Genomic DNA, 144,179 nt, shown 5'->3' with positions numbered 1-144,179 from the left:
CTGAAGCCGATATGATCCCAAACGGCATCCTGTTGTAACAATATCTGCCAAAGTGGGTGTTAAAGGTACACAGTTTCCTGCTGGATTTGTTGAGCTGTATTTGCCAGAATCCGTTTGAGGCGTCAAGTTTGGTGAAGAACTTGGCGCGAGCCATCTCGCATGTGATCTCTTCGCGTTTGGGAATTGGATAATGCTCCCTCATGATATTGCGATTCAGATCCTTGGGATCAATACAAATTCTCAGCTTGCCGGAAGGCTTTTTTACTCACACCATGGAACTGACCCAGTCGGTTGGTTCTGTAACTCTGGAGATCACTCCTTGGTCTTGGTGGTCCTGCAGCTGCTGCTTGAGGCGGTCCTTGAGGGGTGCTGGGACTCTGCGAGGTGCATGCACCACAGGCGTGGCGTTCTGTTTGAGTACGATCTTGTAAGTATATGGGAGCGAGCCCATGCCTTCGAAGACGTCACGGTGCTGGTCGATGATGGCGTCGAGTTGCGCTGTGAAGTCAGTGTCCTGGAAGGCGGGCGTGTCATCAGAAGAGAGAGAGTGAACTCTTTGAATGAGGTTCAACAGCTTGATCGATCGACAGTTCCAACACACCACAGCGAAAAACCGCACCAACCTCCTCAGAAGACAAACATGGGACACAACCGACAGAATACCCTTTGTCGTCCAGTGGAGAAACTACGTCATCTTCTTCACAGCCTTCAACACGTCATTGATGACGATGAACATCTTGCCAAGGTCATCCCCACACCCCCACTACTTGCCTTCAAACAACCGCGCAACCTCAAACAAACCATTGTTTGCAGCAAACTACCCAGTCTTCAGAACAGTGACCACGACACCACACAACCCTGCCATGGCAATCTCTGCAAGACATGCCAGATCATCGACATGGATACCACTATTACATGTGAGAACACCACCCACCAGGTACGCGGTACATACTTATGCAACTCGGCCAACGTTGTCTACCTCATACGCTGCAGGAAAGGATGTCCCGAAGCGTGGTACATTGGTGAGACCATGCAGACGCTGCGACAACAAATAAACGGACATCGTGCGACAATCACCAGGCAGGAATGTTCCCTTCCAGTCGGGGAACACTTCAGCAGTCAAGGGCATTCAGCCTCTGATCTCCGGGTAAGCGTTCTCCAAGGCGGCCTTCAGGACGCGCAACAACGCAGAATCGCCGAGCAGAAACTTATAGCCAAGTTCCGCACACATGAGTGCGGCCTCAACCGGGACCTGGGATTCATGTCGCATTACATTCATCCCCCACCATCTGGCCTGGGCTTGCGAAATCCTACCAACTGTCCTGGCTTGACACAATTCACACCTCTTTAACCTGGGGTTACCCCATCTCTGGATCTGTAAAGATTTAATCACCTGCTAATGGTCGCATTCCAAGCATTGTTTGGCATCTTTGAATTTGTCTATATATGTGTTTCTGGAACATGCCTCTTCATTCACCTGAGGAAGGAGCAGCGCTCCGAAAGCTAGTGACATCGAAACAAACCTGTTGGACTTTAACCTGGTGTTGAACAGATGATAGACAACGTGTGCCGGAGGAGGCTCCACCTCAGCAAGGGGACATAGCGGCACCTGTGCAATATCCTTGCAGACTTGGCACCGCCTGGAGGAGGGAGATACCTGCTCCCAGTGGCCATCAAGGTCACCGCAGCCCTGAATTTTTACACCTCAGGATCATTCCAGGACTCGAGCGGGTACTTCACAGAAAAGCAGAAACTTTTCCGTTTGATCAAGTCCGTTAACTCTGTTCACCCCCCCCGAGGATGCTGCCAGAACTGCTGAGCATTTCCGGTGCTTTCTGTTTTCATTTCAGATTTTCAGCCTGCAGAGAACTTTGCTTTAGGAAAGTGACTGCCCCTCGAAAACAAACTTTTGAATACATTTCATCGTCCTCCTCCTTGGTCCATTGCCAGCGAGCGAACAGCTCGTGTCACATGCTTGCGGCATTTCACAAGCTACAGCCTTGCCCACAAGTGTGCCCTGTTTGCCCGGGCAGCTACCTATATAAACGTTGACCTGGACCAGACCCAACAAGAATCCCGGGCAGCAGGATTCTCAGCCATCGCCAGGATTCCCCAGGTCCAGGGGGTAATAGATGGCTCGCATGTCGATTTGCGCGCACGGGGGCATCGGGACGTACTCTACATCAACAGGAAGGGGTTCCACTTCTTGAATGTTCAACTCATGTGTGACCACCATCACTAGATCATGCACATGTGTGCACGCTTCCCAGAGCGTGTGCAGGACAGCTACATCCTGGGGCAGTCGGAGTTCCCCAGCCTCTTCGAGGACCACCCCAGAATTGCTGGTTGGCTCTTGGGAGATAAGAGATACCCGCTTACGACCTGGCTATGGACGCCAGTATGGAGGCTGGTGACCGCGCAGAAACCCAATACAACGAGGCCCATGTGGCCACCCAGCTGTCATTGAGCAATGCACGGACTCCTCAAAATGCAGTTTCGAGGCCTCGACCACTCTGATGGTGCACAGAAATCCACTGCCCAGAGGGTCGCCTGCTTTGTGGTGGTCTGCTGTACCCTCCACAATGTGGCACAGCAGCAGTAGCGACGTGCTGGACGTGGAGGGGGAGGAACATGCGGCCACTGAGGAGGAGGCACTGGACCAGGGAGGGCTGGGGGACGAGTCTGGGAGGACCGGCAGGACCAGCTGGAGGGTGGCGGACAGGCGGCAGTGGCAAGCGTCCGGCATGCCCAGAGGGGTAGGGTGGCCCTCATCCTCGCCCGCTTCTCATAGGATGTGGCTTCGTCGGTCATATCACCCCGTCCCCCTCCTTCCCACCCACCATCACACCACACCCGTGGTGAAGACTCTGATATCCGGCACCCCGCTGCCCCGGGGCCCGTGTCAACTCACCAGTGCGGCCTGGTGGAGGTCATTGATCTTCTTACAGTACTGGATGCTGGTCTTCCTGGCGACGCTCCCTGAGCTGACGGTCACTGCCACTTCCTCCCAGGTGACAATGGCTGCCCAATGACTGACCCTCCTAGCCCCTCGGGGGAACAGGGCATCCCATCTGAACTCGGCCATGTCCAACAGTCTATATTGTGGGGCTGGTTTCCTCAGTGTCATGGCCGCAAGCTGTGTGGGTTTTGCTCTGCGGGATCGGTTTAAGTGCTTCTCCCCCTTGTTAGCATGTAGCCGGTGGGCGCGGACCCAGCGTATCAGCTGGCAGGACAATCGTTTGCGGCATGAAGCCCACGGGGCCACATTAAGTGGACCAATTAACATTTGGTATCAGTGACGGCCTCGCCGGGCCAAGAATCGGGAAGCTGGTGGTAGTTCCCACTCGCTACCACACTTAGAAACGTTTCCGTTAGATCGAGCCCATTAACTCTGTTCGCCTCGCCACAGATGCTGCCAGAACCGCTGAGCATTTCCGGCAACTTTCTGTTTTCATTTCAGATTTTCAGCTTCGGAGAACTTTGCTTTAGGAAAGTGACAGACGCTCGAAAACAAACTGTTGGATACATTTCATCATCACCATTGGTCCATTGCCAGCGAGTGAACAGCTCATGTCACATGCTCCATGTCACCACCTGCACCTCTTTTTTCTCAATGCGAGCTAGGCAGGCTACAGACACTCCCCAAACCTGGGGACTTGCCAGAAATGTTTGTCACCCAAGTCACATGATTGTTGTGTTTGCCCAGTCAGTCCACCGAGTAATGTGCTGGATGGGTTTATAGTATGAAGAACTGCTTGGTCACTGGAGTGGCAAAAAGTCATGTTGATTTCCACTTTATAACCACATGATACATTTTAATATGTTTTTAAACAGTCTTCTGAGATCAACAGCGCTTCGTCTAGTATGAATCCACACACAAAATTCCATGTTTTATGGAGTCTGGGATCACTTCTCCTGTTTAATTTCAATGTGGCAGATGAAAAACAACTGGGTGACTGAGCCTGCTACCTTTCTGAGGGCTGGCTGACTGAGGAGCTCAGTGTAAACATGCATCAATCCAGACCAAGATGTGGTTTTCACGCATTGATCTGTGAAGAGTCAGCCCAGGCAGGGTGGTGTGGGTGGAGGGAGGGGCAGGTGGCGGACGGATAGTGAGGTATAACAGAAGCATATTTAGCAGCTGCAACTTTAAGCCCCCCCCCTCAAACAGAGTTGTTTTCATGTTGTTCCACAAGGCAGATTTCACAGCCATGCTTTGTGTCAGTCTCGTGAAGTAATCATGTAGGCTAAAGACTGCACTAATCAATCAGAGTTCCTATGTACTGTAGACAATGTATGACGTTACCTCTAACTTGCTGCCCACCTTGAAGAAAGCTCAGAATAAGTTAGTGATAGTCTGGAACCTAGTTATTTCCTTCCTCTCCTTCTATTGGGCGGGATTCTCCGCCCCCCCGCCGGGTCGGAGAATCGCCGGGGGGGGGGGGGCGGCGTGAATCCCAGCTGCCGAATACTCTGGAGCTGGGGATTTGGCGGGGGTGAGAATCGCACCGCGCCGGCCGGCGGCCGCTGGCAGCACCCCCCCCGGCGATTCTCCGGCCCGTGATGGGCCGAGTGGCCGCCCGTTTTCGGCCGGTCCCGCTGGCGTATGTTACGACAGGTACTTACCGGCGGGACCAGGCTCTGAGGGTGGCCTCCGGGGTCCTCGTGGGGGTGCAGGGGGATCTGGCCCCAGGGGGTGCCCCCGTGGTGGCCTGGCCCACGATCGGGCCCACTGATCTGCGGGCCGGGCTGTGCCGTGGGGTGCACTCTATTCCTCCGCGGCAGCCGCTGTAACAGTCCGCGATGGCTGGCGCGGAGATGAATACTCCTGCGTATGCGCTGGGATGACACCAGCAAACGCTGGCGCTCTTGCGCATGCGCCAACTCGCGCCGGCTGGCAGAGGTCCTTCGGCGCAAGTTGACATGGCGCCAAGCCCCTTCTGCGCCGGCTGGCGCGGCGCAAACCACTCTGCCGCCGGACTAGCCCCTGAAGGTGCGGAGGATTCCGCACCTTCGGGGCGGCCCGACGCCGGAGTGGTTCACGCCACTCCTCGGCGCCGGACTGGCCCGCCCCGCCGGTTCGCGGAGAATCCCGCCCCATTGTCTTTCATTCCCATCCTGTTCATCAAGGTGATGACTCATTCTGGGCTACAGTTCAAAAGAAAACCTTCAAATTCTTTGTAGTGTTTTTAGAATCTCAAGAAGCCCCAAAGCCTTTTACAGCAGCAAATTACTCTTAAGTGTAGTCACTTTTATAATGTAGGATACATGGCAACCACTTTGCACTCTTCACGCTCTTGCATAGAGCAATGTGATAATGACCAGATAATGTGTTTTAGTGATTTTGGTTGAGAGGTAAATATTGGCCAGTACACAAGAGAAATCTTATTCAAAATAATGCCATTGGAGTGTTTACAACCCCTTGGAGAGAGCAGGCAGTATCTTATTAACATAGTACGAAGTCTTACAACACCAGGTTAAAGTCCAACAGGTTTGTTTTGATGTCACTAGCTTTCGGAGCGCTGCTCCTTCCTTCACCTGAGGAAGGAGCAGCGCTCCGAAAGCTAGTGACATCGAAACAAACCTGTTGGACTTTAACCTGGTGTTGTAAGTCTTCGTACTGTGCTCACCCCAGTCCAACGCCGGCATCTCCACATCATGGCTACCATCTTATTAACATGTCATCTGAAAGACCGTACTTCAGACAGAGTAGCACTCCCTCGGCACTGAGTGTCAACCTGGACTATGTGTTCAGATTTCATACTCAATGACGCAGCTTCCACACCCCTCTGAGTTAGAAATTCAAAAGATTCACAATTTTCTGAGTAAAATACATTCTCATCTTGATCCTAAGTGGCTTCCTGTTATTTTGAAATTGTGTCCACTGTCCCCAACCAGGGGGGGAGACATCTTACTGGCATCTACCCTGCCTAATCCCTTTAAGTATTTTGTAAAAGTAAAGTTGCCATAGTCCCAGATAACCATAGGCTGCTTTCCCCTTTGAGGGGGGAGAGCTGACTGGTGATGATTTAACCTGAGGGTCACCACACCTCAGGCGAGGGGCAAGGATGAAAAGGAATAACCTTCATGAATAACCACAGGCAGTACAGGAATTGAGCCTGCACCATTTCGAAGAAGAGCAGGGAGTTGTCCTATGTTCTGGCTGATATCTTTCACTCAATCAACATCACCAGAACAGATTATCTGGTCGTGATCACGTTGCTGTTTATGGGATCTTGCTATGTCAAACTGGCTGCTGCATTTTTGACATAGCAAACAGTCACTCCACTTCTAAAGTTCTTCATTGGCTGTGAAGTGTGTTTGGCCTGTGGGCATGAAAGGTGCTGCATAAAAGCAAGCCAGTCTTTTCCCTTTTCTTTATTTTAATATACCTTTAGAGTACCCAATTATTTTTTTCCAATTAAGGGGCAATTTAGTGTGGCCAATCCACCTAAACTGCACATCTTTGGGTTGTGGGGGTGAAACCCTCATAAACACGGGGAGAATGTGCAAACTCCACACAGACAGTGACCTGGGGTCGGGATCGAACCCGGGCCCTCAGCACTGTAGGCAGCAGTGCTAACCACTGCGACACCTTTCCGCCCAGTCTTTTCCCCTTTCAAGGCCGAACATAAAAATGTGCTCACAGGGAACTATCCATCGCGTCAGTCAGTTATGTGCACAGCAGCACAGGCATAAGTACATCAGAAAATCTTTGTTACCATGGCCAGAATCTTCCGAGGAGTGCCAGTCACTGTCAGACTGCCACTCTGCTCCTACATTTTTGCACCATGACAGAGCCCTTCATTTGTGGCTGGGTCTTCTAACCTTGGCTTTTCCAAAAATGCAGTATGTACCTTCAATGGTGTTGTTTCCTTGTACCAAATCATCGAGCAAAGACAAGCATGCTTCCTTTTCATGGCACTAGCTGCCCTATTCTGGTAAATGTCCACTAACACAGTGAAGAGCTCTGGGACATTTAACCAGCTCTCCAGAGTGTTTGTGAATGAGTGTATGAGTGAATGGGTGAGCAAAAGGGTAAATGGGCAGGTGGCTGAGTTAAGTGGGTAAGTGGGTAGTGTGGTGTTCTTTGTGCTGCTTAATTCAGGATGGTTGGCGTAGTGTTCACAAAGACCACAAAATAGCTTTAACTTGAAAAAGCCATAAATTTATGTATTTATTTATGTATTTATTTATTTATTCATTTTTTAAATTTAGAGTACCCAATTCATTTTTTCCAATTAAGAGGCAATTTAACATATTCAATCCATCTACTTTGCACATCTTTGGGTTGTGGAGGTGAAACCCACATGAACACGGGGAGAATGTGCATATTCCACACGGACAGTAGCCCAGAGCCGGGATCGAACCTGGGACCTCGGCGCCGTGAGACTGCAGTGCTACAACTGTGCCACCATGCTGCCCCAAAGCTATAAATTTATTAACACTACTTAATTGGAATCAACACTTACTCCTATATAATACACAGTTGATAATTAACATATAATCTACACTTATCTACTACTAACCTCTTCTATTATGAACTATGATCTGCTCTCACTCACACTATCTTTCCTTCAGTCTGTACTCTAGCTATCTCCTTCACTTCTCTCCCCACAAGGCTGAGCATCAAAGTCTTATATACTTGTAACTCTAGCTCCCTCTGGTGGCTGATCTAGACATTTCATTAACCCTTGCAGTTCTTACATTTATGACAATGTCACAGGTAGGGTTGCAGCTGGGTTGGTTGTTAGGTGGGGAGATTGGCAGGTGGATAAGGTGATAAGTGAGTAGGATGGCAGCTGGTTTGGATGGCAGTTGGGCAGGGTGGGGATGATGTGGGTATGTAGCCAGATTGGGAGGGGTTGTCAGGTCGGTACCTGGTCGTTGTTCTTATGGTGGCACGGTAGCACAGTTAGCACTATTGCTCCACAGCGCCAGGGTCCCAGATTCAATTCCCGCTTGGGTCACTATCTGTGCAGGGATTGCACGTTCTCCCTGTGTCTGCGTGTGTTTCCTCCGAGTGCTACGGTTTCCTCTCACAAGTCCCAAAAGACGTGTTGTTAGGTGAATTGGACATTCTGAATTCTCCCTCTGATTACCCGAACAGGCCACTAGGGTATTTTCATAGTAACTTCATTGCAGTAATAAAGTAAGCCTACTTGTGACAAGAATAAAGATTATTATTTGGTAAGATTGGGGGAGAGTCATGGGGTCAGGTAGAGAACAGTGTGGTGGGAGCCAGGCAGGTCAGGTTGGGGGTAGTCGGGGGCCAGTAGCGGGTAGTTAGTAGATGGTGGCTAGTCAGATTGGGTCAGGGGGAAGTAGGTGTGTCAAGGTGGGGAGACAGGGTTTGGAGTTAGTCAGGTCAGGATGGGTGGAGTCAGGATGTCAGAGTGGGGACTTCAGGGGCTTGGTGGGGCGGGGCGGACGTGGAAGTTGGGGAGATCAAGGGGGTGTCAGCGGGTCAGTTACATAGTTACCTAGGAGTTACACTAGGATTTTTCTGTCTAACATTTCCTGGGTAACTATCCAGATATGTAAGTCAGAACTGTCCAAAGTCAAATTTAGAGTTGGAGACTTTGTTGGAGGGTCCCAGGGAGCAGGGGAATTGCCCATTGGAAATTCAAACTTACTGGGAAATTCCCACGGAGTCAGTGCATTGGAACATCTCAGGGGTCCCAAAGGATTTCTTGGGGGTTACGTCTGGTCTCCAACAATCCAGAGACTGGAAGATCTGGGCCTGTGTGTTGTGTGGAAACACCAAACAAGGCAGAAAAAGAGCACTGCAGATTGGCTATTACATTACATATAAATGTAACAACCCAACTTCACAACCTTCCATTAGCGCAGCTTTGTTCAATGGCTTTGTATTGTCATGATATCCACATCAGCATATCATGGTGCAATCACACACACACTGATGGACAGGCAGTTGGACCAACCAGCACACACATAACATTGCAGCCAATCACCAGTGAGAGCACACGCACTATAAAACAGGGAACACCACAGTTCCCGCTCATTCTACCAGGAGATAGCTCAGAGTGACAAATCCCAAATTTCTTTACCCGTCAGTCTGGCCTCAATAAAAGTCGAGATGGATTTGCAGGTACAGCATTAGTTATTTTATTTGGCTTGCAAGCCTGATTCATCTCAGAGGCATAAGACACATCCAGTCTCCTACACCCCGGAAAGCGAATGAACAAAGAGACAAAGGGACCTCTGCAAATCAATTCAAATGGTATCAAGTTTCACATACACGATTCCCATAGGTCATCCTATACCCCTCCTGACCTGGTCATACATTCTGATTGGCTTACTTCCAATCCCTTCCTCTGGCCTCTATTACCCAGCATCCTTTTCTCCTCCTTTGGTGGACACACCTCCTCCTTGCTTTGCCATGCGGTCTGAAATCCTTTGTCTGTGAACTCACCAGAATGAGACTGGCCTATCTCTACACTACAGTAACTAATATCTCTAAAGTAACTATTTTATATCACATTCGTCAAGATCACAGAGCTGACAGCGTGCCACTCAGACATAGACCATGTGCTGAGTGCCTCACTAAGATAGTGATAGGGCTGGGTCCACAGGTTAGCTGGTGAAGCACATTCCCAAGCCAGCAGTTAGTTGTTACTATTGTTTAGACAATAAAACAGAGTTGTACCATCTACAGCCGTGTTGGATCATTTGTGCATCAGAACACCCAACATGACATGTATCTCTGCGATAAGCTTTCATGAGCCAGTCTTTTTCCTGAGATTTGGAACCTATGCTTCTGTCTACGCCATCGCAGCATAATCAAAGACCCCTCCCACCCGGCTTATTCACGCTTCCAACTTCTTCCATCGGGCAGGAGATACAAAAGTCTGAGAGCTTACTTTTCACTGTACCTCGGTACACGTGACAATAAACAAATCCAATCCAACAGATTAAAAAACAGCTTCTTTCCCGCTGTTACCAGACTCTTAAACGACCCTCTTATGAACTGATCTGATCTCTTCACACATTTACTCTATTCAGTAGTATGACACTCCTGTATGCTTCATCAATGCCTGTGTCTATGTATTAACATTGTGTATTTTAAGTTTGCCCAATGTAATTTATTTTCATGTATGAAATGATCTGTCTGAGCTGTATGCAGAACAATACTTTTCACTGTACCTCGGTACACGTGACAATAAACAAATCCAATCCAATCCAACAAGGCTAAAACCTTGATAACATTGAATAATGCTGATGCTCAAATAAAATTATTAGTAAATATCTCACTAAATTTTCACGTAACTTCCTGCTATGTCTCATTCCTTTTTTCTTAATAACTAATGGATATTGCTGCTCCAGAAGTACTGCAGACCTGGATAAACATTATGTTGCTTGAGTTTTCAGAGTAGATTTCAGCCATTTTTAGACCTTGGAGCCAGTTTCAATGTTTCTGTTAATTATAAATATTTAGTTTGCATCCGAGCTGGTCTGGCCTCAGATGGGGTTATTACGCTCAGTTCTAGGTGCTGGATTTTGGCAAGGATGTGAATGTATTGGAGAGAGTGCAGAAAAGATTCACGTGAATGGTTCCAGGAATGAGGAGTTGCAAGTTGGAAAGTAGATTGGAGAAGTTAGGACTGTTTTCCTCTGGGAAAAGGGAGCTGAGAGGAGATTTGGCAGAGATATTCAAAATCATGAGGGGCCTGGATAGAATAGACAGGGAGTTCCCACTCAAGAAAGAAAGAGCACAGATTTGGAATAATTGGCAAGAGAAGCAAAAGAGATAAGAGAAGAAAGTCTTTCCACACAGCGAGTGGTTTTGGCATGCAGAGTGTGGTGGAGGCGGGTTCGATCAAAGGATTCAAAATAGAATTGGGGGAATGCCACTAATTGGGGGAATGTACTAATTATTTGCTTGTTTTAAGAGCTGGTACTGACACGATGAGCCATGTGGCCTCCTTCTGTGCTGTAACGCTTCTATGAACTAAGAATGTAAACGTGCCCACTGACCTGGGTTGGCACCTGCGTTCTCATCCTTGTTTTCAAACCCTTCCATGGCCTGGAGGAGATTCCATGGCCCTGCTCATGGTTGAGAAGTCTGGCTCAAAGTGCTTGAATACATATGGATCTTGGATGAAGACAGAATTGGCCTTGTCTGTGATGTTAGGGTTGCCAACTGCTAGGCTTGTCAGCACTCCAGGTTTGGCCTGGAGTCCCCTGGAATTGAAGATCGATCTCCAGGGCACTGTTGAACGCAAAAACTTGAGAAATACCATTAAAAAATACTGCTTTTTTTGATTTACTTTCACCACATCTCTCCAGCAGATATAAACAATATTGAGAATGGGGGAGAACAAGGTTGTTTGGCTGACGTCAATTGAATATTGAATCATTTTACTTTCCAAATGGCATAGGAAGGCAGTGTGTCGCAATGATGGAAGTATTGGCTGACTAATGGCTGGTAAGTCATGCGATGGAATCATACATTAAATCGCAGATGGAAACCCTACCCACTGCACGCCTGGCCCTACCCACTGCAGGCCTGGCCCTACCCACTGCAGGCCTGGCCCTACCCACTGCACGCCTGGCCCTACCCACTGCAGGCCTGGCCCTACCCACTGCACGCCTGGCCCTACCCACTGCACACCTGGCCCTACCCACTGCACACCTGGCCTTTCCCACTGCAGGCCTGGCCCTACCCACTAGACACCTGGCACTACCCACTGCAGTCCTGGCCCTACCCACTGCACGCCTGGCACTACCCACTGCAGTCCTGGCCCGACCCACTGCACACCTGGCCTTACCCACTGCAGGCCTGCCCCTACCCACTCCACGCCTGGCTCTACCCACTCCACGCCTGGCCCTACCCACTGCACACCTGGCCCTACCCACTGCACACCTGGCCCTACCCACTGCATGCCTGGCCCTACCCACTCCATGCCTGGCCCTACCCACTCCAGGCCTGGCCCTAGCCAATGCACAACTGGCCCTACCCACTGCACACCTGGCCTTACCCACTGCAGGCCTGGCCCTACCCACTCCAGGCCTGGCCCTACCCACTGCAGGCATGGTCCTACCCACTGCACGCCTGGCCCTACCCACTCCACGCCTGGCCTTACCCTCTCCACTCCTGGGCTTACCCACTCCACGCCTGACCCTACCCACAGCAGGCCTGGCCCTACCCACTGCACACCTGGCCCTACCCACTGCATGCCTGGCCCTACCCACTCCACGCCTGGCCTTACCCTCTCCACTCCTGGGCTTACCCACTCCACGCCTGGCCCTACCCACTGCAGGCCTGGCCCTACCCACGGCATACCTGGCCCTACCCACTGCACGCCTGGCCCTACCCACTGCAGGCCTGGCCCTACCCACTGCAGGCCTGGCCCTACCCACTGCAGGCCTGGCACTAGTCACTCCACGCCTGGCCCTACCCACTGCACAGCTGGCCCTACCCACTGCAGGCCTGGCCCTACCCACTGCACGCCTGGCCATACCCACTGCAGGCCTGGCCCTACCCACTCCACGCCTGGTCCTACTCACTGCAGGCTTCGCCCTACCCACTGCAGGCCTGGCCCTATCCACTGCACACTTGACCCTACCCACTGGAGGCCTGGCCCTACCCACTGCACACCTGGCCCTACCCACTGCAGGCCTGGCCCTACCCACTGCAGGCCTGGCCCTACCCACTGCACACCTGGCCATACCCACTGCACGCCTGGCCCTACCCACTGCAGGCCTGGCCCTACCCACTGCAGGCCTGGCCCTAGTCACACCACGCCTGGCCCTACCCACTGCACAGCTGGCCCTACCCACTGCAGGCTTGGCCCTACCCACTGCACGCCTGGCCATACCCACTGCAGGCCTGGCCCTACCCACTCCACGCCTGGTCCTACTCACTGCAGGCTTCGCCCTACCCACTGGAGGCCTGGCCCTATCCACTGCACACTTGACCCTACCCACTGGAGGCCTGGCCCTACCCACTGCACACCTGGCCCTACCCACTGCAGGCCTGGCCCTACCCACTGCAGGCCTGGCCCTACCCACTGCATGCCTGGCCCTACCCACTGCAGGCCTGGCCCTACCCACTGCACACCTGGCCCTACCCACTGCACTACTGGCCCTACCCACTCCACGCCTGGCCCCACCCACTGCAGGCCTGGCCCTACCCACTGCAGGCCTGGCCCTACCCACTGCAGGCCTGGCCCTACGCACTGCACGCCTGGCCCTACCCACTCCACGCCTGTCCCTACCCACTGCAGGACTGGCCCTACCCACTGCACGCCTGGCCCTACCCACTCCACGCCTGGCCCTACCCACTTCACGCCTGGTCCTACACACTTCAGGCATGGTCCTAACCACTGCAGGCCTGGCCCTACACACTGCAGGCCTGGCCCTACCCTCTGCAGGCCTGGCCCTACCCACTGCAGGCCTGGCCCTACCCACTGCATGCCTGGCCCTACCCACTCGACGCCTGGCCCTACCCATTGCAGGCCTGGCACTACCCACTGCACGCCTGGCCCTACCCACTCCACGCCTGGCCCTACCCACTCCACGCCTGGCCCTACCCACTGCAGGCCTGGCTCTACCCACTGCAGGCCTGGCCCGACCCACTGCACACCTGGCCCTACCCCCTCCACGCCTGGCCCTACTCACTCCACGCCTGGCCCTACCCACTGCACACCTGGCCCTACCCACTGCAGGCCTGGCCCTACCCACTGCAGGCCTGGCCCTACCCACTGCATGCCTGGCCCTACCCACTGCAGGCCTGGCCCTACCCACTGCACACCTGGCCCTACCCACTGCACTACTGGCCCTACCCACTCCACGCCTGGCCCCACCCACTGCAGGCTTGGCCCTACCCACTCCACGCCTGGTCTACTCACTGCAGGCCTGGCCCTACCCACTGCAGGCCTGGCCCTACCCACTGCACACCTGACCTTACCCACTGCAGGCCTGGCCCTACCCACTGCAGGCCTGGCCCTACCCACTGCACACCTGGCCTTACCCACTGCAGGCCTGGCCCCACCCACTGCACACCTGACCCTACCCACTCCACGCCTGGTCCTACTCACTGCAGGCCTGGCCCTACCCACTGCAGGCCTGGCCCTACCCACTGCACACCTGACCCTACCCACTGCAGGCCTGGCCCTACCCACTGCAGGCCTGTCCCTACCCACTGCACACCTGGCCCTACCCACTGCAGGCCTGGTCCTACCCACTCCAGGCCTGGCCCTACCCACTGCAGGCCTGGCCCTACCCACTGCAGGCCTGGCCCTACCCACTCCACGCCTGGCCCTACCCACTGCAGGCATGGCCCTACCCACTGCAGGCCTGGCCCTACCCACTACAGGCCTGGCCCTACCCACTGCACACCTGGCCCTACCCACTGCACACCTGGCCCTACCCACTGCACGCCTGGCACTACCCACTGCACACCTGGCCCTACCCACTCCACGCCTGGCCCTACTCACTCCACGCCTGGCCCTACCCACTGCAGGCCTGGCTCTACCCACTGCACGACTGGCACTACCCACTGCACACCTGGCCTTACCCACTCCACGCCTGGCCGTACTCACTGCACGCCTGGCCCTACCCACTGCAGGCCTGGCCCTACTCACTCCACGCCTGGCCCTACACACTGCAGGCCTGGCCCTACCCACTGCAGGCCTGGCCCTACCCACTGCACACCTGGCCCTACCCACTGCAGGCCTGGCCCTACCCACTGTACGCATGGCCCTACCCACTCCACGGCTGGCCCTACCCACTGCAGGCCTGGCCCTACCCACTCCACGCCTGGCCCTACCCTCTGCACGCCTGGACCTACCCACTGCAGGCCTGGTCCTACTCACTCCACGCCTGGCCCTACCCACTGCAGGCCAGGCCCTACCCACTACACACCTGGCCCTACCCACTGCAGGCCTGGTCCTACTCACTCCACGCCTGGACTTACCCACTCCACACCTGGCCCGACTCACAGCAGGCCTGGCCCTACCCACTGCAGGCCTGGTTCTACTCACTCCACGCCTGGACTTACCCAATCCACACCTGGTCCTACTCACTCCACGCCTGGACTTACCCACTCCACACCTGGTCTTACCCACTGCAGGCCTGGCCCTACCCACTCCACACCTGGTCCTACCCACTGCAGGCCTGGCCCTACCCACTGCAGGCCTGGTCCTACTCACTCCACGCCTGGACTTACCCACTCCACACCTGGCCCTACTCACAGCAGGCCTGGCCCAACCCACTGCACATCTGGTCCTACCCACGGAACACCTGGCCCTACCTACTGCAGGCCTGTTCCTACTCACTCCATGTGTGGCCCTACCAACGCCGTGCCTGGCCCTACCCACTCCACGCCTGGCCCTACCCATGGAATACCTGGCCCTACCCACTGCAGGCCTGGCCCTACACACTCCACGCCTGGCCCTACCCACTGCAGGCCTGGCCCTACCCACTGCAGGCCTGGCCCTACCCACTGCAGGCCTGGCCCTACCCACTGCACGCCTGGCCCTACCCACTGCACGCCTGGCCCTACCCACTGCAGGCCTGGCCCTACCCACTGCAGGCCTAGCCCTACCCACTGCACACCTGGCCCTACCCACTCCACGCCTGGTCCGACCCACTGCAGGCCTGGCCCTACCCAGTCCACGCCTGGCCCTACACACTGCAGGCCTGGCCCTACCACCTGCACGCCTGGCCCTACCCACTCCACCCCTGGCCCTACCCACTGCAGGTCTGGCCCTACCCACTCCACGCCTGGCCCTATCCACTGCAGGCCTGGCCCTACCCACTGCAGGCCTGGCCCAATCCACTGCAGGCCTTGCCCTAGCCAATGCACACCTGGCCCTACCCACTGCACTCCTTGCCCTACCCACTGCAGGCTGGCCCTACCCACTGCAGGCCTGGCCCTACCCACTGCAGGCCTGGCCCTACCCACTGCAGGCCTGTCCCTACCCACTGCACACCTGGCCCTACCCACTGCAGGCCTGGTCCTACCCACTCCAGGCCTGGCCCTACCCACTGCAGGCCTGGCCCTACCCACTGCAGGCCTGGCCCTACCCACTCCACGCCTGGCCCTACCCACTGCAGGCATGGCCCTACCCACTGCAGGCCTGGCCCTACCCACTACAGGCCTGGCCCTACCCACTGCACACCTGGCCCTACCCACTGCACACCTGGCCCTACCCACTGCACGCCTGGCACTACCCACTGCACACCTGGCCCTACCCACTCCACGCCTGGCCCTACTCACTCCACGCCTGGCCCTACCCACTGCAGGCCTGGCTCTACCCACTGCACGACTGGCACTACCCACTGCACACCTGGCCTTACCCACTCCACGCCCGGCCGTACTCACTGCACGCCTGGCCCTACCCACTGCAGGCCTGGCCCTACTCACTCCACGCCTGGCCCTACACACTGCAGGCCTGGCCCTACCCACTGCAGGCCTGGCCCTACCCACTGCACACCTGGCCCTACCCACTGCAGGCCTGGCCCTACCCACTGTACGCATGGCCCTACCCACTCCACGGCTGGCCCTACCCACTGCAGGCCTGGCCCTACCCACTCCACGCCTGGCCCTACCCACTGCACGCCTGGACCTACCCACTGCAGGCCTGGTCCTACTCACTCCACGCCTGGCCCTACCCACTGCAGGCCAGGCCCTACCCACTACACACCTGGCCCTACCCACTGCAGGCCTGGTCCTACTCACTCCACGCCTGGACTTACCCACTCCACACCTGGCCCGACTCACAGCAGGCCTGGCCCTACCCACTGCAGGCCTGGTTCTACTCACTCCACGCCTGGACTTACCCAATCCACACCTGGTCCTACTCACTCCACGCCTGGACTTACCCACTCCACACCTGGTCCTACCCACTGCAGGCCTGGCCCTACCCACTCCACACCTGGTCCTACCCACTGCAGGCCTGGCCCTACCCACTGCAGGCCTGGTCCTACTCACTCCACGCCTGGACTTACCCACTCCACACCTGGCCCTACTCACAGCAGGCCTGGCCCAACCCACTGCACATCTGGTCCTACCCACGGAACACCTGGCCCTACCTACTGCAGGCCTGTTCCTACTCACTCCATGTGTGGCCCTACCAACGCCGTGCCTGGCCCTACCCACTCCACGCCTGGCCCTACCCATGGAATACCTGGCCCTACCCACTGCAGGCCTGGCCCTACACACTCCACGCCTGGCCCTACCCACTGCAGGCCTGGCCCTACCCACTGCAGGCCTGGCCCTACCCACTGCAGGCCTGGCCCTACCCACTGCACGCCTGGCCCTACCCACTGCAGGCCTGGCCCTACCCACTGCAGGCCTAGCCCTACCCACTGCACACCTGGCCCTACCCACTCCACGCCTGGTCCGACCCACTGCAGGCCTGGCCCTACCCAGTCCACGCCTGGCCCTACACACTGCAGGCCTGGCCCTACCACCTGCACGCCTGGCCCTACCCACTCCACCCCTGGCCCTACCCACTGCAGGTCTGGCCCTACCCACTCCACGCCTGGCCCTATCCACTGCAGGCCTGGCCCTACCCACTGCAGGCCTGGCCCAATCCACTGCAGGCCTGGCCCTAGCCAATGCACACCTGGCCCTACCCACTGCACTCCTTGCCCTACCCACTGCAGGCTGGCCCTACCCACTGCAGGCCTGGCCCTACCCACTGCAGGCCTGGCCCTACCCACTGCAGACCTAGCCCTACCCACTGCACACCAGGCCCTACCCACTGCACTACTGGCCCTACCCACTTCACGCCTGGCCCGACCCACTGCAGGCCTGGCCCTACCCACTCCACGCCTGGCCCTACCCACTGCAGGCCTGGCCCTACCCACTGCAGGCCTGGCCCTACCCACTGCAGGCCTGGCCCTACCCACTGCACGCCTGGCCCTACCCACTGCAGGCCTGGCCCTACCCACTCCACGCCTGATCCTACTCACTGCAGGCCTGGCCCTACCCACTGCAGGCCTGGCCCTACCCACTGCACACCTGACCCTACCCACTGCAGGCCTGGCCCTACCCACTGCAGGCCTGGCCCTACCCACTGCACGCCTGGCCCTACCCACTGCAGGCCTGGCCCTACCCACTCCACGCCTGACCCTACCCACTGCAGGCCTGGCCCTACCCACTGCAGGCCTGGCCCTACCCACTGCACACCTGGCCCTACCCACTGCAGGCCTGGCCCTACCCACTGCACACCTGACCCTACCCACTCCACGCCTGGTCCTACTCACTGCAGGCCTGGCCCCACCCACTGCAGGCCTGGACCTACCCACTGCACACCTGACCCTACCCACTGCAGGCCTGGCCCTACCCACTGCAGGCCTGGCCTTACCCACTCCAGGCCTGGCCCTACCCACTGCAGGGCTGGCCCTACCCACTGCACGCCTGGCCCTACCCACTCCACGCCTGGCCCTACCCACTGCAGGCCTGGCCCTACCCACTCCACGCCTGGCCCTACCCACTGCAGGCCTGGCCCTACCCACTGCAGGCCTGGCCCTACCCACTGCACACCTGGCCCTACCCACTGCACACCTGGCCCTACCCACTGCACGCCTGGCACTACCCACTGCACAGCTGGCCCTACCCACTGCAGGCCTGGCCCTACTCACTCCACGCCTGGCCCTACCCACTGCAGGCCTGGCCCTACCCAGTGCAGGCCTGGCCCTACCCACTGCACGCCTGGCCCTACCCACTGCAGGCCTGGCCCTACTCACTCCACGCCTGCCCTACCCACAGCACACCTGGCCCTACCCACTGCAGGCCTGGCCCTACCCACTGCACACCTGACCCTACCCACTCCACGCCTGGTCCTACTCACTGCAGGCCTGGCCCTACCCACTGCAGGGCTGGCCCTACCCACTCCAGGCCTGGCCCTACCCACTGCAGGGTTGGCCCTACCCACTGCACGCCTGGCCCTACCCACTCCACACCTGGCCCTACGCACTGCAGGCCTGGCCCTACCCACTCCACGCCTGGCCCTACCCACTGCAGGCCTGGCCCTACCTACTGCAGGCCTGGCCCGACCCACTCCACGCCTGATCCTACTCACTGCAGGCCTGGCCCTACCCACTGCAGGCCTGGCCCTACCCACTGCACACCTGACCCTACCCACTGCAGGCCTGGCCCTACCTACTGCAGGCCTGGCCCTACCCACTGCACACCTGGCCCTACCCACTGCAGGCCTGGCCCTACCCACTGCACACCTGACCCTACCCACTCCACGCCTGGTCCTACTCACTGCAGGCCTGGCCCTACACACTGCAGTCCTGGGCCTACCCACTGCACACCTGACCCTACCCACTGCAGGCCTGGCCCTACCCACTGCAGGCCTGGCCCTACCCACTGCACACCTGGCCCTACCCACTGCAGGCCTGGCCCTACCCACTCCAGGCCTGGCCATACCTACTGCAGGGCTGGCCCTACCCACTGTACGCCTGGCCCTACCCACTCCATGCCTGGCCCTACCCACTGCAGGCCCGGCCCTACCCACTCCACGACTGACCCTACCCACTGCAGGCCTGGCCCTACCCACTGCAGGCCTGGCCCTACCCACTAAAGGCCTGGCCCTACCCACTGCACACCTGGCCCTACCCACTGCACACCTGGCCCTACCCACTGCACGCCTGGCACTACCCACTGCACACCTGGCCCTACCCACTGCAGGCCTGGCCCTACTCACTCCACGCCTGGCCCTACCCACTGCAGGCCTGGCCCTACCCACTGCAGGCCTGGCCCTACCCACTGCAGGCCTGGCCCTACCCACTGCACATCTGACCCTACCCACTGAAGGCCTGGCCCTACCCACTGCAGGCCTGGCCCTACCCACTGCACACCTGGCCCTACCCACTGCAGGCCTGGCCCTACCCACTCCAGGCCCGGCCCTACCCACTGCAGGCCTGGCCCTACCCACTGCACGCCTGGCCCTACCCACTCCACGCCTGGCCCTACCCACTGCAGGCCTGGCCCTACCCACTCCACGCCAGGCCCTACCCACTGCAGGCCTGGCCCTACCCACTGCAGGCCTGGCCCTACCCACTGCACACCTGGCCCTACCCACTGCAGGCCTGGCCCTACCCACTGCACGCATGGCCCTACCCACTCCACGGCTGGCCCTACCCACTGCAGGCCTGGCCCGACCCACTCCACGCCTGGCCGTACCCACTGCACGCCTGGCCCTACCCACTGCAGGCCTGGTCCTACTCACTCCACGCCTGGCCCTACCCACTGCAGGCCAGGCAGTACCCACTACACACCTGGCCCTACCCACTGCAGGCCTGGTCCTACTCACTCCACGCCTGGACTTACCCACTCCAAACCTGGTCCTACTCACAGCAGGCCTGGCCCTACCCACTGCAGGCCTGGTCCTACTCACTCCACGCCTGGACTTACCCACTCCACACCTGGTCCTACTCACTCCACGCCTGGACTTACCCACTCCACACCTGGCCCTACCCACTGCAGGCCTGGCCCTACCCACTGCAGGCCTGGTCCTACTCACTCCACGCCTGGACTTACCCACTCCACACCTGGCCCTACTCACAGCAGGCCTGGCCCAACCCACTGCACATCTGGTCCTACCCACGCAACACCTGGCCCTACCTACTGCAGGCCTGTTCCTACCCACTCCACACCTGGCCCTACCCATGGAATACCTGGCCCTACCCACTGCAGGCCTCGCCCTACCCACTGCAGGCCTGGCCCTACACACTCCACGCCTGGCCCTACCCACTGCAGGCCTGGCCCTACCCACTGCAGGCCTGGCCCTACCCACTGCAGGCCTGGCCCTACCCACTGCACGCCTGGCCCTACCCACTGCAGGCCTGGCCCTACCCACTGCAGGCCTAGCCCTACCCACTGCACACCTGGCCCTACCCACTCCACGCCTGGCCCGACCCACTGCAGGCCTGGCCCTACCCAGTCCACGCCTGGCCCTACACACTGCAGGCCTGGCCCTACCACCTGCACGCCTGGCCCTACCCACTCCACGCCTGGCCCTACCCACTGCAGGCCTGGCCCAATCCACTGCAGGCCTGGCCCTAGCCAATGCACACCTGGCCCTACCCACTGCACACCTTGCCCTACCCACTGCAGGCTGGCCCTACCCACTGCAGGCCTGGCCCTACCCACTGCAGGCCTGGCCCTACCCACTGCAGACCTAGCCCTACCCACTGCACACCAGGCCCTACCCACTGCACTACTGGCCCTACCCACTTCACGCCTGGCCCGACCCACTGCAGGCCTGGCCCTACCCACTCCACGCCTGGCCCTACCCACTGCAGGCCTGGCCCTACCCACTGCAGACCTGGCCCTACCCACTGCAGGCCTGGCCCTACACACTGCACGCCTGGCCCTACCCACTGCAGGCCTGGCCCTACCCACTCCACGCCTGATCCTACTCACTGCAGGCCTGGCCCTACCCACTGCACACCTGACCCTACCCACTCCACACCTGGTCCTACTCACTGCAGGCCTGGCCCTACCCACTGCAGGCCTGGACCTACCCACTGCACACCTGACCCTACCCACTGCAGGCCTGGCCCTACCCACTGCAGGCCTGGCCCTACCCACTGCACACCTGGCCCTACCCACTGCAGGCCTGGCCCTACCCACTCCAGGCCTGGCCCTACCCACTACAGGGCTGGCCCTACCCACTGCATGCCTGGCCCTACCCACTCCACGCCTGGCCCTACCCACTGCAGGCCTGGCCCTACCCACTCCACGCCTGGCCCTACCCACTGCAGGCCTGGCCCTACCCACTGCAGGCCTGGCCCTACCCACTGCACACCTGGCCCTACCCACTGCACACCTGGCCCTACCCACTGCACGCCTGGCACTACCCACTGCACACCTGGCCCTACCCACTGCAGGCCTGGCCCTACCCACTCCACGCCTGGCCCTACCCACTGCAGGCCTGGCCCTACCCACTGCAGGCCTGGCCCTACCCACTCCACGCCTCATCCTACTCACTGCAGGCCTGGCCCTACCCACTGCAGGCCTGGCCCTACCCACTGCACACCTGACCCTACCCACTGCAGGCCTGGCCCTACCCACTGCAGGCCTGGCCCTACCCACTGCACACCTGGCCCTACCCACTGCAGGCCTGGCCCTACCCACTGCACACCTGACCCTACCCACTCCACGCCTGGTCCTACTCACTGCAGGCCTGGCCTTACCCACTGCAGTCCTGGGCCTACCCACTGCACACCTGACCCTACCCACTGCAGGCCTGGCCCTACCCACTGCAGGCCTGGCCCTACCCACTGCACACCTGGCCCTACCCACTGCAGGCCTGGCCCTACCCACTCCAGGCCTGGCCATACCTACTGCAGGGCTGGCCCTACCCACTGCACGCCTGGCCCTACCCACTGCAGGCCTGGCCCTACCCACTGCAGGCCTGGCCCTACCCACTGCACGCCTGGCCCTACCCACTGCAGGCCTGGCCCTGCTCACTCCACGCCTGCCCTACCCACTGCACACCTGGCCCTACCCACTGCAGGCCTGGCCCTACCCACTGCACACCTGACCCTACCCACTCCACGCCTGGTCCTACTCACTGCAGGCCTGGCCCTACCCACTGCAGGCCTGGTCCTACCCACTCCAGGCCTGGCCCTACCCACTGCAGGGCTGGCCATACCCACTGCACGCCTGGCCCTACCCACTCCACGCCTGGCCATACCCACTGCAGGCCTGGCCCTACCCACTCCACGCCTGGCCCTACCCACTGCATGCCTGGCCCTACCCACTGCAGGCCTGGCCCTACCCACTACAGGCCTGGCCCTACCCACTGCACACCTGGCCCTACCCACTGCACACCTGGCCCTACCCACTGCACGCCTGGCACTACCCACTGCACACTCTTCCCTACCCACTGCAGGCCTGGCCCTACTCACTCCACGCCTGGCCCTACCCACTGCAGGCCTGGCCCTACCCACTGCATCCCTGGCCCTACCCACTGCACGCCTGGCCCTACCCACTGCACACCTAGCCCTACCCACTGCAGGCCTGGCCCTACTCACTCCACGCCTGGCCCTACCCACTGCACACCTGGCCCTACCCACTGCAGGCCTGGCCCTACCCACTGCACACCTGACCCTACCCACTCCACGCCTGGTCCTACTCACTGCAGGCCTGGCCCCACCCACTGCAGGCCTGGCCCTACCCACTGCACACCTGACCCTACCCACTGCAGGCCTGGCCCTACCCACTGCAGGCCTGGCCCTACCCACTGCACACCTGGCCCTACCCACTGCAGCCCTGGCCCTACCCACTCCAGGCCTGGCCCTACCCACTGCAGGGCTGGCCCTACCCACTGCACGCCTGGCCCTACCCACTCCACGCCTGGCCCTACCCACTGCAGGCCTGGCCCTACCCACTCCACACCTGGCCCTACCCACTGCAGGCCTGGCCCTACCCACTGCAGGCCTGGCCCTACCCACTACAGGCCTGGCCCTACCCACTGCACACCTGGCCCTACCCACTGCACACCTGGCCCTACCCACTGCACGCCTGGCACTACCCACTGCACACCTGGCCCTACCCACTGCAGGCCTGGCCCTACTCACTCCATGCCTGGCCCTACCCACTGCAGGCCTGGCCCTACCCACTGCATGCCTGGCCCTACCCACTGCAGGCCTGGCCCTACCCACTGCACACCTGGCCCTACCCACTGCAGGCCTGGCCCTACCCACTGCAGGCCTGGCCCTACCCACTGCAGGCCTGGCCCTACCCACTGCACACCTGGCCCTACCCACTGCAGGCCTGGCCCTACCCACTGCACGCATGGCCCTACCCACTGCACGCCTGGCCCCACCCACTGCACACCTGGCCCTACCCACTGCACGCCTGGCCCTACCCACTGCAGGCCTGGCCCTACCCACTGCACACCTGGCCCCACCCACTGCAGACCTGGCCCTACCCACTCCACGCCTGGTCCTACTCACTGCAGGCCTGGCCCTACCCACTGCAGGCCTGGCCCTACCCACTGCAGGCCTGGCCCTACCCACTCCACGCCTGGCCCTACCCACTGCACGCCTGGCCCTACCCATTGCAGGCCTGGTCCTACTCACTCCACGCCTGGCCCTACCCACTGCAGACCAGGCCCTACCTACTACACACCTGACCCTACCCACTGCAGGCCTGGTCCTACTCACCCCACGCCTGGCCCTACCCACTGCAGGCCTGGCCCTACCCACTGCAGGCCTGGTCCTACTCACTCCACGCCTGGACTTACCTTCTCCACACCTGGCCCTACTCACAGCAGGCCTGGCCCAACCCAGTGCACATCTGGTCCTACCCACGGAACACCTGGCCCTACCTACTGCAGGCCTGGTCCTACTCACTCCACGCGTGGCCCTACCCACGCCGTGCCTGGCCCTACCCACTCCACGCCTGGCCCTACCCACGGAATACCTGGCCCTACCCACTGCAGGCCTGGACCAACTCACTGCACATCTGGTCCTACCCACTAAATAACTGGCCCTACCCACAGCACAACAGGCCCCACCCACTGCAGGTCTTGCACTACACACTGAGGCTTGGCCCTGCCCACTGAACACCTGGCTCTACCCAGTGAACACCTGACTCTACCCACAGCACATCTGGCCCCACCCATAGCACACCTTGTCCTACCCACTGAACATCTGGCCCTAGCCACTGAACTCCTGGCTCTACCCACAGCACACCAGGCCCTACCTGCTGCATGCCTGGCCCTACCCACTGCACATCTGATTCTACTCACTGAACATGTGGCCCTAGCCACTGAACACCTGGCCATACACACTGAACACCTGGCCCTACCCATTTTACAACTGGTCCTACCCACTGTACATCTTGCTCTATTCACTGCACACCTGGCCCAATCCATTGCACATCTGATCCTACCCCCTACTACCTGGCCCTAGCCACTGCACTCCTAGCCCTACACAATATACACCTGGCCATACCCAATTAATCCCTGGTCCTACCCACTGCACATCAGGGGCTGTGACATCCGCCGGTGTCAGCATGGTTTTATGAAGTGTAGGTCATGCTTGACAAACTTGCTTGAGTTCTTTGAGGATATAACCAGCAAGGTGGATAAGGGGGACTGTGAATGTGGTATATCAAGACTTCCAGAAGGCGGTTGACAAGGGGCCGCATAAAAGACTTATCCAGGAAGTGAGATCGCAGTGGATTGGGGGTAGAGTACTAGATTGGATTGAGGATTGGCTGACTGACAGAACGCAGAGGGTCTCTGGCTGGCGAACTGTAACTAGCATGGTATCACAATTGTTTAGGGTGTTGTTGAGACCACATCTGGAGTATTATGTCCAGTTTTGGTCTCGTTAGATAAAGAAGGATGTGGTGGCATTGGAGGCAGTTCAGAGGAGATTCACCAGATTGATTTCGGGGGTGAAAGGATTGACGTATGAGGAGAGATTAAACCGTTTGGCTTTTACTTGCTGGAGTTTAGAAGGATGAGGGGGGATCTGATCGAGGTACATAAAACACTAAAATGGATTGATAAAGTAAACGTAGACCAAATATTTCCCCCTTGTACTGCAATATAGAACAAAAGGTCACAGATATAGGTTGAGAAGCGGTAGATTTAGAACTGAGATGTGGAGGAACTACTTCTCACAGAGGGTGGTGACTTTGTGGAACTCGCTGTCCCGTGGTGCAGTGGAATCTGTGTCATTAAACAATTTCAAGAAGGAGATAGATACATTTCTGATTTTAAAAACAGGTTAAAGGGACATGGGGAACAGGTAGAGAGGTGGATTTGAGACCAGGAAGAGATCAGCCATGATCTGATTGCATGGCGGAACTGGCTCGAAGGGCTGAATTGCCTACTTCCACTCCAAATTCCTATGTACTGCACACCTGGCCCTGCCCCTGCATGCCTAACCCTACCCATTACACACTTTTCCCTCTCCAGTGCACACCTGAAGGCCACATGGGATGTATGGGTGTGCACAGGATGAATAGCCATTGAGGTGGGGGCAGAGCTATCAGAGACAATGAGAAGCCAGAGGAAGATAACGTGGACAGTTTGATGTTTGAAACGTGTGCTGCTTTAAGGGGGGAGTTGCCATGTTATTGTGCGGGGAGGCGGTGGCGCATGCGCAGTGCCGCTGCCGTTGACCAAACACCATGACAGCTGGCAGGCGTGAGCCGCTTCATTAAAAAAAAGAAAACATAACAAAACCTCGGGGGTCGATTTAAATCGAATATAATCGAAGGAGCCGGAGCGGTGCGGGCCTCCCTTCCCCCCACAGGGGGGAGGGAAATACCAGGACCGATGAACCTGGCCAGTCAGAGCGGGGATGGCGGCAGTAGCCAGCTCCTCTTCGCCAACTTCAACCAGGACACCACGTAAGGAGGGCCGGGGGCGCGGAGGGCGCCAGGGTTAGGCAAGGCCGGGGATTTTGCGGCCTAGGCTTCCAGGGGAGGGCAGAAAGGGACCAGCAGTCACTGGCACTCGTCCCTCTTGCCAGCCTTCCCACTACTTCTGCTGCCTTTTTGCTTTTGTCATTGTAATTATTTGCCCTCGTGAAAAGCTGTTCAGGACATCATGAGAGGCACGGATTGTAAATTTGTTGAAAGCCACACATTGAGGAGAAAAATAATCCCCGGGGATGCATTTTATTTTTAAAGACTGTTGCAGCCGCGGGGTGGGGAATGTTAGCTTTGTTTACAGTTGGTGGATCCTCGGGTGCAACATCCAGTTTAAAGGGACACTTTCTGCATCTTTTCTCTGCAACTTTTTAAGAAAAACGTTTTTGGAAACTATCTCTGCATTTATTATAATGTTGTCCAGCATTAAAAAAAATTTTTTTTAGAGTTCCCAATTATTTTTTTTCCAATTTAGCGTGGCTAATCCACCTAACCTGCACATCTTTGGGTTGTGGGGGTGAAACCCACGCAGACACTGGGAGAATGTGCAAACTCCACACAGACTGACCCAGGGCTGGGATCGAACCCAGGTCCTCTGAGCCTAAGGCAAATGTTGTCCAGCATGATTTGATTTGTGTAATGTTTTAGCAACAAATTTCATTTTATTTCAAGAAAGGTGTGCATTAGGGACAGATCCTGTAAATATGGCTCATCTTGTTGTATAGATGTTCACCGTCGATCCAGTCGCTGTAGAGGAAGGACAATGTAGGGAAATGTGGAAGGAAGGACAATGTTAGAGAGATGTGTGGGAAGGAAGGTTAATGTAGGGAGATTTTCAGTATGGACTATTGCTACAGTATTAGGTGGACATCTATTGTGTAGCAACTGATGATTTTTCATGTCTTTATTTTCCCTCTTGTATTAGCTCAGTTGGCTAGACATCTGGTTCGTGATGCAGAGCATGGTCAATTCCCATACTGGCTGAGATATTCATGAAGGCTTGCCTTCTCAACTTTGCCCCTCGCCTGAGGTATGGTGATCCTCGGGTTAAATCACCACCAGTCAGCTCTCTCCTTTCAAAGGGGAAAACAGCTCTGGTCATTTGGGACTCTGGCGACTTTACCTTACTTTTGAGTATGACAGTTCAGCCCTCCACTTGTGTTAGATTATCAAATAATGTTACCAGTACAAAAGACCTGACTGCTGCTAATTGTTTTGTTTCTGGCATGTCTTGCTTGAGGTTCATTTTGCTGATTCAGACCTCAGCTGTAGAACCTCATCTCGATGCACTTGAAACCAAGAATATTAGTATGTTCCCACATTTAGACTACTAGAGGGTCACTCTGGGGACAGTAGGGTGAGGATGAATCTTGCTGTATTTTATTTCAAGGTGGGAGCCTTTTGCTCAAGTTTGCTCAAGTTACTAAAGTCATGTTGACCAGTGAATGCTTTATTCTGAGGGTGTACCTCCTTCACTGCCCCTTCGTAGCTGGGATGATTTAAGATGATAAACAATAGGGTGTGCTAGCAAAGCTCAAAATGGTATAGGCTGCATAGTTTGAAAGCAGTATAAATGAGATTGACTGTGATGACCTGATCTGTGTGCATGCATCTATAACACTTGTATCTTACTTGATTACATGCCACTAGATGTATTTCTCTATGCTGCTTCCCATGGTGTGATCTTGTGTTGCACACGCTAGCTAATAGTCTATTGGAGTGGTAGTAGTGCTGACAGACTCTCGCAGCATCCATGTCGAACTTAGTTGGATAGAGGCAATCGAGTAATATGGTATCAGTTTGCCTGTGTTCCGACCATGTTTAAAATGTGGCTTGATTGTCTTTATTAGGGTGCTACCCACCTGTGATGGAGAATTTACTGCATTGTGGTTTGAAACCGTTTTATTGGGAAATAGCTTGATTTCTCCACCATTCAGTGTCCCTTGGAACTACTTTCAAACCCAGCTGGATCTTTCACAAATAATGCATTCATAAAGGACTACTTTGTAAAGACCAACTACAGATATATTTTGGGCATAAGTGATGTTGATTATGATACTGATGTTGCACACACGGCAGTCATCGCAACAGCCACTTGCTTTTAATGTAAGCAGAGGTCTAAAGATGCTTCACAGAAACCATCATCAAACAAATTTGACAGTGAACTACATCAGGAGACATCAGAACATATCATTTTTAAGGATTGTCTTAAAGGAGCAGAGGTTTAGGGAGGGAGGGAGTAATTTTGTGTAATTTTAAGTGCAGAAGTGAACATCTCTCGACTGCAGCCTGGTCCCTCTTTTCATCACATACATGTCCTCATCAACTGTGTCATCGAGAAACATGGGACCTGTTTCTGTAGTATGACGATGTTTTGTTGCTCTACCCTTCCTTCTCCATTATAGTAAGAAGTCTTACAACACCAGGTTAAAGTCCAACAGGTTTGTTTCGATATCACTAGCGCTCCGAAAGCTAGTGATATCAAAACAAACCTGTTGGACTTTAACCTGGTGTAAGACTTCTTACTGTGCTCACCCCAGTCCAACGCCGGCATCTCCACATCATGATCTCCATTATAGACTCCATTATCTAAGCTGGTGTTGCTATCTTCAGCACCCTGTCTGGAAGATTTAGATGAGTTACAATTTCCTTTAACTAAATGTTGGAAAAATAAAGCATTGTGCCTTTGTGGCTTTGATCAACCAAAATGCAAATTATGGATCCTTGATGTGTACTACCTGAGCCCAAGCTCTGTTTCCTTCCCCACATCCAGTCCCTTACCTACATTACTTTTCTCCACCTTCAAAACATTGCAACTCCTTCTCCTCACTGTTGCTGCAGCTGTAATTGAAGTCTTTCACACGCTTTTTTCCAAAATGTTTATGGCCTACTTTCCTCCAACTAAAGCTGATTTGGATTGCCATGGCCTGTAGCCTTAACTAAACGCACCCCTGTTCTTGATTAATGCTTTTTGTCTACTGTATCATTTTTGTTATGATTGGTTATGGGCCCCTAAATGTGTTGAGGATATCTTTCATAATGTGGTAGAGGGTTGTGAATCCACAGATGATATTTCCTCTGGTGATGTCTTTGTAAAGTGTTGATTGTGTTTCTGTGACTCCTCCTGCTCTTTGTGGTGAATTCGGCTGCTGGATTTCCATTTCATGTTATAGAAACATAGAAAATAGGTGGGGCAGGAGGCTCTGCCATTAATTATGATCATGGCTGATCATCCAACTCAATAGCCTGAACCTGCCCCCCCCGCCCCATATTGTTTGATCCCTTTTGTTCCAAGTGTGAGCCCCCCCCCCCCCCAGGGTCAAATGTTCTAGCTACTTGCCCAGATATGCAGCAGATTTGTTTTAAATTTAAAAAAAAAAAAAAATTATTAGGGTTTTCTCAAAATATCAACAACAGAATGGAAAAGAAACCCAATAAAATTAAATGTAGAACAAATTAAAACAACCCCCGTGCCCCCCCCCCCATACATAAATAATAAATTAACACCCCGAGTTTAACACAAAGCAAACATAGCAAATATATACACCCCCTCAGATCCCCCAGGGTAAATAAACAAAAAGTGAAACCCCCCCCCCCCCGGGTTGCTGCTGCTGCTGACCAGTGTCTATCGTCTCTGCCAGGAAGTCCAAGAACGGTTGCCACCTACCACCCTCGACACCGTCCTTGCTACGCCCTTCCAAAATTCCTCCAGCACTGGGCATGCCCAGAACATATGATTGGTGTGATTTGCTGGGCTCCCTGAGCACCTAACACACCTGTCCTCTCCCCCAAAGAACCGGCTCATCCTTGTCCCGGTCATGTATGCCCTGTGCAGTACCTTAAACTGTATGATGCTGAGCCTTGCACACGAAGAGGAGGAGTTCACCCTCCTTAGGGCATCTGCCCACGTCCCCTCTTCGATCTCCTCTCCCAACTCCTCCTCCCACTTACCTTTCAACTCCGCCACCGAGGCCTCCTGCATCACCTGGTAAGTTTCCGAGATCTTCCCCACTCCAACCCAACCCCCGAGAGCACCCTATCCTGTATTGTGCGTGGCAGCAACCGCGGGAAATCCACCATTTGACTCCTGGCAAACGCCCTTATCTGTAAATATCTGAAGGCGTTCCCCGGGGGGATCCCATACTTCTCCTCCAGTTCACCCAGGCTCGCGAACTTCCCGTCCACAAACAAGTCCCCAACCTTCTTATCCCTGCCCTGTGCCACCTCGAAAACCCTCCATCTATTTTCCTTGGGACAAACCGGTGGTTCCCCCGTATTGGGGTCCACACCGAGGCCCCAACTTCCCCCCTGTGCTGCCTCCACTGCCCCCAGATTTTGAGGGTAGCCGCCACCACTGGGCTCGTGGTATACCTCATTGGAGGGAACGGCAGGCGTGCCGTTGCCAGCGCCTCCAGACTCATACCCTCAAAAGACGCCGTCTCCAGCTTCTTCCATGCAGCACCCTCCCCCTCAATCACCCACTTACGCATCATCGCTGCATTGGCGGCCCAGTAGTACCCACAGAGGTTGGGCAGCGCCCCCCCCCCCCAATCCCTACTCCGCTCCAAGAACACCCTTCTCACCCTCGGGAGTCCCTCGCACCTACACAAACCCCGTTGTGCTCCTGTTGACCCGCCCAAAGAAGGCCCTCGGGATAAAAATGGGGAGGCACTGGAACAGGAACAAAAACCTTGGGAGTACCGTCATCTTAACTGACTGCACCCTACCCGCTAGGGACAGCGGCAGCGCGTCCCACCTCCTGAACTCCTCCATTTGCTCCACTAGCCTCGTGAAATTAAGTCTATGCAGGGCCCCCCAGCTCCTGGCCACCTGAACCCCCAAGTACCTGAAGCTCCTCTCTGCCCTTTTTAGTGGGAGCTCGCCAATCCCCCTCTCCTGGTCCCCGGGTGAACCACAAACAACTCGCTCTTCCCCATGTTGAGCTTGTACCCTGAGAAATCCCCGAACTCCCCGAGGATCCTCATTACCTCCGGCATTCCTCCGACCGGGTCTGCCATATACAGCAGCAAGTCGTCCGCATAGAGCCCTATGCTCCTCCCTGCCCCGCCCCAACCCCCTCCAGTTCCTTGACTCCCTCAGTGCCATAGCCAGGGGTTCAATTGCCAGTGCGAAGAGCAGGGGGGTCGGGACACCCCTGCCTCGTCCCTCGATGATACCGAAAGTACTCAGACCTCCTCTTGTTCGTGGCCACACTCGCCATCGGGACCTCGTACAACAACCTAATCCACCTAACAAACCCCTCCACAAACCCGAACCTCTTCAGCACCTCCCACAAGTACCCCCCACTCTACCCTATCGAAGGCCTTCTCAGCGTCCATCGCCACCACTATCTCCGCTTCCCCCTCCCTCGCCGACATCATCACGTTCAGGAGCCTCTGCACATTCGCGTTCAACTGTCTCCCCTTCACGAATCCCGTCTGGTCTTCGTGGATCACCTGCGACACACAATCCTCAATTCTCGTGGCTAAGACCTTCGCCAGCACCTTGGCATCTACATTTAACAGCTAAATCGGCCTGTAAGACCCACACTGCAGGGGATCCTTGACCCGCTTCAGGATCAAGGGGATCAGTGCCCGGGACATCGCGGGGGCAAAGCCCCCCCTCTCTTGCCTCATTGAAGGTCCTAACTAGCAACGGGCCCAACAGGTCCACATATTTCTTGTAGAATTCGACCGGGAAACCATCCAGCCCCGGTGTCTTCCCCGCCTGCATGCTCCCTATCACTTTCGCCAGCTCTCTCCAGCCCAATCGGGGCCCCCAATCCCGCTACCAGTCCCTCCTCCACCTTCGGAAACCTCACTTGGTCCAGAAAGCGGCCCATCCCTCCCTCCTCCCATGGAGCCTCAGATCGGTACAATTCCTCGTAAAAGTTCCTGAAGACCCCATTGATGCCAACCCCACTCCACACCATGCTCCCTCCTGTGTCCTTAACTCCCCCGATCTCCCTAGCTGCGTCCCGCTTCCGAAGCTGATGCACCAGCCTCCGGCTTGCCTTTTCCCCATACTCACAAATCGCCCCCTGGGCCTTCCTCCACTGCACCTCCGCCTTCCTGGTGGTCAACAGGTCGAATTCGGCCTTGAGGCTACGCCTCTTCCTCAGCAGTCCCTCCTCCGGCACCTCTGCATACCTCCTGTCTACCCTCACCATCTCCCCCACCAGCCTCTACCTCTCCCTCTGCTCTCTCCTCTCCTTGTGGGCCCTAATGGAAATCAACTCTCCCCTAACCACCGCCTTCAGCGCCTCCCATACCATCCCCACTCGTACCTCCCCATTATCATTGGCCTCCAGGTATCTCTCTGTGCTTCCTCGGACCCGCTCACTCACCTTCTCGCCCGCCAACAACCCCACCTCCAAGCGCCACAACGAGCGCTGGTCCCTCTCCTCGCCCAGCTCTAGGTCAACCCAATGCGGGGCGTGATCCGAAATGGCTATCGCTGAGTACTCGGTATCCTCTACTCTCGCTATCAGCGCCCTACTCATAATAAAGAAGTCGATCCGAGAGTAAGCCTTATGGACATGCGAGAAGAATAAAAATTCCATCGCCCCTGGCCTTGCAAATCTCCAAGGGTCCACCCCTCCCATCTGGTCCATAAACCCCCTCAGCACCTTAGCCGCCAGCTTCCTACCCGTCCTAGACCTGGAGCGATCCAGTGCTGCATCCAACACCGTGTTAAAGTCCCCCCCCCCACTATTATCAGGCCCCCCACTTCCAAGTCCGGGATCCGACCCAACATGCGCCACATAAAACCCGCATCATCCCAGTTTGGGGCATGTACGTGCACCACCCTCTCCCCTTGCAGCTTACCACTTACCATTACGTACCTGCCGCCATTGTCTGTCACAATGCTCGACGCCTCGAACGACACCCTCTTTCCCACCAAGATCGCCATCCCCCGATTTTTGGCATCCAACCCGGAGTGAAACATCTGATCTACCCACCCCTTCCTCAATCTTACCTGGTCTGCCACCTTCAGGTGTGTCTCCTGGAGCATGACCACATCCGTCTTGAGCCCCTTCAGGTGCGCAAACACCTGGGCCCGCTTGATCGGCCCGTTCAGTACCCTTACATTCCAGGTTATCAGCCGGATCGGGGGGGGCCATTCGCCCCCCTCCCCCGCTGACTAGCCATAACCCCTCCTTGGCCAGTCACGCGCCCCGCACCCCACACCCGGCCCGTTCCCCACGGCGGCAGAATCCCGTCCCAACCCCCTCTACTCGCTCCAGCTCCCCCTTGACCATAGCTGCCAGCAGCAACCCGGTCCCCCCCCCCCCCCCCCCCCCCTCCCCACACCCCCTGCTAGAATCCCTCCTAGCTGCTTTACTCCCCCCATTGCACTCCCGCAAGTCAGCTGACTCCTGCCGACCCCGGCTACTCCCACCTCTCCTTCGACTCCTCCCATTGTGAGACATATCTTCGTCCTCCATTACCCATCCACAGGCTCTCCGCTTCCGCCTCCCATCCCAAGCGCGGGAAACAACCCTCGCTTCTCTGCCCTGGCCCCGCCCCCTCCAGCCTACAGCGCGGGAAAGAGCCCGCGCTTTCCACCTGCCCGGCCCTGCCACCCCTATCGCCGTTCCTGTTACAGGCTCAGTTCCCTCACCCCCGACCCGGGCCTCCCCTTCCCCCGCGGGGCCCCATCCCCCCCCCCCCCCCCCCCCCCCCCCCCCCCCCCCCCCCCCCCCACCGGCCATCCGCCCCTACTCCATTTACTTACCCCCCCTCCAAGAGCCCTCCCAACTGACCCAACCAAAACAGTGCCAGACCCAACCAAAACAGTGCCCAACCCACCCTAACCACCCTCATTGAACCAAACAGAAATAAGGACAAAGAACCCCCCCCTCAAAGTATAACACCCCAACAACAATCCCCGACCACCCAACCTGACCCTCAGTTTGTGTCCAGTTTCTCGGCCTGAACAAAGGCCCACGCCTCCTCCAGAGACTCGAAGTAATGGTGCCGGTCCTTGTAGGTGACCCACAGTCGCGCCGGCTGCAGCATGCCAAACGTCATCCCCTTTCTGTGCAGCACCGCCTTCGCCCGATTGTATCCGGCCCTCTTCTTCGCCACCTCCGCACTCCAGTCCTGATATATCCTAACCTCCGCGTTCTCCCAGCTGCTGCTCCTCTCCTTATTGGCCCACCTGAGCACGCACTCCCGATCAGCAAACTGATGAAACCGCACCCGCGGTGGCTCATTAGCCTTGGGCCTCCTCGCCAGCACTCTATGGGCCCCTTCCAGCTCCAGGGACCCCTGGAAGGACCCCGCTCCCATCAGCGAGTTTAACATGGTGACCACATAGGCACCCACGTCCGACCCCTCCAGCCCCTCCTGGAGGCCCAGAATCCACAAATTCTTCCGCCTTGACCGATTCTCCATCTCCTCGAACCGTTCCTGCTATTTCTTGTGGAGCGCTTTGTGCGCCTCCACCTTTACCGCAAGGCCTAAGATCTCGTCCTCGTTGTCGGAGACCTTTTGTCGCACCTCGCGGATCGCCATCCCCTGGGCCATCTGGGTCTCCAGCAGCTTGTCTATAGAAGCCTTCATCGGCTCCAGCAGGTCCGCTTTAATCTCCCTGAAGCAGCGCTGGATAACCTCCTGCTGCTCCTGTGCCCACTGCATCCACGCTGCCTGGTCCCCGCCTGCTGCCATTTTGCTCTTCTTCCCTCGCTCTTTCTTTGGGTTCACCACCACTTTTTTAGTCGCCCTGCTCCTGGTCCAAGCCATACACTGTCGGGGAACTATTGCAATCTCCTTCCCACACTGGGAAACGTCGAAAAAGTGCCGTTGGGGGCCCTGAAAAGAGCCCAAAAGTCCGTTTTTAGCGGGAGCTGCCAAATGTGCGACTTAGCTCCGCATAGCCGCAACCGGAAGTCATGCAGCAGATTTGTTGGTGGCTGATAGTTTAATTTTGGTTTAGGATTTGCACATGAGCATTGAAGTTCTCCTTCACCCTGCCCCCAGTAAATTAATAAAATGCTGGAGAGTCCCATTTTTATAAAAAAATGCGTAGAATGTTACTTTAGTTACCTCTGAGATCTGACTTTGAATCCAGTTTAAATTGTTGAATTGGAAGTCTTTGTCACCTGTAATTAACCTGAAGAGAATGAGTTCTGGTGGGTTTCAGCCAGTTCCTTCGTGGTTGGAAATTAACATCACAAAATTACTCAACTAATTTCAAACATTGGGGTGAAATTGTCTTTTCACCTAGACAGCACAAAAGAGCATCTATCCAGTGTGGAAGCATGCAAATTTATGCTGGTACAGTAAAGGCACCTCGCCATACTTACATTGGACTGTTGTCGAGCAGAGAGAAGAGAATCTTGTTTGCCCCGGAGACCATAATGACCCGGAACTGCTTGATGTTGATACTGGCTGATGATCCAGTCTCCAGATCTGGACCTTCGCACATTTTATAATGTGGCACTCTGCCATAATGGTGAGAATAAAGACTTCATTTTTTTCTCCATATAACTAAGTTAGAATTTTAATCTCCAATGAACTGGGCACCCAGTACCTCTTCAGTGGGAGAAAGCTATCAGGAGAGTTCTTCCCATGTTACTGTTGTACATTCCTAACGATAAGCATGGTCGTCACAGGATTGAGAAAAGAATGTCTAGTGTAGTTTTAAGTTACAGGTAGCAATGCGGTTTGGGATGTGGAGAGAGAATAAAGTGTTGTAAAACCAAATGGAAAAATCCCTCAGCGGTAGCTGTAGTAGCAGCACCATTGACTCATCCTTTATAAACTTTGATTAGCTGTGCTCACTATCATTGGTCAACTCAACTTTAATGTGATTTTTTTAACATGTGGAACAGGATGATGAATAGCCATGTTATAAGATGCATTTTGGAGTAAGAATGAAACTCTTATCAGGTGATTATTTAGTGGAAAATGAAAGTATTGAGCACAGACCTTAAAATAGCCTAAAGTCCCTTGTTTGAAATGTTTATTGCAGAGTTTGCAAGTCTGATATTAACAGTACATTCTGATCAGAATAGATAACTTGAGTGGTTGATGATAACACTCTGGTTATTGGAATAAAGGGTTTGAAATAACCATTCGGGAAATACCACTGTCTCTCTCTCTCCTCTCTCTCTCTCTTTCCCCCCCCCCCACATGTCGCAAACTTGTAGTCAAATTGTGGTCAAACGGTCAAATTATTTCCTACTCCAGTTACAATCTAGTTGAGTTCTATAATACTTTTGATGTTTCCCTCATGGTTTGATTTATAGTTAATCAATGGGGACTTCATGTACTTGTCCTCGAGCCAAATCACAGTAAATCTGATTTAACTTGTCCTAATGTATTTTTTGTTTGTTTAGTGGCCACCCATTATATGCAAGGTGGGTTGTACCTTTAATCCTTTACTTTTATTTTCACACCTATAATAATCTTTATTGTCACAAGTAGGCTTACATTAACACTGCAATGAAGTTACTGTGGAAAAACCCCTAGCCGCCACATTCCGGCGCCTTTTCGGGTACACAGAGGGAGAATTCAGAATGTTCAAATTACCTAACAGCACGTCTTTCTGGACTTGTGGGAGGAAACTCCCGGAGCACCCAGAGGAAAAATACACAGACACAGAAAATGTGCAGACTGCGCACAGACAGTGACCCAAACCGGGAATCAGACCTGGGACCCTGGCGTTGTGAAACAACAGTGCTAACCACTGTGCTACCGTGCCGCATATCTTTCCCGTGTCATGCACCATTTACCCAGTTGAGAAGGTGAATCTGTCGGGTGTCACTTTTGAACCACCTACAAAAAGGAGTGTTAGTGTCTTGTTTGCCTGTACAATTCGATCACTCCACAACCTTTTGTGCTTTGTAAACCCAAGGGATTGTGGCACAGTACTAACCTGATTTATGCATTCAGTTCTCAGTGGATGTACTTTTTGTTTTCTTCTGGGGATCATGATAATTAAAAATGTAGAGGGTAAAATACTTATTTTATGTACAAAGTAGCACTACGGTTTTATAAATATTACTAATTCCCCTCTCAGATCCAAGTACTGGTATCATTAAGCTGAAATTCCAGATAGGAAGTGAATAAAGATTAAAATCATTTGAACTTGTGAAATGCTTTTCATAATTGTGAGCATGTCCTAAAGTTTGCAACCAGTGAAGTGTTGTCATTTTGCAGCATAGTCATTTTTGTAATGTGGGTGAACGTGTTAGACAGCTTGCACAAAGCAAGGCCTCACATAACCCTGATTGAGATAAATTATAAAATAACCTGTTTCTACTGATGTTGGAATCATGACAAATGCCATACACAAAATGCTTTTAACTGTAGATGTTTGCTGGGGTGCAGGGATTGAAGGGAGAGGAAGATGAAAGGAAGACTACTTTCAAAGGATCTCTATGCAACATTACAATTGATATCTTGAATATGTTGAGCACTTCCCATACCTCTCTCAAAAGACTATAATTTATTTTTAGAAAATATTTTATTGAGGCATTTATAATTTTAACATTGTAACATTCTAAACAACAGAGCGGTCCAACACACGCAAAAAACCCACAATGACAGACCCAACTTCCCCCTGCACTAACTCTTAGCTACCCATATATTAGATTCCCTGCCCTTATTCTTCACTTCCATGCCTCCCCTTTCTCCCCCGCCGATCACCCCTTAAGGCTAACTTAATCTTCTCTCGCCTAAGAAACCCTGCTATGTCACTTACCCACACCCCAGACTTTGGAGGCTCCGAGTCCCTCCATCCAGCAAAATCCATCTCCAGGTCACCGCCCCGCCCCGCGCTCCCGGACCTTCCGACACTCCAAATATTGCCACCTCTGGACTCGGAGTCACCCTCCCTTCCAGGATCTCTGACATGCCTTCTGAGAATCCCTGCCAAAATCCCCTCCGCTTCGGACAAGCCCAAAACATATGTACATGATTTGCCGGACTTCCCCCGCTCAACCCACATCTGTCATCCACCTCCTCAAAAAACCTACTCATCCGGGCCAGTCATATGAGCCCTGTGGATCACCTTGAACTGGATCAGGCTGAGCCCGGCACACGCCGAGGATGCATTGACTCTCCTCAGGGCCTTCTCCCATAACCCGACTTCCAACTACTCCTCCCACTTCCTCTTCACCGCTCCGATTGGGACCCCTTCCCACTCCACCAGTTCCTTCTATACTTCCGAGATCCTCCCTGACCCCTGTTTTAGACATCACCTTATCCTGTAGTTCCCTTCGAGGAGGCGAGATAAGCTTGGAAATTGCCTCTGGACAAAATCCCGTACCTGCAGGTACAGGAATTAATTCCCACCCGGTAACTCAACTCCTCCTCTAGCTCCTCCAGAAGTGATTCCCAATACTCTCAATCCGTGCCCCCTGCCACCTCCTAAAGCAACTCGCTCCCACATTGACCCCTCCCCCACATCCACTTCCTAATCATCAAAATATTGGCCACCTAGTGATAGTTAATAAAGTTCGGAAGTGCCAAGCCCCCTTCACCGCGCCCCTGTTCAAGAAGGACCTTCTTCACCCTCGGGGTTTTCCCGGCCCATACAAAAACCCGAGATCGCCGTGTTCATCTTCCTAAAAAATGCCTTGGGGATGAAGATTGGGAGACACTATGACACAAACAGCAATCTCGGGCGGACTGTCATCTTCACAGTCTGTACCCTCCCCGCCAATGACAGCGGGAGCACGTCCCACCCACTGAAGTCCCCTTTCATTTGCTCAATCACCCTGCCCAAATTTAGTTTATGAAGCTACCCCCAGTCCCTTGCCACCTGAATCCCCAGGTACCTAAAACTCCTTCCCACCACTATGAACGGCATCTCTCTCAGTCCCCTCTCCTGCCCCCTTGCCTGGATTACAAAAACCTCGCTCTTGCCCATATTTAGTTTGTAACCTGAGAACCGGCCAAATTCCTCCAGTATTCCCATAATTCCTGTGATTTCCCCCCCCCCCCCCCCCCCCAACGAGTCTGTTATATAAAGGAGTAAATCATCCGCATAGAGTGAGACCCCATGTTCCACCCTCCCCCCTCGCTACCCTCTGCCAAATGTTCAATGCCCTCAGTGCCATTGCCATGGGCTCTATGTGGGGAGAGTGGGCACCCCTGCCTTGTCCCCCTGCACAGACTAAAATACTCTGATCGAACACGGTTGGTCCTTACATTCGCCACCGGTGCTTGATATAGCAACCAGACCCAATCCGCAAACCTTGCCCGAACCCAAATCGTCCCAAGACATCCCACAGGTACTCCCACTCCACCCAGTCAAAGGCCATTTCTGCATCCATGGCCACCACCACCTCAACCTCACGCCCCTCCGCAGGCATCATTTTCACATTTAGGAGCCGCCTAATGTTGGGTGTCTGGTGTCGTCCCTTCACAAATCCCGTCTGGTCCTCCTCTATTACCCCTGGAACACAATCCTCTATGCGCATGGCCAAGATCTATGCCAGCACTTTCACATCCACATTCAACAGGGAGATTGGTCTATATGACCCACAACTGTCCGGATCCTTATCCCGCGTCACAATAAGGGAAATCGATGCCTGCGATAACGTTGGGGGGAGCACTCCCAGTTCCTTGGACTCATTAAAAGCCTTGACCAGGAGTGGCCCCAACAGCCCGGAAAACATTTTATAAAACACGACCGGGTATCCGTCAGGTCCCGGGACCGTACCCGATTGCATCGCCCCCAATTGCATCGCCCCCAATCCGTCTATAACCTCCCCCAGCCCAATTGGGGCACCCAAACCCTCCACCAACTCCTCCTCTATCCTCGGAAACTCCTCCCCCCCCAAGAAATCGCTTCATACCCTCTGCCCTGACTCTGGGTTCCGATTTATACAATCCACTATAAAATTCCCAAAACACATCATTCACCCCCGCCAGATCCAAAACCACCCCCCCCCCCCCCCCCCCCCCCCGTATCTCTTACTTTCCCAATCTCTCTCTACCTTGCCTGTGGACAGGAGCCCAAATTCCAGCTTCAGTCTCTGACACTCCTTCAGAAGCCCGTCATCCTGAGACTCCGCATACCTCCTGTCCACCTGTAAAATTTCGCCTACCAGCCTGTCCAACTCCACCCGCTCAGTCTTCTCCTTATGTGCCCGAATTGAGATGAGTTCCCCCCTCTTAACCGCCTTCAGTGCCTCCCACACCACCCCTGCCGAAACCTCACCTGTGTCGTTGATCTTTATATGGCCTCCCTCACCTGCTCGCACACCTCCTCCCCCACTAACAGCCCTACATCTAACCTCCAATGTGGGCGCTGGGCCTTTCCTATGTTAACTTGCAGGTCTACCCAGTGTGGGGTGTGGTCTGACACCATAATTGCTGAATATTCAGCATCTACCACCTCAGCCAGCAGCGTTTTGTCCAACCCAAAGAAGTCTATCTGGGAATATACGTTGTGCGCATGGGAGTAGAATGAAAACTCCTTACTCCTTGGCCTCCCAAATCTCCACGAATCTCCCCCCCCCATGTGCTCCATAAACCCCCACAGCTCCTTTGCCATAGCTGATACCTTCCCAGACCTGGAACTCGACCGATCCAGCCTTGGATCCAGGGTTGAAATCTCCCCCCATAATCAATCATTGTGAGTCCAGATCCGGGTCTTCCCCAACACCCATCTAACAAACTCAACGTCATCCCAGCTTGGGACATATATATTTACCAATACCACGGCCATTCCCTCCAATTTCCCACTAACTATAATATAACCATAACCGGTTCTGCCTCTATATTCCCCACCTCGAATGCCACCCCCCTTGTTTTAAAGTCTAATCCCGAATGGAACACGTGCCCAACCCATCCCTTCCTTAACCTAATGTGGTCCCCCACCTTCAGATGTGTCTCCTGCAACATAGCCATGTCCACCTTCAGTTGCCTCAAGTGCGTGAACACGCAGGCCCTTTTGACTGGTCCATTTAGTCCCTGAACGTTCCACATGATCAGCCTGGTCGGGGGGCACCCCCTCCCCTGCCAATCAACCATAACCTCTCCTCGGCCAGCCTTTGGCACATGTCTCGCACCGCCCCTGGCCTGCCCTCGGACAACTACCATCATCAACCCTCCTCCTCCTCCACCTTGAAAGTCCCCTCTCCCAGGAGGCGAAAGAGGCTGATGTCTTGGCCTTTGTGTCCCTAGTAGCCCGGCGAAGGATATTGCTTATGTGGAAGGAAGCCAAACCCCCGGGCGTGGAGACCTGGATAAATGACATGGTAGGGTTTATAAAACTAGAACGGATAAAGTTCGCACTAAGGGGTTCGGCTCAAGGGTTCACCAGGCGGTGGCAACCGTTCTTGACTACCTCGCAGAACGATAAAGGAAATGGGAAGGTAGCAGCAGCAACCCAGGGGGGGGGGGGGGGGGGGGGGGGCCCGGGCGGGGCGGGTCCTCAGGGATGTTTGTGTATAGATATTTGTACCAGGTTATGTATATTGGATTGCTCGATTTTATTTTTGGAGAGTTATTATTTTTGATATGGCAGTTGCCATTTAGTTTACATATTATTTATTTATTTGTTAAAATGGTCACTGTTATTTATACTGTTTTATTGTCAAAAAAAAGGAAAACCTTTGTATTGTTTTGTTTGGCCAAAAATTTTTGAATAAAATATATTAAAAAAAAAAAAGAAAGTCCCCTCACCGTCAGCAGCGTCGTCCCGTCCCGTCCCCCCAAATTTGGTCTTCAGCTCAGCCCCACTTTACGTCCATGAACTAGCCCACCGAGCTAGCCTGGCAACTCATGACGCCTAGCATCTTACCCCCCACTGGTCTTCTCCCCCCCCCCCCTGCCCTTGGTGCAAACATTTTATCAAAACAAAGGCAAGAAGTAAAAACAAACAAACCATCCCTCCCAAAGTCTGAACCCAAAGACCCTTAACAGTGGACTGTATATCAGCCTCACCCCAAACAGGACCAAAAAAATATAAAGAAACAAGCAAAACCCCCGAAATAAATCTGAACAACGCAAACCCAAATTATTTACAAAACATAGTTCAGATCTCCTCAGTCAAAGTTCAAGGTCCTCCTTCTCCTGCCAGTCTATTCTCCTTCATAAAGTCCGCTGCCTCCTCCGCCGAGCCAAAGTACAACTCCCGGCCCCCATAGGCGAGCAGGGTACAGTAGACCAAACTTTATGCCCTTCTTGTATAGGGCTGACTTGACCTTATTAATGCTCGCCCTCCTCTTCACAAGCCAGGTCCTGGTACACCCGGATCTCGACACCTTCCCAAGTGCATTGCCTCGTCTGCCTGGCCCACCTCATAATATGTTCTTTGTCCAGGAACCAATGTAATCGTATCACCATCGCCCTTGGCGGCTCACATCCCTGAGCTTGCGCATCAGTGCCATTTGTGCCTGATCTACCTCCAACGGTCAATCAAACGCACCTTCTCCAAGTAGCTTCTCCAACATCTTCCCCACATACGCACCAGCATCCGATCCTTCGATTCCCTCCGGCAGACCCAAGATCTGAATGTTCTGCCTCCGAGAACGATTTTACAGGTCCTCCACTTTCTCCAGCAGTCTCTTCTGCTGGTCACGCACCATCCCAATCTCTGCTGCCATCAAGGTGAACTGTTCCTCATGCTCCCCCGCCAGCTCTTCCAACCTCTGGATCGCCTGGCCCTGGGCTGCCAGTCTCGTCTCCACGCAGTCAACCACCGTCTTGATCAAGTCCACTGCCCGGCCAGGTCCTCAGCACTCTCCTTCCGCTGTTGGGTGAACTTCTCATTTAAGAAGCTCACCAACTAGTCCATCAACCACTGAGCTGACTGGGTCCGACCCCGTTCGTCTGCCATCTCCACACACGTTGTCCACTCCTCACTCGCCACCACCACCTGGTTCATTCTTTTCTGATTACTTCTGGACCGCAGCTCCATAAACTAGGGGTCACTTTCTTCTGTTCTTCTGCACCTTTCCTCTACAAGATTCCTGCAACAAACCGGTGTAAAGGCCACAAAAAGACCATCAAGAGCGGGAGCTGCCAAATGTGCGACTGCTCACTCAATGGTTGCCACCGGGAGTCCTCAAAAAACTATAATTGATGAGGACATCCAACACTGGATCAACTGCACCAGCTCCGTCTGCTAGAAACTACAGTGATGATTGTTTGACAACAAAAACTTCTGCATGTCAACAAAAGTCCTAGTGTACAGAGCAATTGGTGCCACTCCTGTACTGCAGTGAGACCTGGACTGTGTGTTCGCAAGAATTCCTCCACTGCATACTCTGAATTCAACAGGTGGACTGTTGAACAAATGCCAGTGTCCTCCTTCAATCCAGATCCACAAATTCAGAAAAAATTCCTGCACAATAAACTGATGGACTAGACGTGACTGGATGGCCATAAACTATCTCCCCCACCAGGTCTTGTTTTTTCAACTCTCAAATGGCCAGTGTTCCAGGGACGACCAAGAAAACACTTCAAAGAAGGTCCGAAGCGCTCCTCAAACTGCAGCAGCATTGACATTAATGACTGGGCGGAGCTTACTGCCAATCAATCAAAATGACAACTTGTCCGTCAAGCAGCATCACACCCGGAGTCACAGCATCTTCACGATGAAGTTGGACGGCAGCAGTGAAGAAAAGGAAGCAAATTCTGTTCACCGATCCCACAACCTCATGGGATGTCCTGCTCATGTGCCCAAAGATCTGTGAGTCCAGAATTAACCTGTTCAGCCTTATGAAGACCCATAGCAGAAATTCCTGACCCTGATTAGATGTCAACTCGATTTGAGAGACAGCTGTTAACGACGACAATGAAAGTGGCAGTTTGTAAGGGCACTGTGAAATGAATCTCAATTCAAGTTTTAGACAAGAGTAAAGGATACCCAATATAAATTAGTTTAACACTTTGACCAAAAATCTTCCAATGATGCAGGATGAGAGCTCAGATGTGGAGCTAGCACCAGTAGGATGGGCCAGATAGCCTTCTGTGCTGAGTTTTATTTTTATGTGAACTCTGAGCAAAGACCCACAAAATATCTTTATCAAAACTGTACTTTGAATACTGGATTTCTCACCAGACACTTGAAAAGAATCAAAGCTCTTCACTCTGGAAAAAACGACATAAAACTGCCCATGTGTAAAACAGGCTTAGGAATTGAAATGCAAATTTTATCAAGGGCTGGCTTTGTGACTTGTTTATAATCTTAGCATATGAAAGGATAAATGGGAACTGTTTATCCAGACTTAAAAAGGCAGATTTATATCTGATGGGCTCGATTATATTCAAAGAATAAACATTCTATTTCCTTCTGCCTGTTACACTTTCAGCATTTATCACTGGGGAAAAGAAAACCGGCCCCTATTGACCAAACTTAATGTCAAAATCCTTGTTTAGGATTCAAGTTTCATAGCAACGTAACTACTTCATTGCACACTTATGAAGTTAGCCTGTGTAGAAATTCTGGAGGGTAAAGACTGTTCTCGTCATCTTTGTCTATGGAATCACTGTATAAATTTAGTTCCCCTGACAGCTTTTCTAAAACCTTTCAATTCAAATCAAGCAAATTTTTATTTTTAGCATAAATAATTTCTTTTGAATAATAGGTTGTGACAAATAATTGTTCGTGCCATTTTGCCACACTTAACTAATTCCGTCATCTTGTGTCTCCCTCCTCTGGCAAACCCCATCCCTCACAGAAACAACCTAACAATCTCCCTGTATGTGAGAGTTTTGTCGAGCTCTCCTGTTGGCAGCCACACATGTTTTGCACCTCCAGTCCTCTATACACCTCACATGCCTCCATGTGTACCGGGTACTGCCCATCAAAAAACCTACCAACAAATGCATCCTTTAAACCGACCAACGAAAACAATCTGGACAGACAAAAGCTATTACAGTCTGACGTTGGCTGCACATGCATCCCTGCTTCAATCTTCTAATTTCAGTATGGTTATTCTGCAATTTCCTTCATTGCATAAAACGAGCAAAATCTGTTTGAGCAGACCTGACTTGTAGATGTTTTCTGGAAATTGTTATGGCTGCGTCTTTGTTACAGTACCTTGGGGGCAAAGGTATCGGTCATAGGTCAGGATGTCCAAGGCACGGGGCACTCTGGATGGTGGCCAAGGTACAGGACAGGGCTACCCTGTTATAGTCCCGTAAGGGGGTGACACAGTCACTGAGTGATGTGGCACAGTTCCAGAGGGAGGTGGCCCAATCCTTGTGCTCCATTGGCTGCGAGCATGGAGACCCATGTTGAGACAAGAGCAGGCCTCCAGGTCAGATGTTGGGTAGCCCCAGGAGTATGTTCTGGTCGCACCCCTGTCCCACGGTGTAACCTGAGGCCCATAGGGTACCCCGAGGGAGGAGGAGGTGAAGGGGTCTATGCCGGTGACACCCGCAGGGGACGTGCTGGAACAATTCCCTGCCCAGTGAAGCAGTTCAGGCTACCTTATTGAATGATTTTAAGGCAAAGATTGATAGATTTTTGTTCAGTAAAGGAATTGAGGGTTATGGTGAGTGGGTGGGTAAGTGGAGCTGAGTCCACAAAAAGATCAACCATGATTTTATTGAATGGCGGAACAGGTTCGAGGGGCCAGCCGGCCTAGTCCTGCTCCTAACTCTTATGTTCTTTCGCCCAACCCCATCCCCCACCCCGTGGGTTTGGTGGGACCGTGTGATATATCTGCCGGATCTGGATGGCCAGCTCGCATGCAGGGCTCACCCACGCGGACGGTGGAAAGTGCTACCCTGGGCAGGGTTCAGACATTGTCAAATGGCACGGAGCACTGGAGCTCATCACAGAACGGGCTGTCATTGTCCTCCATCTCATGGATTAAACTGGCTGTTACTGCCAGCCCAGGGCCCACACTTGCATCCGCAGGTAGGAATCACGGCTAGGCTCTCTGGTTAGTGAAGCTGGAGGCGATTAGAGCATCCCGTGTGTGCCGGCCCAGGCACGCACATTGTGCGGCCTCCTGTGCCTGCCTGGGCCCCATATCCTGCCCATCCTGGCCCTCCTCCACATTCTCCTTGTTGGACGAGGCCTGGCATTCATCCCCATCCGCCAGCACGTCGCCCCTCTGCTGCATGATCTTGTGGAGGACACAGCAGACCACCACAATGTGGGAGACTCTCCTAGTGCTATACAGGAGGGCCCCTCCAGAGTGGTCTAGGCACCTGAACCGTATCTTCAGGATGTTGAAGCACCGCTCTATTATGTCCCTGGTCATGGCATGGGTGACGTAGTAGCGGGTCTTCGCATCGGTCTGTGGCCTCCGGATAGCTGTCATCAGCCACGACTGCAACGGATAACCTGTCTCGCCTAGGGATGCACCTCAAAGGTGTCAGGAACCGTCGAGTGTCAGGATGCAGGCATCGTGCACGCTGCCCGGGTATCGGATGCAGACGTGCATATGTGCCGCTCATGTTCACACACCAGCTGCACGTTCATAGAGTGGAACCCCTTTCAGTTTGTGAAGACCAGCCTATCATTGGCCGGTGCTCGTGTGGGGACATGCATCCTGTCAATCACTCCTTGTACCTGGGGTATCTCGACGATGGTGGCGAACCCTACTGCCCTGGCATCCTGGTGGGCTTGGTCCACAATGAATTTGATATATTTTGCTGAGTGGGCATATAGGGCCTCCGTTACGGTGCAAATAGGTCCCCCCTCGTACCACTCCTACAGACCCCTGGCATCAAGTTCAGGGCGACCATCATCTTGACTGTCACCGGGAGCGGTTGTCTTCCCCCATATGTCCGCAGTTTCAGGTGCTCCACTATAGATTTGTCGCACTGTCCCCTGCTCAGCTGGAGTCTTCGATGCATGCCCGGTCCGGCAGGTCCTCGAATGCCAGGTGCTGCCGGTACACACGTGGCCTAATGCGCTGCCTCCTTCCTATCACCGCCTCGTTCTATTGGGTAGCTGGCTCTCCATCCTCACCGGCTACCTCCTGTTCTTTTTTAAAAATTCATTTACGGGATGTGGGTGTTGCTGGTTAGGCCAGCATTTATCGCACATCCCTCGTTGCCCTTCAGAAGATGGTGATGAGTTGCCTTCTTGAACCCCTGCAGCCCCTGAGGAGTACATACATCCACTGCGTTGTTAGCGAGGAAGTTCCAGGATATGGTCCCAGCGACAGTGAAGGAACGGTGATATATTTCTAAGTCAGGGTGGTGAATGACTTGAGGGGAACCTCCAGGTGGTGTGGTTCCAGGTATCTGTTGTTTTTGCCCTTCAAGATGATAGGGTCGTGGGTTTGGAACGTGCTGACTGAAGGAACCTGGGTGAGTTACTGCAGTGCATCTTATAGATAGTACACGGCTGCCACTGTTCGTTAGTAGTGGAGAGTTTGAATCATAGGAGGTGTGGGGATAGGGTGGAAGTGTGGGTTTAGGTAGGGTGCTCTTTCCAATGGGCCGAATGACCTTCTGCACTATAAATTCTATGATAGAATCATAGAACTTACAGTGCAGAAGGAGACCATTCGGCCCATTGGGTCTGCACCGGTCCTTGGGAAGACCACCCCACTTAAGCCCACACCTCCATCCTATCCCTGTACCCCAGTAACTCCACCTAACCTTTTTGGACACTAAGGGCAATTTAGCATGGCCAATCCTCCTAACCTGCACATCTTTGGACTGTAGGAGGAAACCGGAGCACCCGGAGGAAACCCACGCAGACTCGGGAAAACGTGTAAACTCCACACAGTCACCCAAGATGGGAATTGAACCCAGGACCCTGGTGCTGTGAGGCAGCAGTGCTAACCACTGTGCTAAGGTGCCACCCATTTTGTGTGGGTGGGGGAGCAGTCAAGCGGGCTGCTTTGTCTTGGGTGGTGTCGGGTTTCTTGAGCGTTGTTGGAGCTGCACTGATCCAGGCAAGTGGCGAGTATTCCATTACACTTCTGATTTGTGCCTTGTGGATGGTGGACAGGCTTTAGGGGGTCAGGAGTGGAGTTACTCGCCGTAGGATTCCTAGCCTTTGACCTGATCTGGTAGCCACAATATTAATATGGCTAGGCCAGTTTAGTTTCTGATCAATGGTCACCCCCAGGATGTTGATTGTGGGGGATGCAACGATAGTAATGCCATTGAATGTCGAGGGGCGGTGGTTGGATCATCTCTTGTACGAGATGGTAATTGCTTGGCACTTGTGTGGCGCGAATGTAACTTGCCACTTGTCAGCCCTAGCCTGGATATTGTCTAGGTCCTGCTGCATTTGAACATGGACTGCTTCAGTATCTGAGGAGTCACGAATGGTGCTGAACATTGTGCAGTCATCCGCAAACATCCTTATTTCTGACCTTATGATGGAAGGGAGGTCATTGATGAAGAAGCTGAAGATGGATGGGCCTAGGGTGCTACCCTGAGAAACTCCTGCAGTGATGTCCTGGGATGGTTGACATCCAACCTCCACAACCATCTTCCGTTGTACCAGGTATGACTCCAACCAGCGGAGTGTTTTCCCCCCCGATTCTTATCGACTCCAGTTTAGCTAGGGCTCCTTGATGCAAATGCTGCCTTGATGTCAAGCGCAATCACTCTCACCTCACCTCTAGCATTTCTCCTTGTTTGACCCAAGGCTGTAATGAGATCAGGAGCTGAGTAACCCTGGCGGAACCCAAAATGAGTGTATGTGAGCAGGTTATTGTTTAGTAAGTGCTGCTTGATGGCACTGATGACTCCTTCCATCGTTTTGTTGATGATGGAGAGTAGACTGATTGGGTTGTAAATAGCTGGGTTGGATTTGTCCTGTTTCTTGTGTACAGGACACACCTGGGCAATTTTCCACATTGCCACATAGATGCCAGTGTTGTAGCTTTACTCGAATAGCTTGGCTAGCCACAGGCTAGCTGGTACTATTGCTGGAATATTGTCAGGGCCCATTGCAGTATCCAGGGACTTTGGTCATTTCTTGATATCAAGTGGAGTGAACCGTATTGCTGAAGGCGGAGGACCTTGAGACCGAGATGGATCATCCACTCGGCACTTCTGGCTGAAGATTGTTGCGAATGCCTTGGCCTTGTATTTTGCACATATGTGCCTCCAGTGAGTTGTTTAACTGTCCACCACCATCATGGCTGGATGTGGCAGGACTGCAGAGGTTGGATCTGATGAGTTTGTTGTAGAATCGCTTAGCTTTGTCTGCTTATGCTGTTAGGCACACAAGTAGTCCTGTGTTGTTGCTTTACCAGGTTGACACATCATTTTTCGGTATGCCTGATGTTGCTCCTGGCATGCTCTCCTGCACTCTTCATTGAACGAGGGTTCACTGGCTTGGTGGTAATGTAGAGTCCTTCCCTAAAAGACATTTTAGTGAACCAGATGGGTTTTTACAACAATCGTCAATGGTTTCAAGGTCATCATTAGACTTTAAATTCCAGATATTTTATTGAGTCTAAATTCCATCACCTGCCGTGGTGGGATTCGAACCCAGATCCCCAGGTCATTATCCTTGGTCTCTGAATTACTAGTCCAGTGACAATACCATTATGCCACCACCTCCCCTCCTCTGTGGCAGGCTCTGCTGCTGCAGTGCCCTCCCTGAGCAGCTCTGAGTGTAAAATGCTTTTTGATGTCCTGAGGTTGTGAAAGGCATTATTTAAATACAAGACTTTCTATATTTAAGAGTTAACTTTTCATCAGAAGCTTGTTGCTCTGATGGGAAGTCATTGTTTGAAATATAAATTTAGAGTACCCAATTATTTTTTTTCCAATTATGGGGCAATTTAGGGTGGTCAATCCACCTACCTTGCACATTTTTGGATTGTGGGGGTGAAACCCACACACACGGGGAAAATGTGCAAACTCCACACGGACAGTGACCCAGCGCCGGGATCGAACCCGGGTCCTCAGCGCTGTAGGCAGCAGTGCTAACCATTATACCACCGTGCCATCCCTCATGGAGTCATTGAACTGAAATGTTAACTCCGTTTCTCTCGCCACAGACCATAGATTCCCTACAGTGCAGAAGGAGGCCATTCAACCCATCGCGTCTGCACAAACCCTCTCCAAGAGCCTACCTAGGCCCACTCTTCTGCAACCCCATAACCCCACCTAACCTTTGGACACCACAGGGCAATTTAGCATGGTCAATTCACCTAACCTGCACATCTTTGGATTGTGGGAGGAAATTGGAGCACCAGGAAAATTTGTTATCTCCACGCAACAGCCACCCAAGGTTGGAATCAAAACCAGGTCCCTGGTGCTGTGAGGCAGCAGTGCTAACCACTGTTTCACCCCTTTATAAAAAGGACTCCGACAGAAAGTGTGAGATGATGATCAAATCCATTTCCGTTATCCAGAAACACAGCTTGTGGCCGCTGTTCAGCTAGTCCCATCGGACTGTTCATTGTGGCCTCTGTTTTCTCCCTCTCTTTGTGTCTCTCTCCCTGATGCTCTCTGACCCGCTGAGCATTTCCAGTATTTTCTGTATTTATTTCAGAATTCTGGCATCCACAATATTTTGCTGTTGGCTTTCTTCATTGGGTGTGTTGGGATATCCTGAGATTGTTGAAGATGCTGTATACTGGAAGTCTCTCTTTTCACTATCTAATGATTCTTTTGGAAAAGTGCAAATGCATTGATGCTGATTAAGGATGAGATCCAAGTTCAGCTGTGATGGCCATCACGAGCCTGTCAACACTTGGTGTCTAGGTTTTATTTGAAAAACAGTTAGTTGGGCAGGTACCTGTGTATTGTACTGCAATATCAGGAGAGGGAGAAAGTTTGAGGGCTTGTTTACGTGGACAACCTTCGCTGCTGGGTTTTAACTATACATTTTGATTGTGGTATGCAAAAATGTAGAATGGCAAGAATAACAGCTTCTCCTTTTGCTGCCAAATGTTTCGCTTGGCTACTTGCGTGTTTGTTTAAAAATTTTTACCTCTAGCATTCTCTGGTACTACGGAAAACCATCAACCTGAAATGTTAGCTATTTCTTTCTGCAGATGCAGCCTGACCTGCTGAGTGTTTTGAGCGTTTTCTGTCTTTATTTTGCTTAAAGTTAAGTTTGGTAATTGAATATTTCTAAGATGATGGTCACCACTTGGGGAAAATGTATAGAAGTGGATTGCTGCTCAAGCAAATGGTCCTGTGGTGGAAGCAGAGTTTGGATAATTATGGTGACTTCAAATTGGATTTATTAGCTTTGTGTAAAAGATAATGAAGCAAATACTCAAAATATCAACATTTGCGCAGGTAGGTAGCCTTATTCTGTTTCAGTCCTTGCCGGATTTAGGTCAAGGTTGTTATTAATGCATGTTTGGCACCGTAGGGGCAGATGCAAACTGCAGTTGCCTGTAATTGTTATAACCATTAACCGTGGGCCCATATTGAAATTCCAAGAGCTTTGTTTTAGGTTTGGCCTTGTACACAACTCTCCATCCACATGGGAGATAACAAGATATTTACTGGCCTGTTGAGAAATGATTGGAGGCTCCAAAGGAAGATACTATGTGCAATAGTACATCTGGGGTGTTGTAAACCGACTTACATGCCATAAATGCAAATCACTGTCCTATTTTGTTCTTTAATGTTTTATTTCTGTGCAAAAGGCAAAATCATTAACTTCACCCACATACAAATATACAAGGACATTGTTGAATTTGTAGTATTGCTTTTATTTTTAGCTCTTGGGACTGATTCAACCTTTGTTTTATAGATATTCATAGTATATAACAGACTATTCGCAGCACATTAAAAAAACTGCAAGGTTCAGATTTTGGGGTGAGGATATGTTTATGAAAACTTTAATTCACTGTTGACACTGAAGTGGGAAGAGAGCCCACATTGTAACAGTTCCCATTTCTTAGCCTTGACAGGTTATAAGTTAAGCAAGCCTATATTGGTAGTTGAATAGCTAAGTGTTCATCTTGTTTTCAGTTTACATGCTTAAATGTTGCAGCCGTGTCTATGTTTATGTATAGTCGGAATGTGTGCAGTCTGGCTGACTGTCCCTGCAAGCACTGAGTAGTTCCTTACTCAACTGTGCAATTTGAACAACAAAATCAAAAAATGCTTCCAGATTTTTTTGGGGGGTGGTGGTGGTTGGTAGTGTTGGCATACTTGACCCCTGACACTGCAGTCATTACTTATGAGTGCTGGCAGCATTTTCAGCTGTTTACTGCAATGACTTAGTATTCCCGATCATTACTCCAGCACAGTAATTGGCTGAGGAGAAGTATAATAATGTCGGCAACAGGGAACAGCATCAGGTTCCTCGCACTGCAAAATACTTGAAGATGCCAGTTGAATAGTGCAGATAACGCAAGCTTTCTGGAACTAATGCCTATGATATATTGTGGAGTGTGTGCCAATATATATTTACATATATATATATAATCGGACAAAATTGAAATTTTAAAAAATGGTTTCAGTAAGAAGCTCTAAGATTTAAGAAAGAGCATGCATTTTTATAGCATGGTTGCATCCTCGGGATGTCCGAAATTGTACATCTTTTAGTGTAGGCCTTCAGTTGGAGGTTCTTGTTTTCAGTCTGTAATGGTTTCCGCTGTAGGTTCATCAGGACCTCAAGACTTCTCTGCAGATTCAGAAACCAGTAGGCAGAAAACCTTTTACAGAGAGAGAGCGAGAACAACTCACAGCTGCTCCTCTCGGCATCCAGGAGAGTTCTGAGACCTTCCTGGGTCCTCTGAAAACCTCCCACCTGACTGAAGTCAACCACGGTTTGTTGCTGGGCAGAAGACGATTGGCCACCAGCCAACCAATTGAACCAAAGCCCTCCGATCTCTCGGTCACCAGAAAACCTGAGTTCTTTTAAAATATAAATCTTCAGAGCAACTTTTGATTTCCTCACTTCTTCTGCTCGGCTTAAAGGTATATGTCCATTAAATATCCATGGATCAAAATGATAACCACAAAGTAAAAGAAATGGGAATTAAGAGAATCAACAGGAAGGGTCCTTACAAGAGAGAAATTTTGGCCAGAGCTCAAAGGGACCTCCTATCCTTCCGCACCTCCATTCTTTTTGTAAAATAAATTTAGAGTACCCAGTAATTATTTTTCAATTAAGGGTGAATTTAGCTGGCTAATTAACCTACTCTGCACATCTTTTTTGGATTGTGGGGGTGGAACCCACGCAGACATGGGGAGAATGTGCAAAACTTCACACGGACAGTGACCCAGGGCTGGGATCAAACCCGGGTCCTCTGTAGTGTGAGGCAGCAGTGCTAACCACTGCGCCACCGAACCACCGCCCCACGTCCATTCTTTAAATGGTGTCATGGGATCTGGTTTAACATCCCATCCAAAAGACAATGGTGGATAATTTCCTCCAATCTCTAATGTCACTTCTAGTAGTGCTATTGTTGTGAACCGGAGCTGCATGGAGAATTTCTAGCCGATACCTCTGGCAGTGCAGACGTCTCAGTATTGCATTGACATGCCAGCTATTTATTTGTTCTGACTTTTCCCTGCAATTCATTTTTATACTCTACTAGCTTTGTGTTTCAACTTCAGGAATCACACCGTGACTTCAACTCTTCGCTGCAGTCCGTTTGACATTCGAGCTTGCATCCTCCACACATCCTCAACTGATCTGAACCCCAAGTCCTCAAATCCACTATTTTCGATGATCGTTCAGGCGCAATACCACTGTGCCATGGAATTTTCTCCCTGGGCATCTTTATCTTACTCCCTGTCTACAAATGCCTACAAAGTATCTCTCTCAACCTCGGGAAAGGAGTGGTGGGGATGAGTATCCGGAAAGGAATGGTGGGGTTTGGGCCTTGGGAAAGGAGCGGTGGGATTTGGGCATCGGGAATAGAGTGGTGAGGTTTGGGCCGTGGGAAAGGAACGGTGGGGTTTGGGCCTCGGGAACGGAGCGGTGGGGTTTGGGCCTCGAGAAAGGAGCGGTGGGGTTTGGGCCTCGAGAAAGGAGCAGTGGGGTTTGGGCCTTGGGAAAGGAGCAGTGGGGTTTGGGCCTTGAGAAAGGAGCGGTGGGGTTTGGGCCTCGGGAAAGGAGCGGTGGGGTTTGGGCCTCGGGAAAGGAGTGGTGGGGTTTGGGCCTCGGGAAAGGAACGGTGGGGTTTGGGCCTCTGAAAAGGAGCGGTGGGGTTTGCGCCTCGAGAAAGGAGCGGTGGGGTTTGGGCCTCGGGAAAGGAGCGGTGGGGTTTGGGCCTCTGGAAAGGAGTGGTGTGTGGGGGAGGGTGGGTGGGTGTGTGTGCGGGATGGTGGGTGGGTGTGGGTGGGGGAGGGTGGGTGGGTTTGTGGGTAGGGGAGGGTGGGTGGATCTGTGGGTAGGGGAGGGGTGGTGGGGGCATGGGTAGGGGAGGGATGGTGGGGGCGTGGATGGGGGAGGGATGGTGGGGCTGTGGGTAGCGGAGGGATGGTGGGGGCATGGGTAGGGGAGGGATGGTGGGGGTGTGGGTAGGGGAGGGATGGTGGGGGCGTGGGTAGGGGAGGGATGGTGGGGGCGTGGGTAGGGGAGGGATGGTGGGGGCGTGGGTAGGGGAGGGATGGTGGGGGCGTGGGTAGGGGAGGGATGGTGGGGGCGTGGGTAGGGGAGGGATGGTGGGGGCGTGGGTAGGGGAGGGATGGTGGGGGCGTGGGTAGGGGAGGGATGGTGGGGGCGTGGGTGAGGCTGTGGGTGTGTGAGGGAGAGAGGTGCAGTTGTCTGATATTAGAATCAATTATTCAGCATAACTCCTCCCATTAAAAATGACAACAGGCAAGACTTCAGTATAGTTTTTTTTAAAATTTAGAGTACCCAATTCATTTTTTTTTCCAATTAAGGGGCAATTTAGCGTGGCCAATCCACCTACCCTGCACATCTTTTGGGTTGTGGGAGCGAAACCCACGCAAACACTGGGAGAATGTGTAAACTCCACACGGACAGTGACCCAGGGCCGGGATCGAACCTGTGACCTTGTCTGCATGTCGATTATTACCAGATTATTATATGCATAGACATTGCTAGAAAAGACTTGTTTGCATTTGATTTCTGTGTTCAGACCTATTTCGTGGCAAAATAAGGGGCCCAGATATCATGATAAATGCTTGTGATTCCCCAACGCTCTTGGTAGGCCGCTTGGGGTTCCAAGGCTCAAAGTTTGGGAAACCCTGCCTTGGAACATGGCTTGATTTAAAAAAAAATATATATTTATTAAAGTTTTTAACACAATTTTTCTCCCTTACAAACAATAACCCCCCCCCCGTAACAAACAAACAAAAAAAGAAACGAGAAATCACGCGGAGCAAGATATATACATGGCAAAATAGTATATTTACATAGCTTTGTACACTGGCTCTCTCCCGTACGTGCCAGTTTCCCCGACTCTTTATGTTATCTCTTGCTCATCCACCCCCCCCAGGCAGCTCCCCCTCCCCCCTCCCCGGTGAACATTGCTTGATTAGCCTCCCTGCTGTATTCACCAAGAAATGGTGATGCCATTTGTGGTCACCAATGAACAGCAGAAATGGACATAATAGTAATCGCCACATTCTGGCATCTGTTCGGGTACACAGAGAGAAATTCAGAATGTCCAATTCACCTAACAGCACGTCTTTCAGGACTTGTGGGAGGAAACCAGAGCACCCGGAAGAAACCCACGCAGACACAGGGAGAACGTGCAGACTCCGCATAGACAGTGATCCAAGTCCGGAATCGAACCTGGGACCCTAACGCTGTGAAGCAACAATGCTAACCACTGTGCTACCGTGCCGCCCATTGCTAGGTTCTTCATGGCACTTAATGGGGACATCTCTATCAGATTTACCAGACAAGTGGATCAAAGAAAGATCTTGCCCAGTTTTCAGCAGAGAATGGGAGTGGAAAGGCTGTTAACTAGGTTTTGGGAGAAATAGTGAGATAGCTGTCTTTTGGTGATGCGAAAAGCATTATTTTTTGAGATATTGCTGTCTGTTTCATATTCCGCCCGCCCACTCTTTCATTTCCAAGGACTTGCAGTTGGCATCGGCTGTTGATATTTGAGACTCGAGGGGCGGGATTCTCTGCCCCGCCGGGCCACATTTCTGCCCCGACCGGCCGGCGGGATTCTCTGTTATGCCAGCCGGTCAATGGGGTTTCCCATTGTGGGGCAACCCCACGCCGTCGGGAAACCCCTGGTCGCTGGCATAACGGAGAATCATGCCGGCGGAGAATCCCGGCCATGAAGTCCTGATGGATGCAAATTCTCTCATTAAAGGGAAAGCATCAGTTATAAATGATGGTTTGAGCCTATTAAGCTGTTGATTAGAGGGAAGGTTTTTATTTTTTTTAATAAACATTTTATTGAGCTAATTTTGGTATTGTAACAACAAAATAAACAATGTACATTAAACAATAAACATAGTGCCAAAGCCGTCTCCCTTCCTTACAGGTCCCACCTTTATTAACCCGCTACTCTAAGCTAAACTAATCCCCCCGCCCATCTGCTGACGATTAATTTTCCGCGAAGAAGTCGACAAACGGTTGCCACCTCCGGACGAACCCTAACAGTGACCCTCTCAAGGCGAATTTGAGTTTCTCCAAACAGAGAAAGCTAGCCATGTCCGATAGCCAGGTCTCCGACTTCGGGGGCTTTGAGTCCCTCCAAGCTAATAGTATCCGTCTCCGGGCTACCAGGGAAGCAAAGACTAGAATGACTGCCTCTTTCTCCTCCTGGATTCCCGGGTCTTCCGACACCCCAAAAACCGCCACCACTGGACTCCGTGCCACTCTTGTTTTTAACACCGTGGACATGACATCTGCAAACCCCTCCCAAATCCCCTAAGCTTCGGACATGTCCAGAACATGTGGACATGGTTTGCTGGTCCTCCCGCACATTTTACACACCTGTCTTCCACCCCAAAGAATCTGCACATCCCGGCCACTGTCATGTGAGCCTGATGAACGACCTTGAATTGGATCAGGCTGAGCCTGGCACATGTTGCGGACGCGTTGACTCTACTCAACGCGTCCGCCCATAGACAAACCTCTATCTCTCCTCCCAGCTCCTCCTCCCACTTGCGCTTCAGCTCCTCGTTCTGCGTCTCCTCTGACCCCATAAGTTCCTTGTAAATGTCAGAGACGCTCCCTTCTACCCACCCTCTGGAAACTACCCTGTCCTGAATCCCCCTTAGCGGTAGGAGCGGGAAGGTTGACACCTGTATACGTAGGAAGTCCCGCACCTGCAGATACCTGAATTTGTTTCCCCTCGCCAACCCAAACTTCTCCTCCAGCGCCCTCGTACTCGGAAAGCTCCCCTCTATAAACATATCCCCCATCCTCTCAATCCCTGCTCTTCCTCCTATCTGGAACCCCCCATCCATACTTCCCGGGGAAAACCGGTGATTATTACAGATTGGGGACCAGACCGATGCTCCCACATGTCTCCTCCATTGCCCCCAGACTCTCGGGGTCACCACTACCACTGGGCTGGTGGAGTACTGTGCTGGCGGGAATGGCAGAGGCGCATTTACTAACGCCCCCAGACTGGTGCCCTTGCATGAAGCAGCCTCCTTACGCTCCCATGCCTACCCCTCCCCCACCACCCACTTCCTGATCATGGCTATATTCGCCACCCAGTAATAGTTACTAAAATTTGGCAGCGCCAGCCCGCCCTCTCCTCGACTCCGCTCAAGCATTATCTTCCTTAATCGCGGGGTCTTGCCCGCCCAAACAAAGCCAGTGATCACTTTGTTGACCCGTTTAAAAAGGACTGCGGAATAAAGATGGGGGGATACTAAAATACAAACTGGAATCTCAGGAGGACCGTCATCTTCACCGTCTGCACCCTCCCAGCCAGTGACAATGGAAGCGCTTCCCATCTCCGAAAATCATCTTTCATTTGGTCTACGAGTCAGGCCAGATTTAATTTATGCAGCCTGTCCCATTCCCGCGCCACTTGAATGCCTAGGTACCTAAAGCTTCCCCCTACTAATCTAAACGGCAGCTCCCCCAATCGCCTCTCCTGTCCCCTCGCCTGACCGCAAACATCTCACTTTTCCTCATATTTAGCTTATACCCTGAAAACCGGCCAAATTCTCCTAGAATCCTCATGATTTCTTATATCCCCTCTATTGGGTCCGATCAAGTTTAACAACCTTATTACATTGGCCACCAACTGCCTACCTTTAACAAACCCCGTCTGGTCCTCCCCAATAACGTCCGGAACACAATCCTCAATCCTGGAGGACAAAATTTTGGCCAGCAATTTAGCATCCACATTCAACCGGGATATCAGCCTATAGAATCCACACAGCTCTGGGTTCTTGTCCCGCTTCAGAATCAGCAGAATCGTGGCCTGTGACATCTTCAGGGGCAGCATCCCTTTTTCCCTTGCCTCATTAAACATCCTCATCAACACCGGCCCCAATATCCCAGGGAACTTTTTATAAAACTCCACTGGGTATCCGTCCGGCCCCCGGGGCTTTACCCGACTGCATGGCCTTCAGACCCTCCACTATCTCTTCCAACCCGAAGGAGCCCCCAGCCCTTCTACCAGCTCCCCGTCCACCTTTGGGAAATTCAGCCCCTCCAAGAAGTGCCTCATCCCCTCCGGGCCCGTAGGGGGTTCCAACCTGTACATCCTACTGTAGAAATCCCTAAACTCCTTATTCACCCCTGCTGAATCTCCAACCAGGTTCCCATCTCCATCCTTTACTTTCCCTATCTCCCTGGCTGCCTCCCTCTTTCTAAGCATTCTGCTGGCCTTCTCTCCATGCTCATAGATCACCCCCCTCGTCTTTCTCAGCTGCTCCACCTCCCTCCCTGTGGTTAACAAGCCGAACTCCGCCTGTAGCCTCTGCGGTTTCCTTAAAAGCCCTGCCTCTGGTGTCTACCCGTACCTCCTATCGATCTGTAGTATCTCCTTTGCCAGTCGGTCCGTCTCTGCCCTGTCCACCTTCTCCCTATGGACCCGTATCAAGATCAGCTCCCCTCTGACCACTGCCTTCAGGGCTTCCCAGACCACCGCTGCTGAAATTTCCCCTGTGACCTGCTCAGCTACTCGCACACCCCTTCGTCAACCAAAAGTCCCACATGTAACCTTCATTGCGGGCGCTGGTTACTGTCTTTACTAACTAACCTGCAGGTCAACCCAGTGCGGAGAATGGTCTGAGATTGTGATCGCCGAGTATCCCGTGTCCACCACCCCTGCCAGTAAGGCCCTGCTCAAAATAAAGCAATCAATTCGGGAGTACACTTTAAGCACGTGTGAGTAGAAGAAGAACTCCTTCACCCTCAGCTGCCCAAATCTCCATGGATCTCTTCTCCCCAATCCCCCCCATCTGCTCCATGAACCCTTTTAGTTCCTTTGCCATTGCTGGCACCCTGCCCATTTTCGACCTTAACAGGTCCAAGCCAGGGTCAATAACTGTTGAAGTCCCCTCCCATGACCAACCTGTGCGGGTCCAGGTCCGTTATATACCCCAGCATCCTCTTTATAAACTTCACATCATCCCAATTTGGCGCATACACATTTACTAATACCACCTGCACCCTCTCCAGTTTCCCACCGACCATAATGTACGACCACCCACATCTGAGACTATTCTACCCGCCTCAAACACCACCCGCTTATTGATGGGAATCGCGACCCCTCTAGTCTTTGAGTCTAGTCCCGAGTGAAAGACCTGACTGACCCAGCCTTTCCTTAATCTAATCTGGTCAGTTACCCTAAGGTGCGTCTCCTACAACATTACCACGTCCGCCTTCAGTCCCCTAAGATGCGCAAACACATGTGCCCTCTTGACTGGCCCGTTTAACCCTCGAACATTCGAGGTGATCAGCCTAGATGGGGGGCACATTGCCCCCCCCCCTTCCCCCCTCGCAGATCAGCCATTCCTTTTTTTGGGCCCGCCCCCAGCCCATGCTCTGCGCCTCCACCGGTCCGCCCCCAGGCAGCCTCCGCCCCCAATCTCCTCTCTGCCCCTTAGCCCAAGTCCCTCCCTCGTCAGCAGAACATTTACCCCGCCTCTTCCCCCCCCCCCACAGTAACAACACTCTGTACCCCAACCCCTTTAATAAACCGAACATATGCACACCGCCCACTGTGCTTCCGTGAGCTAGCCCACCCAGCTAGCTTGGCGGCCCCCATCCCTGGCGCCGGATAGTCTCCCACCTATTGTCCCCCCGTCCCCCCCCCCGTCCCCCCCCGCTCATACAAACATACTCCAACATCAAACAATCCCCACACAATTGCCCGACAGAGTTTGCACATTCTCCCCGTGTCTGCGTGGGTTTCGCCCCCACAACCCAAAAATGTGCAGATTAGGTGGATTGGCCACACTAAATTGCCCCCTTAATTGGAAAAAATAATGGGGTAATCTAAATTTAAAAAAAAAAAAAAAGTTCTCAGTCCACCACCAGTCCTTTCCTTTTCGCGAAGTCCAGCGCGTCCTCAGGCGACTCGAAAAAGAAGGCTGTTCCTCGTGCATGACTTGGAGACCGGCCGGATACAACAGTCCGAACTTCACCTTTTTCTTAAAAAGGATCGACCTAATCTGGTTGAAGCCTGCTCTTCTCCTGGCCACCTCCACACTCAGGTCTTGGTAAACCTGCAGGATACTGTTGTCCCGTACCAGCCTCCCCGAACAGGCGCCGGAATGTGGCGACTAGGGGCTTTTCACAGTAACTTCATTTGAAGCCTACTTGTGACAAGCGATTTTCATTTTCATTTCCCACTTACTGCTCCGTGTCTGCTTGGCCCACTGTAGAATGCGCTCCTTATCCAAGTACCTGTGGAATCTCACCACCATTGCCCTCGGTGGGGGGGGAGGGGGGTCCTCGCGAGTGCTCTGTGAGTCCTGTCCACCTCCAAGGGCCGGGAGAATGCCCCATCCCCCAGCAGCTTCTCAAGCATGTCTGCGATGTATGCCCCAGCGTCCACTCCTTCGGACCCCTCCGGGAGCCCAACGATTCTCAAGTTCTCCTGGCGGGATCTGTTCTCTAGGTCCTCCACCTTCTCCAGGAGCTTTTTCTGCTGGTTTCTCAGCATCCCCACCTTCAACCCCACCGCAGTTTGATGTTCCTCCTGCTCAGCCAGTGCCTTCTCTACCTTCTGGATCGCCCGATCTTGGACGTCCAATCTAAGCTCCAGCCGCTTAATTGACTCTTTTATCGGGTCCGAGCAGTCCCGTTTCTGCTCAGCAAAGCCTTCCTGAATAACTTGCATCAGCTGCTCCGTTGCCCGCTGGGTCGACAAACCAGAGGTCCGGTCCTCCGCCATGCTGTCTCCCGCTGCAGCTTCAGCCCAAGCCTTCTCTGTCTTTCTGTTTCTGCCTTTACGAGCACTTCTAGTCCTTCTCTCCATGCACCATGGGAATTCAGTACACAATTGTCTCTGTCATCAGTTTTACAATTCAAGTCCGATAGAAAATCGGGGGAAAAGATGTCCGACCAGAGCGGGAGCCACCAAATGTGCGACTTACTCCTTCATAGCCGCCACCGAAAGTTGGGGAAGGTTTTTATCAATGCACAGTTACAATTATTGTTCCAAGTTGGGGAAGGTATCTGTTAATGTAGTTGAGGACGGTGGACATTTATCTCTGGGTCAGTTTTGCCAGAATTGTTAACATTTGCCGTGATTTTATCTTTTTTTTTAAATTTAGAGTTCACAATTATTTTTTTTCCAATTAAGGGGCAATTTAGCATGGCCAATCGCTTAACTTGCATATCTTTGGGTTGGGGACAGGGTGTGTGTGTGAAACCCACGCAGACACCGGGAGAATGTGTGAACTCCACACAGACAGTAACCCGGGGCTGGGATTGTACCCGGGTCCTCAACGCCACAGGGCAGCATGGTAGTACAAGTGGATAGCCATGTGGCTTCACAACGCCAGGGTCCCAGGTTCGATTCCCCGCTGGGTCACTGGCTGTGCGGAGTCTGCACGTTCTCCCCTTGTGCGTGGGTTTCCTCCGGGTGCTCCGGTTTCCTCCCACAGTCGAAAGACGTGCAGGTTAGGTGGATTGGCCATGCTAAATTGCCCTTAGTGTCCAAAAAGGTTAGGAGGGGTTATTGGGTTACGGGGATAGGGCGGAAGTGAGGGCTTAAGTGGGTCGGTGTAGACTCGATGGGCCGAATGGCCTCCTTCACTTATGTTCTATGTAGCCAGCAGCGCTAACCGCTGTGCCACCATGCCACCCCAGCAGTGATTCTAATCTTCGCCACTTTGTTACACGTTATAATATTTAATGACAAATACCAGTAGGAGACCTCCACCTGTTGAAGATTTGGAGGCAGTTGAGGCAACACTTTAAGCTGGGGGCGGGTTCACAGGAGATGTGTTTGACCCAGGAAAATTGGACGGGAGGTTTCGGAGATGGGAGGAGAGGGGGGGTGTCAGGTTATTTAAAGACCTGTTCCTGGGAGGTCATTTTGCAAGACTGGAGTTGGAGAAATATGGACTGGGCAAGGGGAAGGGTTTAGGTACCTGCAGCTCCGGGACTTTGCGAGGAAGGAGGTTCAGAGCTTCCCGGTAGCGCCGGTCCCCTCATTGTTGCAAGAGACACTGACGGCAGGGGGAATAGGGAAGGGGGTGGTGTCAGTGATTTACGGGAGAATTCTGGGGGAGGATTGGGTATCCATGGAAGGGATTAAACCCAAGTGGGAGGAGGAGTTGAGGGAGGCTATGGAAGACGGTCTTTGGTGTGAGGTGCTCCAGAGGGTGAACGCCTCAACCTCATGAGTGAGGCTGGGGTTGATACAGCTGAAGGTCGGGTACAGGGTGCATCTCACGAGGGCGAGGATGAGCCAACTCTTTGAGGGAGTGGAGGATGTACGTGAGTGATGTGGGAGTAGCCCTGCAAACCATGTACATATGTTTTGGTCCTGTCCGAAGCTGGAGAAGTATTGGAGGGAAGTTTTCAATGTCATCTTTGGGATAGTGCATGTGAACCTGGAACCAGGACCCCTAGAAGCCATTTTCAGGGTGACTGACTGGCCAGGGCTGCAGGCGGGTGCAGGGGGGAGGATGTCTTGGCCTTTACCTCGTTGATTACCCAGAGGCGAGTTCTGTTGAGGTGGAGGTCAGCTTCTTTGCCCTGTGCCTCGTTTTGGCGGGGGGATCTACTGGAATTTCTGACTCTCAGCACTTTCTCAGCACTTAGCCGCTGAAACGGAGTATCCAGCCCCATAACTTTAACTTTTCTAAAATAAAACATGGATGAACAGAGTCACAAGAATGACAACAACAAAAATTTTAACAACAACAAAAATGATTAAACATGACAAGTTTGACTATGATACTCCACTCCCACTTCACAAATGTACGGCACGGTGCATAGTGGTTAGCTCTGCTGCCTCACAACACCGAGGGCCCACAGGTTCGATCCCGACCCCAGGTCACTGTCCGTGTGAAGTTTGCAAATTCTCCCCGTGACCGCGTGGGTCCCACTCCCACAACCCAAAGATGTGCAGGGTAGGTGGATTGGCCACACTAAATTGCCCCTTAATTGGGAAAAAAAACAAATGTACAAAGATTTTAAGAATAACACTGGTCACAATATTTTATGTTGTAATGTTCTCAGTGAATACACAGTCCCTGCAAACCAACAGGCTAACTGTGGTCAAACCTCTGTGGATTTCTCCATAAATCCCCCCAGATGATTATTACACTGTGAGCCATCTGTCCTCTCTGGACTCTGGCATCCACAAGCTTGTTTCCAAACTCCACTCTCGAAAATACACACCTTAGAATCTACTTCCACACAATGCTTTCTCTCAGCTGTTTTCAGCAAGTATTCACTTCCAGGATTTACAACTCTCTTTTCAGTATTCCTCTGTCTTGAATTGCCATATGCATTCACACTTCCACACAATCTTTCAGGTACCCCGTCCCAAATAGACTACTATTATTTCACCGACTGCAGCAAGGGCACCAACCGAAAGATTGCTTCAGATATCTGGCTTTTCCCTAGCCAATTTCACTTTCCAGTTCTGTTTTTAACTTTAGAGAACAAATTCCAATTCCTGTTTTCCGTTTAGCGTCAATATTCCTGGAAACATCTCTTTTCATTCTCTAGTTTCCATAACTAGCTGTTCTTTAGTTCCTGAGCTTGCTTTCTTGCCCATTACTCTATTATATTGCTTTTCTGCTTCTGGCAGAGCTGTGAGAGCTCCTTCTGCTCTGGTTTCAGTTAAACTACACTCAAAAGGTCTTTCTTCTTAAAGGTGCCTGGTTGCCAAGCAACAGTTTATTCTTTCTCCAACCTCCTGTTTGCTTTTCACGTCGTAAGCACTTTAAGCACAATGAAACCAAAAATCCCCATAGATACAAACACCTTTGTTTAACATTAATGTAACTAGAGTTTTACTTGTCTTACACAAAAACATTAAAATAAACTCAAATCTATACCTTACTTCTAATATCCAACAATACAAGCATAGATTCTTAAACTACCTCTGCTTTCTGACAGTGCTGGAAAAACGATCCCATGCAACAACCCCTTCATACTATTGTCATTAAATTAGCCTTTTATTGAATTAGATTTGACTAGAATTGAGTAGAAAACACATTAAATTTGTTTTGCCTCAGGTTCCATCAATTGTACTGTAAAGAGTTCATTCAGCCCATGAGCCCTTTAGCCGATAATGTCACTATCTAATAGCTTCCTGTCAAGGATCTTTATTTTGACTTCCCGTTGTTCAGACATGTTCCATATTTTAGTGAGGCCTTGAGATAAAGCTGCAGTTTTATCCAGGGATTATGAAAGTGTATGATTTGTCAGCTGGCCTCTTGCACAGTTTTTTTGTTAATCTTGTCTTTCAGGTCACATTGTCCTTATCCTCCTTTCATTGTTTAAAAATGAACGTAAATACAGTTGAGTGCATTCCCGGTATGTGAGAAGTCTGTTCCTTTCATAATTTTATTTGTTGTTTTTTATTCCAATATTTGAACATTTTCTCTTGGTGATGTGTATATTCTGCCTTTTCCACCCCCAAGTGATAGGCATCCTGGTCTAGTAAATGGGATGAGTGACCCTCCTTTTGGCTCAGCGGACACTAATCATGACTTGATGAATAAGATTAAATACAATTAATACACAACAAATATTTCATAACGAGTTATAGAAAATATTTAATTATTCATATGTTAGTAGCACTGTCATCCACTTCAAATGGTAAAGAACAAAATAAATATTTACACTTGCCTTACTTAAAGTACAAAAGTAACATTAAAGAACACAACCTCTCATATTTACCAGTGTCGTAACCAAGATGGTCTCCCGGGATAGGGTCATGCGTACCTAGAATTTGCAGGCCGTGTCGATTGAACCGTGGCAGTGCTTTGATTGGAAGTAAAGGGAGCACATGGCTCTCAATCATTGTGTGCAATCGACAAGCACCTCACTTTACCTGCCCTTGATTTACATGCATCTTACTTTAATAATACCAATAGGAATAAAAACCACGCAGGTGGAAACCAGTGGAGTCTGGCAGTCCTCACCATGGGTAATGGTCAACAAAATGTCTCATGGACTGCACTCGGAACACTGATGGGCCGAATGGTTGCCCACCTCTTGTATTTGGCTCAATTCTATGGTTGGTGTATAACCTGTGATTCTTTTCATTGTTGATTTTCCTAAAGATGTGTATACCTTCTTTGGCTGTTCCCTTAAACATTTGCGTTTTTGAATATCTTTTTACTGTTCAGTTGCAGTCTTGCAGTTCAGGCATATAATCTTGTTACTCTCATGCGGCTTATTCATTTATTTTCCTGTGTTCCCTCAGTAATTGATCTTGGCCAATCTTTTCCTGTCTGATGCTGTAAGCTTTGAGTCTCATTTTTCCTTAAGACAGGGTTTTCTTGTTAAAAGTGGCCAACTGATGCTGAATTATAATTGGGGATGTCATTTTACAAAACAATGTGTGAACAATGTAAATACGTGCATTTATGTAGCACGATACATTATCATTACATTTCAAAGTGTTAACCTATTTGCCTGGCTGAACCTGGCAAATCATAGAACAGTTACAGCACAGAAGGAGGCCATTCGGCCCATCTTGTCCATGCCAGCCTGAGGACTCCCAGTTGCACTTTCTAATGCCCCATAAACGTATTTTGTTTAGAAGTTGTGTTATCATTGTTCAAACTAAATTGGAGTTTTATCAAATTTCCTCCCCCTCCATCAGTTCCACTCCCTTATTTGCAGATGTACCATTTAATAAGGAACATCAGCTCTCCATTACGACTCCCTTGTGTGATGGGCAACCTAGGCTAGTGAGTGGGCTGCATGAGTGGCCTTCCTTCATCCCAATAGGCCGCAAGATTGAAATCAGGTTTGTTCTCACTAACTGTGGCCCCATGAATAAAATTAACTCCATTTAATACACGCTTGAATATTCCTTTTTTTAAAAAAAAATGTTTATTAAGAATTTTTCAACAAAATTTTCAACCATACAAACAACCCCCCCCCCGTAACAAAAAGAAAAGAAAGCTCACATAGCAAGACATAATCATGGCAAGTCAATATGATATAGAACTTTTGTACTTTGGATTCCTCCCGTACATATCAGTTTTCCGGATCATTTATGTATTTTCATGCTCAGATGCCCCCCAGAAACCACCCACATCTGTCCTCCACCCCAAAGAACCTACTCCACCTCGCCCCCGTCATATGTGCTCTGTGAACAACCTTAAATTGTATCAGACTAAGCCTGGCACATGAGGAAGAGGAATTAACCCTACTTAGGGCATCAGCCCACAGACCCTCCTCAATCTCCTCCCCCAGCTCCTCTTCCCATTTACCCTTCAGCTCCTCTACCAAAGCCTCCCCCTCTTCTTTCATCTCCTGGTATATCGCCGACACCTTGCCCTCTCCGACCCATACGCCCGAAATCACTCTGTCTTGAATCCCCTGTGCCGGGAGCAGCGGGAATTCCCTCACCTGCCGCCTCACAAACGCCCTCACTTGCTTGTACCTGAAAACGTTTCCCGGGGGCAGTCCAAGCTTCTCCAGCGCCCCTAAGCTCGCAAACGTCCCCTCGATGAACAGGTCCCCCATTCTTCTAATCCCTGCCCGATGCCAGCTCTGAAACCCCCCCCGTCCATCCTTCCTGGGACAAACCGATGGTTATCTCTGATCGGGGACCACACCGAGGCTCCCATCGCACCCTGCCGTCTCCACTGCCCCCAGATCTTTAGGGTTGCTGCCACCACCGGACTCGTGGTGTACCTTGTCGGCGAGAGCGGCAGCGGTGCCGTCACCAGCGCCCCCAGGCTCGTTCCTTTGCAGGACGCCATCTCCAACCTCTTCCATGCCGCCCCCTCTCCCTCCATCAACCACTTACGGATCATCGCCACGTTGGCTGCCCAGTAGTAGCCACCCAGATTTGGCAACGCCAGCCCTCCTCTATCTCTACTACGCTCCAGGAACCCCCTCCTTACTCTCGGGGTCTTACTCGCCCACACAAAACCCATAATGCTCCTGCCTACCCTCTTAAAAAAGGCCTTGGTGATCACAATTGGAAGGCATTGGAATACAAAAAGAAACCTCGGGAGGACCACCATTTTAATCGACTGTACCCTGCCCGCTAGCGAGAGTGGCAACATGTCCCACCGTTTAAAGTCCTCCTCCATCTGCTCCACCAGCTGCGTCAAATTAAGTTTGTGCAGGGTCCCCCAGCTCCTAGCTACCTGGATCCCCAAGTATCGAAAGCTCGTTTCCGCCCTCCTCAACGGTAGGTCGTCTATCCCTCTTCCCTGATCCCCCGGATGCACCACAAAGAGCTCACTCTTCCCTACATTGAGCTTGTAGCCCGAGAAGTCCCCAAACTCCCTTAGGATCTGCATGACCTCCACCATCCCCTCCATTGGGTCTGCCACATACAGCAACAGGTCGTCTGCGTACAGCGACACTCGATGCTCCTCTCCCCCTCGTACCACCCCCCTCCATTTCCTGGACTCCATTAATGCCATGACCAAAGGTTCAATTGCTAATGCAAACAACAGGGGGGACAGGGGGCACCCCTTCCTCGTCCCTCGATACAGCCGAAAATACTCCGACCTCCGCCGATTTGTAACCACACTCGCCACCGGGGCTCTATATCGGAGCTTAACACAACTGATAAACCCCTCCCCAAACCCAAACCTCCGCAACACTTCCCAGAGATACTCCCACTCTACTCGGTCAAAGGCCTTCTCCGCGTCCATAGCTGCCACTATCTCCGCCTCTCCCTCCGCCGATGGCATCATTATCACGTTTAGGAGCCTTCGCACATTGGTATTTAGCTGCCTGCCCTTGACGAATCCCGTCTGGTCCTCGTGAATCACCCCCGGGACACAGTCCTCAATCCTCGTAGGCAACATTTTTGCCAGCAACTTACCATCTACGTTGAGGAGCGAGATCGGCCTATACGACCCGCATTGCAGTGGGTCCTTATCCCACTTCAGGATCAAAGAGATCGTCGCCTCCGACATTGTCAGGGGCAGGGTCCCCCCCCCCTCTCTTGCCTTATTGAAGGTCCTTACCAGCAACGGGGCTAACAGGTCTACATACTTCCTATAAAACTCCACCGGGAACCCATCCGGTCCCGGGGCCTTCCCTGCCTGCATGCTCCCCAGTCCTTTAACCAGCTCCTCCACCCCAATTGGTGCCCCCAAACCAGCCACCTCCTGTTCCTCCACCATCTGGAACCTCAGTTGGCCCAAGAATCGTCACATCCCCTCTTTTCTCCCTGGGGGCTGGGACCTATACAGCTCCTCGTAAAAGGCCTTGAATGCCTCAATCACTTTCACCGCACTCCACACCGTAGTTCCCCTTCCATCCTTGACTCCACCTATTTCCCTCGCTGCCATCCTCTTACGGAGCTAATGTGCCAGCATCCGGCTCGCCTTCTCCCCATACTCATACATCGCCCCCTGTGCCTTCCTCCACTATGCCTCTTCCTTGCCTGTGGTCAACAGGTCGTACTCCGTCTGGAGACTATGTCTCTCCCTGAGTAGTCCCTCGTCAGGGGCCTCTGCATATCTCCTGTCCACTCTTAAGATCTCCCCCACTAACCTCTCCCATTCCCTGCCCTCTCTCTTCTCCCTATGAGCACTGATGGAGATTAACTCTCCCCTGACCACCGCCTTCAGCACCTCCCAGACTACTCCCACCTGCACCTCCCTGTTGTCGTTGGCCTCCAGATACCTTTCGATGCACCCCCGCACCTTCCCGCACACTTCCTCGTCTGCCAGCAGTCCCACATCCAACCGCCACAGCGGGCGTTGGTCCCTCTGCTCCCCCAGCTCTAGTTCCACCCAGTGCGGGGCGTGGTCTGAAATGACTATGGCCGAATACTCCGTTCCCTCCACTTTCGGGATCAATGCCTTGCCCCCCCCCCCCCCCCCCCCCCCAAATCTGATCCATAAACCCCCTGAGCACCTTGGCCGCAGCCGGACTCGTTCCGGTCCTAGATCTGGAGTGATCCAGTGCTGGGTCCAACACCGTGTTGAAATCCCCTCCCATTATCAAGCTTCCTACCTCCAAGTCCGGAATACGCCCCAACATCCATTTAATGAATCCAGCATCCTCCCAATTCGGGGCGTATACATTTACCAATACCACCCCGTCCCCTGGAGCCCACCGCTCACCATCACGTATCGGCCTCCATTGTCCGCTACTATGTTCTTGGCCTCAAACGACACCTGCTTCCCCACCAGTATTGCCACCCCTCTATTCTTCGCATCCAGCCCCGAATGGAACACCTGTACTACCCATCCCTTCCTTAACCTGACCTGATCTGGCTCCTTCAGATGTGTCTCCTGAAGCATGACCAGGTCTGCCTTCAGTCCCTTTAAGTGCGCAGTGTGTGCAGGAGGGTTTCCTGAAACAATATGTTGACAGGCCAACAAGAGGCGAGGCCACGTTGGATTTGGTTTTGGGTAATGAACCAGGCCAGGTGTTGGATTTGGAGGTAGGAGAGCACTTTGGGGACAGTGACCACAATTCGGTGACGTTTACGTTAATGATGGAAAGGGATAAGTATACACCGCAGGGCAAGAGTTATAGCTGGGGGAAGGGCAATTATGATGCCATTAGACGTGACTTGGGGGGGGATAAGGTGGAGAAGTAGGCTGCAAGTGTTGGGCACACTGGATAAGTGGGGCTTGTTCAAGGATCAGCTACTGCGTGTTCTTGATAAGTATGTACCGGTCAGACAGGGAGGAAGGCGTCGAGCGAGGGAACCGTGGTTTATCAAGGAATTGGAATCTCTTGTTAAGAGGAAGAAGGAGGCCTATGTGAAGATGAAGTGTGAAGTTTCGGTTGGGGTGATGGATAGTTACAAGGTAGCGAGGAAGGATCTAAAGAGAGAGCTAAGACGAGCAAGGAGGGGACATGAGAAGTATTTGGCAGGAAGGATCAAGGAAAACCCAAAAGCTTTCTATAGGTATGTCAGGAATAAGCGAATGACTAGGGAAAGAGTAGGACCAGTCAAGGACAGGGATGGGAAATTGTGTGTGGAGTCTGAAGAGATAGGCGAGATACTAAATGAATATTTTTCTTCAGTATTCACTCAGGAAAAAGATAATGTTGTGGAGGAGAATGCTGAGCCCCAGGCTAATAGAATAGATGGCATTGAGGTACGTAGGGAAGAGGTGTTGGCAATTCTGGACAGGCTGAAAATAGATAAGTCACCGGGACCTGATGGGATTTATCCTAGGATTCTCTGGGAGGCCAGGGAAGAGATTGCTGGACCTTTGGCTTTGATTTTTATGTCATCATTGGCTACAGGAATAGTGCCAGAGGACTGGAGGACAGCAAATGTGGTCCCTTTGTTCAAAAAGGGGAGCAGAGACAACCCCGGCAACTATAGACCGGTGAGCCTCACGTTTGTAGTGTGTGAAGTCTTGGAGGGGATTATAAGAGACAAGATTTATAATCATCTAGATAGGAATAATATGATCAGGGATAGTCAGCATGGCTTTGTGAAGGGTAGGTCATGCCTCACAAACCTTATTGAGTTCTTTGAGAAGGTGACTGAACAGGTAGACGAGGGTAGAGCAGTTGATGTGGTGTATATGGATTTCAGCAAAGCGTTTGATAAGGTTCCCCACGGTAGGCTATTGCAAAAAATACGGAGGCTGGGGATTGAGGGTGATTTAGAGATGTGGATCAGAAATTGGCTAGCTGAAAGAAGACAGAGGGTGGTGGTTGATGGGAAATGTTCAGAATGGAGTACAGTCACAAGTGGAGTACCACAAGGATCTGTTCTGGGGCCGTTGCTGTTTGTCATTTTTATCAATGACCTAGAGGAAGGCGCAGAAGGGTGGGTGAGTAAATTTGCAGACGATACTAAAGTCGGTGGTGTTGTCGATAGTGTGGAAGGATGTAGCAGGTTACAGAGGGATATAGATAAGCTGCAGAGCTGGGCTGAGAGGTGGCAAATGGAGTTTAATGTAGAGAAGTGTGAGGTGATTCACTTTGGAAGGAATAACAGGAATGCGGAATATTTGGCTAATGGTAAAGTTCTTGAAAGTGTGGATGAGCAGAGGGATCTAGGTGTCCATGTACATAGATCCCTGAAAGTTGCCACCCAGGTTGATAGGGTTGTGAAGAAGGCCTATGGAGTGTTGGCCTTTATTGGTAGAGGGATTGAGTTCCGGAGTCGGGAGGTCATGTTGCAGCTGTACAGAACTCTGGTACGGCTGCATTTGGAGTATTGCGTACAGTTCTGGTCACCGCATTATAGGAAGGACGTGGAAGCTTTGGAGCGGGTGCAGAGGAGATTTACCAGGATGTTGCCTGGTATGGAGGGAAAATCTTATGAGGAAAGGCTGATGGACTTGAGGTTGTTTTCGTTGGAGAGAAGAAGGTTAAGAGGAGACTTAATAGAGGCATACAAAATGATCAGGGGGTTGGATAGGGTGGACAGTGAGAGCCTTCTCCCGCGGATGGATATGGCTGGCACGAGGGGACATAGCTTTAAACTGAGGGGTAATAGATATAGGACAGAGGTCAGAGGTAGGTTCTTTACGCAAAGAGTAGTGAGGCCGTGGAATGCCCTACCTGCTACAGTAGTGAACTCGCCAACATTGAGGGCATTTAAAAGTTTATTGGATAAACATATGGATGATAATGGCATAGTGTAGGTTAGATGGCTTTTGTTTCGGTGCAACATCGTGGGCCGAAGGGCCTGTACTGCGCTGTATTGTTCTATGTTCTATGTTCTATGCGCAAACACTCGGGCCCTCTTAACAGGCCCATTTAGGCCTCTCACATTCCACGTGATCAGCCGGATTGGGGGGGGGCTACCCCCCCCCCCCCCCTAATGACTAGTCATCTCCTATCTTAGGCCAGTCCCATGCCCGCGTCTCCCGCACCCTCCAGTCCCCCAGACAGAGAACCCCGCCCCGACCACCTCTTTCATTTTCAGTTCCCCCTTGGGCAATGCAGCAGCAACCCTATTGTCTCCCCCCCCCCCCCCCCCCGCTAGATCCGAATCTAGCTCTTTTGCTCCCCCCATAATACTTCCGTAAGTCAGCTGACCTCGGCTTCCCCTGCCTTCCCGTTGACCCCCCCCCCCCCCCCCGGTGTGGCAATCCCTCCTCCTTGTGCTCCTCCATCCCCCCCTCCCTAACGTGGGAAAAAGCCCGCGCTTTCCTGAGCCAGCCCTCCTCCCCCCCCCCCCCCCCCCCCCCCCCCCCACCCGTGGCACAGCTCCTGTTGCGGCCTTATCCCAATTCCCCCATCCCCGAGTCTCACCTCCCTCCAGCACCGACGCCCACATTCCTCACTATCCCCCCATCAAGAACTCTTCCCCCATCCCCATCCATCGTCCCACCCGTGAAACATTCTTTACCCATATTTACAGCCCTGTATACAGTCAACATCTCCCCCACATCCACAGTCCCTCAGTTCAAGTCCAATTTTTCCGTTTGGATAAAGGTCCAAGCCTCTTCTGGCGTTTTGAAATAATGGTGTCGGTCCTGATAAGTGACCCACAGTCGCGCTGGCTGCAGCATTCTGAATCTCACCCTTTTTTTTATGCAGCACCGCCTTGGCCCGGTTGAAGCCAGCTCTCTTTGCCACCTCCGCGCTCCAGTCTTGGTAGACTCGGATCACCGCATTCTCCCATCTGCTGCTCCGCTCCTTCTTGGCCCATCTCAGGACACTCTCTCTGTCCGCGAAGCGATGGAACCTCGCCACTATCGCCCTTGGCGGCTCGCCAGCCTTGGGTCTCCTCGCCAGGACCCGGTGAGCCCCTTCTAGCTCCAGGGGGCTCGGAGAGGCCTCCGCACCCATCAGAGAATGGAGCATCGTGCTCACAGGACCTCGAGTCTCTCGGCCCACCTCTTGTGCAGCACCTCATGCGCCTCCATCTTCACCGCCAGGCCCTAGATCTCGTCCTCGTTAGTTTTGTCCTTCACCTCTCGGAGCTCTACAGCCTGGGCCTTCTGGGTCTCCTTCAGCCCCTCGATCGCCAACAGCATTGGCGCCAGCACCTCCCTTTTAAGCTCCTCCACGCAGCGCCTGAGAAACTCCTGCTGATCCGTTCCCCATGCTGCTCGATCACCGACCTCTGCCATCTTGGTTTTTCCCCCTTGTTTCTGCCGCTGCTCCAAAGCCTCTTTTTCCGCCACTTCACTACTAATCCCCTCCATATGACGGAAGGGGGACCTTACTTCACCTTCCCACACGGGATTTGATCAAAAAATTCCCATTGGGGCTCCTCCGAAGAGCCCAAAAGTCCGTTATAGCGGGAGCTGCCGAAATGTGCGGCTTAGCTCCGCATCGCCTCAACTGGAAGTCACGCTGAATATTTCCTAACTAGTTATCGAAAATGCTTAATCATTGAGACTCCCGGTGGCAGCCAATGAGTGAGTGGTTGCACATTTGGTAGCTCCTGCTCAAGGTGGATTCTTTCGGTCCTTTCCCACGCGAATGGTGTGGTTTTTCCAGGCAAAAGGTGTACGAGTACCCAGAGAAGGTAATATTCCTCTGGTGAGGTTGGTGTATAGATCAGCTGATGAGGAGTGCCACGAGGAAGAGCAGAAAAGTTTTTGTGGTGCGACACGGGTGACGATGGCAGAGAGCCAGGGGGCAGCGCTGCCTGCCCAGTGGTCGACGAAGCAGCTGGTGGAGTTCCTATGCAGCAAATTCCAGCAGGAGAGGAAAGAAGATTTGACCAAGGTAGAGGAACCGCTTGGGGTGGTGATCGAGCATGTGGACAGCCTCACGGCCTGGCAATCCAGAAGGTTAAGGAGTCGGTGAGGATTGGCTGACCTCGCTGGAGGCGGAGATGGGGATGGTGATGAGCAGCCAGAAAAGGCTGAGAGAGAAATTAGAGGACTTTGAGAATCCCTCCAGGAGGCAGAATCTGAGGATTCTTGGGATGCCTGAAAGCATGAAAGGTGTGGAGGCCGCCAAGTTTGTGACAAGCATGTTGGAAAAGCTGAAGGGGGAGGGGGCCTTTGACCGGCCCTTCAAGGTGGAGGAGGCCGCAGGTGGGGGTGCCACCGAGGACAATGGGGTGAGGCTGCATTGGTTCCTGAATAAAGAGAAGATCTTGAGATGGGCGAGGCAGACCAAGAAATGCACCTGGGATGGGAGTGAGCTGTGGATTTACCAGGACTTGGGTGAGGAGCTGGCCAAGTGGAGGGCCAGATATAATTGGATAATAGCCACCCTCTTCAAGAAGGGGGTGAAGTTCTGTGTTTTGTACCCTGCCTGTTTGAGGGTGACTCATCAAAAGCAGGAATTTATTTTGACTCACCGGAGGAGATGATGGATTTGGGAACAAAGAAAAGTACAGCACAGGAGCAGGCCCTTCGGTCCTCCAAGCCTGCGCCGATCACTATGTCCTAACTTTTTTTAAAAAATCATCTGCCTTTACTCAGTCATATCCCTCTATTTCCTCCTTATTCATGTACCCATCCAGATACTTCTTAAATGTTGCTAATGTGCCTGCTTCCACCACACCCTCTGGTAGCGCGTTCCAGGCATCCACCAGTCTCTGTGTGAAAAGCCTACCCCGTACATCTCCCTTAAACTTTCCCCCTCTCTCCTTGAAATTGTGCCCCCTTGTATTTGACATTTCCATCCTTGGAACAAGCCTCTGACTATCCACTCTGTCTACGCCTATCATAATTTTGTCGACCTCTATCAGGTCTCCCCTCAGCCTCCTGTCTTTCCAGTGAAAACAATCCTAGTTTATTCAATCTCTCCTCATAGCCTCCGGACCAGGCAATATCCTGGTGAACCTTCTTTGCACTCTCTCCAAAGCTTCCACGTCCTTCTGATAATGCAGTGAACAGGACTGTATGCAGTACTCCAAATGCGGCCTAACCAAGGTTTTATATAACTGCAACACGAGTTCCCAACTCCTGTACTCTACCCCGGCTGATGAAGGCAAGCATGCCATATGCCGTCTTAATCACCTTGGCCATCTGTGTTTCCACTTTTAGGGAACTGTAGATCTGCACGCCCAGATCCCTCTGCATGTTAATGTTCATAAGAGTTCTGCCATTTGCAGTATAATTCATACCTAGATTTGATCCTCCAAAATGCATCACCTCGCATTTGTCCGGATTAAACTCCATGTGCCATTTCTGTGCCCAAGTCTCCAATCTATCTGTATCCTGTGGTATCCTCTGACAATCCTTGGCACTATCATAACTCCACCAATCTTTGTGTAATCCACAAACTTACTAATCAGACATAACACATTTTCCTCCAAGTCATTTATATATACTACAAACAACAGAGGTCCCAGCGCTGATCCCTGTGAAACATCACGAGCTATAGATCTCCATCCTGAAATATACCCTCCCACCGCGACCCTCTGTTTTCTATAACCAAGCCAGTTCTGTATCCATTTAGCCAGCTCACCCTGAATCCCATGTGATTTTAGTTTTTGTACCAGTCTGCCATGTGGGACCTTACTAAAGTTCATAGAAACTACATTTACAGCTCTTCCCTCATCAATTTTCTTTGTCACCTCTTCAAAAGGTGAGACATGACCTTCCCCATACAAAACCATGCTGCCTGTCACTAACTAGTCCATTTTCCTCCAAATGTGCATACATCCTGTCCCTCCGTATCTCTTCCAAAAGCTTCCCCACCGCTGATGTCAGGCTCATCAGCCTATCATTTGCTGGATTAACCCTGTTTCCTTTCTTAAACAAGGGTACAACATTGGCTGAACAACATTGGCTATTCTCCAGTCCTTTGGAACCTCGCCTGTGGTCAAAGAGGATGTGAAGATATCTGTTAAGGCCCCAGCTATTTCTCTCCATGCCTCCTGCAGTTACCTGGGATAGATCCCAAATGGCCCCGGGGACTTGTCCACCTTAATGCAAGTTAGGATACTCAACACTTCCTCCTTAGGTATATTGACATTCTCAAGAGAGTTCACACACCTATCCCTGACCTCAACGTCCATCAAGTCCTTCTCCCTGGTGAATACCGATACTAAGTACTCATTAACAATTTCACCCACTTCCTGTGGTTCAACATATAACTTCCCTCTATTGTCCTTGAGTGGGCCTACTCTTTCTGTTGCTACCCTCTTGCTCCTAATATATGCATAAAAAGCCTTGGGAATCTCTTTAACCATATTTGCTGAAGACATTTCATGGCCCCTTTTAGCCCTCCTAATTCCACATTTAAGTTTGTTCCTACTTCCCCTGTATTGCTCAAGGGCTGTGTCAGTTTTTAGATGCCTAGACCTATCGTATGTTTCCTTTTTCTTTTTGACTAAACTTACAATTTCCCTAGTCATCCATGGTTCCCGAATCCTGCCATTTCTGTCCTTCATTTTTGTGGGGACATGCCTGTCCTGCACTTCAGTCAACTGGCCTTTAAAAGCCTCTACATGTCAGATGTGGATCTGCCCTCAAATAGCCACTCCCAATTCACATTTCCTGACTAATTTGGATGTAATTGGCCCTCACCCAATTAAGCACTCTCACCCGCGAGCCACTCTTGTCCTTATCCATAACTACCCGAAATCTGATGGAATTATGGTCACAAAGTCCAAATGCTCCCCCACTGAAACATTAATCACAGGCATGGCTCATTCCCCAATGGACTGGGAGGACTGTGAGGATATTGAACTTTGGAGAGGAGTTCTGTGTAAATTGTGGGGCATATTGGGTGGGTGGATTGGGGTAGGTCACGACGGAGGAGCGGTGACGGTGTGTGTGACTTTTATTTCTCTTTGCTGCTTTGGGGAGGGGAGGGTTGGGGAGAGGGGTGGACTGTGAGGGTGATGGTCCGTCAGAGGCCCTGTGAGGAGGCCACCATGCTAGCTGGACGGGCTAGTTAACGGGAGTGAGGTGGGGGTTTGTCAAGAGGAAGATGTGGGGGAGGGGGTATTGGGTTGGCTCTTTGTTTGGTTGTGGGGGGGAATGGTGTGGGAGGGTTGGCATGCTGAGTATGGAGCAGTTGGGAAGGGAGAGATAGCGGCGAACATCTGGGGGTGGGCCTGGAAGAGCACGTGATGTGGGCTGGCTTAGAAAGGGGTGTGGCTGATTGGCAGGGGAGGGAGGCAGGAAGCCCCCTGACCAGACTGATCACGTGGGATGTGCGAGGGTTGAATGGGTTAGTTAAACGGTCACGTGTTTTCATGCACTTGAGGAGCTTGAAGGCGAACGTTGTGTTCTTGCAGGAGACGCACCTGAAGTTGGGGAATCAGACGAGACTGAGGAAGGATGGGTGGGCCAGGTCTTGTACCTGGGGTTAGACTTGAAGACGAGGGGGGTGGTGGTGCTGGTTAATATGAATGTGACTTTTGAGGTGGGGAGCAATGTGCCTGATCCAGGGGGGTAGATATGTGATGGTTAGTGGGAAGTTGGAAGGGATGCTAGTGGTCCTGGTGAATGTTTATGCCCCGAATTGGGATTTGGACACGCATAGGCTGGTTATGGGGGGCAATTTCAATTTGGCCTTGGATCCGAGTTTGGACCGGTCGAGTCCTAAGTAATCGAGGTGTCAGTGGTGGTGCGTTGAGGGGTTCATGGATGGCATGGGGATGTGGGGGTGGACCCGTGGAGGTTTGGAAGGCCGAGGGGGGAAGGAGTTCTTGTACTTTGCACATGTGCACCGGATGTACTCCCAGATCGACTTTTTCTTGATGGATAAGGAGCTGCTGGCGGGGGTGGCCGACTCGGAGTACTCGGCAATTGTGGTTTCCGACCGCGTGCCGCACTGGTTGGATTTGCATGTGGAGGAGCGGGGAAGGAGGGGGCAACGGCTGCAGTGGAGGCTAGATGCGGGACTGTTGTTGGATGAAGGGGTGTGTGAGCGGGTGAGGGCTGCCATTCGGGGTTAGGTGGAGTTGAATGACATGGGGAAAGATCACGGCTGCAACGCTGTGGGAGGCACTTAAGGCGGTAGTTAGGGGTGAATTTATTTTGGTCCGGGAGCAGAGGGAAAGGGTGGAACGAGAGGAGAGGGTCAGGCTGGTAGAGGAGATTCTGAGGGTGGGTCAGATGTAAGCGGTGGCGCCAGAGGAGGGGTTGTGGAAGGAGAGGTGGGGGTGGGGAGGTATGGATAAGACGGTTCCTGGATGGGTTGGAGAGTCCCTCAGGTGGAGGGGGGGGAGGGTCCTGCGGCGCCGATCGGGCTGAGGTAGGTGATGGATGGTGTGCGTGATGCAGGCAGGGAAGGCCCCGAGGCCGGGTGGTTCGCACTCGAGTTCTAGAAGAGGTTTGGGGTGGACCTGGGGCTGCTGTTAGTGAGGACGTACAGTGAGGCGAGGGATAGGGTGTACCCCCCCCCCCACACACACACATACGCACACACACTGTCGCAAGCTTCCATCTCCCTGATCTTGAAGAAAGATAAGAACTCGGAGCAGTGTGGGCTGTACTGCCTGATAACGCTTCTTAATGTTGATGCAGAGTTGTTGGCGAAGGTGCTGGCATTACGAATAGAAGTCTTTGTGATAGGGGAGGACCAGATGTGATTTGTGCAGTGAGGGCAGTTGTCGGCGAATGTGCGTAGGCTGCTTAATGTCATTATGGTGCTCTCAGAGGGACAGGAGGTAGAGATAGTAATGGCAATGGATGCAGAGAAGGCCTTTGATCAGGTGGAGTGGGCATATTTGTTGACCTGTGTTGGGTCGGTTCGGGTTTGGTCAGGTGATTGTGGATTGGGTTTGGCTGTTGTACAGGGCGCTGGTGGTGAGCATTAGGGTGAACAGGACGTGTTTGGGGTACTTTGGGCTACATCGGGTGATGAGGCAGGGTTATCCGCACTCCCCTTTGCTTTGGCAATAAGGCCGTTGGTAATGGCGCTTAGGGTGTCGATGGACTGAAAAGGAATTGAGCTGGGGGGGAGGGGGGCGGTTGCTGAGCGCAGAGCTGCGCTATATACGGACGATTTGTTATACATTTCGGACCCGGTAGGCAGCATTGAAAGGATTATGGAGATCCCGAGGGAATTTGGCTGGTTTGCGGGGTACAAATTGAACATGGCGAAGAGTGAAGTTTCCAGACTAATGCAGAGGGCAGGAGAAGAGGTTAGGGGAGTTGCCGTTCCAGGTCGTGGAGGTGAGTTTTCACTATCTAGGAATCCAGGTGGTGTGGAGCTGGACCCAACTACACAAATTAACTTGGCTTGCCTGACGGAGGGAATGAAGGCGGATTTTAAGAGGTGGGATGTGTTGCCACTGCCACTGGCTGGGCGCTTGCAGACATTGAAATGACGGTTCTGGCCAGGTTCCTGATCGTGTTCCAGAACCTTTGTATCTTTGTTCCCAGTGGGATAATTTTGGGGTTTATGTGGGCAGGGTAGACCCTACAGGTGAGGCGGGTGTTCCTGGAGAGGGGGCAACGGACTGGTGTTATTATTATTGGGCGGCAAATATTGCAATGGGGAGGAAATGGCCGGTGCAGGAGGGATCGGTGTGGGGGTGGATGGAGGCTTCATCGTGTAGGGGGACGAGTTTAAGGGCACTGTTGTTGGAGCCTCTTCCGTTCTCGCCGGTCAAATACTCCGTGAGCCCAGTGGTAGTTTCGGCATTATAGGTATGGAGCCAGTGTAGGCAGCATTTCAGGTTGGGGGGCATGTCGTTGTGGCGCTGATAAGTGACGACCATAGGTTTGAGCCGGCAGGGCTGGATGTAAGGTTCGGGGGTGGCGGCATGTGGGTATAGAGTACTCCAGGGATTTTCTCTAGGGGACAAACTTGCAGCTCTGGAGGAGTTGAAGAAAACATACGAGTTGGCCAGAGGGAATGGTTTTAGATACCTGCAGGTGAGAGATTTCGAGAGGAGAGAGGTGCCGTCCTTCCCGTGCTGCTGCATCTGGTGTTGCAGGACACGTTGTCGGAGGATGATAAAAGGGAGGGAAGCGTGTCAGATATCTACGGGAACTTGATGGAGAGAGAGGGAGCCCCGGTGGAGAAGACCAAGTGCAAATCAGAGGTGGAGCAGGGAGGGGACGTGCGGGCCGGGGCATGGAAAGAGGCCTTGTGGAGGCTGACTGCGACCTCGTTGTGTACGAGGTTAAGCCTCATCCAGTTTAAGGTTGCGTTTAGGTCCCACATGATGGTTGTGAGGATGAGCTGGTTCTTTACAGGGGTGGAGCATAGGTTGGGCAGTATGTGAGGGGTTCTGCGAATCACATCCACGTGTTATGGGCGTGTCCAAAGCTGAGGGGGTTTTGGCCCGGGTTCTCGAATGTTATGTCCGCGATTCTGGGAGTAGTGGTGGCCCCTAGTCCGGAGATGGCAATATTCAGTGTGAGAGAGGCCAATGTATTGGCCTTTGCCTGCCAGGTAGCAGGTGGATTGAGGGGTTTGGGGGGAGGGGTGGGGGAGGGGGGGGGGAGGAGAGAGGGGGAAGAGTTGGGGGGGGGAGGGGGAAGAGTTGGGGGGTGGAGGGGGAAGAGTTGGGGGGTGGAGGGGGAAGAGTTGGGGGGTGGAGGGGGAAGAGTTGGGGGGTGGAGGGGGAAGAGTTGGGGGGTGGAGGGGGAAGAGTTGGGGGGTGGAGGGGGAAGAGTTGGGGGGTGGAGGGGGAAGAGTTGGGGGGTGGAGGGGGAAGAGTTGGGGGGTGGAGGGGGAAGAGTTGGGGGGTGGAGGGGGAAGAGTTGGGGGGTGGAGGGGGAAGAGTTGGGGGGTGGAGGGGGAAGAGTTGGGGGGGGGAGGGGGAAGAGTTGGGGGGGGAGGGGGAAGAGTTGGGGGGTGGAGGGGGAAGAGTTGGGGGGTGGAGGGGGAAGAGTTGGGGGGTGGAGGGGGAAGAGTTGGGGGGGTGGAGGGGGAAGAGTTGGGGGGGTGGAGGGGGAAGAGTTGGGGGGGTGGAGGGGGAAGAGTTGGGGGGTGGAGGGGGAAGAGTTGGGGGGTGGAGGGGGAAGAGTTGGGGGGTGGAGGGGGAAGAGTTGGGGGGTGGAGGGGGAAGAGTTGGGGGGGGTGGGAGGGGGGATAAGTAGGTAAAATTAGGAAGGTGAGGTGTTGGTAATGGGGGGGGGGTTGGGGATTTGTGTTTTTTGTTCATGTTGATGTTTTAGTCCTCTTATATTTTTCTATAATAAAAATATTTAAAAAAGAAAATGCTTAAGCATTTATATCTTAATAGAAATATCATCAACTTGAAATGGTAAAAACAAAAGAAATATCATGTTGGACGCGGAGCGCACGGCTCTCAGTCAATGTTGTGTGCAGTCAGCATGCACCTCACTTCACTTCCCCTTGCATTATGTTCGTATCACTTCAGTCATACTGGTAGAGAAAGAACTATGCGGACGGAAATCAGCGGAATCATAGAATCTCTACTGTGCAAAAGGAGGCCACTTGGCTCATCGAGTCTGCACCAACCTTTTTTCTGGTAACCCTGTACCAGTGGCCTGGATGTATTGGTATGCTTTTGCTCATGGGGACATCACAGACAAACCAATGTTGTCATTCCCTGATATCCACACATCTGTACTGGGGTCCCTGGAAAGCGGTCACGAACTTGCCAGTTTGTAATCCAAATCACCACATCGCCACGGTATTATTTTTATCCATGAAGCAGGGTAGAGTGGGAAGCTCTCAAATCTTCCATTTTTTTAACCAAGTATCATATATTTACTACTTGTGTCATTGAACTAGACTGGTTGTGGAGGGTGTGACAAAATGGAAGAATCCTGTTTTATCTAATTACAGGTTCCTTTAATGCCAGCATCACTTTTAATAAAACTGGCTGCAGCTAGGATCTCTCCACATTGAATTCAACACAGATGTTGCAAATTTTGTCAGTTGCTTGTGAATGAGCAATTCACCTAGTGTCATTTCCCACCTTTTTCCCATAACCCTGCACATTCCGCCTTTTCAGGTAACAATCTAATACCCTTTTAAATCCATTGATTTAATCTGTCTCCACCACACTCTTAAGGCAGTGCATTCCAGTTCTTAACCACTCGCTATGTGTACAGATTTTTTCACATGTCGCTTTTGCTTCTTTTGTCAATTGCTTTAAATCTCAAGGGAGGATCCATGTTACTTTTGAGCAAATGCAGATTGTGAGATTTGTTTAGATATGTGTACGCCAGCTACTTTTTTTTTGTCAAATCGAGGATGCACTAGTTGCTTTTCTTCAGGATATTTAACAAGCTATCCTGTGGGGGAGTCTGTTTGGAAATTCCCATAGATAAAAGTTCAGAGCACATGCTTCCTGCATAAAATTCAGGGAAAAAAACAAGCCGGAAAATTATTTACAAGTAACAGTCTTACATTTAGCTTGAGATATTTTGCATAATTTTCTAAAGTGTAATTTACTAGAAGCATTTCTATAATAAATATGTGTATGCTGTAATAATGTGATTCATTGACTCATCTTTGTGTTCCGTACATTTGCTTAATTATTTAAGCCTAAAACAAAGTCTGATGTGATGCTGCACCATTGTTGAAGAAGAGAGAGATTTATGGATGAATGGAATGCTTTCAGCATCTAAAATAATTAACTTAAGGTTGTTCTGTTCATTATTCTGAGCGAGTAACTGAAAACTAACATATTTATCAGGCCTAGTGTGTTTCAAACCGGCGAGAGTGGACTAAGATATAGGAGTTGAGTACAAAATATGGAAAAGACCCACATATGTGGCAGGGTAAGTCCAGTCCTGAGCTGTATAACTAGACTATGAAGTAGCTGTTATTTTTGAGCAGCTGTTGATTAAAACTGGCCTACTTTCAGTTTTCCACTTGAAGTAATCTTTTTTTTATTTTTAAAAATAGGTCCCTCGCTGTTGGCACCAAATCGGGTTACAAGTTTTTCTCACTTTCGTCCGTGGATAAATTAGAACAGATCTATGAATGCAGTAAGTGATCCAGATTGAATTGCAACTGTCCAAAGCAGTTTGCGATGCAGTGTAAATGTGAAAATTGACATGTTCTTCATTACCGTATTAATGCAGTAAAAACCAAATTACCCACCTCAAGGGGTCCTTTATCTTTCTGGTCAGTGGAAGTGTGGCATTGAGGTAATTCGGCTGTTCTAGGCATGCTATGTCAACAATGTTCTCTTTTTGGGGAGGGCAGATACCAAAGGTAATCAAAAAACACTTAAATAAGCCTTTTTGGAAGCTGGAATATTTATATTTTACAAATGGTTGGGGCAGAGGATGGTGCTTGTAGGAGGATGAATGAAATCTTCCTACTTCTACCTCCATCACATTGCCTGTCTCCTGAGCCGATCTTCCGTTGAATCCTCAGCCATGCCGTTGCCACTTCCAAGCTCAACTGTTCCAGTTCTCTCCTGGACACCCTCCCATTCTCCACCCTTTGTCAATTTCAGCACATTAAAGCTTGCTGCCCATGCTCTATCCCCACTCCAAATATCTGGCTCACCCATTAATCCATCATCCGTTCCCCCACTGATCGACACTGGTCTCTGGTATCAAATTTTAAAATGATCATTCCTGGGTTTAAATCTCTTTATGGCATGAGCCTCTGTGAACTCGTTGAGTACAAATAACAAGAGCTTGAATTTATGTAGCATCTTTAACAAAATGTCCCGCAGTGTTTCACTGATCAGACAAAATGTGACACACATTCACATAAGGAGAGAGAGAGAGCGAACAGCTTAGACGATACCAACAATGCATTTTTCCCCAAGTCTATGAAACACTACGCCGTGCACAACACTTGTAAACCTCCCCCCGGCCCTCCAGAATCAAAACTGTTGGACAGTTTTAAATGTGGACATTACCCATACTGGAGGCTGGCTTGAAACTCCATATACTCATTTATATCAAGAATTTCACAGTGAGCAGAAGGAAACTCTTATAGTAGCAGTAGGTCTCCTGTGATGTTGTTCTGGGTCTGTGAAATGACTGATATTCAGTTGATAATCTGGCCTTCCCATTTAAACTGAGTGCTCAAATATATCAGCAGGAATTCTTGGAATTAAATGTGATTGTAAATTCTTCAGGTGAATTGGAAATAAGTAAATTGTAAATTTCTCATGCCCCATTAGACGAACCCAGGAAGCCCAGTCTATTTAAGATATTTTGCGTTTGTAATACAGTATAATGAGCCTGCTCTAGATTCAAAATTTTATGTCTATATAAACAGTACTTGTACCATGCATTTCCTCTCTGTCACGTTGCAAAGAAAAATATATAAAGAAAGGAAATTATTCAAGGATGCACATCTTTGACAGATGAATAATAATTTGATTGTAACTTTGTGTGATCTGTGCCAACAATAGTTCCTGATAGTCAACAGGCAATTTATTTGAATATTGTTGGTTCATGGACATCAAGGGAGAATGTTACGTTGTAAGAAAAACGTCCTTTGACCTGGAAATTTGTTCATAAAAAATGTAATATAAATTAGCACCAAGCTTGTGTTTGAACTGATTGGCACATGTCCTCCTAAATATAATTCTTGAGTTTATTAATTGAAATGCAATGATTAGTAATGGAATGTCTTTGTGGGAGAGGAAGTGAGTCATATCAACTCAGCTGAGTGAGCTGCAGTCGATTATACTTCACTGAATAAGGTTTAATTTCCAGCAGTTTTTAAATTTCATCACAATTGTTTAATGTGACTTTTTTTTCTCTACTTACAGCTGACACAGAAGATGTATGTATTGTAGAACGACTGTTTTCCAGCAGCCTAGTAGCTATTGTGAGCCTTAAAGCACCCAGAAAATTGAAGGTCTGTCACTTTAAGAAAGGAACAGAGATCTGCAATTACAGTTATTCAAATACAATCCTGGCAGTCAAACTAAATAGACAGGTGAGGATCTGTGGCATAACTTTTCAAAGCCATCCAGCAGGATTAAGGGTTTACTCTTGCTGAAATATAACCAAAATATTACTAATATCTTGCATAAGTGCACACTTTCTTAAAGGTAACACTTCCTATCATATTTTTGTCACACCTGTCTTAAACTTGTTTAGGCTTACATGCCTCTCCGTTCTGCTGGCTTCACTTCTAAGCATGGTGCTATACTACAACCCACCAAACTTGTGGGGGGTGTGGGGGCGGGGGCGGGGTGTGGAAAGAGTTGATAGCCTAAACATAATGGGAGGGGTGGCTCCCAGTGAACTGGCCTATTTTCCCAGGGCCCCTACTTTTAATGCCATTGGCAGTTCGTTTTCACAGATCCAACCTTAATTTTGACATGAAACCTGCTGGCAAGTATAGTTTGAGAGCTCTGCTTCTTCCTTCAATGACGGCTCAACCTGACTACCACCCTCTTCTACCTGGCTGAACCTGTTGTGATATTGGACAACTTTTCCTTCAATTCCACTCATTTCTTCCAAGTGAATGGTGTTGCAGAGTGTACACACATGGATTGCACCCATGTCTGTCTTTTTATGGGGTACATGGAACATTTCCTGTTTCAGCCTTTCTTCATCAGTTTTGATGAAGTTTTTTTCTAATTTCCACTCTTCTCTCACCTTTAGTTGTCCATCTCCGACTCTTTCCTTCCCTCCCTTGCGGGTAGGCTAGCAGTTGCTCCCACAGCTACCTTGACTGTGAGGAGGTGAACAGGATAGATGCTGCAAGAGGATATTTCTTCTCCGAGCGAATGCAGAATTAGGAACATATTTTCAGAATGGGTCACCCATTTAAGATGGAGATGAGGAGGAATTTCTTCCCTTAGAGGGTCATGAACATTTGGAATTCTAAACCCCAGAGAAGTGTGGAGGCCAAGTTGTTGAACATATTTAAGGCTGAAATAGATTTTTTTGAGGGCAGTCAGTCGAGGGTTAAGACTTTTTTAAGGGCAATCAGTCGAGGGTTATGGGGAACAGCCAGGAAAATTGAGCTGAGGCCAAAATCAGTTGAGTCATGACCTTATTGAATGGCAGAGCAGGCTCAAGGAGCTCTATGGACCACTGCTGCTATTTCTTGTGTTATTTGACCCATCGCCACACCCTTTGGCTTGCACCAGAAACACTTTGTCATCTCTCCTACCCTCCACTCTATCACAGACATACCCTTTTGTTCTTTTCCCACCTTTCCCTCCCCACCCCTCTTTCACTTGCTCAAAATCTATTAAATTTCTAGTTTTCCTATTGTGAAAGCTCACGGACCTGAAATGTTAACTCTCCTCAGAAAGTTGCCATTTTCTGTTTTTATTTCCAGTGTCTGCTGTAGTTTCATAATGGGATGATCTGGATATTAGGCCCTTGTCAGTGAATTGCATAGAGAATAATGGATGATGGAGATTTTAAGTTTGTTATCTCATAATAATAATCAATAATCGTTATTAGTGTCACAATTAGGCTTACATTGAAATTACTGTGAAAATCCCCTTGTCGCCACATTACGGCACCTGTTCAGGTACGCTGAGGGAGAATTCAGAATGTCCAATTCACCTAACAAGCATGCCTTTTGGGGACTTGTGGGAGGAAACCAGAGCACCCGGAGGAAACCCACGCCGACATGGGGAGAACGTGAAGACTCCACACAGACAATGCCCCAATCGGGAATCGAATCTGATTCCCTGGTGCTGTGAATCAACAGTGCTAACCACTGCTACCGTGCCGCCCCATTGAACTATCACTGTAACCAAGAGATGTAATGGTTCTACGCAATCTTTATTTTCATATAATATATGCATTGTAGAGTTTCTGGATTTTTTTGTGCTTTTTTTTTCCTGTCAGAGATTGTGAATTAAATGCTGGTAGTTGGACATTGGTGCATAATGTTAGAATTTGGATAGCCAGGTGGTGAAGGATAGGACTGGGGCAAAGTCTTTATACACTTACAAACTTGTATTTACAGAGACATACTTTACATATTATGCACCTCCAACCTTTCAACCTGCTCCTATATATAACATGGGTGCAGGTGAGCCCCCAATTAATGCCTACCATCTGAATACAATTAACAGAAATTGATAAACAAATAACACATGACATCCACATTAACTAGGAATATTTGTAATGTTTTGTGAATTCGTTAATTTGTTATTTTTCAGTTGATTACCAGGAAGCCTGTAACAGTAAGCTCGAGATTCATTGCTTGTCTGTTTTTTTTAGTGTCAAATGATGAAGTTGCTATTTCATTGAATCATAGAATGAAATAGCACAGAAGGCCATTCGCTCATTGTGATTGTGCCAGCTTTTTGAAAGGGCTCCTCAATTAGTTCCAATCCCTGCTATTTCCCCATATCTTAGCACTGTTCCTTTTTAAGTATTTATCCAATTAACTTTGGAAGATATGTTTGAATCTGTTTCCTCCAGCCTTTCAAGCAATGCAAGAACAATTCACTGCTGCATAATTTTCATTTGCCATGGTCCTTTGCCAGTTACCTTAAATCTGTGTGCTTTGGTTGCATACCCTTATGAAATGTTTTCATATTTGTTGCTGTTTAGAAGTTGTACCATTTGTGGTGCAACTTCTTTAAGCCATAGTTTATATTATTGATAGATTTAATCTAAACAAAACCAACAGAAAACCTGCAATCAAGATGTATTCTATGGGACGACACTCATTGGAGTAATGCGTTCAGGTGAAGTTTGACTACACTTGGCATGCTGACATTTAAAGTGTTAGTAAGAAAGCATTTTGTGCTGCATCAGGATTATTTTGTGGCTTGAATTAATTTTAAAATGTTGAGAATGTTCCTGACGCCATTGCACCTGTAGAAGGTTGTAATGGTTTGTCGCTCACATCTCACAAAGATGCCTCCTCAATCCTTCAATAATAGTGTCCCAGCCCAAACACTGTTAATGAAATGTCATGAGGGTAGAATTCTGCCGACGCTTTGATTTAAAACACTAGCAGTATTAGATTTTTTTTTTTTTTGATTTGTGGTATAAACATGCTGTTGAGATTCTCCGAGGCTAATATTGACTTCTTTTCCCTCATGTAGAGATTGATAGTATGTCTGGAAGAGAGTTTGTACATTCACAATATCCGAGATATGAAAGTACTGCATACCATCCGAGAAACGCCACCAAACCCCACAGGTAATTCCTACACAGTAAATACCGGCTAGCGCCAAAAAGTGCGGTAGTGATTTTATGTACCTGGTTTCTTTTAGAACTGTAAGTATATATTTGTCAGCCAACACCAGCAATGAACTTATTTAATAGTGTCCTACATTGATTGGATTTGTTTATTGTCACGTGTACCGAGGTACAGTGAAAAGTATTTTTCTGCAAGCAGCTCAAACAGATTATTTAGTACATGAAAATAAAAGAAAAAGAAAGTACATAATAGGGCAACACAAGGTACACAATGTAAATACATAAGACACCGGTGTCGGGTGAAGATACAGGAGTGTAGTATTAATCGGGTCAGTCCATAAGAGGGAGATGCTGGCATTGGACTGGGGTGAGCACAGTAAAAAGTCTTACAACACCAGGTTAAAGTCCAACGGGTTTGTTGCGAATCACTAGCTTTCGGAGCACAGCTCCTTCCTCAGGTGAATGAAGAGGTGGGCTCCACCTCTCATTCTCAGAGGTAGAACCCACCTCTTCATTCACCTGAGGAAGGAGCTGTGCTCTGAAAGCTAGTGACTTGAAACAACCTGTTGGACTTTAACCTGGTGTTGTAAGACTTCTTACCATAAGAGGGTTGATAAAGAGTCTGGTAACAACAATCCCTGCTGTTTTTGAATCTGTTAGTGAGTGTTCTCAGACTTTGTACCTCCTGCCGGCTGGAAGAAGTTGGAAGAGTGAGTAAGCAGGGTGGGAGGGGTCTTTGAGTATGCTGCCCACTTTGCCCAGGCAGCGGGAGGTGTAGATAGAGTCAATGGATGGGAGGCAGGTTTGTGTGATGGACTGGGCTGTGTTCACGACTCCCTGAAGTTTCTTGCGGTCTTGGGACGAGCAGTTACCATAACAGGCTGTGATGCAGCAAGATAGGATGCTTTCTTTGGTGCATATGTAAAGGTTGGTAAGAGTCCGTGTTGACATGCCGAATTTTCTTAGTTTCCTGAGGAAGTATAGGCACTGTTATGCCTTCTTGGTGGTAGCATCGAAGTAGGTGGACCAGGACAAACCTTTGGTGATGTGCACCCCATGGAATTTGAAGCTGTCAACCATCTCCACCGTGGCCCCGTTGATGCAGGCAGGGGTGTGTACAGTACTTTGCTTCCTGAAGTCAATGACCAGCTCTTTAGTTTTGCTGGCATTGAGGGATAGATTGTTGTCGTTGCACCACTCCACTTGGTTCTGTCCACTAGATTCTCTATCTCCCTCCTGTATTCTGAGTCGTCGTTGTTCGAGATCTGACCACTATGGCCGTGTCGTCAGCAAACTTGTAGATGGGGGCGGAACCAAATTTTGCCACACAGTTGTTTGTGTGTATAGGGAGTATAGCACCTATAATGCAGCTAAATTATGTGGTAAAAAGCTCCATTTTGCATCCGAGTGTTTATTCTACTTGTTTGGCTAAAATCCATTCATAAAAATACATCAAATCACTCTTAATTGAACAATACTGACTACCTCAAATATTACTTAAGAGCTGCGAATGGACCACAGTAGGCAGATAGCTAAACAAAAACCAAGCAAATCAGACAGCCTCCCAAACCCAACAGCAACTGCTGTTCATACATAAAAACAGCATCGTAAAGTTCAGATTTGTTTTATTGCACTGTCTTGTCTCTCTGAACTCCCCTTTTATTGTTGGGTTTTGAGGGAGTTCGCTGAGTGCAGTGACCTAATTGAGTATGGTGAGAACAGTAGTTCTTGTGTTAACAACATTTTTACTGTATTGAATGGATGATAAATTGTGCTGCCTTATTTCATTCTGGAATTCTTATTTGTTGACTTAGTTAATAAGTGCATAAATACAGTGTCCTCCCACTCTCCCGTACTGCAATGTATATTCAACCCTGAAACATTTAAGACATTCAAGACAGTTTTATTATTTTCAGGGCTGTGTGCACTTTCCATTAATAATGATAATTGCTACCTTGCGTACCCTGGAAGTGCAACAATTGGGGAGGTACAGGTGTTCGATACTATCAATCTGGTAAGAAGTTACATATCAAATCGATAAATACTGCATTAACTGTTTATGTATTTAAGGTGCGATATTATTTGATACAATGTTTTAAATAACATCAGAGTTTCAGCATGCATGCACGCATTAAAGTTAAATGTGATGTAAACATAATTTATCATTCAACATTGCTGATTTACAAACTACCTTGCTCTTCTCTCAGCTGGAGCTTCATCGCCAATGAAATAGATTTTAACTTGGCACAACAACAAATTAAACATTTATATCTGGGTGTTTAAAGAAGGAAAGTTATGTGGAAGAATATCCAGAGGATGAAGTTTTTTGGCCTTTTTATAAAAATGGTTAATGCAAGATGGAGGATTGAGGAATAGAATTTCAGGTGGTATATTGATGGCTGGAAGCTCTGCTGCTTTGGTGGAGTGAAGGGAACGGGCGATAGTGCAAAGCAGTGGATGCAAGATGGCTCGTAGAGCTGGAAGAGGTTGATCACATCATGCGGAATTTAGGTCAGCCAGGGAATTAAAAATGAAAATACTGATTTCGAAAATAATTTGTTGGTAATGGCAAATCAGTGGGAGTCAACAAGGATATGGGGAATGATTTGGAGTAGGATAGAAAGCAGGCTGAATGAGTTGTAGTTTGTTGGGAAGAATTCAGAATACTGGTAAAGGAGATAGTGTAGGTGAATGTTGAGTTGAAGATGATGTCAATGAGGATCTTGCCAAGATTACCCAATTATTTGTTTCCAATGAAGGGACAATTTTAGTATGGCCAATCCACCTAACCTGCACATCTTTGGATTGTGGGGATGAAATCCACGCAAACACAGGGAGAATGTGCAAACTCTACCCAGACAGTGACCCAGGGCTGGGATCGAACCCGGGTCCTCAGTGTCGTAGGCAGCAGTGCTAACCACTGCACCACTGTGCTGCCCCAGAGGAACTTGCCAACAGTTGAAGTAACACTTAAACAGATTTCAACTGTCTGTGTGGAGTTTGCACTTTCTCCTCTTATCTGCTTGGGTTTCCTCCTGCAGTCCAAAGATGTGCATGTTAGGTGGATTGGCCAGGATAAATTGCCGTGCCCAAAAGGTTAGATGGGGTTATGGGGATAGGGTGGAGGTGTGGCTTAAGTAGGGTGCTCTTTCCAAGGGTCGAATAGCCTCTTGTACTGTTGGGATTCTATGGATGTTAAAATAGGTGACCAGCTTAATGTGGGGCTGTGAGCTCAGCTCAGGGTCATATGGAACATTGGGTTTCTGCTTGATTGAGTTTAACCTGTGGTAACCACAGGAAGGAGATTTGAACGGAGTCTGGTGACAACAGCATGCTTTTGCTGTTGATGTTGAGCTTGAGAATGTGAAGGGCTGGGTGGTTTGCCTGGAAGGCGTGTGGAGTGGTGGGGGGGGGGGGGGGGGGGGGGGGGGGGGGCATTTGAACAGGAAGGCGATGATGGTGACTGAGTGGTTGAGTTTGTGATTTGAGGGGATGGCTGGCAGTGGCAATCAGTTCTAATATGGGTTTGGAAAAAGCAGTCTGACTCCTCCTGCCTCTGCATTCTTATAGGAATTTTCAACAAATTCCTTTTTAATGCTGACCTGCAGCAATCCTTTTATTTAACCCAGCCATACACCGAATTTTCCTGAATGAAGCCATTGGTGTTGCCAGCTGCCTCTGGGCAAGCCAGTATTGCAGAGAGCGACTCAAACTGGTATTAACCCTACTGTTACCTGTTTCGGTCATGGGTCCATGATACCTAATTTTTGTTGTTGTCTCCAACACAATGAATGGAACACTTTGAGCTTGTAATGAGTGTGCGCTTCCTCACAGTACTTAAAGCTTGATTCTCTTTTTAGTCCTGAAAAATTGGTGTAACGTCATCAAATTCCGGGGCCTGTGTTTTATACCTGACCTCCACCACAGCTACAGCATCCGTTTTCTATTTGTTGTCCGTGTTGGGACTACAATTATTCACGGTATATACATTAAGGATCTGAAAGACAGAACTGAGGGCATTGTTGCTAAGTTTGCAGATGCTACAAAGATATATAGAGGGACAGGTAGTGTTAAGGGGGCAAGCAGACTGCAGAAGGACTTGGACAGGCTAGGAGAGTGGGCAAAAGAAGTGGAAGATGGAATACAATGTGGAAAAGTGTGAGATTATGCACTTTGATAGGAAGAATAGAGGCATAGACTGTTTTCTAAATGGAAAAGGCTTCGGAAGTCAGAAATACAAAGGGACTTATGAGTCCTTGTTCAGGATTTTCTTAAGGTTAACGTGCAGGCTCAGTTGGCAGTTAGGAAGGCAAATGCAATGTTCGCATTCATGTCGAGAGGGCTAGAATACAAGAGTAGGGATGTACTTCTGAGGCTGTACAAAGCTCTGGTCATACCCACTTTGGAATACTGTGAGCAGGTTTTGGGCCACTACCTATCTAAGGAAGGATGTGCTAGCCATGGAGAAGGTCCAGTGGCGGTTCACAAGAATAATCCGCGGAATGAAGGACTTGTTAAATGAGGAGCATTTGAGAACTCTGGATCTTTGCTCGATGGATATCAGAAGGATGAAGGGGGATCTTATTGAAACTTATGAATACTGGCAGGCCCAGATTGAATGGGCATGGGGAGCATGTTTCTACTTGTAGGAGAGAGTAGAACCCAAGGGCACAGTCTTAGACTCAAGGGATGATTGTTTAAAACAGAGATGAGGAATTTCTTCAGCCAGAGGCTGGTGAATCTGTGGAATTCATTGCCGCAGAAAGCTGTGGAGGCCAAGTCACTGGGTTTTTAAGACAGACAGATTCTTGATTCTAAGGACATTGGTGTTATGGGGAGAGGACAGGAGAATGATGATGGGAAACAGCCACGATTGAATGGAGGAGCAGGCTCGATGGGCTGAAAGGCCTCATTCCGCTCCTATATCTTATGGTCTTGTATCTTATGATTGTGTGTGTGTGATATGTGAGAGAAGTTGTGTTAAAGCCTCTGGGGCAGTATGTGTTAAAACCTCCTGGGGCAAGTGTGTGATAATAAATAAACATTATTTTCAAATTTACATAAGCTTGCTGCTGGAAATTTAAAAACTTGGGAAAAATTCCTCTGAGGGAAAGTGCACATTAACCTCACGTATAGAAAAAAAATCCTTGATCACAGACAAGAATAAACACAAACCCTGTCTGTGACAAATAACTCAGTTTTTATTTCATGGAATCTGCCAACCCTATTCAATTTTACTCCGTATCCTCAAATCTAATTTGTTCTCTTTCGTTTATGAAGAAATCGGTCTCGGTGACCTGAATGTTCTACTTTCCTTTGAGGGTTATGTATCTGAGGGTTATGTATCCAGAGATTTTGCTCCTTAACTCTCTGACAGCCCAGACACCTAAAATGATTTAGATCCCATTGTTTTCTGATGAGCATATGCTATGATTTGGGAGGACAACATTCACCAAATGTAACATTTTAAACTTGGCAAGTCAAATTCCACTTTCCATGTTCTACAAGTGATTTTTAAAAATGATAGGGTGTGAAATTTGGATCAGTAATGCTGCTATCAACATTGCTACAGAAGCCAGTGACCCTCCGGGGAGTGCAAATTGTGTTGTCAGCTGCTTCTGGTGCAGCCCACATTGTGCACCATCTTGAGAAGAATACTTGAGCTGGTCATCTCCTACAAGTGCCAGAAGTAACTGCACTGGTTGCTTGATGCCACACAGCCCTTCATGATGTGGCACCTATTTTCCAAATTCGGACTGCGCAGACACATTTGACAAAATTGTACATCACTCACTGAAGATAAAGTGTTCAGCTGCAAGAGTAGCTCAGCACTACTAGGTACTTAAAATGCGAGGCACCCAACTTACTGGCAAGACATTCTGCTATATGAAAGTGTCATAAAGTATTATAGAATGGTTTTGGAGATGTTTTGCTGGATTACAGGCTCACAGGCAGGGCAATGGAGTTGGTGAACTGTCCACACAAAAGCTGCAACAGGTATCTGGGCTGCAACATGTGTCTCTGTCAGTATGTCACGTGATGGAATAGGTAGAGGATAAGCTCTGTGCAGTGCCCTATGCTAACGTAGAGCTGGATTCTTCTCTGCTCCTGGACTGTTACATGAGGCTATCTGATACCAGCCAATGTACCCAGTCTCTTGGTGTGCATGCCCATCATTATTCTTACATTTGCCACTCCACTGAGGTCCTCATCTGAACCCCTGTAGCAGAACTCATTTGCAACCTGGCACTCTAGTGAACTGGTACACCCTCACTTTACCTTGCCAGGCTGCAGGCTACGTGTGCCTGGTGATTCACCCATGTTCTTATCCCAATTCTATACCAACCTTTGGGTTATATGCAGTGCCCTTATCTGAGTGTCAGAGCAAGTAGCAGGCATTTGATAGGGTGCAATGGGATTATTTGTTTGAGATATTTGGGGTGGGGTTAGCTTTGGACCTAGATTTATAGCTTAGATCCAGCTTTCATATAGGGCCCCCACCGCGGTGTTCATATGAATGCTTTGAGTTCCAAGTTTTTCCACCTGATGAGAGGCATGAGACGGGTGTCCACTATCCCCGCTAATGTTTGCCATAGCATTTGAGCTTCTGGACATTGCATTGAGGGCATCCTCAAAGTGGAAGGGTGGGGGGGCGAGTTTAGGAATCACTGTATGCGGATGATTTGTTATTGTATGTGATGGACCCTCTCGCCAGTGCAGAGGAAATAATGAAGCTGCTTGGGAGATTTGGCTCCTTCGCGGGATATAAATGGAACTTGGGCAAAAGCAAATGTTTTCCGTGAATCTTCCAGGGAGGAGAGCCGATCTGGGGAGGTTGCCCATTCGCCTGGCCAGGTCCAGCTTCTGTTATCTGGGAATCCGGGTGACCCATGATTGAGCCTCACACCATAAACTAACTTTGGGGATTTGGTCGATGCGGTGAAGGCTGACCTGAAGAAGTAGGGAAACTTCCCGCTGATCTTGGCGGGTAGGGTTCAGTCACTAAAGTTGAATATCCTCCCAAGGTTTCTATTTCTGTTTCTGTGCTTCCAGTTTTCATCCCTAAATCGTTTTTTGTGGAAGTCAGTAAAGTTATATCATCTTTTATTTGGGTGGGCAAGACCCCACGGATTCACAGAGTATTTTTGCAAAGGGAGAGACTGTCGAGGGCCTGGCTTCGCCCAACCTGTTATCTTATTATTGGACGGCGTATATTGAGAATGTGCGGGGGTGGTACAGGGGGATGGGGTCCTTGTGGAGGCAAATGGAGAGGAGTGCCTGCAGAGGTTTCAGTTTGAGAGCCTTGGTTATGGTTCCCGTTATGGTTCCCCTTCTGGTCTCTCCGACTGAATGGACTTGCAGTCCGATAGTGGTGGCCACCTTGAGAATATGGAGATGGTTTAGGCAGCATTTTGAACTGGGTGCTATGTCATTGTTGGCACCAATCTGTGAAAATCATCTTTTTCTACTGGCAGCCTTGGACTTATTGTTTGGTATTTGGAGGGAGGTGGGGCTGGAGCGGTTCGGGGATTTGTTTATAGTTGGCAAAAGTCGCTGGTTTTGAGGCGTGGTTGGGCAAGTACTGGCTTCCGAGAGCTAATCTGTTCAGTATTATCAGGTACTCGACTTTGTATGCAAGGAGATTTCTTCCTTCCCCTTGGCACCCTCGCCCTGTTTGATGGATAGGGTTCTTTTGGTGGTTGATGTAGGGGAAGGGAAGATGTTGGCTATTTGTAGTTGGCTTGTGTTGACGGAACAGGTTCCACTGCATGAGGTGGCGAGGGAGCTGGGCCAGGTATTTGAGGTGGGGTGTGGAGCAAGGCTCAACACAAGTCAACTCCACCTCCTAGTGTGCTAGGCTCAATGTGATTCAGTTTAAGGTGGTACATAGGGCACATCTGTCCAGGGCACAGCTGAGTGGATTCTTCACGGAAATAGATGATAGGTGCTGTTGCTAACTTTTGGTTGGTTCAATTGGCTCTGTTTTATAACCTTTGCTCTAGAGTCGCCAGGTATCTTTATGATACCGCCACGAGGTTCAAGTGCAAGTAATGATCAATGACTCAATACACCAATTAGTAAGATTCAAATCAAAGCACATTTATTTACACACAGCCAAATCTACTCATGCATAAACTCTACTTTCTAAGCTATTTCTACAACTAACAGGCCTATACTTAGCTTCGGACTGGCCTACCAGGTCAGGGGAACAAATGGCCTTTCGTTCAGGTTCTGAGTCTGCGGGATTCAAAAGCTGGTATGGACTGGTAGCTAGGAGCGCCTATCTCGTAACGAGCGTTGACTTGAGACTTGCGTTCTTTGGCGGTAGCTGGACGGGTCACTGTCGAGGGTTGGTTCGCGTTGCTGAGTGACCCTGTCAAGAAGGACGATTTGAACTTGGGGGCTTTACTTTATAGTCCCCAGGGGCTTCCCGCCTTTCGGGGCAGACCCCGTACCTGGTTTCAAGTGATTGGACTTTGTTCCAATCGCTTGGTTCGATTTCTCCATTACTGGAGCGGTTCCCTGATTGATGGGCAGTCTTTAGGTGTCCGTTAACCTCTTTTGTGTTGGCTCCTGCTGGCGCCGAGGAGTCTGGCTTGGCTTTGTTTACCTTAAATGTTTCGATAGTTCCCGGGGATCGCTCATTAGTATGTAGATGGCCGCTACATTATTGTGCAGATGGTTGCTGGTATCGATGCTGTCTGGGCTTTTGCAGAGTTTAATACACAGTAAACTTGCACCTGCTAGTTTTTGCCTGTGTTGGCTGAATTTCCCTTCAGCCTTTGCTGTTCTCCATTTTACGTCGGGAATTGGCCAACCCAGGTGGCTACAGTGCGAGCGGTGCTCTAGGGGCCCAGCTCATCATGCGCACATGTTCTGATCTTGTACTAAGCTTATTGGCTTTTGGGTCTCCTTCTTCAGCACCATGTCAGGAATTCTTGGGGTTGAGCTTGCCCTTTGGTGGTTATCTTTGGGGTTTCAGATTTACCGGAGCTGCAGACTGAAGCAAAGACAGATGCACTTGCCTTTGCCTCGCTAATAGCCTGAAGACGAGTTCTGTTTGGATGGAAGTCTTGGGTGCCGCCCATGGCTGCAGTGTGGTTAAGTGACCTGATGGAGTGCTTACATTTAAAAAAAAATCAAGTATATCTTGAACGGGTTGATGGAAGGGCAGCTCTGTTCATTTCCTACTTCAGAGAGCTGGTCATATGTTAAGGGGAGATCTAGGGCATTGGTGGTGATCTAGGGCATTGGTTATTCTTTTTGGGTTTGGCTTTGGGTAGTTGGGGGTTTGAAATACTGTGATTGTTGTATAAATATGGTTGCACAGGTGTTATATTGGGAAAAAAAACTCTTAATAAAAATATATATTTTTTATAAACAACAAGTGACAGGGCTTCATATTTGCTGTGATGTTGCTTTCTCTCTGTGGGTCTGCTGTGGCTGCAGGTAGCTCTGAAATCTAAAATCAGAAGTTGTGGTGAAGAAAGGAGGGTGAATTGGAAAGCAAGAGATCAACATGTGTAGCTTGATCATTATGCTTGGGGGTGAGTGTGAGCTGGGAGTTGAGGTGGATTATAAGGCAGGTATGTGCTGTCACCCTGAATACCCTCAGCAACATTTGTGCCATGGATTCTGTCACAGCTAACCCCATGATGCTGATAACCATCCCTTCTGTAGGGCTCAGGAGATGATTCCTGTCTTTTCGTCATTCCCTGTCTTTTATGCTCTGCTCCCTTCTATGCTGTGGCACTTTGTCCTTCCAGAGAGAGGGAAGAATATCTGTGATTGTGTAGCACTGTGTTCAGATGATGTGCCTGCCTTGGCTGAAGAGCTGGCAACATGTGGAGTCTATGAGAGACGTGACCGTGACAACATTGGAGAATGTGTGATGGTGAAGTGGAATATTTGAATTTTAATGAGCCATGAGTGCCAGGGAGTGCAGCTGAGTGTGTATTGGACAGTGTGAGAAGTTGATGGAGTGGCGGCAAGGAAATGTCATGTGAAGATGCATTTACTGACCATGTCAACCTGTGTGAGGTTATTAGGTTTCTTCTGGCACTGCTGCAGGCTCTTTGATCCAGATGCCAGGATGTAGCCTCCCTAGTAACCTGACCCCAATCTCTTCTAACACCCTTGGGGGCCTGCTCCCCACAGACCCCTCACATCTCTTCTCCTGTTAATCTCCACCTCTAATTCTCCAGGATTAGACATTGAAGGTCCATTTTCCTTGTTTAGAATTTTGGCAACAGTATTCAGCATCTGCCTCTTGTTATCCGGTGAAGCTTCTTATAAGAAGGACAGGCGTCTTTAGGAATAAAGGCTCGCTGCACCACATGAGATGAGTGAATGCTGCTTGGCCCTCGGCTGAACAGAGGCAGCCAGCAGGGAAGTAGATGCTCAGTTCTCTGACGCAATCATGGAATTGAAGTGGTAGAAACAATTTTGCATGGTGCCTGTTATCACTGGAACCAGCCTGATCGCAAATCATGTGCCCTGTGCTCGATAAACAGTCCAACTATTTTAGCCTAGTATTTGCTCATTATTGCACAGACTGAATCAGTACCTGATAAACCCATCTGTAAAAACAAAAAAAAGAAGTGTGTGTTTTATCTTTTTTAGTAATGCTAGGTTTCACTGTTGGAATTTATAAATTGAGAGAATAAAGGCTTCCAATTATGGAAATCTATAACTCATCTGATACGAGTATGTATTTAGGCTTGATAATACCTGTCAGACTTTTCACACTGTGTTCCTTAAATTATATCATTTAATTTGGACAAGTATGTTTTTATTTTAAGATGCTTTAGCATACCTGATATCGACTCGGTGACTGTGCTTTTGATTTTTAAATTACGATTTGAGTATAATCTATTAACATAGAACAGGAGTGTAGGCTATTTAGTTCCTGAAGCTTGTTCTGCCATTTATTGTGACCCTGCTGAAGTGATGTTGTTGCTTATCATAGCCATGCTAGCAAAGGCAGATTTCTGGGACTCTATTGCCCATTTATCAGCTGGTTTGAGTTAGCAAGGCTGGAAATACCACCCAATTACTCAACTGTTTGAGAGGGCTAGAATTGTGTTGGTGGTTCTTGTGGAGCTTGGTTTGCAAAAAAGCTGTATTTTAACTGTGCTGGACAGCATTGTGTGGTTTAAAGCTTTGCAGTATGCTACTGGATCAAGGTTGAAACCAAACTCTTGAGAGAATGAGCACTGAAAGCATATATTCACTTTCTCCTCTTTGGTTACTAATAATTCTGAACTGTAGGTTTTGGGTATAGGTCTCCCTCAAAGTCAAGTCCTCCAAAGTAAATATCACAGTGCATGAAAAAGTAACTGTGTCAGTATATGCGACAATTTCTGTGATGCTTCTAACAAATATAACCATTTTGTATAAATGAAAGACCCTGCTTTAGTCCAATTGATCACTCCGGTGTATATTGTTGTGATGTAAAAAAACAAAACAATTTTAGTTATTTGGATTTTGTTCATACTGTCATAGCATGCCTGCAATTTGAGATGTGTAGTGGTTGAGTTGCAGTACGATTGCACAACCCATGACTTTGATTGACTTGTTAAAGCTTGATCCTTGCACCCAGTATTGTTTTACTTGCATTGCATAATTTTAACAAAACATTGTAATGGATATATTTTGGAAGTGAAACCTTCAAATATCTGGTATGCAATTGTTTTCATAGCCTTTGCAGTCCAATAGCAATGAACTGAAGACCTTTGCCCGAACTAAATGCTTGATATTAATCATATCATGCTTAAAACAAAAATCAATTATATATGATGAGATTCTGAATTATTCACCTCCTTGCTCGTAACATCATGTTTGACCCTGAGCTGTCATTCCTTAAAGCAATATGCACACACGGGAAAGTGGATTGAATTTTTTTTTCACCTTCTTAGCGTTCAATATATGGAATATTTATGTGAAGCAATTTTTTATTCACTTTTTTGTTTTAAAGAGAGCTGCTAATATGATCCCAGCTCATGACAGTCCCCTTGCTGCTCTGGCATTTGATGCAAGTGGTACGAAACTGGCGACAGCCTCTGAAAAGGTAAGCCATTTGAGGCAGATGTATATGTTTTGCATAGTGTGTTTTAACAATAACAACATTTTCACAAGAACAATCTGAGATGCGAAAAAGAGTTATTTTTTGATACGTTAAACATTTTACAACAACAGCTTGCATTTGCATAACATTGTTAACGTACTGAAAATCTTCCAAGGCATTATCCAAGGAGCATTATCTTTTTAAAAAAAATAATTTTTATTATGGTTTTCATAAAATATCAATAACAAAATGAAAAAAGAACCCAACAGGGTTAAGTGCAAAACACAGTCTAGAAAAACATAGAACATAGAAAATACAGCACAGAACAGGCCCTTCGGCCCACGATGTTGTGCTGAACCTTTGTCCTAGATTAATCATAGATTATCATTGAATTTACAGTGCAGAAGGAGGCCATTCGGCCCCCCGAGTCTGCACCGGCTCCCGGAAAGAGCACCCCACCCAAACTCAACACCTCCACCCAACACCAAGGGCAATTTTGGATACTAAGGGCAATTTATCATGGCCAATCCACCTACCCTGCACATCTTTGGACTGTGGGAGGAAACCGGAGCACCCGAAGGAAACCCACGCAGACACTGGGAGGGACGTGCAGACTCCGCACAGACAGTGACCCAAGCCGGAATCGAACCTGGGACCCTGGAGCTGTGAAGCAATTGTACTATCCACAATGCTACCGTGCTGCCCTTAAGAACAAATAAATCTACACTATATCATTTTACCGTAATCCATGTACCTATCCAATAGCTGCTTGAAGGTCCCTAATGTTTCCGATTCAACTACTTCCACAGGCAGTGCATTCCATGTCCCCACTACTCTCTGGGTAAAGAACCTACCTCTGATATCCCTCCTATATCTTCCACCTTTCACCTTAAATTTATGTCCCCCTGTAATGGTTTGTTCCACCCGGGGAAAAAGTCTCTGACTGTCTACTCTATCTATTCCCCTGATCATCTTATAAACCTCTATCGAGTCGCCCCTCATCCTTCTCCGTTCTAATGAGAAAAGGCCTAGCACCCTCAACCTTTCCTCCTAAGACCTACTCTCCATTCCAGGTAACATCCTGGTAAATCTTCTTTGCACCTTTTCCAAAGCTTCCACATCCTTCCTAAAATGAGGTGACCAGAACTGTACACAGTACTCCAAATGTGGCCTTACCAAAGTTTTGTACAGCTGCATCATCACCTCACGGCTCTTAAATTCAATCCCTCTGTTAATGAACGCGAGCACACCATCGGCCTTCTTCACAGCTCTATCCACTTGAGTGGCAGCTTTCAAAGATGTATGAACATAGACCCCAAGATCTCTCTGCTCCTCCACATTGCCAAGAACTCTACCGTTAACCCTGTATTCCGCATTCATATTTGTCCTTCCAAAATGGACAACCTCACACTTTTCAGGGTTAAACTCCATCTGCCACTTCTCAGCCCTATCTATGTCTCTTTGCAGCTGACAACAGCCCTCCTTACTATCCACAACTCCACCAATCTTCGTATCGTCTGCAAATTTACTGACCCACCCTTCAACTCCCTCATCCAAGTCATTAATGAAAATCACAAACAGCAGAGGACCCAGAACTGAGCAACCCTCCATAACCCCCTCCCCCTGTACATAAATAATAAATTAACATTAACACCCCGACTGAACACAACAGGTATATACACCCCCTCAGACCCTTCAGTGTAAATAACAATAACAACAAAAATAATTATTACCCCCCCCCCCCCCCCCCCCCCCCCCCCCCCCGGAGTTGCTGCTCCCATTGACCAATGTCTACCGTTCTGCCAGGAAGTCTAAGAACGGTTGCCACCGCCGAAAGAACCCTTGTACCGACCCTCTCAAGGCGAATTTCACCCCCTCCAATTTAATGAACCCTGCCATATCGCTGATCCAGGATTTCACGCTTGGAGTCCTCGCATCCTTCCACTGAAGAAGAATCCTTCGCCAGGCTACCAGGGACGCAAAGGCCAGAATACTGGCCTCTTTCGCCTCCTGCACTCCCGGCTCCTCTGCCACCCCAAATATTGCAAGCCCCCAGCCTGGTTTGACCCTGGATCCTACCACCCTCGACACCGTCCTCGCTACACCCTTCCAAAATTCCTCCAGTGCTGGGCATGCCCAGAACATATGGGTGTGATTTGCTGGGCTCCCTGAGCACCTATCACACCTGTCCTCACCCCCCAAAAAACGGCTCATCCTTGTCCCGGTCATGTGTGCCCTGTGCAGCACCTTAAACTGTATGAGGCTGAGCCTCTCACACGATGAGGAAGAGTTCGCCCTCCCTAGGGCATCTGCCCAGGCATCTGCCCACGTCCCTTCCTCAATCTCCTCTCCCAACTCCTCCTCCCATTTACCTTTCACCTCCACCACCGAGGCCTCCTCCTCCTGCATCACCTGGTAAGTTTCCCAGATCTTCCCCACTCCCACCCACCCCCCCGAGAGCACCCTGTCCTGTACTGTGTGTGGCAGTAGCCGCGGGAATTCCACTACCTGCCGTCTGGCAAACGCCCTTACCTGTAAGTACCTGAAGGTGTTCCCCGGGGGGGAGCCCGTACTTCTCCTCCAGCTCACCCAGGCTCACGAACTTCCCGTTCACAAACAGGTCCCCCAACGTTCGTATCCCTGCCCTGTGCCACCCCGAAAACCCTCCACCTGTTCTCCCTGGGGCGAACCGGTGGTTCCCCCGTATTGGGGTCCACGCCGAGGCCCCAACTCTTCCCCCCCCCCCCCCCCCCCCCCCCCCCCCAATGCCGTCTCCACTGCCCCCAAATTCTGAGGGCAGCCGCCACCACCGGGCTCGTGGTATACCTCCTTGGAGGGAGCACAGCGGCGCCGTTGCCAGCGCCCCCAGATTCGTACCCACACAAGACGCTGTTTCCAGCCTCATCCATGCAGCCCCCTCCTCCTCCGTCACCCACTTGCGCACCATCGTAGCATTGGCGGCCCATTAGTACCCACAGGTTGGGCAGCGCCAGTCCCCCCCTATCCCTACTCCGCTCCAGGAACACCCTTCTCACCCTCGGAGTCCCTCGCGCCCACACAAACCCCATTATACTCCTGTTAACCCGCCTAAAAAAAGCCTTCGGGATAAGCACGGGGAGGCACTGGAACAGGAACAAAAACCTTGGGAGCACCGTCATTTTGATTGACTGCACCCTACCCGCCAAGGACAGCGGCAACGCGTCCCACCTCTTGAACTCCTCCTCCATTTGCTCCACCAGCCTTGTAAAATTAAGCCTATGCAGGGCCCCCAGCTCCTGGCCACCTGGATTCCCACGTACCTGAAGCTCCTCTCCGCCCTTTTTAATGGGAGCTCGCCAGTCCCCCTCTCCTGGTCCCCTGGGTGAACCACGAACAACTCGCTCTTCCCCATGTTGAGCTTGTACCCTGAGAAATCCCCGAACTCCCTAAGAATCCTCATTACCTCCGGCATTCCCCCCACCGGGTCCGCCACATACAGCAGCAGGTCGTCCGCATCGAATGACACCCTATGCTCCTCCCCACCCCGCACCAACCCCCTCCAGTTCCTTGACTCCCTCAGTGCCATAGCCAGGGGTTCAATCGCCAGAGCGAAGAGCAGGGGGGACAGGGGACACCCCTGCCTCGTCCCTCGGTGCAACCGAAAGTATTCGGACCTCCTCCTGTTTGTGGCCACACTCGCCATCGGGACCTCATACAACAGCCTAACCCACCTGACAAACGCCTCCCCAAACCTCTTCAGCACCTCCCACAGGTACCCCCCACTCTATCCTATCGAAGGCTTTCTCAGCGTCCATCGCCACCACTATCTCCGCCTCCCCCTCCCTCGCCGGCATCATGATAACGTTCAAAAGTCTCCGCACATTCACGTTCAACTGCCTCCCCTTCACAAACCCCGTCTGGTCTTCATGGATGATCTGCGGCACACAAATCCTCCATCCTCGTGGCTAAGACCTTCGCCAGCACCTGGGCATCTACATTTAGCAAGGAAATCAGTCTGTAAGACCCACATTGCAGGGGATCCTTGGCCCGCTTCAGGATCAAGGAGAATGGGGGTGGTTTAGCACACTGGGCTAAATCGCTGGCTTTTAAAGCAGACCAAGCAGGCCAGCAGCACGGTTCAATTCCCGTACCAGCCTCCCCGAACAGGCGCCGGAATGTGGCGACTAGGGGCTTTTCACAGTAACTTCATTGAAGCCTACTTGTGACAATAAGCGACTTTCAATTCATCAGTGACCGGGACATTGTCGGGGGCAAAGCCCCCCCCTCCCTTGCCTCATTGAAGGTCCTGACACGCAACAGGCCCAACAGGTCCATATATTTTTTATCGAATTCGACCGGGAAACCGTCTGGCCCCGGTGCCTTCCCCGCCTGCATGCTTCCTATCCCTTTCGTCAGCTCCTCCAGCCCAATCGGGGCCCCCAATCCCGCCACCAGTCCCTCTTCCACCTTTGGAAACCTCAATTGGTCCAGGAAGCGGCCCATCCCTCCCTCCTCCCGTGGAGGCTCGGTACGGTACAATTCTTTGTAAAAGTCCCTGAAGACGCCATTGATGCCAACCCCACTCCGCACCATGCTCCCTCCCCTGTCCTTAACTCCCCCGATCTCCCTAGCTGCGTCCCGCTTCCGAAGCTGATGCGCCAGTATCCGTCTTGCCTTTTCCCCCATACTCTTAAATCGCCCCCTGTGCCTTCCTCCACTGCACCTCCACCTTCTTGGTGGTCACCAGGTCGAATTCGGCCTGGAGGCTGCGCCTCTTCCTCAACAATCCTTCCTCGGGCACCTCCGCATACCTCCTGTCTACCCTCACCATCTCCCCCACCAGCCTCTCCCTCTCCCCCCGCTCCCTCTGCTCCTTGTGGGCCCTAATGGAGATGAGCTCTCCCCTCACCACTGCCTTCAGCGCCTCCCATACCATCCCCACTCGGACCTCCCCGTTGTCGTTGGTCTCCAAGTACCTCTCTATACTTCCACGGACCCGCTCGCTTACCTCCTCGTCCGCCAACAGCCCCACCTCCAAGCGCCACAGCAGGCGCTGGTCCCTCTCCTCCCCCATCACTTTAGTAATGGAGAGGGATAGGTGCGTGCAACAGGGCAAGGTTTACAGTTGGGGGAAGGGTAAATATGATGTTGTCAGACAAGAATTAAAGTGCATATGTTGGGAACATAGGCTGTCAGGGAAGGACACAAGTGAAATGTGGAACTTGTTCAAGGAACAGGTACTACGTGTCCTTGATATGTATGTCCCTGTCAGGCAGGGAAGAGATGGTCGAGTGAAGGAACCATGGTTGACAAGAGAGGTTGAATGTCTTGTTAAAAGGAAAAAGGAGACTTGTGTAAGGCTGAGGAAACAAGGTTCAGACAGGCTGTTGGAGGGATACAAGATAGCCAGGAGGGAACTGAAGGAAGGGATTAGGAGAGCTAAGAGAGGGCATGAACAATCTTTGGCAGGTAGGATCAAGGAAAACCCCAAGGCCTTTTACACATATGTGAGAAATATGAGAATGACTAGAGCGAGGGTAGGTCCGATCAAGGACAGTAGCGGGAGATTGAGTATTGAGTCTGAAGAGATAGGAGAGGTCTTGAACGAGTACTTTTCTTCTGTATTTACAAATGAGAGGGGCCATATTGTGGGAGAGGACAGTGCGAAACAGACTGGTAAGCTCGAGGAAATACTTGTTAGGAAGGAAGATGTGTTGGGCATTTTGAAAAACTTGAGGATAGACAAGTCCCCCGGGCCTGACGGGATATATCCAAGGATTCTATGGGAAGCAAGAGATGAAATTGCAGAGCCGTTGGCAATGATCTTTTCGTCCTCACTGTCAACAGGGGTGGTAGCAGGGGATTGGAGAGTGGCGCATGTCGTGCCCCTGTTCAAAAAAGGGACTAGGGATAACCCTGGGAATTACAGGCCAGTTAGTCTTACTTCAGTGGTAGGCAAAGTCATGGAAAGGGTACTGAAGGATAGGATTTCTGAGCATCTGGAAAGACACTGCTTGATTAGGGATAGTCAGCACGGATTTGTGAGGGGTAGGTCTTGCCTTACAAATCTTATTGAATTCTTTGAGGAGGTGACGAAGCATGTGGATGAAGGTAAAGCAGTGGATGTAGTGTACATGGATTTTAGTAAGGCATTTGATAAGGTTCCCCATGGTAGGCTTCTGCAGAAAGTAAGGAGGCATGGGATAGTGGGAAATTTGGCCAGTTGGATAACAAACTGGCTAACCGATAGAAGTCAGAGAGTGGTGGTGGATGGCAAATATTCAGCCTGGATCCCAGTTTCCAGTGGCGTACCGCAGGGATCAGTTCTGGGTCCTCTGCTGTTTGTGATTTTCATTAATGACTTGGATGAGGGAGTTGAAGGGTAAATTTGCAGATGATACAAAGATTGGTGGAGTTGTGGATAGTGAGGAGGTCTGTTGACGGCTGCAAAGAGACATAGATCGGATGCAGAGCTGGGCTGAGAAGTGGCAGATGGAGTTTAACCCTGAAAAGGGTGAGGTTGTCCATTTTGGAAGGACAAATATGAATGTGGAATACAGGATTAACGATTTACCAGGATGTTGCCTGGAATGGAGAGTAGGTCTTACGAGAAAAGGTTGAGGGTTTTAGGCCTTTTCTCATTAGAACGGAGAAGGATGAGGGGCGACTTGATAGAGGTTTATAAGATGATCAGGGGAATAGATAGAGTAGACAGTCAGAGACTTTTTCCCCGGGTGGAACAAACCATTACAAGGGGACATAAATTTAAGGTGAATGGTGGAAGATATAGGGGGGATGTCAGAGGTAGGTTCTTTACCCAGAGAGCAGTGGGGGCATGGAATGCACTGCCTGTGGAAGTAGTTGAGTAGGAAACATTAGGGACCTTCAAGCAGCTATTGGATAGGTACATGGATTACGGTAAAATGATATAGTGTAGATTAATTTGTTCTTAAGGGCAGCACGGTAGCATTGTGGATAGCACAATTGCTTCACAGCTCCAGGGTCCCAGGTTCGATTCCGGCTTGGGTCACTGTCTGTGCAGAGTCTGCACATCCTCCCGTGTCTGCGTGGGTTTTCTCAGGGTGCTCCGGTTTCCTCCCACAGTCCAAAGGTGTGCAGGTTAGGTGGATTGGCCATGATAAATTTCCCTCAGTGTCCAAAATTTCCCTTAGTGTTGGGTGGAGGTGTTGACTTAGGTAGAGTGCTCTTTCCAAGAGCCGGTGCAGACTCAATGGGCAGAATGGCCTCCTTCTGCACTGTAAATTCAATGATAATCTATGATTAATCTAGGACAAAGGTTCGGCACAACATTGTGGGCCGAAGGGCCTGTTCTGTGCTGTATTTTTCTATGTTCTATGTTCTATCTCCAAGTCCGCCCAATGCGGGGCGTGGTCCGAAATGGCTATTGCCGAATACTCGCTATCAGCGCCCTACTCAAAATGAAAAAGTCGATTCGGGAATAAGCCTTGTGGACATGTGAGATGAATGAAAATTCCCTAGCCCCCGGCCTTGCAAATCTCCAAGGGTCCATCCCTCCCATCTGGTCCATAAACCTCCTCAGCACTCTAGCCGCTGCCGGCTTCCTACCCGTCCTAGACCTGGAGCGATCCAGTGCCGGATCCAGCACCGTGTTAATGTCTCCCCCCATTATCAGGCCCCCCACTTCCAAGTCTGGGATCCGACCCAACATCCGCCGCATAAAACCCGCATCGTCCCAATTCGGGGCATACACATTGACCAGTACCACCCTCTCTCCCTGCAACTTCCCACTTACCATTATGTACCTACCGCCATTATCTGCCACAATGCTTGGCGCCTCGAATGACACCTTCTTTCCCACCAAGGTCGCCACCCCTCGATTTTTGGCATCCAGGCCCGAGTGAAACACCTGACCTACCCACCCTTTCTTCAATCTTACCTGGTCTGCCACCTTCAGGTGTGTCTCCTGGAGCATAACCACATCCGCCTTGAGCCTCTTCAGGTGCGCGAACACGCGGGCCCGCTTAACCGGCCCATTCAGTCCCCTTACATTCCAGGTTATCAGCCGGATCAGGGGGTTACCCGGCCCCCTCCCCGCCGGCTAGCCATGACCCCTCCTCGGCCAGCCACGCGCCCGCACCCCATACCTGACCCCCCCCACTCGCTCCAGCTCCCCCTTGACCATAGCAGCAGCAACTCGATTCCCCCCCCACCCACGGCTAGGACCCATCCTAGCTGATTTACTCCCCCCATTGCACTTCCGCAAGTCAGCTGACTCCTGCTGACCCCGGCCACTCCCGCCTCCCCATCGACTCCTCCCATTGTGTGACATACCCTCCTCTCCCGTTCCCCATCCATAGGCTCTTCCCCCTCCCCCTTCCATTCTAAGTGCGGGAAACAACCCTTGCTTCCCCGCCCCGGCCCCGCCCCCTCCAGCCTTCAGCGCGGGAAAAAGCCCGCACTTTCCACCTACCTGGCCCCGCCACCTCTGATGCAGCTCCTTTTACAGGCCCACTCCACTCACCCCCGACTCTGGCCTCCCCCTCCCCGCGGGGCCCCATCTCACCGCCGTCCACCACCCCTGTTCCATTTGCCTACCCCCCTCCAAGAGCCCCCACGACCAACCCAACCAAAACAGTGCCCAACCCGCCCCAGCCACCCTCACCAACCTGAAAGAGAAAAACACAGAAAGAAAGAAACCAGGAGCAAAGCAAAGAAACCCCCCTCAAAAAAAAATAAATAAATAACATATCAACCGCAGTCCCCATCCCGACCCTCAATCTGTGTCCAACTTCTCGGCCTGAACAAAGGCCCATGCCTCCGCCAGCTGCAACATGCCAAACTTCACCCCCTTCCTTTGCAGCACCGCCTTTGCTCGATTGTACGCGGCCCCCCCTCTTCGCCACCTCCACACTCCAGTCCTGGTATATTCGAACCTCCGCGTTCTCCCACCTGCTGCTCCTCTCCTTGGGCCCACCTGAGCGCACACTCCCGATCGACGAACCGATGGAACCTCACCAGCACCGCCCGCGGAGGCTCGTTAGCCTTGGGCCTCCTCGCCAGTACTCTATGGGCCCCTTCCAACTCCAGGGACCACTGGAAGGACCCCGCTCCCATCAGCGAGTTCAACATGGTGACCACATAGGCCCCCACGTCCGGCCCCTCCAGCCCCTCCGGGAGGCCCAGAATCCGCAGATTCTTCCGCCTCGACCGATTCTCCATCTCCTCGAACCGCTCCTGCCATTTCTTGTGGAGCGCCTTGTGTGCCTCCACCTTTACCGCAAGGCCTAAGATCTCGTCCTCGTTGTCGGAGATCTTTTGTCGAGCCTCGCGGATCGCCACCCCCTGGGCCATCTGTGTCTCCAGCAGCTCATCAATAGAAGCCTTCATCGGCTCCAGCAGGTCCGCTTTAATCTCTCTGAAGCAGCGCTGGATACCCTCCTGCTGCTCCTCCGCCCACTGCATCCACGCTGCCTGGTCTCCGCCCGCCGCCATTTTGTTCTTCTTCCCTCGCACCTTCTTCGGGTCCACCACCACCTTTTTAGTCTCCCCGCTCCTAGTAGAAGCCATTTACTATTGGGGAGCTGTTATAATCTCCTTCCCACACTGGGAAACGTCGAAAAAGTGCCGTTGAGGGCCCTGAAAAGAGCCCAAAAATCCGTTTTTGCGGGAGCCGCCGAATGTGCGACTTAGCTCCACATAGCCGCAACCGGAAGTCAATTCCAAGGAGCATTATCTTTTTTTTTAATTTAGAGTACCCAATTCATTTTTTCCAATTAAGGGGCAATTTAGCGTGTTCAATCCACCTACTTGCACATCTTTGGGTTGTGGGGGCAAAACCCACGCAAACACGGGGAGAATGTGCAAACTCCACACGGACAGTGACCCAGAGCCAGGATCGAACCTGGGACCTTGGCGCCGTGAGACTGCAGTGCTACCACTGCGCCACCGTGCTGCCCCCAAGGAGCATTATCAAACAAAATTTAACATTGAGCTGGATAAGGAGATGTTATGACAGGGATCGAACATTTGGCCATGGAGGTAGGGTTTGAGAGCATAAGGACATCAGAAGTAGGCCATTCGGCCATTGAGCATGCTCCCCCGTTGAATAAGATCATTTTTCTCCGTTACACTGCCCCCACTATTCCCATATCCCTTGCTTCCGTCCATAAGTAGGCAAAAATTGATTGACCTCTCTTGAAAATATTCAAAAAAATCCAAAGGTTCACAACTCTTTGAGTGAAAAACTTTGACCTCTTTTCAGACCTGAATGACCTATCCCATATTCTGAGGCTGTGGTTCTGTAGTTCTGGACTCCCAAGCCAGGAGAAACATCCTACCTTCCACCCTACTTAAGAATTTTATAAGATTGTAAGAAATAGGAGGAGGAGTACACAATACTCCTCCTTGAGCCTGTTCCACCATTCTGTGCGCTCATGGCTCCAAAGGCAACTGATGGAACAGTGAAAATAGTGGATCTGCAAGAGGTGAGAATGGAGAAACATAGATTTTAAAGGGTTGTCAGGCATAAGAACAGAAAGGTAATTCTATACATATACACAATGGTGCATTTTTATGTTGAGTAATTTGAGATAGTAAACTAGAAGTAAGACAGTTCACCCTACTTTTCTTGGATTGCAGCAACTTTAAATTATGCCCATGAGTTAAAAGGGCAGTGACAGCATCGATACAAAATTGGATTAGTGGCAGGAAAGAGTAGTGGTGAATAGCTTTTTTTGGACTGAAGGGCGATATACAGCTTGGTTCTCCAATGGGTCAGTACTCAGACCACTGCTTTTAGTGGCATATTAGTGACTAGACTTGGGTGCACACAAATTTCAAAATTTGTAGGTAATACAAAAAATGAAAGCGTTATGAAATGTGAGGATAATGATAGACTTGAAGACGGTATAAGGCAGACACGAGTGATGGAATTTAATATAGGGAAGTGTGAAGTGATGCATCTTGATAGGGAGAATGTGGAGAAGCGGTTTAAAATAAAGAAGGGAGGAGGGGTTCTGGTGTGATGTTCTCTGGAGGGCGAACGCCTACACCTCGTGCGTGAGGTTGGGGCTGATACAGCTGAAGGTGGTATATAGAGCGCACCTCACTAGGGCAAGGATGAGCCGGTTCTTTGAGTATGAGCTTTGCGGTGGGGCCCCGCAAACCACGTTCATATGTTTTGGTCCTGTCCAAAGCTAGAGGATTACTGGAAGGAGGTTTTAGAGTAATCTCTAAAGTGGTGCACGTGAAACTGGACCTGGGCCCTCTGGAGGCCATATTCGGGGTGTCGGACCAGCCAGGATTGTAAACGGGTGTGGAGGCAGTTGCTGTAGCCTTTGCCTCGTTGATCGCCCGAAGGCGGATCCTGTTGGGATGGAGATCATCAACCTCTCCACCTTGTGCCCTGGCATGGAGGGGGGACCTGTTGGAATTCTTGACTCCTGAGAAGGTCAAATTTGAACTGAGGGGAAGGATGGGGAGGTTCTACAATTCATGAGCGCTATTCATTTTGCACTTTTGAGAATTGGATTACTTCGAACATCGGGGGGTTGGGTTGTGAAGGTTGGGGGGGGGGGGGGGGGGACTGACTGTGTGTGTTAATGGTGACTATGGGTGATTCCTGATCCCTTTTTGTTATTTGTTTATGTTAACATGTGGGATGCTGTTTGGGGGTTTGGTGGGAGGATGGGATTGTTGTTAATGATATGGGGATTGACATTACATTCGTTACTGATTATTGTTTATTGTTGGTGAGTGTAATTTTGGGAGAAAACGTGAAAAAGGAGGAGTATAAAAATATATTTAAAAAAATAAATGAAATAAAGAACAGAGAGACTTGGGGCATGTGGCAGGGAAGCTTGAGTGAGAAAGTAGTTAAAAAGGCATGCTGGGCTTTATAAGTAGAGGTAACGAATGTACAAAAGTAAGGAAGTCAGGATGAAACTTTATAAAATGCTGTGTTGGACTCGACTGGAGTATTGTGTGCAATTTTGAGCATCCTTCTTCAGAAGGTTGTCAAGCCTTTAGCAAAGCTGCAGAAAGAATTCAATAGAATGGTTCCAGATATGAGGGACTTCGGTTACATGGCTAGACTAAAGAAACTGGGTTTGTTTTTGTTAGAGAAGAAGGTTGAGAGAGGTTCCATTGAGATGTTAAAAATCATGAGGGGTCTAGACAGCTGTCCCCATTGGAGGGCTCAAGAAGCAGAGAACAAGGGCGGTGCAATGGTTAGCACTGGTGCGTCACAGTGCCAAGGACCCGGGTTCGATTCCAGCCTTGGGTGACTGTGTGGAGTTTGCTCGTTCTCCTCGTGTCTGCATGGGTTTCCTCCGGGTGTTCCGGTTTCTTCCCACAGTCCAAAGATGTGCAGATCAGCTAGATTTGACATGCTAAGTTGGCCCTCGGTATCCAAAAACGATGTGCAGGTTAGGTGGATTGCCCATGATCAATGCATGCGGTTACAGGGAGTGGGCTTGGGTAGAGAGCTCCTTCGGAGGGTCGGTGCAGATTCGATGGATCGAATGGCGGCCTCCTGCACTGTAGAGATTCTATGTTCTAGGACATGGATTTACGATGATTGAAAAACGAACCAAGAGCAACATGAGGGAGAGATTTTTAATGCAGTGTGTAGTTAACACCTACAATGGCAGATTAATTGTGGCTTTCAAAAGGGAGTTAGTTAAGCACCCGAAGAGAGAAATGGTGTAGGTCGACAAGGAAAGGGAGGGATGTGGGGCCAGCATGGGCACTACGGTCTGAATGGCCTCATTAGCTGCTGTAACCATTTTAAAATAAATTTGGAATAACTGATTATTTTTTTCCAATTAAGGGGCAATTTAATGTGGTCAATCCACCTACCCTGCACATCTTTGGGAGACACTGGGAGAATGTGCAAACTCCACACAGACAGTGTCCCAGGGCCAGGATCGAATCCGGGTCCTCCGCGCAGTGGCAGCAATGCTAACCACTACACCACCCTGCCGCCCCACAGTAACCATTCTAAGTCTTTATGCTGAATACTGTACTATACTCTATTTTGCATGAAACTAGTTTGTTGCACCTCAGTCCATTAAACCCCAGTTATTAATTCCTTTAAATTCATCCACATATGATTGGCTTCAAAGATCACGATCATTTGTATTTTTTAAGTAGCTAACGGGATCTAAGACCTCTGCTCAAGCACCAATTCTAACAGCTGACTTTTTGTGTATTGCTAAGCGAGGGGGTGGTTTCCTCGGCCATATCCAAGGACACTAGTTAGCCACATAGAAATGAGTCTTGTCAGGAAAACAAAGATAGCTTTAAGGGATTTATATTTGCATTGGTGAACAGAAATAAGATATAGTTTTAAGTATGTTTAATTTAACATTTCTGTGTGCTGGAAGGGTAAACCGTATTGTTAGATTCATGATGGAATTTGTGTTTGTGTGTATTTTTGGCAGCTGGTTTCAATTTCAACTGTGATTCTATTGTGCTTAGGTCTATGATGTGAAGAGTAAATAAACCAGCAGTGGTTGCTTAGCAATTGGGGCCTTATAAGGTAGAGAAGCTTTTAAGTTTTAGTTTAGCTAATTTGATTGCAGTTGGAGATGGGTAGTGAGAGAGAAGGCAACTCTCACAGCTCTGTTAGCAGCAGTTGGTTTTAGAAGGCTAAAGAGGGAACACTCCTCAGCCTTGCTAGAATGGAGTAATGGCTAAGAGAACAGTTTCCGGAAATCTAACGTCCAGCTTGCTAAGGAAACTAGAGAAATGATGAGGAGTTTCCAAGAAGTCTGGAGTTAATAGAACATAGGAAACTGGTAACCAGAACAGATTACTGTTCAATAAAGTCACAGAGTTGAAAAGGAATTGGATTATGAGAGGCCAGAAAGATATATGCAATAGTGCTAAGGTTTGTGAGAAAATACTAGTTTGGGAGATGTTATTTGAAATAATTATGGAACTTGGTGGCTGGACCTCGGAGTTTGTATAAAAGCCTTTAAGACCAAGGAAACCAGGAGGGAGAGGTATAAAACCTGAAAACGAAACCTTGATGGAAGCAGCGGAGGGAAAGCATAATTTAAAAGGAGATTTGAAAATGGAATTTGAAATTACTCGTGGAAGCCAGAGTTCAGCGAGACGAGGTGGATAACAGTATAAGAATCATCTGGGGGGCCTCCACAATGCTGGAGGAGGGGGTAGTGTCAGCGGTTTATGGAGCTATTTTAGAAGAGGAGAAGGCACCACTGGAAGGGATCAAAGCAAAGTGGGAGGAAGAGTTGGGAGAGGATTATGGAGGAGGGGTTCTGGTGTGAGGTGCTCCGGAGAGTGAACGCCCCCACCTCGTGCACGAGGTTGGGGCTGATACAGCTGAAGGTGGTATACAGAGCACACCTCAAGGGTGAGGATGAGCTGACTCTTTGAAGGAGTAGAAGATGTGTGAACGTTGCAGGGTGGGGGTTGGGGGGGAGGGGTTACTAATCACATTCATGTGTTTTGGTCCTGTCCAAAGCTAGAGGATTACTGGAAGAAGGTTTTTAGTGTAATTTCTAAAGTGGTGCAGGTGAAACTGGACCTGGGCCCCCGGGAGGCCATATTTGGGGTGTTGGACCAGCCAGGGTTGGAAACTGGTGCGGAGGCAGATGTTGTAGCCTTCACCTCGTTGGTCGCCCGAAGGCGGATCCTGATGGGTTGGAGAGTAACCTCCCCACCCTGTGCTCTGGCGTGGCGGGGGGACCTGTTGGAATTCTTGACTCTTGAGAAGGTTAAGTTTGAACTGAGGGGAAGGATAGAGGGATTCTACAATTCTTGGGCATTATTCATTATGCACTTTCAAGAACTGGATAACATCGAACATTAGTTGGGGGGGATGGATGGGAGGGTTGGGGGGGAGGTGTGTGTCAATGGTGGCTTATGGGTGATTCCTGATTCTTTTTTGTCATCTGTTTATGTGAACATGCGGGTGAATGTTTGGGGCTTGATGGGAGGATGGGATCATTGTTATTGATATGGGGATTGACATATTTGTTACTGATTATTGTTTATTGTTGGTGGGTGTAAATATGGGAGAAAATGTGAAAAAGGAGAATAAATAAATATTTTAAAAAAAAGAATCATCTGGGGGGATTTTGAGGAGAAATCCACAGACATTCATTTGGGTTCAGAAAGGGAGCGTGTCTTACCACAGTCATCTTGTGTGCTTAAAATGGACTTTTTGTGTTCATGAGACCATTGTAGTTTAAGATGTACTTTGTAATCTGTGTTAATCTTAAAATCTGTATGTAATTGTTAAACTAAAGGGGGAGTAAAAGAATATTGTATTATCTAATTTTTTTCATGTTTAATAAATGTTTTTTTCTTGTTGTTAAAACTAACTGGCAGTCCTGTTACTCTGTACCTCAATGTTTTATTTTAAATAAGTAATGGTTGCGGTCTTTTGAGCCAGAGTTGCATTTTGGGAGTTTGCCGTCCAGTTAGAACATCAGCCAGGATTGTAACAGAATGAGTTTGTGCATATGCCAGTCTGGATAGACTGGTTCATTCACCCTGCTAGAAATTCACTACTAACAAATAACTCTACCTTGCTGTATGCTGCAGTCTTGCCAGCATGATGTTCACTTGATGCAGTATTGTTTATCAGAATCTTGGCTTAAAATAATTTAGTGCTCTAAAAGGGGGTAAATTAATTCCACTTTAAGAAGTATTAATTCCTGAATTGAGAACTTTAAAAATACATCAGTGGAGAATTATGATATTTGCAGCACAGGAGGAAGCCATTTGTTCTTTGTGCTTGCTCTTCTTAAACATGGGGTGTAGACAATGATCGCAATGCAGCATTTATTGTCCACCCCTGCTTTCAACTTCTTGAATGCAGCAATGGTTTTACAACAGTGTGAGATTTCCCAGGCCACTGCAGAGCACATTAGGAGCCAACCACATTTCATAAGTCTGGAATATTGTGTTGACCCTATTTGGGAGGCTGGCTGGTCTCCCTAAATATATTAATCGGCCTGTTGGATTTTTACAACAGCTGTCAGATTTACTGGATTTGTTTAATTTCACTTTCCTGATTTGCCATGATGGGATTATAAATTTACAACAGCTGGGTTGCGAGTCCAGTATTGAAATCACTACACCTCCATAACAGTGCAATAAAGTCCCACTTTTCGTTGGTGTTGTGTTCTCACGAAACCTCAAAAGTGGCGAAATTGTGAATGTTGAACATGCTTTTCAATGGGTTCCAGCCATGTGAAGGCGGCACTGGTTTGGGCAAATTGTGTACGACAGATCGGGGAGCCTCTGAGCAACACATTGGTGAGGATTTCAAAATTGAACAGAGCCAGTAATGCCGCTCTGGACCTAGTGATTGGGCCATTTCCGGAGTAATCTCTTCATTCGGGCTGCACTTCAGCTGCAGTCATTCCAGGAGAGAGTAAGAAGAAAATGGAGATGAGCGAACATTGCTCATCTGATGGGCAATGCGGTGTACAAAGCGCGGGTAAATGAAAACGTGAACAAATGTTGCACGAAAGATGGGAGTTTACTGTAGTTGCAGTGCCTTCTCTAATTCTATTTCTCTATTGGTTCCCCTTATCCTTTTATATTCTTCCTTTACAAATACTAAAACATAAGGGTGGGATGTTAGCACTGTTGCTTCACAGCTCCAGGGTCCCAGGTTCGATTCCCGGCTTGGGGCGCTGCCTGTGCGGTATCTGCACGTTCTCCCCGTGTCTGCGTGGGGTTTCTCCAGGTGCTCCGGTTTTCCCCCTCGGTCCAAAGATTTGCAGGTTAGGAGGATTGCCCACACTAAATTGCCCTAAGTGTCTAAAAGGTTAGGAGGGGTTACTGGGTTACGGGGATAGGGTAGAGGTGTGGGCGGAAGTAGGGTGCTCTTTCCAAGGGCCGGTGCGAACTCAATAGGCCAAATGGCCTCCTTTTGCACTGTAAATTCTACGATAAGGTGTGATGGAAAATTTGAAGCAAGGGGGACCATTCCACGCCCTAGAGGTCAGGTGGGTGAGCCATTCCTGGCCTTGTGGCACGTGTGACCTCTTGCTACAAGGCATGTGGGACTGACGCAGTGTTACTGGCCTACCTATGTACTTTCCATCCCCATGGAGAAATGTCATGCATGTGGCAGCTTGACTAAGACCTCGAACATAATGGTTGAATATCCATTGGTTTTCACTCTGGTGCAATGCACAGAGGCACCAGGCTGCTATTCAACCATTTTATATTCTGACTTTTGATAAAGTCTGTGCTGTATGTAAGTGAAGGTATTTGAGTTCAGCTTAGAAACTAACCTAGTTTTCTTTTAGTAAATATTTTTAGATACTGCTGAATGATAATCATTTTCTTATTTAATCAGTTTTGCTTAGTATAACTTTTACCTTTAGGTTTTGTTTGCCAATTTTGTTTCTTTTGCTTTGTATCTGCAGGGAACAGTAATCCGCGTGTTCTCCATTCCAGAGGGACAGAAACTCTTTGAATTCCGAAGGGGGGTTAAGAGGTAAGAAAATCGGGCATGGTTAAATTTGAAGGTTATCTATTCATTGTTAACAATAATGTGGTAAACAGTAGTCACTGTGGTTTTAGGTGGGTATAATTCAGTTTGACAAACCTGCTGGACTTCTCAGAAAGAACTAACGATCAAGTCAACTGTGAGAAATATAAGGACATGAGAATATATCAAATAGGAGCAGAAGTAAGCCATTCAAGCCTGTCCCTCGATTCCATAAGATCATGGCTGATTTTCTACCTCAACTCCACAATCCCACACCATCTTGATATCCTTTAATTGCCATAGTATCCAATAATCTATCAAACTCTTGTCCTGAATATAGTCAACAACTTAGCATCCACAGTCCTCGGGGGTAGGGAATTCTTTGAGTGAAGAAATCTCTCCATCTCATCTCTGTCCTAAATGGTCAACCCTTATTCTGATACTGTGACCCCCTAGTTCTAGACTTTAGGACTGGGGAAGCATCCACTCAACATCTGTCCTCTCAACCTCTAAGAATTTCATCAGTTTTAGTGAGATCACCTCTTGTTCTTCAAATATCTAGGAAATATAAGTCTACTCAATCTCCACTCTATTTCTCCTCATAGGGATTTCCCTTTGTCTCAGCAATTAGTCTGGTGAACCTTTGTCGTATTCGTTAAGGAAGGTATACCTTTCCTTATTTGGGGAGACCAAAACTATACTCCAGGTGTGGTCTCACCAAGGCCCTATATAATTGTTCTTATACTCCAATCCCTTTGTAATAAAGTCTAACATACCATTTGATTTCTGTACCTGCATGTTCGCTTCCTGTGATTTGAGTACAAGAACACATAGGACCCTCTGCATACTAACTTTTTCGATCTCACACAATATTCTGCTTTTCAGTTTACCCAACCAAAATGGATAACTCCATATCTCTCCACATTGTATTCCATCTGGCACGTTCTTGCTCACTCACTTTACCTGTCTGTGCCCCGTTGCAGTTTTTTTAAATTTGCATTATCCTCGCAGCTCACTTTCCCGCCAAACTTTGTATTGTTCCTCCTTATCCGAGGAAGGATGTTCTTGCTATAGAGGGATGCATGGAGGATTTGCCAGACTGATCCTGGGATAGCAGGACTGACATATGAAGAGAGATTGAGACGGTTAGGATTGTATTCGCTGGAGTTCAGAAGAATGAGGAACTTCTCATAGAAACCAATAGAATTCTCCCAGGACTAGATAGGGTAGATACAGGAAGAATGTTTCTGATGGTGGGGATGTCTAGAGCCAGGGGTCACAGTCTGAGTATGCAGGATAGACCATTTAGGACTGAGATGAGGATACGTTTCTTCACAAGATAGTGGTCGGCCTGTGGAATTTGCTACCACAGAAACAGTTGAGGCCAAAATATTGTATATTTTCAAGATGGAGTTAGATATAGCACTTGGGACGAAAGGGATTAAAGAATATTGGGGGGCAGACATGATCAGCCTATTGAGTTGGATGATCAGCCATGATCATAATGAATTGCGGAGCAGGCTCGAAGGGCTGAATTGCCTGCTCCTCCTATTTTCTATCAATTACCATATAATTCCTACAATGCAGAAGTCTGCACATACCCTTTTTTGAAACAGCGCCCTACCTAAGCCCACTCCCCCTCCCTATCTTAGTAACCCTACCTAACCTGCACATATTTGGACACTAAGGGGAAGGTTTAGCATGGCCAATCCACCTAACCTGCACATCTTTGGACTGTGGGAGGAAACCGGAGCACCCGGAGGAAACCCACGCAGACACTGGGAGAAAGTATAAACTCCACAGTCACCCAAGGCCGGAATTGAACCCAGGTCCCTGGCGCTATGAGGCAGCAGTGCTAACCACTGTTCCTTCGGTTCCATCAACTAAGTTGATGATATAAATTGTACTTAGCTGATGCTCAAGCACTCATCTTTGCAGCACCCATTCATTTTGGGCTTGACAACCTAGTAATGCCCTGTTTTCTTTCCCTTCAACAGTCCTCAATTTCTGCACTTATCAACCCAGTCCTCCAATGTCATGAGCCCTAGTTTTATGTAATACTCTCTTGAGTGCTAACTTATTTGAATGCTTTTTGAAATGCAAATACTCTACACCCACTGGTTCTCCTTTATCTACACCACAAAAAATTATAACAGATTAGTCAAACATTATTTCCCTTTGATAAACCCACATTGACTCTGTCCAATCATATTAGGATTTCTAAATATCCTGTTATCATGTCTCTAATATATTCTGGGTGGGATTTACTGACCAACCCACTGTGTGTTTTTCGGCAGTGGAGGCGGCCCGCCAGCAGGATTTTCTGGTTCCGCCATTGTCAATGGGATTTCCCATTGACTGCACCCCTCCTCTGGTAAATCCATGTGCCATCGGTGGGACCGGAATATCCCGCCAGTGTGAACAGCCGGTAAATTCCACCCTCTGACTCTTTCCCTACAACTGAAGTCAAGATAACTGGCCTATAGCTCCCTGTTTTCTCTCCATTGTCCTTTCTTGAATAACACGGTTATGTTTGTTCCTCTACAATTCACAGGGATCATACTAAAACATAGGGAATTCTGGAAGTCAAAACCAAAGCATCCACTATCTCTAGCCACCTTTTTAAAGCCCTGTGATGTAGGCCTTTAAGCCCACAAGAATTGCTGATTTTATTCCCATTAATTTTTTCCGTACTATTCCTTTATTAATCCTAATTTCCTTAAATTCTTCATTTTTCATTCTCGTTAGACCTTTGGATTCTTCATTATTTCCAGTATGTTTTTTCTGTCTTCTACAGTAACTTCCAAAAGTAATTTGACAAAGTTTCTCCAAAACAGCTGCAAATTAAGCCAAAATCTGGACCATGTCATGATAAATAGTGTAACTGGATAATAGACTTGCTGAAGAGAGAAATCAATGGGTGCTTGTTAAAGGAGTGATATTGGGCTGGGTGGAAGGAGTTGTGAGCTGGCTGCTCATTGTTTAGGGTCACTGCTGTTTCTGTTTGAAACCAATGACTTGGATTCAGCAACCAAATACAATGTAAAATTTGCAGATGTTACGGAAAGTTGAGTAAAATATGGGAGGACAATGGCAGAAATGTTATGTTTGCAATATGCAAAATATTGTACATAAGAAGAAAAATGGGATAACGTAAGTACTCCATGAGTGGTATTGAAATTATTAAGAAAGAAGGTGAAAGAGATCCTTAATAAATCAGTGCTACAAAATCCAAACCATACAGAGCAGCCAATATAACAATGAACTGAATGACCTGCGCAGTTCAGTGCAAGTCAGAAAGTCGTGATTAAACCACACAGTGCTCTCTAATAATAGTAATCTTTATTATTGTCACGTACATTATCACTACAATTAAATTACTGTGATAATCCCCTAGTCGCCACACTCCGGCACCTGTTCGGGTACACTGAGGGAGAATTCAGAATGTCCGAACTACCCAACAGCATGGCTTTCGGGACTTATGGGAGGAAGCCGGGGCACCCAGAGGAAACCCACGCAGACACGGGGAGAATGTGTAGACTCCGTACAGACAGTGACCCAAGCCAGGAATGGAACCTGGGACCCTGGCGCTGTGAAGCAACAGTGCTAACCACTGTGCGATCATGACGCCCCCTGAGTATTTTGTCGCGTCATGGTCATTGAGGCTCCGAGACATTTGAGTGCTAGAGGCAGTGCAACTAAGAGTAACCAGACTAATCTCCTGTGTGAGGGTGTTGGAAGGAAAAACTAGGAATTTGAGCTTTTTGACCTAAAAGCAGGCTTTTGTAAAGCGAACAAAGGTACTTGAAATACTGTAATTAAACAAATGAAAAACGTAAATTTGGAATGTGAAGTTAAATTGAGGCAATAATGCAAGGCAACACTGGTTCAAACTAGTTCAAATTTTTGTTATTCAGATCTACATTAGGGTCACTCAAAGTTAACTAACAAAAAGGAACTGGCCTATAGTTCTGTTTTCTCTTCATCCTTTCTTGAATAGTGTTCCAGAAAAATTCTCTCGTAATTTAGCAGAAAAGTAGCATAGTGAGAGAGTTGTGTGCTTTAAAAATGTTCCTGTCATAAATTGTTTTAAATTAAAAAAAAAAAAAAAAAAAATATTTAGAGTACCCAATTAATTTTTTCCAAAATTAAGGGGCAATTTAGCGTGGCCAATCCACCTAGCTTGCACATCTTTGGCTTGTGGGGGTAAAACCCACGCAAACACGGGGAGAATGTGCAAACTCCACATAAACAGTGACCCAGAGCCGGGATCGAACTTGGGACCTCGGCGCCATGAGGCAGCAGTACTAACCCACTGCGCCACCTTGCTGCCCCTGTCATAAATTGTTGACATTAATTTCTAGTCTTCAGGTTGATAAGTAGGTTCTCGTTTCCTCCGTGACTTGTTTCTTGTCATTTAGGTGTGTGAGTATTTGTTCACTAGCATTCAGTATGGATGGAATGTTCCTGTCTGCATCCAGTAACACAGAGACAGTGCACATCTTCAAACTGGAGACACAAAAAGAAAAGTAAGTAAACACTGAAATAGTTACCAATAATTTACTGATGAGTCTAGAGTGAAAAATTCTCAATTGAGCGCCATCTGAACAACAAAGTGTTATGTTTGTGATACCAAAAAATGCCAACACTTCCCAGAGTATGCTATTCAATTTGTCATTATTTAAAATATCTAGCTGTGGTTAATGGTCTTTCTACCTTACCCAACACGCACAGACACTTCCTGTGTGATGATTTTTAACACGTGAGTATTAATTTGAACTGTAAGATGTACGTACATATTCATACTTCCCTACCTGTAAAGGGAGAAAATCAGGGGGCTTGTCGCCAATTGTGGAATAGGCTTGTGAGGCTGGATGGTCTTCTCCTGTTCTTGTGCTCCATTGCTGTTGTACACTTCCCAGCAGCTATCTCCGAAATGGCCCCAGGAGTAGTTTACCCACTTGCCCCATTCAACTAATAAATGATGCAGATAAATAAAATCTGTATTTAGCAACCCTGCCTCTGAAAGTGTGGGCCTCGAGGGAGATGGGGTGAGGAGGGAGAACTGATTGCAGTATATTTCTGAATGCCTCTCATTGTTTAGACCGCAGGAAGAGCCCACCACGTGGACCGGCTACTTTGGGAAGGTGCTCATGGCTTCCACTAGTTATTTGCCTTCCCAGGTCACCGAGATGTTCAACCAGGGCAGGGCATTCGCAACAGTCCGACTGCCATTCTCGGGGCACAGAAATATTTGTGCATTGGCAACGTAAGTGAAACATTTTGCTAAACGTTAGATACAGCAGCAAAGATGAAAGAATCCAGTCTTGGAATTTGTTGTAAAAATAAGTGCGCAGGCCTTTATAGACTGTCAATCGGAACATTCAGTTATCTTTTAGTTGTTGGTGGTATAAATCCATTGGGTAGACAGTAAGTTGTGATTGTTCAGTGTCGAAGTCTGATCGAGTAGTTGCCACACTTGGTGCAATGTTTGTTGCTTGTTGGTCTGGCATAATAAAAAAAGCATTGAAGCAAATTGAGCAACATGAATCAGATAACTAAAAGAAGATGTCTATGAATCTAAACATAAATCTGAAAGGAAGAAATGGGACATTAAGAAGGAATTGGAGAAGTCAAGAATAGAAAGAAATCAATGAGAGCACATGAGGAAAGATGCGGTGCATTTTATTTGAACAAGTGTCAAGCAGTGAAGGTTTTAATCTGTTCTTCACTTCACCAGGAGGTAAGGAAAATAAAACAACAGCTCACCTGTTATCTTAACTTGACATTTGACTTTGATGTTCCAGAATTCAGAAGATTCCTCGGCTACTGGTAGCAGCGGCAGATGGTTATCTTTACATGTATAACTTGGACCCACAAGAAGGGGGCGAGTGCACCCTAATGAAGCAGCACAAGTAAGCAACTCGGCACTGGCCTGCTGGAAGTACGTTCCAGAAGTAGCTGCATGAAATGATTATTTGAAACTCTTAGCTGTAAGATGGAGCCTGTTAGTCCAAATTCTGTCAGTAATAATGTTGAAACTGCCAACATTAGCTGTCATTTCATCACTGAACCTGATGGCAATTTCTGGAGATCATACATGTGGAGAATAACTAGCAGCTACTGTCGGTGATTCTCTTCTCCAGTGGGTATGCTGTAGAAGAACCTCTGGCATCCCAGACTAGAATCCCTACATTGCAGGAGGAGACCATTCCCCAAGCACAGTATTTGGAAAGCAGTGGTATAATCAGCCAAAGTCAGCATGGATTTATGAAAGGGAAATAATTTTTTAAAAAAGTTATGAGTAGCCAATTCTTTTGTTTCCAATTAAGGGGCAATTTAGCCTGGCCAACTCACCTACCCTGCACATCTTTTTGGGTTGTGGGGGTGAGACCTACGCAGACACTGGGAGAATGTGCAAACTCCACACGGACAATGACCCAGGGCCGGGATTGAACCCAAGCCCTCGGTGCCATGAGGCAGCAGTGCTAACCACTGCGCCACCATGCTGCCTACAAAAGGGAAATCATGCTTGACAAATCTACTGGAATTCTTTGAAGCTGTAACTAGTAGAGTTGACCAGGGTGAACCAGTGGATGTGGTTTGTTTAGACTTTCAGAAGGCTTTCGACAAGGTCTCACGTAGCCGATTACTATGCGCAGTTAAAGCTCATGGAATTGGGGGTAGTGTTGTGAGATGGATAGAAAACTGGTTAGCAGGCAGGAAGCAAAAAGTTGGAATAAATGGTTCTTTTTCTGATTGGTAGGCAGTGACTAGTGGGTACCGCAGGGATCAGTGGTAGGATCCCAACTGTTCACATTATATATTAATGATTTGGGCGAGTGAACTAAATGTAGTATCTTTAAATTTGCAGATCATCCATAGTTGGGTGGGAGGGTGAAGTGCGAGGAGGATGCAGAAATGCTTCAGCGGGATTTCGACAGGCTGAGTGAGTGGGCATATGCATGGCAGATGCAGTATAATGTGGATCAATGTGAAGTTATCCACTTCAGTAGTAAAAATTATAAGACAGATTATTATTGAATTGAGAGAGATGGTGTTGTCATGCATCAGGTTTAGCAGGCAGTAAAGAAGGCAAATGGTATGTTGGCCTTCATCGCGAGAGGATTTGAGTATAGGAAGAGGGATTCTTTACTGCAATTGTATAGGGCATTGGTGAGGCCACACCTGGAGTACTGTGTGTAGTTTTGGTGTCCTTATCTGATGAAGGAGGTTCTTGCCATAGAGCGAGTGCAGTGAAGGTTCACCACGCTTATTCCCGGGATATCGGGACTGTCATATGAGGAGAGACTTAAGTCAGTTAGGATTATATTTATTGGTATTCAGGAGAATGACAGGGGATCACTTTGAAACTGATAAAATTCTAACAGGATTAGACAGGTTAGATTCAGAAGAAATGGTGGCGGAGTCCAGAACTAAGGGTCATAGTTTGATGATAAGGGGTAAACCTTTTAGGACTGAGGTGAGGTGAAATTTCTTCACCCAGAGAGTGGTGAATCTGTGGAATTCACTACCACAAAACGTAGTTGAGGCCAAAACATTGTGTAATTTCAAGAAGGAATTAGATGTAGCTGTTGGGTCAAAAGGAATCAAAGGAAATGGGGGGGGAAGGCAGGATCAGGGTATTGATCTTAATGATCAACCATGATCATAATGAATGGCCGAGCAGGGCCAAACGGCCTCCTTCTGCTTCTATTTCCTATGCATTCGGCCCGATTATCAAGTCTGCACCGACCTTCCGAAAGAGCACGCCACCCAGACCCACTCCCTTGCCCCATCCCAGCAAGCCCACCTAACCTGCACACCTTTGGACACTAAGGGACAATTTAGCATGCAATCAATTTGAAATTTAAGAATTGAGAACTTTCACTGTTGCACTTTTAAATTCACTGTAAAAATCCTTAAAAGTTACACCTGGTTAGATGAGGTGTAACTGGGATTTTAATTGCATAATCATTTCATAATTACTGCTTAACATGCTAAATAGGCCTGAAAGGCTTTTGTTTTATATTTGTGGAATATCTAATTTCTCCACTATGATTTGAAGAATTGCAGTTTAATTTTTTAAAGCTTTTTATTATAATGACATTTTCGCTTCTATCTAAATCCAGTCAACATTTAATTTGCAATTGTGACATTTAAATTAAAAATGAAGAATAAAATGCTTGTAAGTCCTGGTTAGCTGTCTGTGACAATCAATCTGATTGGCTACTTCTCCTGCCTGATGACATTACTGCTGCCAAATGCCTGGAAATTTCCTTCACAAGATTTAACTTACTGTTGGGGAAGGGGAAGTCTGCTTTACTGAGACTGAAGTCCAATATTTTCAACCCACTTTCTTTGATTGTCTGAGAAATAGGAGAATATGGAGAGCCCATAACTGTGGCAAAATCCATCTTCGGTGAAAATATTGTGCATTGTAACCGCATTACAGACCCTGTAAAGAAAAAATGTAAGAAATTTGCCGTACTGTTAGAAGACCTAGACCATGTTCCTCAGAATGACAGCACTCTATAGAGACCAGAAAGTATGTAGAAGCTGAACTTTCATTGTTCAGCAGAATCCAGCTTTATTTTTGCATCTGCCAAATAGTGCCTATTCAACTGACTCACCAACGTTCTGTATGTAATGTAAATATAAATAGCTGTTTACGGATTGCAGCATTGGCAACGAGACAGAAAAGAAACATTGGAGAAATGAATCAGTGCTGCGTGATTGAGAGCCTTGGACAATCTTCATAAAGCCATTGATTTGATGTAATCTATTTGGATCAGAATGTTTTGCTTAATTTCTTATCTGCATTTAGTGATGCTTTTCCCTACATAAATTGTCATTTCCCAATATTTTGTTTGGAAACTTGGTTTCAAAATTGTTGGCTGTGTTATGCTAGAAGTGGTTTGAATTCTGTTCCTTTTATGAGTTGAATCAGCTTTCATTGTACAAGGATTGGAATGACTGCAAGTGACAGGAAATAACATATTAGTTCTCCTGAAGTACTACCTTGCTCACATTCTTTGTTGTTTAAAAGAAGTAATCTCATTCATCTGGAGATGTCATCGGCCTATGTACTCTTGATATATGTTTACTTTTGGTTCTGTTGTGGTTTAATGCCTCAACCTCCGTTTTGTTTGGAAGTGTTAACTGAGCAAACATTTCCGAGCATATGAATACCAGGAGTCATTTTGTTGATCTGTCGCTATGTGTCTTTCTGTCAAATGAATAAGATGACAAACTTCAATTTAGGTAGAATTGATATTTCTAATCAACCTTTGGCAAAGCAATCGATCTGTACAATTGTGTTTTTTAGTCACTTGGATATTTGCTGACCGTGTTTCTCATCATAATAATTGTATCCCCTTAATGAACTGCATTTAAAATCTATGTGTAGATTTTCACCTTCAACGTCTGGGCTGTAAACTGGCAGAGTGGGCCGCATACTCTTTATAAAAGCTGCCTGACGTTGCATTGCTTTCACTGAAATGTAAATCAGGCAGGTTCGACAAATGATAGGTAATCTTACAGTTTAATTGGTGCAGACAGAATTCTAGTAATACATAGTCACGCTGTTGACCACCTCCGGAGTTAGTAGTGATAGGCAAATGAGGCAATTGTAAAAATCCAGGGAGAACAGTTCGGAGGAAATCCTCCATGTTAATTGTAGTTCAAGTTACCAAATCGTTTTGCGGCAGTCAACTTGTGGTAAGAAGTTTGAGTATGTTGCAAGTCTGAACTAACAATCATAATAAATGAATAACGCAGCGGATGAATTGGTACCAAACACACTGGTTGATGTACTCTGATTAATAAGCGTACTCTGGACACGGAACAGGTGTAGCCACCTGGGTTGGCCACTTCCCGACTTAAAATGGAGAACCGCAAAGGCTGAAGGGAAATTCAGCCAACACGGGCAAAGACTAGCAAATACAGAAATCATGTGTATTGAAACCTGTAAGAAACCAGACAGCTCTGAAACCAGCAGCCATCTGCATAGTAATGAGCAATTCCAAGACACAATTGCAACAGTTAAGGTGAATAAAGCCAAGCCAAACTCCTCGGCGCCAGCAGGAGCCAAGACAAAGGAAGGCCAACGGACATGTAGGGACCGCCCAGCGATCAGGGAACAACTCCAGTATTGGAGAAATCGATCCAAGTGATCGGAACGCAGTCCAATCACTTGGAACCAGGTACGGGGTCCGCCCCGAAGGGCGGGAAGCCCCTGGGGACTATAAAGTAAAGCCCCCAAGTTCAAATCGTCCTTCTTGACAGGGTCACTCAGCAATGCGAAGCAACCCCTGAGAGTGAACTGTCCAGCGGCTGCCAATCAAGTAAGTCTCAAGTTAACGCTCGCTATGAGATAGGCGCTCCTAGCTACCAGTCCATACCAGCTTTTGAATCCTGCAGACTCAGGACCTGAACGAAACGCCATTTGTTCCACTGATCTGGTGGGCCAATTCCGAAGCTAAGTATAGGCCTTTTAGTGATAGGAATAGTCTAGAAAGTAGAGTTTATGCATGAGTAGTGATTTACTGTGTATAATAAATGTGTTTTGATTTGAATCTTACTAATTGGTGAGTTGAGTTATTGATCATTACTTGAACTTGAACCTCGTGGCGGTATCATAAAGATACCTGGCGACTCTAGAGCAAAGGTTAAACAAACAGAGCAAATTACGAATTAAGAGCCAACCAAAAGTTACCAACATATTACTGCCGACATCCTGACGGGACCCGACTTAGAAGTGGCTTAACCACTCCGGGAGAACCCAAAATTTGATTCAGAAGTCCAATTGGGAACAGAAAAACCACAAGTGTTCAAGCAGGTCTGATCAATCCTTGTAATTCGGAAGTGTGTTAATGCATGCGTAATTAACAGGGCTATAAGGTAATACTGATAGAATTTTGTTGCGAAAAACTGTCGGGAGTTTGCATTCCGGAAAATAGCGAAAGCCGTATCTGTAATTACAGCACCACCTTAGTACCCCTCGTTCCAAATTTAAGAGAGTACTTAGAGAGGAAAGATGGCAATGCAATGCCTCATGAACCCTAAGAATTCGTGGTCGCAGCGCCCATAAGCAGAGTAGGTCAGTGTCCCGTTTGGGAAGAAGAAATCAGGAAATATCTCAAAGGGAAGGGATGGCCCCTTTAGAGTGAGTTCTGTGACAATGAGGAAACAGGACCCAGGAGTATGGGACATACTTGGTGGGAGAACCTGCCCGAGATTCATAAGAAAAGCTTGGGAAAAGCTCGCAAGCTGATGGCAATCATGTCCTGTCTGGCACAGAGGAGGTCGTTCGGACACTCCATAAAGAGATAGAAGGAGTACATCGAATGAGTAAGGTCAATGTAAGTGAGGTTGAGAAAGAGAACAACGAGTTAAGAAGGAAGTTAGCAGCAAAGGACGGCGAGGTGGATGATGCCAAGAGGGCACACCAATCTTGTCTGGCGCATTTAAGCAGCTTCCAGACACAGTACGAAAAGGCCTATCAGGACATGCAACGTGCAGTCCTGGTAAGAGAGGAAACAGAGAAACAGGTAGAAGCATTGCAAAGGCAGTGTAGCGACCTGAAAGCAGCATTACGAGCACTCCATGCTGCCACCACAGAGCACAGACGGAGCTCACTAGATCATGTGAAGTGCCGGAAGCAGAATGCAGAACTGCAGTCTTTGCTTTCAGTTCAGAATGGATTCCAGAGCACCTTTGGATCCCAGTTCGATACAGAAGACGGCCCGGATTGGGAAGAATTAAATGAAACCGCGCATAGATATGTTCAGGGAACATGTGCGCAAGGAAAGCCCCAGAAGAGAAAAACGCCCCAACCCCCCACAGAGCAGATAGTTCAGGCACCAATGAATCCAGTAACCACCCACCGCACAGTCATATCGGAAGGAGACATGGAATTTCTGTACACGACCCCCTTAACCGTGACCCAATTACGGGACGCGTGCGAGAAAATCACACCGTTCCTCCCCACCTCAGACCCCCACCACTTCTTTGCTAGAGTGAAGCAGCAGGCGACCATGTACGGCCTGGATGAGTGTGAGCATGTGAAGCTCACAGTTTTGAGTTTAGACTCTTCGGTTGTAGCAGCCCTTCCCGACCCACAGAATGTAGGAGGAGGCACCCTTGCAGAAATGCATGCAGCGATCCTAGACGCGATTGGCTACAACAGAGGTGACCCCGTAGAAGGCCTGAATAAGTGCAGGCGGAAAAAGACAGAACACCCCACAGCGTTTGCTGGACGCCTGTGGATTCATTTCACAGCAGTTTTCGGTAATCTAGACTGCCCATTTGTCCCAAGAAGGTATGGCCAAATGGACCCGCACCCTTATCTCCCATGCCACAGAGGCAGGACAAAAAGCCTTTACGAATTATGACCCCTCAGAGGAAGCCCACAATGAGAAATGGGTTTTCAAAAGATTGTCCCGCGCCTGGGAGCAGTCTGTACAAAACAAACCTGCAATTAGGAAACCCGAGGAACAGCAGGCAGAAGCAGACATCCAAGCGGTGAAAACGCACCAGAACCCCGCATGGGTGAACGAAGGCAGGAACAGCCCCCCCACAAAAGCCACAGAAGTGTTACAACTGTGTACAGTTAGGACACTTTGCACGAGAATGCAATGCCCCACGAAAGCCACAGAGAGCCCAGCAGGCAGGCACTCTGAATAAGAATAGGACAGAGCCCAAACATACTGTGAGCACCCATTCAGACCATACGGACCTGAACGGAACGGACTGACGGTGTTCGGGCTGCCCCAGTTGGGTCTGTGACACTCTTTGGGATAGGTCCTGCCGACCAGTAGTTGCAGCAAAGATACGGGGACAGCCCATCTAATTTCTCTGGGACACAGGAGGGTCCCGCACCACAATCAATTCCTCCACCATATTCCAGAAAGACAAGGGGCCCACTACAGCCACAATCACCCTCAGCGGCTTCACAGGCCACTCACAGCAGCGACATATCACAGCCCCTGTACCCATTCACCACCAAGCACCCATAGTCTTAGTCGACCTGCCCCACACAGTAGAACACACTTTGGGCATCGATTTTATGAATTCCCACAACCTGTCCTTTGATCCAGTCAACCAGTGTGTTTGGAGAATGGCAAAATCCGCAAGAGCCCCCGCAACGCTCACAATAGGTGAATACGCAAACAAGATTAGCTCAGTCGGCGATTTCTGGTTTGACCCGACCACAATTAGCACAGACAAACAGGTTAGGGCAGTTCTGCAGAAGCACAGAACAGCATTCGCGACCCACAAACACGACTGTGGCCGGATGACTTTTGCTGTTCAAATCACAGGACCTGACCCTAGACCCCAAAAGCAATAAGGATTTCCCCAAGAGGCAGAGGGAGAAATCTCAAAAGTGATCAACAGCTTATTAGAGCAGGGTGTACTCTGATCAGTAGCCTCCACTAATAATGCCCCGATTTGGCCAGTGAGAAAGCCCGATGGATCATGGCGACTGACCATCGATTACAGGGAACTCAACAAAGTCACCCCCGCAGCAGCCCCCACGGTAGCCACAAGTCCCGAGACCATGCTCAAACAGGGACTCAACTCACGATATTTTACCGTTTTGGACATCAGTAACAGATTCTGGTCCATTCCATTGGCAAAAGCGTGCCAGTACAAATTTGCCTTCACTTTTAAAAGTCAGCAGTACATGTGGACATGCCTTCCACAAGGATTCCACAACTCCCCCCTCCATTTTCCACTGACAGCTGGCAAATGATTTGTCAAAATTTTCTTGCCCGACTGTCTGGTCCAGTATGTGGACGACCTATTACTGCAGACAGACACCAAGGCAGAGCATATCGAGCTTCTGTCCGAACTCCTGGAACTCCTACAACAGATTGGCTGCAAAGTAAACCCAAAAAAGGCCCAGATTTTGGAAAACAAAGTGATATATTTGGGTACGATTATCACGCACGGTAAACGTGAGATCGAGCACAAAAGAATTGACTCGATTGCCAAATTGCCCCTTCCCCAGAATGTTTCAGCCCTCCGGTTGTTTTTAGGACTGGTTGGCTACTGCCGAAACCATATTGACGGTTTCTCCAGCAAGGCAGCACCCCTCTCGGAACTCCTAAAGAAAGGAGCCCCTTGGGAATGGCTTCCGCAGCATACGGATGCTGTGGATGCTTTGAAAAGAGCCCTCATTCCAGCCCCCGCACTACAAGTTCCAGACCCGCTTTCCCCCTACGCTATAGAGATAGCTAGCACCGACCGCACCCTTTTGGCCGTGCTCCTCCAGGAACGGCACGAACAGTTAAGACCCGTGGCTTACGCCTCCAGACTTTTAGATCCTGTGGAGCAGGGATTTTCGGCCTGTGAAAGGCACCTGCTAGCAGTTTTCTGGGCAGTTCAATATTTTTCTTACATAACCGGACTAAACCCCATCACAATCCTCACAGAATACACCCCCACCCAACTTTTACTGGATGGACGATTTAAGAACGGTATAGTCAGCCAAATTAGAGCAGCAAGATGGACCCTTCTTTTGCAGGGACGGGACATCACTGTTAAAAGGACAAGACCCACACTTTCTTAGCCGATAACCTTCAGTACCCAGGCACCCCCCCATGAATGTGAAATCATCTCACTGCACCACAACACAGGCCCCTTTATTGCGAAAACACCCCCCAGAAAGATAGGTAGTTCACCCCAGCCCACAGACACGTGCAAACCTTTAAGGATATATGTGGATGGTTCTTCCACAGTCTTAGAAGGGAAGCGCATTACAGGATGTGGCATATATGTTGACGCGCAGGAACGCGCCCTAGAAGAGATCTCCTTAAACCTACCAGGCCACTTAGGCGCGCAGGTGGCAGAACTAGCAGCCGTGGCGTACATTGTGGATCACCCAGATTCCTTCCCCAGCCCAGCAGACATATACTCGGACAGCCTCTATGTCTGCAACAGCCTTACAGAATTCCTACCCCTGTGGAAAGCAAGAGGATTTGTTTCCGCAGACGGAAAACCCCTCCCTTCAGCCCCATTGCTCAACCACATTTTAGAGAAAGCACAGGACAGGACCTTTGGTATTGTTAAAGTTCGCAGTCACCACCGTTCCTCCCCCCCCCCCCCCCCCCCCCCCCCCCCCCAGGAAATGTAAAAGCCGACACACTGGCAAAAGCAGGTTCCAGGCATGCATATTTTTGGACAATCCCCGAAAGCGCACCAGTGAATGCAGTTCAGGTCTCTCGGATTAATATTGAGGATTTAGTGCAGGCCCAGAAGCAGGATAGCAATCTCAGGGAGATTTTGAAAGGACAATTTCCAGCACCCTATGATAGATTTAAAAATGCACTGACCACACATGACGGTGTGGTGTTAAAAGACACCCTTTATGTGGTTCCTGAACAGGACAGGAATCAACTTATTTGTTTATTCCATGACAGTCATGGACATCAGGGAATTGATCCCACTCCAGCCCACCTCAGGCAGCTCTGTCGGTGGCCAAGTTTAAAAGAAGATGTAACGCACTACGTTGAGAATTGCCTTATCTGTGCCCAGAACAATCCGGACAGATACACAAAGACAGCTCAACTTAGCCACACCCGCCCCGTTAACGGCCCCTGGATTAACCTCCAGATCGATTTTATAGGACCATTGCCCCCTTGCAAGAATGGTTACAAATACGTATTCGTCGCCAAAGACACTTTTACGAAATGGGTAGAGGCATTCCCATCTATAATGAACACGGCAAAGACTACCGCAAAGATTTTAACCCACCACATCTTTACGAGATGGGGACTCCACCGCAACATTGAATCCGACCAAGGTTCCCATTTTACGGGACGTGTCATGAAGAACGTCCTCACGATATTTGGCATTACCCAAAAATTCCACATCGCATACCACCCCCAGTCAAGTGGTATCGTGGAGCGCATGAATCGGACCCTAAAATCAACCCTCAGAAAAATGGTCCAACAAAACAACAACACTTGGGATTCAGTCCTCCCTTTTGCGCTGATGTTTTTGAGAAATACTGTCTCAACTTCCACAGGTTACACCCCACACACTCTCATGACCGGACGCCCCATGAAAGGCACAGAATTAATTAGGATTGGACTTGACCAGCCCCGAGGTGACGGCCTTCACACACGAAAACGCAGTCAAACAGTTAGTTGAAAATGTGAAAACGGCTCAGCTAACAGCCGCTGTAAGATTAGGCACAAGGAAGAAACTGGGCAAGGCCTGTTTCGACAAGACAGGGCATGCGACTGAGTTTGAGGTAGGACAGCAGGTCATGCTCCCCATCTATAACCCCAGCACATTCCTGTCACTGAAGTATTCGGGTCCGTACTCCACTGCGGACAAAGTAAGCCCCTCAGTGTATAAAATTAAGTACCCCAACGGAAAGATTGCGTGGTTCCATATTAACCAGCTTAAGGCATATGGCCCACAGTCCAACCACACACATCACGTCATGCTCGACGCAGCAGACCACACCCCGCCCACAGCCAACGTATCCCTACCCTTCCCCAACATGCCCACCACATCCACTGACTCTCCCTCGACTCCACCCCCGACCTCTAGACTCCGCCCCGGAACGCCCACAGACAGCAGCAGCGACAGCGACTGTGACTCAGACAATAGCCACAGCACGCCTCCCTACTATCCCCATGCAACAGGACCCACACCCAGCGAATCTGACCACGATTCGAGTGATCCCTTCCTCATCACATTCCTCAACAAACCCCACCAAACACCACCGCCCTACGATGACGAATCTGTCCCCACAAAACTAGACACCACCTTTTGGCACCGCGATAATTCATTCAGGCTTGTCCGGAACAACGAGATGGACCCCAAATCGCACCATGCAGCCCTATCAGCCCTTATACATTCGAGAGTATGGCATCCGGGAGAAGATGACGACTTTGAGTCTGACTCCCAAAACGAGAACCCCTTTGCGACCCTGTTCGCAACTGATAACTGAGGTGTCCAGATGATGTTTTAAAAAGGAACCGCTTGGGAGAAACTGTGTCCTTTCTGATGGAACCTGCAGCATGTTGTTGAATGTTGTTTGTTACTGTTATTGTTATGTGTTGTATGCAAGATCGCAAATTTTGGTTTTTCACGGCCCCGCGCCATATTTGTCGGCCGAAACTTGTGAAAACTTGCCAGCACGCTCATCGGCAGAAACCGCTGAGAGCTTGCCAGACCCCCGTTCACAACTGCTTTTCTGGTTCGAAGGTAGAACCAATACGGCAAGCCCCCCACGATGACTACATTTTTGCCCGTTCTTGTCGGTTGCTCAGGCAGTGGAGAAACGGCATTGGTCTCCGCCCTGCCTGAGGACCCCCCCTCTGGTCAGCTACGCTCGGGTAGAGCACATACGGCATTGGTCACCGTCCTACCCGGGGATTTCATCGAATTCTTACCCGTCGCGGCCCATACGCAGCTCATTTTGGCACTTTTGGTTCAAAACGTTTTGTTTGTTTTCCGGCAACATCCCTATGCTATTTACATCCTCAAACATTTGGATGGTAGCTCGCACTGTTTCAGTATTTTTAAGTGTGTCTTGTCCGGAATATTCCGTTTTTAAAAAAAAGTTAAAAATGAGGGAGTCACACATGGTGACAAATTGTAAAGGGAGAATTGGCACTAAAGGACAGACATACTAACAGACACGATATTAACCAAGATAGTAACATGCTTGATCCCATAGAACTCCAGAAGCCCCAAGGAAATAAAAGAAGAGAAGAGAAAGAAGAACAATGAGGACATCCTCCGTGTTGATCACCACCATTATGATGTGTATTCGGTTGCGCGCGAATGCGAACCCCCTGACCCCAACTCCCCCGGTCGTTAATGATTCACTTCCCCATAGCACCCAGAGCCCAGTAACAGGCAACACCACACCATCATGGTGCGATAAGCTCATAACATGGTACTCCCTTTCCTACGTAGTCTAATCCCTATTAGTGTTGGCGATACTCTGCAGCATCGTGCAGACTATCCGCATGAGGAAATGGAGAAGGAGAGCCTACCGCGCTCGCACCCCGGTATACAGAATAAGATCCCCTATGTTCAGTTATCCCCAGGACCTCTAACCCCTCGATCTATAATAAAGGACATTCGTTTGCGTTCTTCTGTAGATAAAGAAATGGAAAGATTGTACAACCCTGTGTTTGACTGCCAAGCCAGGAAAAATGTAAATGCTGCTATTATTTTGTATTGTTTAGGAAGTTAATATGACTGATTGTTTAGTGAGTGTAGTTTATTGAGGACAGTTAGAGGTACCGTTTTTTAAATTTTGTAATGCATGTCCCTGTTTTGACATAGCGCCACTTATAAATTGTTAGTTAAAATTTTTTTTGCATAGTTATGGTCAGTGTAGAGGCCATAGAAGAGTGCTCGCTGGATCAGGGAATGAAGACAACGCAGTTATGTAATCCTTCACGCTTCGCGTGAAGGATCACAAGAAGGGAGTGTAGCCACCTTGGTTGGCCACTTTCCGACTTAAAATGGAGATCCGTAAAGGCTGAAGGGAAATTTAGCCAACACAAGCAAAGACTAGCAAATACAGAAATCATGTGTATTGAAACCTGTAAGAAACCAGACAGCACTGAAACCAGCAGCCATCTGCATAGTAATGAGCAATTCCAAGGCACAAATGCAACAGTTAAGGCAAATAAAGCCAAGCCAGACTCCTCGGCGCCAGCAGGAGCCAAGACAAAGGAAGGCCAACGGACATGTAGGGACTCCCCAGCGATCAAGGAACAACTCCAGTATTGGAGAAATCGATCCAAGTAGAACGCAGTCCAATCACTTGGAACCAGGTACGGGGTCCGCCCTAAAGGGCGGGAAGCCCCTGGGGACTATAAAGTAAAGCCCCCAAGTTCAAATCGTCCTTCTTGACAGGGTCACTCAGCAACGCGAAGCAACCCCTGAGAGTGAACTGTCCAGCGGCCGCCAATCAAGTAAGTCTCAAGTCAACGCTCGATACGAGATAGGTGCTCCTAGCTACCAGTCCATACCAGCTTTTGAAACCTGCAGACTCAGGACCTGAACGAAAGGCCATTTGTTCCCCTGACCTGGTGGGCCAATTCCAAAGCTAAGTATAGGCCTTTTAGTGATAGGAATAGTCTAGAAAGTAGAGTTTATGCATGAGTAGTGATTTACTGTGTATAATAAATGTGTTTTGATTTGAATCTTACTAATTGGTGAGTTGAGTTATTAATCATTACTTGAACTTGAACCTCGTGGCGGTATCATAAAGATACCTGGCGACTCTAGAGCAAAGGTTAAACAAACAGAGCACATTGCGAATTATGAGCCAACCAAAAGTTAGCAACACAGGTCATCAACACTGGAAAATCTGGATGTTGGCCCTGATCATATGTGGGTATCTAAAACAAAAAAATGAAAACACATTTTTAAATTGCAAAAAGCAATTTACATGGTGCAGAATTGAGGAAGGACATAAATAGATGAGGGCTGAGCAAAAGTGGATGTGATTTTAATACTTCGTTATTTTTAAAATTTTAACGGTTTCTGTTTTTCTTTTATTCATTTATGGGATATGAGCATCGCTGGCAAGGCCAGCATATGTTGCACATCCCTAATTGTCCCTGAATAGGTGGTGGCGAGTTGCCTTCTTGAACTGCTGCAGTTCATCTGCAGGGCAGCACGGTAGTATGGTGGTTAGCACAATTGCTTCACAGCTCCAGGGTCCCAGGTTCGATTCCTGGCTTGGGTCACTGTCTGTGCGGAGTCTGCACGTTCTCCCCATGTGTGCGTGGGTTTCCTCCGGGTGCTCCGGTTTCCTCCCACAGTCCAAAAGATGTGCTGGTTAGGTGGATTGGCCATGATAAATTGCCCTTAGTGTCTAAAATTTCCCTTCGTGTTGGGTGGGGTTACAGGGTTATGGGGATAAGGTGGAGGTGTGGGCTTTGGTAGGGTGCTCTTTCAAAGAGCCGGTACAGATTCGATGGGCCGAATGGCCTCCTTCTGCACTGTAAATTCTATGATCTGGTGTGGGTACATTTACAGTTGAAATATGCTCGGTCTAAGCTTGGTTGTGAATCTGCAACACAAACTGGTCATTTCACACACATTCCAGGGCTTCTCTTGAAGTTGGAGACTAATGAACTTCGGAGATAGTCAGTCAGTGCATTAATATTTGTTTCGTTAAAAGTCAAAAAAACAATTCTATAGAATCACAGTGGTTTTGGCCGGCTTCAGTATTTGTGTTATAATCCTGACCTTTTTTCCATCCCTCCCAAAATGTATCGAGTTGATTTATTCCCCAGATGCTTTTACAGGAATTTAAGTATGTTTTTAAATTAAAATCTGCTCCCAACCAATGATTCATACAACTTTGGTTGAATAATGGGACCTCTGATTCATTAATACTGGCAATCTGACATTTCCTTTCAGTTCAGTGATTCAGATTAATGCTTGTACATTTCTAAAGCAATGAAGGCGAATTGGTTTCACATTACATTCTTTTAAAAAAAGCTTTATTTCTTTGTTGTCTCTTGCAGGCTAGATGGTAGCGTGGAGCCAGCCAATGAGATTCTGGAGCCTTCACCGCACGATCGGCCGTTAGTGTCTCAGACATATAGTTCACCCGCTGCCAAAGTTACTTATACCCCTTCGTCGCCAACACGACATGGTAAGAAGCTGTAGTAATTTGAAGCAATCATATTTATGCAATTTGTGATTCATAATTATCATAGAATCATAATTTACAGTGCAGAAGGAGGCCATTCGGCCCATTGAGTCTGCACCGGCTCTTGGAAAGAGCACCCAACCCAAGCCCACACCTCCACCCTATCCCCGGAACCCAGTAACCCCACCCCATCTTTTTGGACACTAAGGGCAATTTATCACGGCCAATCCACCTAACCTGCACATCTTTGGACTGTGGGTGGAAACCAGAGCACCCGGAGGAAACCCACGCAGACACGAGGAGAACGTGCAGACTGCACAACCAGTGACCCTGGCCAGGAATCGAACCTGGGACCCTGGAGCTGTGAAGCAACTGTGCTTCCGTTGCATTTAAGGGAAAGCTAGTTAAGTTGATAAGAGCGAAAGAGATAGAATAATGTGATAATCAAGTGTAAACACTGGAATAGACCAGTTGGGCTAAATGTCTTGCATCTGTACTGTAAATTCTGAGAGTCGTTTCAAAGACACTATTCAATTGGAGGTGTACAGGTTCTCATTCTTTTTCTTCCAATTAAGGGACAATTTAGCCAATCCACCTACCTACCCCGCACATTGTTTTCGGGTTGTGGGGTGAGACCCATGCAGACACTGGGAGAATGTGCAAACTCCACATGGACAGTGACCCGGGGTCCTCGGCGCCTTGAGGCAGTAGTGCTAACTACTGCACCTCCATGCCGCCCTGCCCAGGTTCTCATTCTTGGTCTATGCAAATTGTATTCGGAATATTAAATACTAGGGTAACAGATTAGTTTATAAAATCAGAGGGCTAATAGGATGGAGCAGAAGATTGAAAAAGAGTGAAGCTGTATTCATTATATTATTCTAGTGACTATGGAATCTACATGAATTGCCTTTTGGTTTATGTATGCATTAATGCTCAATTGTTTAGAAATTTAACTACAGCCGTAGTAACTTTCATCAATAATTGCTCTGGCATTTCAGAGCACATTAATGGTGACTAGCGACGGCATGGCTGTAAATAATTTAATTATGGTTTTGATCTCAAAAATTTGATTGTAGCTGGGGTGTATTACACTGTAGTAAATATTTTTTTAGACTTCAACTTGAACCATTTTTGAGATTGTGATATCTATGGGTTTTTATTGTTTGCATTATACATTGCATCCATTTTGACCAGACTTTCTCAATTCCACATTAGTCTGTTATTGTGATCATCATTGATTCCACGGACATGAAAAACTACAGATTAGTATTGCAGCTCGTTAGATAAGTTGGGAATTTTAGTGATATCAAATTCACAGGTAAATGGAAATGGTTTTCAGTCTACTGGAAGATTTGTGCAATTATCACAGAGCTTCTGCAGTGAAGTTCTAGTTTGAGGATAACTAAGAATTTTTTTTGTAAAGGAAAGCATGTGGCTAAAGGCTATTTGAACAATTCCTTCAATAGATCATGCATGACCCTAGCCTATCGTAAAATCTACCCATGCTGTTTACTCTCCTGATGGATTTCAGGGAGTGTCTTCCTGGTACCCTTGATAATAAATAGGGAGAGAGAGCATCCAAAATATTAGATCTATGCTCCAGCATATCCATAAACTGGTCAGTTCTGTGAAAGATTCAAATTTATGGATATTGCTACTTTGTTGTAGAGTGAACTCATGGATCACTGAGACAGGTTAGCTGCTAGTGCCTTGAAGTTATCAGCTCTCTCAAACTGTAAGGTTCAGTAACTCTTCTCACTCGGCGTTAATGATGATGTGCACTTAAACATAACACAACTCAATGCTGTCAGCAAGGCTCTGCACACAGTGTACAGCCAATTGGGAAAAACAGGAGAGCTTTGCCTACTTTTTCCCTATTGATATCAATGGGGAGAAAATTACTGATTGTGTGGAAACTCAAAGTTCTGCCCAATTAGCTTCCTGTGATAAAATGGAATGACTGGAACTTGTGCTTTTATATCCTCTGTTCTATGCAGCCTACCTGGAGGACCAAGGAGCAGTGGGTGGAGTTGAACCAGATGATGATTTGGGTATTGGCATACTGCGAACAGATGAGGACAGTGAGACACCTCCCCAGATTCTAAAGAGCGAGTGACCTTTGACTTGTGAACTGCACATGTTGGCGGAGAACACTTGCAATTGACTATTGTGATGCTGCTACAGACTTTTATCGTTGCAGAACAGAAAGTGAAGAAAAATATGACAGGAAATTTTAAAGAAAAAAATTGTAGGTGTAGCTTAATTCTATAATATTGGATAAAAAATATATTGTTTTTTTTCCCCCAGTGGCTTTTAATTCCTGTAAAGAATTAGAGTAAGTATCTCTTTTTTCCCCCCCTTTCTGGCCAAAAAAACAGCTGCCTGACGCAGCCCGGAGCCTTTTAGCTTTGCATGTATACATGTGCCAAGAGTTGAGTTTAGAAGCCACTATAATATTGCCAGTCTAGCTGTTTTCTTATCATCTCTAGTTATGTCACCTATATGCGAGACCTTTTTGTTCCTCCATTCAGGGAAATAGGTTTCTAAAGAGTGGTAAGGTAGCAACCCCACCCAGTCTAATTAAAAACACCTTCTTTCTAGCCTTCTGTATTTAAAATTTCTTGAAAATTTGTTTGTTGAGCTGCTGAAATCGAACTCCATAGTGTGAAGTTGTGGTCCTTCAAATTTCAATATTCTGGGGGGGGATAATTGATGACTTTTTAAAAAGAAACTTGCTCCAAACAGGAATGGTTCATTGAGTGTGACACTAAGAATGAATCTTAACTTAATCCTAAGGGTTTAAATATTGAGTGAATATTTGTAATTTACTCTGAAAATAAAAGCTGGTATCCCACATGTTTTTGAATCTTGTGAGTATGACAGTTTTTTTTCCAGGAAAGTGATATTTAGGACACCTATACTCTCCTGCATCCTGACTCCCTCTTGCCAGCATGGCTACAATTGCTTGAACTGTATCAGAAGGGATGGGGTTGCTACTTTGAGCCAAATATTGTAGAAAGGTTTTGGCAAACTAATGGATTTTGAGTTTGTGTTTACTGTCTAAGTGGCTGAACTTCAGCATGCCAGTGTCCAGCGAGCACTGACGTCCACTTGTGCCCTCTGATCGGCAGTGTGTTTCAGAACTTCTTACAGTAGGTGGAAATTCCTATAATAACGAATCTGTATTTTGACAATTGGAGCAGTAAGTGTTGGTTGTTAAATTAAATAAATGGAAGGGGACCGTGGAATGTTTCTATCTTGCAGGTGTATATTGAAAATTTGAGGGGTTTGCCTTATATTTATTAAAGCTCAGTAGTTCAACATGATCTGGAAAGTTAATTTGCAAGAATTGCCAAGAAACAGTTGAGGTTTGCTGAAGTTTGGCTATTTCCACAACTGAATGATGCAGGAGAGATCAATTTATTTTTTGTTGCATGGTATAAAGTGGCTAGATCAAATCAAAGCAATAGTGTTTTACTTGCAACCCCTCTATTACGATTGAGAAGAACAACACATTTATGCTCGCACCTAATCTATGACCGATCTTATTCAACGTGTATCATGTTTGGGTTTAGTACCATCAAAAGCTATTGAAAATCTGGACAATGGCACCAGATGCCCCTTGGTCATCTCAGTGATGATGTACTGGAATCTCTCTCTCTATTGCTCTTCTAGTATTTATAAATGCCCTTGCCTATAATCAATCAGTCTTAAAAATTCTGCAGCAGTAAATAATGTAAATCACATGACCGTGGCACTGAGGAAATCGACTGCTCCTTTGTTTAAACTCCTCTGCAGCTTTTCAGGCAACTTTTTAGCAATTTCCTTTAAGCTTATGACTGTGACCATGCTGAATAGAAGACAGCACCTGCCTAGAATTAACCCAGTATTGTTAACAATTGTCCCATCTACAATCCATTCTAACCCAAGGGGTATCATTGAGCTGGTAGGTGCCTTGCATGCCCTTTTACCAATATTGTAATCCGATATGTACAAGGATGTAATTGGTGATGCTAAAATGTTCCACTGTTTTGATGTGTGTAGCTGAAATGTTTCACTTTTATTGAAGTTTGTCTAAAGATTGACAGAACAATGTGAAATCTGCTTTGCAATAGTTGGCATTGCAGCAGATGTAAATCCTACCCTGCATTCTTTTTTCCCCCAGCAACTGCTTAAGGGGTATTGAAGCAAACCTCTTTTGGAGGAGGCTGCCTAAAACTATCCCTAAACCCGCAACAATGCTTGTGTTTTTGAAGTCTATATTAGACCGATGTAATTCTCAGCAGCGATTTACACTGTGTACTGTAACAGCTGAAAACTTATGATTAAACATTGGGTTGGTAAAGGGAGGCCAATCTCAGTTAAATTGCTGAAGATATGAAAACACAGGTAGAATTTGTTGGATTTTCTGTGCTCAACTGTTCAGAGTTTCTGTTTCCTTAGCACACTAAAATTTAATATTTCTATATTGAAATAATTGTACACTGTGGGGCTTCTTCAGCGGGGGTGTTGGGTACGACTTGAGCATCTGAGACATTTGATCTAGAAAGGACTCATTTGATTTGAATGAGCTGATCTCCACTATGGCTGCATTAAAGCACTGCAGGTTGGCCTCTGGGAATTTCAAACCCACTTCCGTGCTCACAATTGCTATCCAAAAAGCCCTACTTAAAAATAAGGACGCAACGTGAGGAGGGAATTGGGCTCAGCTCTGCAATAGCTCCTGTTCAAAAAGCCTGCCAATCCACTAAAGTCCAGACTCTCATGTGAGCAGTAGCTAATTGGATGCTGCACAGGAGCATGCCTTAGGAGAGTGTGGGACTGTACCTCAGCAAAGAATCTTTACCTTCAGGGTTTGGGGGTTGGTGGTGGGGTGAGGAAAGGGTGGGAGAGATGAACTGGCAGAGCGAGTGAAATCAAAGTGTATTCTGCGAACTCTGCTCATGTCTAACCAAATTATATACTGAACAGAAATGCATTTTGTATGTTTTAATCAGCCTTTAGGCGCTGACATTTTCTATACTTATTTCCTGTAAACTCAAGTATTTTTGCTATCTAAAAGTATGACCCCAGAATTATGATATACTTCTAACACATTAATTGTTCTATTTTAGTTCTGCAGTTATCCCCAAAAGATTAAATTTTGGGTATGCTAATGCAGCAACATCCTTCTGATAGCAAGAATACTTGTATATACATTTATTTTATAGTACAAGGGCATCATTCTGATGCAATGTGTAGAGTAGGTTTATAATTTTGACTAAGTTGGATTGTTGCCTAAATAGGAAATATAAGCTGTGAAAGGGAATCTATCTCCCATGGAAAATTGTTCCTGATTTCCTCATCATTTGACTCAGATTAAAGTTACAGTAACAGTTTTTGGTAAAATTTAA

General features: G+C 49.2%; 1 protein-coding gene across 2 annotated transcripts; it reads left to right on the top strand.

The window, feature by feature from the left end:
* The first annotated feature begins 26,105 nt into the window (after positions 1-26,105).
* On the top strand, positions 26,106-143,131 carry wipi2 (WD repeat domain, phosphoinositide interacting 2). Of its 2 annotated transcripts, XM_072480946.1 has the most exons (12): positions 26,106-26,362; positions 83,426-83,508; positions 85,263-85,432; positions 88,527-88,623; positions 90,540-90,637; positions 100,601-100,693; positions 118,069-118,139; positions 122,555-122,662; positions 123,238-123,402; positions 123,941-124,048; positions 138,656-138,786; positions 140,784-143,131. In XM_072480946.1, exons 1-12 carry the CDS (start codon positions 26,289-26,291, stop codon positions 140,900-140,902), a joined length of 1,317 nt encoding a protein of 438 aa, XP_072337047.1. In that variant the 5' UTR covers positions 26,106-26,288; the 3' UTR covers positions 140,903-143,131. The 2 variants fall into 2 exon arrangements, with proteins under 2 accessions (XP_072337047.1, XP_072337048.1); XM_072480947.1 differs by lacking the exon at positions 100,601-100,693.
* Positions 143,132-144,179: the final 1,048 nt, after the last annotated feature.

The sequence above is a fragment of the Scyliorhinus torazame genome, chromosome 17 (assembly GCF_047496885.1).
Source record: "Scyliorhinus torazame isolate Kashiwa2021f chromosome 17, sScyTor2.1, whole genome shotgun sequence".
Lineage (NCBI taxonomy): Eukaryota > Metazoa > Chordata > Chondrichthyes > Carcharhiniformes > Scyliorhinidae > Scyliorhinus > Scyliorhinus torazame.
This window is presented reverse-complemented; position numbering and strand designations above follow the sequence as displayed.

What these genes read in the sequence shown, in the direction of transcription:
- wipi2 (XM_072480946.1), top strand. Translation starts at nt 26,289, where the DNA reads ATGAACCTGGCCAGTCAGAGCGGGGATGGCGGCAGTAGCCAGCTCCTC. An exon ending in CAGTCAAACTAAATAGACAG is followed by an intron (nt 85,433 to 88,526) that starts GTGAGGATCTGT and finishes TCCCTCATGTAG; the next exon opens with AGATTGATAGTATGTCTGGA. An exon ending in AACGCCACCAAACCCCACAG is followed by an intron (nt 88,624 to 90,539) that starts GTAATTCCTACA and finishes TATTATTTTCAG; the next exon opens with GGCTGTGTGCACTTTCCATT.